Source organism: Schistocerca gregaria, chromosome 3 (genome assembly GCF_023897955.1).
Source record: "Schistocerca gregaria isolate iqSchGreg1 chromosome 3, iqSchGreg1.2, whole genome shotgun sequence".
Classification (NCBI taxonomy): domain Eukaryota; kingdom Metazoa; phylum Arthropoda; class Insecta; order Orthoptera; family Acrididae; genus Schistocerca; species Schistocerca gregaria.
The window spans coordinates 492108647-492252825 of record NC_064922.1 but is presented as its reverse complement, the minus strand read 5'-3'; positions in this window follow the sequence as shown (position 1 = coordinate 492252825).

Sequence of the window (144179 nt, the reverse complement as noted above, 5' to 3'; positions counted from 1 at the left end):
CTTGATGTCCGTAAATGCGACTCAGATGTAGGCAGACACTGCTAACAGCATACGCTTTTGTCCATTAATTTCTGATTCTAATACAGCGTTCGGTTTTATTAAAACATACATTAAAGAAAAAAAATCGCAACACCAAAAAATTATTAATGTAGGGTAATGAAATATAGAGACGACACCTGTCTAGGTTCAAATGGTTCAAATGGCTCCGAGCACTATCTGACTTAACATCTGTGGTCATCAGTCCCCTAGAACCTAGAACTACTTAAAACTAACTAACTTAAGGACATCACACACATCCATGCCCGAGGCAGGACTCGAACCTGCGACCGTAAAAGTCACGCGGTTCCAGACTGAGCGCCTTTACCGCGAGACCACCGCGGCCGGCACCTGTCTAGGTAGCATATGCAAGTGATTAACATTTTAAGATCACAGGTGATTGTGACGGCGAGAAAAACCACTGGAATTAAGAAATGCTGGTACATTAATAACCAGTGCAATCGCCATAATGTTGAATGAAAGCTTACAAATGTGCTTGTATCGTGGTGTACAGGAGCCACATGTAAGTTTGCGGCTTGCAGTTCCATGCCTGCCGCACTTGCTCGGTCAATATAGGAACAGTTGATGCTGATTGCGGATGACGTCCGACATGTGCTCGACTGGAGACATACTGAAACTTCCTGGCATATTAAAATTGTGTGCCGGACCGAGACTCGAACTTGGGACCTTTGCCTTTCGCAGGCAAGTGAGCTACCAAATGAGCTACACAAGCACGACTCCCGCCCAGTCCTCACAGCTTTACTTCCGCCAGTACGTCGCCTCCTACCTTTCGAACTTCACAGCGAACCTTCTGTGGCTAAGCCATGTCTCCGCAATATCCTTTCTTCCAGGAGTGCTAGTTCTGCAAGGTTCGCAGGAGAGCTTCTGTGAAGTCTGCAAGGTAGGAGGCGAGGTACCAGCGGACGTAAAGCTGTGAGAACGCGGCGTGAGTCGCGCTTGGGTAGCTCAGTTGGTAGAACACTTGCCCGCGAAAGGCAAACGTCCCGAGTTCGAGTCTCAGTCGGGCACACAGTTTTAATCTGCCAGGAAGTTTCATATCAGAGCACATTCCGCTGTAGAGTGAAAATTTCATTCTGGAGACAGATTGATCGAGAAGGCCAAGGCAACATGTCAACACTCCGTAGAGCATGTTGGGTTACAACAGCGATATGTGGGCGAGCGTTATCCTGTTGGAAAACAACCCATGCAATACTGCTCTTGAATGGCAGGTCGACTCTCCGGTTTGAAGTACAAATTTGCATTCAGATTGAGTGGGAGAGCCACGAAAGTGTTCCTGCTGTCGTTCGAAATCGCTCCCTAGACCGTAACTCGAAGTGTAGGTCCAGTGTGTCCGGCATGCAGACGGCCTTCAACCAGGTTCCGGCTACCGCTGGCACTGAGGCAGAACGACCTTTCATCAGTAAACGCAACAGACCTCTACTCTGCCCCCCAACGCGCTCTCGCTTCACACAACTGAAGTCGCAAATATCGGCGATTTAAGAGTCAGTGAAATGCACGCTACGGCATGTCTGGCTCGGAGCTGTCCTGACGGAAAGAAGTGGTTTCTGTTCTTCACACTCATAACCACCGTACCCTTTTGGGAATTGCGTATTGAATGGGGATGATTGTGCTGAGTGCATGATGAGTCTGAGTGTCGATTATGACGATGTGAAGAGAGAAACAGGGTTAAATCTCGTACAGGGAAACAGCTGCCCCTGTCTTACATCACTAAGTAACCCTCTGAAATTAATATGTACATCTGCAGACGAATCATCGGTAATAGTATCGAATTACACGTTGAACTGCAAAAAGAGGTTTAAAATTTAATTCAGAACATGGTCGCAATGATTTTACAGGAACCTTACGCCACCACCTCTCCAATCATTACCGACAAAAAGTACAACAGTTACAACCAACTGCCTATCAACTACGAATGCTTGCCAGTAACTAAATGGAGCCTGGAGACAGGCTACAGATAAAAAGTTCTATAGAAATAGCCAATTAATTGCATTTGCGTATGCGAATCTCACCGCACAGTTGTAGTGCCTTCATCTACGGTAAGCCAGAATACCGCTGTAGATTTCCTATAAGAAACAAGCATCTATCCAGTACTGATATCTCTCAACGTTGAAGCCAACAGGCGAAAGTTCGACTTTCTATTCGACTGTGATGCTGCTCCTACACGATAGAATTTTAAATCTCAGTATCTATTGAAGGTATATTTGATATATTTATTACTTAATTAATAAATATTCCTTTGGTTCCCACAGTTTCTGATTGAGACGCCGTGTTCCTGACTGCACCACGAGATCTAGCCTTTTACATTCTTTCAGTGGGTAAATGACTAGCTACGTGGTCTAAGAGATTTCAATCTATCTTCTCCCTAAAGAGTAGTTGGGTTAAGCGTGTACAAGCGTCATAAACTTGTTTGTGATAAACACTGTCATAGTATACTGTAGGAGTTACTATCGGTGGCAATATAAATAAGATTCAATGTGAAAAATGAAGTGTACTGCTAGATAGGACAGCTTGGCTGAGGAAGTGGAAGGGTAGTCCACAACATAGACAACAGTATTCACAATTACAAGCACCCAAGCTTTAATGATCTTCCAGCAATAAAGGCTCTTAACAAATCTCAATTGAGTAAGGACATAAACTTGGTTACAAACATATGTTAACCTTCAGCCAGTGAACAACCCCAATAAGGAATTACCAATCAATAAAACGTAGATAAAAGACTGCTTTACAAGAATGCTTAAATTAAGTACAATCATGAAAGATAAGTTACAAGTTTTATGTTAAGCTTCAACAGGTGAATAACCCCAATAAAGAATTCTCATTTAAATAAACCACAGATAGGAAAATGCCTTACCAAAATGCTTGAATTGTGTAAAATCATGAAAAGCTCAGTTACATCTTTTCTCACAAACTACGTAGGAATTTACAGCAAATAAACAAATTTGATCTGTTTAACCAGAAGGTAACTGCCAAGTCCGAGCGACCGAAGCTACTCAGAGCGGACGACCGCCACAACGCTGGTCATCAACCGTGCTAAAACAGACTGACGTTTCGGTAAGCGACCGATAGCAACACAGGAGTAACAGTGACTCAAAGTCGGCGTACACCTTACGAAACACGGCACACCCTGAAACGGGAGCAGGCACAGCTGACTAGCGGCCATACAACCGCGAGCAAACAAATCTCACGCCACCAGTACTAACGCGGGAAATGATAGCAAGCTACAACACGCTAATCGCAAAGCAGCAACCGTGTCTACCCCTCGACCACAGAATTTGCCCTGTCTCCTTGTCTATGGTAATACAATTTATAGCACACAAGAAACGATTTAATAATGGCATTAGTTCAAGGCAAGATCAGTTAACAGTCAGGTCCAGTAAAGATTTACCCACGGATTTACCTTCAAACCAACTTCCTGACCACAGGCGAAAATTAGTAAACTTGGCATAAGTTTTCACCAGACGGATAAACAAGAAATCAAATTAAACAGTAGCCAAATACAGTCACGATACGCAAGCCCTAAGATACCTTGCTATCTTACTCACAGTTGTCATTAACGGCGAAACACACAAATGAATGACAAGAAATTCATCACTGAAAGCAAAACAACACACCACAAATGCTAAAGTAATTAATTTGCAGACGAGCCAGACACTGAAAGCTCACTTTCACAAGACTAGGGCTAACCTCACTCGGCAGCAATACATTTGTGTGCGTGATAACTAGGTTGCCCAAACAGGACTCCAAAACAAGTCACACGTTAGCTGTCTTATTCTCGTATACTAGGCACCACCGGGCTTAGACAATCGCGACCAAAGAAAAAAACAAATGAGTCAGGGTGCATGAACGTAAAGCACAAGCCAATGTTCCAGCCGGAGCGTAACCTTTTCAACGCACATACCGACAGAACAACACACGTGGGCATAAAGGGAGCACCAGAAGCGTACCCAGCAAACTATACTGCGCCAAAATACGCCCCACGTCACGTCCACAAACCGGAGCACTGCTCCCGGAGCTGGTGTCTGCTCGCTGGACTGCCGCAACTCTCTGTCCCCCGGAAAGCGATGCTGACTGCCGCCTTGCTCAACGCTCCCTTCTCGGCCGTGCACAACAAGTCTTCTCTTGTCGCCTCAGAGTGCGGCCGCAATGTCTGATCTCCCTCGATGTCCACCCCAGACTCCCGTACTCGTACTCACTCACCCCTTAGGACCCGCTCCGACAGGAGGCGCTCGCGATCGCACATAGTGCCAACCTCAACCAGAGGAGTAATCGATAGCGTCTTGCGCCCGAGAGCCGCGACACGACTCACGACGTCCTTTCGTCCTAAAAAATGTATCCATCCAAATTCGTCCATTAAATGCAACTCTTGACACTGATACGCTGGACGGTGATCAAGAATTGTAAGACGAAATACGCCTCGCTAGACTTGGAGCTAAAATTTTCATCCAGTGCCTGTTACCAAACGTGCTGCTTCAGGATTAAGTAGCTCAGGACAAACATTAGTTTCCTGGTACAGCTAGAGGAGCGAGTGTACCACAGCGTGATTTACGTTGAAAATTTCATGACATACGAAGATCTTTCAATGAGCCAGTCACCTGCTCAAAATGACTCTGGGAAGCAGACCGTGACATTATCAAGGCCGATACACATTTTGAACCCTCCGATACCGATGGGTATCAACATTTTCATTTGTAATTGAAAAAGTGACTGTAAGACCTGTGTTTGGTAAAATGGATTATTTCATGCCTGAGTGTTTATATTTTATGTGAGTAGGATACTTTCTTAAGTTTTAACGTAAAGTCCGCCTGCGTACTGACTGGTTACCTTCTTGCCTCCCACCCAGCGGTCCCGAGTTCGATTGGTAATTTTTTCCGCTCGTGGTCTGGGTGTTGTGTTGTTCTCACCATCATGTCGTTTTCATCGCTGGCAAGCAAGTCGCCCAATGTGGTGTCGACTGAAATAAGACTTGCACTCGGCGGCCAACAATGGCACATGATCATTTCATCATTTCATTTATAAGATGAAGATATGTAATTTTTTCACTGATTATCATTAAACACAGAGCGTCTCTCCCAATAGCCATCAGGTGCATTTTCTCTGGTGTTTCGGCAGACATTTGCAATTTCGTTTTCTCATTGTGTGGATGGAATCAGCCCAAACAAATACTGCTCGTCATGCGTTTCATGCGACGCCCAACATCGACGGAAAGCGTTGCTTTGTTACACATTACAAACAGTCTTATTTTTGAAATGATATTTTAAGTTCCCATTGGATAGAGCGATCCCAGACTAGTGTACTGCGATATTCGTTTTATCGATACTTATTAATATGGACAGTGAAAATGATGAATAAAAAGTACTTTAGCACCCATTGAGCATTACTGCATGGCGGTACGAGTCAGTGCTGTCCAATGCGGTAATGTCGCTACTTGAATACTAATTATTCCTCACTCTTTATTGTTCCTGTTAATATATATCTATATAACCAATATGGCACCAGACCTAACCTAAGACCGGTCTGTCGGGTGGTCATGTAACATTCTCCTTTAAATTCATCTTGTTTGTAACGGGAAACAAATCGACGCTCTCCGTCGACACTTGACGTCGCACAAAAGACGTCATGTGCTGTATTTCGCTCGGTCGAGTCCAAATACACATCGCAGAAACTGAACTGACAGTGTTTGCCGAAACACCAGAGAAAATGCGCCTGACAACTCTTAGGCTAGCCCTCCGGTATGTCAGTTGATTTAAATAAGGTCCTTACCAGAAATGTCAATAATTAAGTTCTTTCCTTTTACATGTAAGCATTGTCCCCCCTCACACTTCACTGGAAGAGCTTTAAGAATAAGCTCTGTTGTAGATTTTGTAAAGATTAATCATGTTTTTGAGGATGTTGGAGTTTGGATGGTGATGGATGCAAAAATTTGTCGATCAATTGAGTAAGTGTTTCAGAGTGTGAAAAGCTATAACTTTATAGTTCGTGAGCCAACGGGTATTTATAATCCTGTTAAGTTTTGATTTCCTCTTGTCGAAAGTATCCGAGACCATCATATTGCCGAAAAGAAGACAACCAGACCAGCGACAGAATCAGAATTCATTAATTCCTACATGTCTATCAGTTTTTGCCAAAAATGAGAAACATATGGGGTGTGGATACATCTTGACACAGTTCTTCATTTTTAAAATGGCATTTTGCAAGATACAATCTTCCAGCGACAGTACAGGAGTCGAAACTTATGTATCGAATGTGCTGTGGTTTGATGGAGACGTTCGATTCATATCATATTTCTTACACGATCTCGATGGCTAAGGGAAACTGGGGCAGGATTTGCACAATACAGCGACCAATGAGAACAGCGTAGAACAACGTACTGTACGACTGACGACTTGTGAGCAGAGGTGTGCTGCGCTCACTTTCCACCCATTCCAGCCCACCTCAGACGAGTTGCCCCATGAGGTGCAAGTAGGCTCATTCCGCACTGGTGCTGCTGGCTGCCACCCTACCCAGACCGGCTCGCCAGGCTCTGCTACGCAAGGCTGCTCGTCGAGCAGCAGGAATGTCAACGGCTTGCGTATCGCAGCGAAGTCTGAATAGCTGAGTCGTTCGCTGGCGTACAGAGCCAACGCTACCTGTGCACTAAAGACGCTGTGGTCCTTAGTGTGAGTGTTGGCTTTTAATGTCACCAACTTGGAAGGAACATAAATTATTGTTGAAAGAAATTGTCGCCTTTACGTTTCGTATAATAAACAGTTATTGCTCCCTTCCTTATGAGAAGGAATCTGTGGCGTATTAAGAGTATTTTATGTGATATGTCTACAGCTACTTGCAAACGAATACTCGGCAAGCCACAGTGCTGTGCGTGGCGGAGAGTACGCTATACCATTATTAGTCATTTCATTTAATGTTCCTCTCGCAAATAGAGCGTTTTTTTAAGTCTCCAGTCTTCTGAATGGTATAATGTCACATGTCACGAATTCCTCTCCCGTGCCACCATTTTCATCTCATAGTGCAACTGCAATTTATGTCCTCAATTATTTTCTGGATTTATTCCAATCCCCGTCTTTCTCTACACTTTTTACCCGCTACATCTCCCTCTAACACCGTGGAAGCTAATCCTCGATATCTTAACACGTGTCCTATCACTCTGTCCCTTCTTCTAGTCAGTGTTTTCCATATATTCCTTTTCTCGCCGGTCCATCTAATTTTCCACATTCTTCTGGTGCACCCATGTCTCAAATGCCTCGGTGGTCTTCTGTTCCGGTTTTCCCATAGTCCACGATTCACAACCAAATATATATCCACAGAAATTTCTTAATCATATCAGGGTCTATGTTTGATACCAGATGTCTTCTCTTGGCCAGGAATGTCCTCTTTGCCTGTGCTACTCTGCTTTTTGTTTCGGCCTTGCTACCTCCACTTGCTGCCTGGACAGCAGAATTCATCAACTTCATCTACTTCGTGCTCCCAAATTTCAATGTTAAGTTTCCCGATGTTTTCATTTCTGCTACTTCTCATTACTTTCGTCTTTCTTCGATTTAGTCTCACTTCATATCCTCTAGTCATTAAATCGTTCATTTCATTCAAATATCCTCTAATTCTTCTTCACTTACTCTGATCTGATCGAGAGGGTGCAAAGAAGGGCAGCTCGTTTTGTATTATCGCGTTATAGGGGAGAGAGTGTGGCAGATATGATACACGAGTTGGGATGGAAGTCATTACAGCATAGACGTTTTTCGTCACGGCGAGACCTTTTTACGAAATTTCAGTCACCAACTTTCTCTTCCGAATGCGAAAATATTTTGTTGAGCCCAACCTACATAGGTAGGAATGATCATCAAAATAAAATAAGAGAAATCAGAGCTCGAACAGAAAGGTTTAGGTGTTCGTTTTTCCCGCTCGCTGTTCGGGAGTGGAATAGTAGAGAGATAGTATGATTGTGGTTCGATGAACCCTCTGCCAAGCACTTAAATGTGAATTGCAGAGTAGTCATGTAGATGTAGATGTAGATGACAGCAATGTCATAAGTGAATCTTATCACTGCTTCCCTTTCACCCTGAATTTTAATGCCGGTGTTGAAACTTCCTTTCATTTCCGTCATTGCTTCTTCGGCGTACAGATCCAACAGTAGGGGTAAAAGAATACATTCCTGTCATACATCTTTTTTTAACACGGGCACGTCGTTCATGGTCTCCCATTCTCATCGCTCCACACGAACCCTAATTTCTCTTATCTTACCTTCGTAGCCTTTACGCAAAAAGCTCGTTGGCCATAGTAGAATCGCTCTGCAGTGAGCTTCGAATGCCGGTTCTCCAAATTTTCTCAACAGTATTCCTCAATAATCATGTGGTCCTCCCTCCAGCGATTCCCATTTGCGTTAGACAAAAATCTCCATAACACTGTATTTGCATGTTGTTCTAAACTACCGCTATCAAACCTAGCAGACCTGCTTTGAATTGTTTCTGTACCCTCTTTTACTGCGACGTGGTGTGGATCGCAAATACTCGAGCAGAAACGGATCGTACTAGCGAACCATATGCCATCTCCTTTGCAGATGCATCTCATCTTCCGAAAATTCTCCCAATAAATGGAAGTTAAACATTCGTTCTCTCCTACTACAACCCTTACATGCTAGTTTCATTTCATATCGCTTGCCAACGTTACGTCTAGGTTTTAACTCACGTGACAGTGTCAAGCAGCACTATGCTAATGCTCATATTCAGAAATCACGCTTTTTTCCATACTCATCCGCGTTAATTTACTTTTTTTTTACGTTTAGATCTAGCTGACATTCATTGCACCATCTGAGTCACCTTCCCTACTCTTACAGTCACTCATCTTCGACATCTTCCCGTACACTACAGCATCATCAACAAACAGCCACAGATTGCTGCTCACCCCATCTGCCATATTATTTATGTATACGGAGAACAGACAGGCGAAATACCCTCAGACTTCAAGAAGAATATAGTAATTCAAATCCCAAAGAAAACAAGTGTTGACAAATGTGAAAATTACCGAACTATCAGTTTAATAAGTCACAGCTGCAAAATAATAACGCGAATTCTTTACAGACGAATGGAAAAACAGATAGAAGCCGACATCGGGGAAGATCAGTTTGGATTCCGTAGAAATGTTGGAACACGTGAGGTAATAGTGACCCTACGACTTATCTTAGAAGAAAGATTGAGGAAAGGCAAATCTACGTTTGTAGCATTTGTAGACTTAGAGAAAGCTTTTGACAATGTTGATTGGAATACTCTCTTTCAAATTCTGAAGGTGGCAGGGATAAAATACAGAGAGCGAAAGGCTATTTACAATTTGTACAGAAATCAGATGGCAGTTGTAAGAGTCGAGGGGTATGAAAGGGAAGCAGTGGTTGGGAAGGGAGTGAGACCGGGTAGTAGCCTCTACCCTATCTGTATATTGACCAAGCAATAAAAGAAACAAAAGAAAATTTCGGAGTAGGTATTAAAATCCATGGAGAAGAAATAAAAACTTTGAGGTTCGCCAATGACATTGTAATTCTGTCAGAGACAGCAAAGGACTCGGAAGAGCAGTTGAAAGGAATGGACAGTGTCTTGAAAGGAGGATATAAGATGAACATCAACGGAAGCAAAACGAGGTAAATGGAATGTATTCGAATTAAGTCGGGTGATCCTGAGGGAATTAGATTAGGAAATGAGACACTTAAAGTATAGTGTCTTGAAAGGAGGGTATAAGATGAACAATAACAAAGGCAAAACGAGGATAATGGAATGTAGTCGAATCGTTTCTCAAAGTATTTGTATGGAGTGAAGGCATGTATGGAAGTGAAACGTTGAGGATAAATAGCATAGACGAGAAAAGAATAGAAGCTTTCGAAATGTGGTGCTACAGAAGAATGCTGAAGATTAGATGGGTTATCACATAACTAATGAGGAAGGATTGAATAGAATTGGGGAGAAGAGGAGTTTGTGGCACAGCTTGACTAGAAGAAGGGATCGGTTCGCAGGACATGTTCTGAGACATTCTGGGATCACCAATTTAGTATTGGAGGCAGCGTGGAAGGTAAAAATCGTAGAGGAAGACCAAGAGATGAATACACTAAACAGATTCAGAAAGATGTAGGTTGCAGTAGGTACTGGGAGATGAAGAAGCTTGCACAAGATAGAGTAGCATGGAGAGCTGCATCAAACCAGTCTCAGGACTGAAGACCACAACAACAAAATGGAAAATAGCAGCGGTCCTGTGACATTTCCCTGGGGCACTCCTGCCGTTACCCTTTTCTCCGATGAACACTCACTGTCGAGGAAAACGTATTTAGTTCTGTGTTTAAGAAGTCTTTGAGATAGCCACATGCGTGAACCTGTTCCATATGCTCCTACCTTCGTTAACAATCTTCAGTGGCGAAAGATGTCAAATGCTTTTCGGAAATCTGGAAACATATAATTTGTCGGCTGCTCTTCATCCGTAGTTCGGAGGATATGAGCTGAGAAAAGATAAAGTTGAGTTTCGCCCGCGTGATGATTTCTAAAATCATGATGATTCGTGGAAGGAAGCTTTTCAGTCTCAAGTAAATTTATCACATTCGTCCTCACAACATTCTGCAGCAAATTGGTGTTGAGTATATTGGTCTGTAATTTCGCGGGTTCGCTCTCTTATCCTTCCTATACCTGCCCTTTCTTTCAGTATCTTGGGAGTTAGCACTGGTGTAGAGATTCGCGATAAATGAAAACTAAGTATGGGTCAGTGCTGTACAGTACTCATGGCAAAACCGAATTGGGATTCCTTGCGGTCCTGGCGATGGATTTCTTTTCATCTCTCTCAGATGAGAGTTTTTGCGATGATCAAACGATAGTATGTTTGTACGATTTCTTAAATGCGAAATTTAAAACTTCGGCTTTTCTTTTGCTATTTTCTGCTGCCACGCCAGACTGGTGATCGAGTGACGGTATAGCACCCCTATAGATTTTATATAGGACCAGAATTTGCTAGGGTTATCAGAAAACATCTTTAGCTATGGTGTGACTGTGGTACTTCTTGTATGCTTCGTTCATCGATCTCTATTAACTTTTGCCTGTCGTCAATTGCGAGTTCTCTTTTGAACCGAGAGTGCAACAACCTTTGCTTCATCAGTATTTTTCTAATTCCGTTGTTAAGCTACGATGGGTCTTTTCCGTCCTTTATTCACTTACGCGACATGCACTTTTCCTGTTGGTTTAAACTTTTCCCATTATTCTTCTTCGTCCATCAACTAGGAACTAAATGATGACAATTCATTGCCTAAGTGGGATGCTAACAACAGCTTATTTGTCTGCTTGTCGTCTCTAATCGAAATGTTTGCACCCAGTACGATATCGGTTCATTTGCTAAACATTGTTCTTAAAGATATCGTAATTAACTGCTCTAAAACTAAATTTATCTTTTTCGTAAACATGTTTTACCGTAAGTAAGAGACGGTACCTTTTGAGTGACGGAAACGACTTTAAGAACGTCTCACACCTGTGAGATGAAGTTGTTGCTTGGTCAAGCAAACATTCTAGTAAGTGGATGACAACAGTACGCTCTTTGCCACCGAGAAAAATGCATACCCACAAAGCTTTTATTCATGACAAAAAATGGTGCAAATGGCTCTGAGTACTATGCGACTTAACTTCTGAGGTCATCAGTCGCCTAGAACTTAGAACTAATTAAACCTAACCAACCTAAGGACATCACACACATCCATGCCCGAGGCAGGATTCGAACCTGCGACCGTAGCGGTAGTTCGGGTCCAGACTGTTGCGCCTAGAACCGCATAGCCACTCCGGCCGGCTATTCATGACAATTAAGGAAGCTGGCCAATAAACGAAATAACAGCTGTCATTAGTATGCTGTTTGTAGTATCATTGAACGAAGAGTACCAGTATGCATTGGTTTATTTTAATTGATACTACTGAAGTTGGTGTGGTTTGTGGTGAACGTAATCTGGCGGGGACTACAGCATTCGCCAAGCGTTAACGACTGAACGCTGACGACACATAACTTGCTTTCTTGGTAGAAATCATGGCTACATTGGCAGAATGCGATTTCAGTCGCACAGGACTTGTTTCAATAAATAAAGGCAGAAAATGTGAATAACATTCTCCTCGCACACAATTATTTGGGAAGGTTCTCACTAACTTCCTTAATTTAAGATTGCCTAGTTTTCTGTCATATATGTATACGAAGTTTTCTCCCACGCTGAACTCTTACAAGAATCGTGAGCTTCCTGTTTCTTGGAACATCATACAGGTTATATATTTTGTGGAAAGTAAGTGTGAAATTGATTGCTTTTATATTATATTTCATTAACTCTCTTGTGTGGAAATGTAAAGTACATGTTGAAAGACATCCATTTTGAGAACGAGAAACTTTTTTGTATTTCATCCACGCTCATCGTGAGTAACAATTTTATCCATAGACATTCAGCCAAGCGTCCCCTCTATCTGGGGACTAAGTGTTGTTGTACATCGAGATTCTGTACTGTAATAATTTATTAAGTTAATGGTCGCATAAATATACAGAGTGTTCAGAAACAGGCTGAAAAGCTTGTAAAGGTGTTTCAGGGTAAGTTGTGATGGGAAATTCGTATTAAGAAAGAAATTAAAAGCTGTTCACTATTTCCAAGTTAATTAGAATTGAAGTTAGACAATCAGCCAGTTGCGCCCGTAGATTCAAGGGGCCCGCCAGATACAGCACCGTCAGCGATGATAGCGCACGACACTGATCAGCCTTTGGTTCGAATTCGATCCTTACTACCGCCCCATGTCCTGCTTTTGTATCGGTCTTTTATTCGGTTTTAGCAAACGATATGAAGCACACGTTTGGGGGCACCGTCTCTGCCCGGCCGCTTGAATTTGCGCGCGCTACGGCCTGATTGGCTAACTTCGGCTTTAATTAACTAAGAAACGCCGCAACTTATCGATTTCTTTTAACAATTATTTCTAAACACAACCTACCCCGCAACCCATTTATAAGTTTTTTAGACTATTCATGAATACCCTGTGTATAAAATATTGACTTTTAAGTTATCAAAATTTTACACAAACATTTACAAAGGTCGCATACTTACAGGAGGTAAAGCGTCAGTTTTCAAAAAAAAAAAAAGAGAGGCAAGTCTTTCTTACAGCAAGCACATGGTACGGCCCAAAGAAAATGTTAGGCAGAATATTCCGGTTCTGTTTCACGACGCTTTTTGTGTCAAAGCTACTTCTTTCTTTTTCGTCGTCTGGGAAAGGATGCTGTGGCAGCCAGGTTTGAGGGCATTTTGCCTAGTGTGAATACGAAGCCATTTGATCAGCAAAGATCGGTGTTACGGGACGAACATAAGCAGCCGCAAACAGTTCAAACGTTTTCGTATATGCTTCTGTCCAAAATTAAAGCAGCAAAGCGAAATTTGGCAATTTTGTGTTTATTTTATCACAAAAGAGTATAAACACATGATGGTGAACTAGAACATGCGTAACGGTAGACAAAAATGTTCTTCGTTTTTATCCAGTTTAACGGATTTGCACACACATTCTGACAACTGGTTAATGTGCTCGGTATGCGATGTGTCCACCTCTGGCACCAATACTGGCCTGATAACGACGGAACATGCTGTGAATGATGTCTGAAATATCGTTTTGAAGCAATAATGCCCATTCTCCCTGCAGAGGTGCTCAGGCTTAGTGCTTAGTGGATGCTGATGTGATGCAAACCCCTAATGCATCCCCGACATGCTCTATGAGATTCAAGTAGGGAGAGAGACCAGGCCACGCATGGCATGCAGTATCTTTCATTTCCAAGAAACCTCCTGTGCTCTGTAACGTCGAGCATTATAGTCTATCAACATCAAGTCGGGCTTACAGCATCTCTCAACAACCGCACATGAGATCAAAAGATCTCCTCATGGCACCTGACAGCAGTCAAATCTGGCTGATTCACCCGTACAATTTCATGAAGAGGTGTTCGAGTGGTCAACATAATACCTGCCCACAGCATTCAGAATCCTCCTCAATATAGGTCTCTTTCCGGAATATTTGGGTCCCGAAATCGTGTTCCACTAGCTCTGCAGATGCGAATTCGTCCAGAAACATTCTCCAGACCGGATCGGGAATGATATTTGAAAAGAACATTGGTCCACCTTTCGACCTACCAGGTGGCATGTTGACGGGTCCAGTCTATTCTTTCCGTTCTGTGAAGATACGCCAGTGGTAAACAGACAAGTCTCCAACAATAAAGTACACTGTGCTGAAACCCGCTGTAGACCGTCTGCCTTCATAGAACACTTCTAGCGGATGCTGTGAGGTCACATGCCAGTTTCAGTGCAGTAGTAAGGCGGTACCGTCGTGCCCTTACAGCCAATTAACAGTCCACACATCGTCGACCCTGTCCTGGTCTCCGGGATACAGTTTCGGCCTCCATAAGCTGTCGCCTCGTCCGAGAAACAACAGAAAGAAACAACAAAACGATTCACATTAAGCCAGCGGGCCACGCCAGTTCGTAGCTCTCTTGCTTCCATTCTTCCTGCGGGCCTCCACAGCTAAGCGTCTGTACGCTTCTTTTCTGTGCCATACTGCACCAAGAAGGAAACATAGTTGGTGAATATGGATTGGGGGCGAGAAATGAAAGAGAAAGCCTTCTGGTAGAATTTTGCACAGAGAATAACTTAATCAGAACTAACACTTGGTTCAAGAATCATTAAAGAAGGTCGTATACATGGAAGAATACTGGAGATACTAGAAGTTATCAGATACATTATAATGGTAAGACAGAGATTTAGGAACCAGGTTTAAAATGTAAGACGATTCCAGCGGCAGGTGTAGACTCTGACCACAATCTATTGGTTATGAACTGTAGATTATAACTGAAGAAACTGCAAAAAAGGCGGGAATTTAAGGAGATGGGACCTGGATAAACTGAAAGAACCAGAGGTTCAGGGAGAGCATAAGGGAACAACCGACAGGAATGTGGGAAAGAAATACAGTAGAAGAAGAATGGGTAGTTCTGAGGGATGAAGTAGAGAAGGCAGCAGAGGATCAAGTAGGTAAAAAGACGGGGGCTAGTAGAAATCCTTGGGTAAAGGAAGAAATATTGCATTTAAGTGATGAAAGGAGAAAATATAAAAATGCAGTAAATGAAGCAGGCATAAACGAATACAAACGTCTCAAAAATGAGATCGACAGGAAGTGCAAAATGGCTAAGCAGGCATGGCTAGTGGACAAATGTAAGGATGTAGAGGCTTATCCCACTAGGAGTAAGTTAGATACTGCCTACAGGAAAATTAAAGCGACCTTTGAAGAAAAGAGAGCCAATTGTATGAATATCAAGAGCTCAGATGGAAACCCAGTTCTAAGCAAAGAAGGGAAAGCAGAAAGGTGGAAGGAGTACATAGAAGGTCAATACAAGGGCGACTTACTTGAGGACAATATTATGGAAATGGAAGAGGATGTAGATGAAGATGAAATGAGAGGTACGATACTGCGTGAAGAGTTTGACAGAGCTCTTAAAGACCTGAGTCGAAACAAGGCCCCAGGAGTAGACAACATTCCATTGGAACTACTGGCGGCCTCACAAAACTCTACCATTTCGTGAGTAAAATGTAAGAGACAGGTGAAATAACCTCAGACTTCAAGAAGAATATAATAATTCCAATCCCAAAGAAAGCAGGTGTTGACAGATGTTAAAATTACCGAACTATCAGTTTAATAAATCACAGCTGCAAAATACTAACGCGAATTCTTTACAAACGAATGGAAGTACTGGTATAAGCCGACCTCGGGGACGATCAGTTTGGATTCCGTCGAAATGTTGGAACACGTGAGGCAATACTGACCCTACGACTTATCTTAGAAGAAAGATTAAGAAAAGGCAAATCTAAGTTTATGGCATTTAAAGCTTTTGACAATGTTGACTGGAATACTCTCTTTCAAATTCCAAAAGTGGCAGTGGTAAAATACAGGAAGCGAAAGGCGATTTACTATTTGTACAGAAACCAAATGTCAATTATAAGACTCGAGGGGAATGAAAGGGAAGCAGCGGTTGGCTAGAGAGTAAGACAGGGTTGTAGCCTCTCCCCGATGTTATTCAATCTGTATATTGAGCAATCAGTAAAGGAAACAAAAGAAAAATTCGGATTAGGTATTAAAATCCATGGAGAAGAAATAAAAACTTTGAGGTTCGCCAATGACATTGTATTTCGGTCAGAGACAGCAAAGGAGTTGGAAGAGCAGTTGAACGGAATGGGCAGTGTCTTGAAAGGAGGATATAAGATAAACATCAACAAAAGCAAAACGAGGATAGTGGAATGTCGTCGAATTAAGTCGGGTGATGATGAGGGAATTAGATTAGGAAATGAGACACTTAAAGTAGTAAAAGAGTTTTTTTATTTGGGGAGCAAAATAACTGATGATGGTCGAAGTAGAGTGGATATAAATTTTAGACAGGCAATGGCAAGGAAAACGTTTCTGAAGAAGAGAAATTTGTTAACATCGCGTATAGATTTAAGTGTCAGGAAGTCGTTTCTGAAAGTATTTGTATGGAGTGTAGCCATGTATGGAAATAAAACATGGACGATAAACAGTTTGGCAAAGAAGAGAATAGAAGATTTCGAAATGTGGTGCTACAGAAAAATGCTGAAGATTATTTGGGTAGATCACATAACTAATGAGGAGGTATTGAACAGAATTTGGGAGAAGAGGAGTCTGTGGCACATCTTGACAAGAAGAAGGGACCTGTTGGTAGAACATGTCCTGAGGCATCAAGGAATTACAATTTTAGCATTGGAGGGCAGCGTGGAGGCTAAAAATCGTAGAGGGAGAACAATAGATTCAGTAGGATGTAGTTTGCTGTAAGTACTGGGAGATGAAGAAGTTTGCACATGATAGAGTAGCACGGGAGAGCTACACCAAACCAGTCTCTGAACTGAAGACCACAACAACAACAACAACAACAACAACTGCACCGACTATGACTTTTACACAGCGATTGTGGATGAGGGACTACACTGCACAACCTATCCCGCTTGACGGGTGCCCTGACGTCATTGCTGGCGTTGTTGGCCGTTGATCGGAATGCCATCTTCCATACAGAACACGATCGTAACGACATCTGTCGTCAATTTGTATGATTATATCGTGAGTTAGATGCATGGCTGGAAATAGCAGTTTCTTGCTTCAAATTTGGACACCAGCACAGTTGAGAACCATATCAGATTAGGATATGTTGTACCGTATTCGCGTTTTATTTGTGTATGCACATTTCACATGCAAAAAATCTTTTCTTGTTTGACATTCTCCTGAGTTGTAACATGTATTCTGAATCCGTCTCTGTATTCGGCACCCCTGAACTTCAGATGAGTTACAAATAATTTTTTTACATCGATTTCAAGTTTTCGTCTGATCTGTGATATTATTTCTTTTAACAATTTGAAATGTGTATTGGAAGAAGCGTTAGCTATTCTTATTTGGCGTTTATACGGTTAGCCATTCTGGTGAAATAGTATTATTAATTTATCCATTGAATTTATGTTTCATGGATTGATTAACTCGAACTTTCCATGTAGTTACGAATGTCAACACCGCTGACCGTGGCGGCTCATATCGACAGTGCCACTCTGGTGGTTTTTTTCCTGCCACGGTCAGGGTGGTAAGCAGCGCCCTCTGGGGCCTACGCGAGGAGTAACGAGACGAGGTCCTGTGGGCAGTGGTGCTCCGGGACGTGGTGGAATACGGTTGTCGGGTTGACGCAGCGAGAGTGGGACCGGACCTATCGCATGGAGACATACAAGTTGGCTCTGAACGAAAGGAGCCGTAGCAAGCAGTGGGAAGCGGGCGTCCTGTAATTTGCGTGAAGGAGTAACGACTTTTGCATTGGATGTCCCAGTGGCTCCCGAGGGTTGCGGTGGCTGCTTTCGGATAAGAGAATTGGTAAGAGCTTGTGTCTACGCTCTTTTCCGTACGATGTTGCTGCCTGCCGTTATAAACGGGTGAAAATCAGGCGCTTGTGTTGACTATACGTGAACTGGTAAAATTACATTTGTGATTGAGTCTCACTTGTACTATGGCAATTTAGAGGTGAAAACTGTGGTGGTTTCATTATTTCTGGTTCTCTGATGTGCAACTAAGTCATTTATTTGGGGTAACTGAGGGAGCACCATTATGTTCGTCTAAGTGAAACGTTTTCCACGTTTTGTCTGTGGCTTTGCGAATCAAAATCGTGGGGGAGTACACGTGTGAGTAACTTGCTATTGTATTGATGGTTATGTTGTAAAGACTGTTCTCTGGTGTATTAAACCACGCGCTGATTTGTAGCCAATCTAAGCAGAAGTTACCATTGATACTTGATTATGTGCAACTGTCCTCATGATTAGCGTTGTTTCTTTTGATTATGGGTGTGCTCATGCTTAAAAAAAAATTACGGTTACTATTCATAAGGGTGGTCTAGTAAGCAAATTGCTTAAGATTTTATCATATACTGGGCTGTTTGCCTATCACATTGGCTTTCTATGCAGTAACTGAAGGAATGTGTATGGTGGTTCAAGATTGTAGGCTGGCTAGTATTTGAACTGGTATTGTTGAGGTTAAGGACGAGATCAGCATCCCGCAAAGCCTCACGCTGCGCGTGGTTAAATGTTCCGCTATTGGGGAGCCGGCTCTCTGTTCTTGGATTTTATAACTATACGTGATGAGTGCATTGCTGTAGTTTTTTGAGTGCTAAATTGCGATGTGTCGGTGCCGTCCTAGGGCTAGACATGTGATGTATGTTATGTTGAAAGGAAATAACTGTACCAAACATAAGAGAGCTTATTGACACATTCCTGTGGTCAGATACATCACATGATCACACTGACAGAACCACAGGCACATAGACACAGGCAACAGAGCATGCACAATGTCGGCACTAGTACAGTGTATATCCACCTTTCGCAGCAATGCAGGCTGCTATTCTCCCATGGAGACGATCGTAGAGATGCTGGATGTAGTCCTGTGGAACGGCTTGCCATGCCATTTCCACCTGGCGCCTCAGTTGGACCAGCGTTCGTGCTGGACGTGCAGACCGCGTGAGACGACGCTTCATCCAGTCCCAAACATGCTCAATGGGGGACAGATCCGGAGATCTTGCTGGCCAGGGTAGTTGACTTACACCTTCTAGAGCACGTTGGGTGGCACAGGATACATGCGGATGTGCATTGTCCTGTTGGAACAGCAAGTTCCCTTGCCGGTCTAGGAATGGTAGAACGATGGGTTCGATGACGGTTTGGATGTACCGTGCTCTATTCAGTGTCCCCTCGACGATCGCCAGAGGTGTACGGTCAGTGTAGGAGATCGCTCCCCACACCATGATGCCGGGTGTTGGCCCTGTGTGCCTCGGTCGTATGCAGTCCTGATTGTGGCGCTCACCTGCACGGCGCCAAACACGCATACGACCATCATTGGCACCAAGGCAGAAGCGACTCTCATCGCTGAAGACGACACGTCTCCATTCGTCCCTCCATTCACGCCTGTCGCGACACCACTGGAGGCGGGCAGGACGATGTTGGGGAGTGAGCGGAAGACGGCCTAACGGTGTGCGGGACCGTAGCCCAGCTTCATGGAGACGGTTGCGAATGGTCCTCGCCGATACCCCAGGAGCAACAGTGTCCCTAATTTGCTGGGAAGTGGCGGTGCGGTCCCCTACGGCACTGCGTAGGATCCTACGGTCTTGGCGTGCATCCGTGCGTCGCTGCGGTCCGGTCCCAGGTCGACGGGCACGTGCTCCTTCCGCCGACCACTGGCGACAACATCGATGTACTGTGGAGACCTCACGCCCCACGTGTTGAGCAATTCGGCGGTACGTCCACCCGGCCTCCCGCATGCCCACTATACGCCCTCGCTCAAAGTCCGTCAACTGCACATACAGTTCACGTCCACGCTGTCGCGGCATGCTACCAGTGTTAAAGACTGCGATGGAGCTCCGTATGCCACGGCAAACTGGCTGACACTGACGGCGGTGGCGCACAAATGCTGCGGAGCTAGCGCCATTCGACGGCCAACACCGCGGTTCCTGGTGTGTCCGCTGTGCCGTGCGTGTGATCATTGCTTGTACAGCCCTCTCGCAGTGTCTGGAGCAAGTATGGTGGGTCTGACACACCGGTGTCAATGTGTTCTTTCTTCCATTTCCAGGAGTGTATTATAAGCATCTTGCATCAACGTCCACGCTATATTACGAGTTTCTGTAAAAGAGATTTTCCGTTCGTTCAAATTTGCCATCCTTTTAACGTTGTTTCTGGAATATCATTCTCACCAGTTTTATGTACCAAGAAGGATCAGCTCCGTCGTTTGTCACGGCTGTGTCTGATTATACACCAAATCGCCCACTAGGCAGTTGGGTGTCAAAACTGAGTAACTACCACATTTTTTAATACTTGCAGTGCGCCTGAGTAGAAAAATCTGTATCTCTTTCGTTGTGTACTTCCTGTGTGAAAACTTTCATAGTAGGTTTCGATATACAGGAATGGACCTTCCCCTTGTGAGTTCATTTCAATTGTCAAATTAATTTGAATTTGTAAAAGACATTCGTTTCTGGGTAATTAATACTCGATAAGCATGAACTATTAGACAGAACACAAAATTCCGTTACCCCTATATTCCTTCTAGGTGTATACAGGTATAGCAGTGGTGCAACACCTATTGCTCCTTGTAGGAAGTGACATATTTTCTCGTCTGGGTATGAAATCACGAACCTCCGCTTACGACTGAAAGTGGTTTGATGTTCAACAGAGGTAAATCCTAAATTCCAAATATTATTACTTCTGCTTATTGGATTGCAGAGATTGGAATGCGGTTCAATTTTTCTCTTTGAGGTCTACGAAACTAACGCTTATAAATCGATTGCGGAGATTCAAGTTTTCTCTTTGTGGTCTACGAAACAAACGGTTATAATTCGAATTTTTGGAGCACTTACTGAGAGGTGTAAGAAGTTCTTTAAATTTAATATGGTATTTGACTGTAGTGTGAAGTAAGGAGATGAACAAGTTCTAATCTTATTTTTGATTATTTAACACGTGTGGAGAATAATTTCGTTACGAGAATGCTGTGATAAAATTTGTGATTTTGTGTTGGTCTTTGTGTATTTGTATGTGTGTGTGTGTGTGTGTGTGTGTGTGTGTGTGTGTGTGTGAGTGTGTGTGTGAGTGTGTGTGTGAGTGTGAGTGTGAGTGTGAGAGAGAGAGAGAGAGAGAGAGAGAGAGAGAGAGAGAGAGAGAGAGAGAGAGAGAGAAAGAGAGTGAGAGAGGCAGAGAGAGAGAGAGACAGAGAGAGGCAGAGAGAGAGAGACAGAGAGAGGCAGAGAGAGAGAGACAGAGAGAGGCAGAGAGAGAGAGACAGAGACAGAGAGAGTAATATTCTATTTAGATTCATAAGAACAGACTTCATCCGTTGGAATAGTGACTGAAGCTTAAGCTTTGCGTAGCCTCATTCAGTGCGTTGCTGCTATTGTCTTAGAGATGTAGATGTTCCGAGGTACTTGAAAGGCAGAGTGCTACGTAGGTCTCTGCCTTCCTTGCTAATGATCACAATTATGGATTCATGCTCTGTTCGAGTTCCCTACGGTCTAACGAACTGAGACGTTTTAGTGGCAATAGTGGGATGTAATACCGTCTTTGTGATAGGTATGCTGAAAGCACGGACGACTCAGCCTTGTAGTTCTGTACCTAGCAACAGATTTCACTAATTAGCAGTACTGGAGTAGACCATCTCCGCAGTGTTGCAGACGCGGTACACAAAGTTTCTACCCGAGAAGCGAATATATCGATTGCATGATTGGCCTCCCAGGAAGAGCTTCTAAGCAGAAACAGCACTTACAGAAACCAACACTTGTTTTCAAATTCCTTATTACGAATGTAAATCGGACGAGGACGTTAAAAATACAATAAATTGCCTAATGGCTGTAAAATCGATTTGGTTCTAGGCAGAAGTTGTCCTTATGCTTTTACCAAAGACCAGCAATTTGCAGTGACATAAAACGAAACTGTGTCATTACAAATGTGGCCGCCCCGTTGTCTGCCTGCACCGCTTTGGATAGGTCGCCAGTGATACATTTCTTCGGTTGTGAAGCTCCTAAATATTTTAAAAACCTAGAGACGAAATTAGGTTACGGTGATCCGTGTGTCCCTATACCAGTCTTAGAGTGCTGCAGAAGATAGAAAAATATCATACAGTCTCTGGAAGACGATCCATGGCCGGATCTGGCACACCACTTACTGAAAAAGTTCGTAATGGAAAACGTGAGTTTTCTGTGAAATAACAGCCACTATGTTGGGGACTGATGACCTCATATGCTAAGTCCCATAGAGCCATTTGAACTATTTCAGCCACTATTCTGGGTATTAGTGTTGGTTCAGGACACAGTATTACCACAGCGAAGCCTTGGCGGAGCTGTTACAAAACATACATGCCTACATGCACTATCATCAACCTGAAAAGAGAGCATAGTGGTAGGAATGGCGCAATAGCTCTTGGCCAGAACTAAACAAAAATTCTGCATTACGTGGCTAGTGCTGAGATCTACTTGCATCAGTAATCGATAATCGATTATGAACTTACATCACAACCTTGGAGATTTGTCATTAACTTATTGGTTTATCTTTGCCATTTCCATATACAGTTTTTACTCTGTCACATCGAGCCAACGAAGCAGGCGCTACGTTGTTCGTACTCTGTGGATGGCGCTACTTGCACCATTCCGAACCACTTAAATTCGTTGTCTATGGCACACAACATAATATGTTTTTCATCCATTAGCCTAATGTCCTATTCTACAGAATACTTACCGATAACAGTCGCAGAATGCCATTCGTGTAGTGACTTGTGAGGCATTGCTGAAGAAACATTCACTTATGGCCTCAGTGCTTTCACATAAAGTTCTCATTCTCTAAGGAATATTACGTTCTCCCATTTAAATTTCGCCTGTACTACGTACGAAGCAAGCACTATCTCCGGCATTGCGCGAGAACCAAAGTGCCCCTACTTTGCATAAAATAATCCAGAGGGGGTAGATAACATACCTTCGGATTTTCTCAAATCAACAGAGGATACTTTAAACAAACGACTAGTTGGTGAGTAGCATCTGAGACTTCCGGAAACATAACAAATGGTTCAAATGGCTCTGAGCACTATGGGACTCGACATCTGTGGTCATCAGTCCCCTACAACTTAGAACTACTTAAACCTAACTAACCTAAGTATTCACACACATCCATGCCCGAGGCAGGATTCGAACCTGCAACCGTAGTGGTCGTGCGGTTCCAGACTGAAGCGCCTAGAACCGCTCGGCCACACCGGCTGGCGGAAAACATGTCAAGAGCAGACATGTGCAATAAATGCGACGCATTTGGCTTAACATTCCACTCATACAGTTTACTGACAAGAATAATCTACAGATGAATGGAAATAACATTGGGGTTATGTTGACAACAATCAGCTTCGTTTTGGGAAACGTTATGGCACCAGTGACATGGGTAATGGAAGCAAGACTTAAGAAACATAAAGGCACATTCATATGAACTGATTATCTATAAAAAGTGTTCGACAATGTAGAATGGTGCAAGGTGATCAAACTTCGAGAAAACGGAGATGAACTGTAGAAAAAGATAATTATCATACGATCCTTGACAAAAAAAAGGGGAATGAGCAGAGTCAGGTGTAGAAAGTTCACTGAGAAGGGTGGGAAGATTCCATGTGTTAGTGTGAAACAGCATCATCAGGGACGGGTTGGGTTGTTTTGGGGAAGACCAGACAGCGAGGTCATCGGTCTCATCGGACTAGGGAAGGATGGAGAAGGAAGTCGGCCGTGCCCTTTGAAAGGAACCATCCTGGCATTTGCCTGGAGCGATTTAGGGAAATCACGGAAAACCTAAATCAGGATGGCCGGACGCGGGATTGAACCGTCGTCCTCCCGAATGCGAGTCCAGTGTCTAACAGCATCATCAGGACATGACCGAGTTTGAAAGGGGCTACATTGTGGGTGTCCACTCCTGCTGGTCGAATCGTGCATTATCCAGATTTCTGGGGTATATGCATGTGTCAGGGCCTGATATAGGACTGCATTGGAACCTGAGGGCAGGCATACTTGTGGGAGGGTTACTTTATTGTCGTTACTCTTTTCGAATGTGTGCGTGCCATCTGACAACAAAATGCAAGAATCAGTGTCACACCGCACCTTTGATAGAGGTCCGGCAGCAGCTGGACTAGGGAATTACAGTCCCATGCGGAGGCTGCCATTGACTCCAGAACCCAAATGGACCAAGAAGCATGAACTACTAATGAATGCATCACGCAGTGTTCAGCGATGAATCGCGGTTCTGGTCTACCCTGGACTACCATCTATGGTAAGTGTGGCGCCGGCGTGAAGAGAGGTACCATTCTTCCAGTGTTTTGTAGAGGCACACTATGGCGGTACTCCTGGCGTCCTGGTGTTGAGAACCATCTGGCATGACTTCAGGTCACGGCTGGTAGTGATTCAACGAACGGTGACGTTACAACGGTACGTGACACACGGCCTGCGTCCTCCTTGCTTAGCTGTTATCAACATTACCGTGCTGCCATATTTCAACAGAGCAATGATCGTCCTCACGTGGCACGTAAAAATGCCTCTATGAGGTCTCTACATGATTTTGAAGTACTGCAGTGGCCAGCAAGATCGACAGATCTGTCCCCGATTGGCCAAGTCCGGGACGAGCTCGGAGATCAGCTGTGTCTCAGGACCAGTTAAAAAAGATGTAGACCAGCTTCCCTCAGGTAAGAATGTTACAGTTTTGTCAAGGCCTTTTCAACTGAATCATGCTTGCATCCAAACCAGAAAGGGGGGTGGCAAGTACAGCGTGGTACTCTGGTAAGTGGGCCCATACTGATAAGTTCTTTCCAAATATGACTCGATTTTACAATCACCGAAATAACATCACAAACCCTCTTCACCCGTGAATTTTCAGTTCGTTTCCTCCTACTCTTCTGGGTTCTTTACTTTTTTCCTCAGGCAGAGTAAATTATGTATGCTACGGTAACTAACGGTTACTGCTGAGTAGTTACTCTTCCGAAACTGCGGTCCATACGAGCAAACCAGTTGCACCTTTGGCTGCAGTTACATGTACTTTAGATACCCTGGCTATGCACGGCCATTTTTAAAAAGAATAGCTCGATATAGTTATACGGTCGAGCCATGCACGTCTGCTTTCACACCCCGCAGCTTATTCGCCGCAAACAGAAAACATGTAGCTGTGATTTTGCAGTCAAATAGACTATTCATTGGCTAAAATTTTGGCTTAGTAAAACACACTGAAGTACAAGCTAAAAATTACATGAATAATTAAATAAAGGGTTCTATCCTCACCTCTGTAACTGCTGTAAATGACAGAGAGTTATGTTGAAAAAAAAGTTCAAATGGATCTGAGCACTATGGAACTTAACTTCTGAGGTCATCAGTCCCCTACAATTTAGAACTACTTAAACCTAACTAACCTAAGGACATAACAAACATCCATGCCCGAGGCAGGATTCGAACCTGCGCAGTTCCAAACTGTAGCGCCTAGAACCTCTCGGCGGCAAGACATCTCAAATAAACGAGTGGTTCTACGAAATCCAGCTAATATACATATAGAAAGTACCCTTATCAAATAAAGTAAAGTTACTTGGAGATCGTTACGAGAATTGTAGCAAAATCGCCAAACAATATACTCATCAAAGATAAGCGAAAATTAAGTCCATTTCGTAATCACAGTACACGAAATATTCACCAGCCCAAGATTGTTCGGGGTTGAACATGATGAATCATAAACTGGCACATGTAACAAAGAGAACAGTAACTCATAGTCTGTCTCTCCGCATCTTCATAATATAATCGCAGCACATTCAAACCTCCCGAAATATAATGTTCCTTTAGAAATTATAATAGCGATCATTCACCGCCTAGAGTTAAGTGTGTCCACGATTGAATACTTCTCGTTATCACTGGTAGGTTTGCCTTCTTTGAGCACTCGACAAAAAATGTCCAACTCACTCCACTGAGCTTATCGTACGAAAACAACCAGTCTCCATTTGAGACCTATATGTTCTGCTACTGTTTGCTTTTACATGGGCGGAAGCCCGTCCCTACAAAAATACATCGTTTTTAATCTCTAAAGACATGATTAGATTCAACTTAACCATCTCCCCACACTAAAACGATATATTACAACAACATTTAAACAAAACAAATGCTATAAACATTCCATCACAGACAGACCATGTACAGTGATTACAAATAAAGGCGTGTCCAAAAATTAATAAGCTAGTATTCATGGGCAAGTGCGCTAACATTAAATGCCAATGAACGGTCGTTAATATTTGTTTAAATAATTACTTATGCCTCCTTGAAACAAGTGTCTTTTGGTTTTCTTTTCAATTGCGGTGTCTGCTGAAACATACGACTGACCACTTTTAAATTAACACAATTTCTTAACAGCACTTTTAGTCAACGTTTTAATAATATTGTCGGGAAAATAGTAAACTTCATTAAATAAATACGGAAGAATGACAAAATATGATGTATCAGTGGTGTGTAATTGTAGCAGATATAATATTCTGAGAAAAATTTGCATAATGAAGCAGGCATAAAAGACACTGTAAACCAATAAATAAAATAGATACAGATATGTAGCTTTCAGGGATGACAGCTAGGGTGCAACGCTGTGCCGGCGGGAGTGCCGTGCGGTTCTAGGCGCTACAGTGTGGAGCCGAGCGACCGCTACGGTCGCAGGTTCGAATCCTGCCTCGGGCATGGATGTGGGTCATGTCCTTAGGTTGGTTAGGTTTAATTAGTTCTGAGTTCTAGGCGACTGATGACCTCAAAAGTTAAGTCGCATAGTACTCAGAGCCATTTTGCAACACTGTCATCCTAGATATACTTTGTTGAAATCCTCATGAAGCAATTAATTCAAAGGTTCATTGTGTAAACATGTATACACTGTGAAATATTAACTTCTGTAGTTGTAAGTATATTAAAAACATTGTTGTGTTATTGACTCGTTAGGGCCTCCCGTTGGGTAGACCGTTCGCCGGGTGCAAGTCTTTCGATTTGACGCCACTTCGGCGACTTGCGCGTCGATGGGGATGAAATGTTGATAATTAGGACAACACAACACCCAGTCTCTGAGCGGAGAAAATCTCCGACCTAGCCGGAAATCGAACCCGGGGCCATAAGATTGACGTTCTGTCGCGCTGTCCACTCAGCTATCGGGGGCAGACGTGTTATTGACTGAACCTCGTTTTATTGAGATCGCCAATGTATTCCGATTTGCATTAATACTGTAAATAACTATAAACCCTCAAAGAGCTATAAGAAGCCATCTTTCAGTTTGTCTGACACTCCGCCATTTCGTGGACCACTGTCTAGTGCATAAAGGCCATGCGAGTGATAGACGTACAGATTCTCAGCTTTGGGATTTACCTGTTTCCTGCGACGCAGCTCGTCTCTGCACTTGGTTGGGTGGTACTGATCAAGTAGCTGGACTGGCCGCAGCACGCCCTGGGCCCAGGGCCTGCTAGCATTCAGCCGGGCAACAAATTCGTCTTACCTCGTACTAATACCCGGCTGCTGATTAGCTCACTTAAATGTGCAAGAACCAAGAGGAAACCATAAGAATCAAATAACGAGAACGAAGTGTTCTGATTAAGAATGGTGTAACACAGAGACGCAGGTTTTCGGTCGTACTGTCCAATCAAAGAAATAATAACGAAGGAAAATTTTCAGAAGGATTTAAATTGAGTGTGAAAAATATCACTGTCGACAATACTATCTTCACTGAATGCCGAGAAAAAATGCAGTACCTTTTAAATAGAATGGTCCAGTGACTACGGAATATGGATTGAGACTATCTCGAAAGCAGTAGTGAATAATAGCAGAAATGAGATTAGCTACCAATTTAAAAACTGCTGATCACTAAGCAGATGAAGCAAAGAAATTCTGCTGTCTTTAGAATAAATAATAATCCACATATGGAGCCATGAAGACAAAAAACAGACTATCAGTGGCAATATTGGCATTCCTGTCACAAAGGAATCTCTATTATTAAGCATTGGTTTTCATTTGAGGAAAAAATATCTGAGTATGCACATTGTCTGAAAGTGAATGATGGACGTTGGAAAAACTGGAAGAGAAGAGAATCGTATCACTTTAGATGTGGTGATGTAGAAGGATGTTCAAAACTAGATGGACCTATAAGTAATGACGAGGATATCTGCAAAATCTTTGACGGATATAACGTGTGAAAACGACTGACAAGGAGAATGTGCAAGATGACAGGACAAAGGTTACTACGTTAAGAAATAGAATAATTTCCATGGTACCCAACGGGGCTTTAGAGGGTGAAAACAGTCAGGAGTTATTGAAATATATGACGTGCGTCCAGTAAGTAAAACAACACTTTTTCTCTCTTCTCCTCTTCTTTTTTAAACGCCTTCGTTTTTTTTCTTCAGGACTCCAATACAGCAATTCTGCAACGAAACCCTACTTTTTCAACATAGTCTCCATTCAATGTGACGACCTTAGCCACTTTGATGGGAGGGCCTATATGAGTGCAAGGTACCATCTAATGGCCAACGCTGAAGCCAGCGGCTTCCTGCATCAGTAACTTCTGCATCACACGTGAACCCACTAGGCACACACCTTTGCATACCCAAAGTGGTGAACGAGTGTGTCAGTGCTACCACCAGAGACGTCTAGTTGAGCAGCGATTTGTTCGATTGTGGTCCTTCGATCACCTGAGATGAGGGTTTCCGCACGTTTGATTACTGCAGCAGTCGCATCTTCGTGCTGTGTGTGGCTGGCTGACACGTAGGAGATCGGACAGATTCGCTCAACACTCTCGCGATGATAGCAGACGCCTCGCTCAGCGACTCACCGAGCTTTTGTCCAATGGCAGGTCTCCCCAGACATTCTGCAAGCGGCTATAAATATTTTCGATGCTCTGGTTTTCTGCCAAAAGAAAATCAATGACATATCCTTATTTAGAACGCACCTTCGTTAGAGGCGCCATGTTAAAGGGGACATGAAGCGTTCCCACATATCGGAACTTCATAAAATTATAAGGGCTGGGCGGGAATATTCCTCGACGTCCCACGTAAAATTCTACATTTTTTCAACAGAAACTGAGCGAAGAAAGAAAATGTGTTGCATTACTTACTGAACGCACCTCTGCCGGCCAGGCTGGCCGAGCGGTTGTAGCCGCTGCAGTCTGGAACCGCGCGACCGCTACGGTCGCAGATTCGAATCCTGCCTTGCGCATGGATGTGTGTAATGTCCTTAGGTTACTTAGGTTTAAGTAGTTCTAAGTTCTAGGGGACTGATGAGCTCATAAGTTACGTCCCATAGCGCTCAGAGTCATTTGTACCATTTGAACACACCTCTTATTAGTGACGCAGGGAGCAAGTGCTACTCTAAGATGAAGAGGTTGTCACAGGAGAGGACTTCGTTGAGGGGGGGGGGGGGGGGGCATCAGACTAGAGGGAAGATTGAAAACAATAGAAATTGCTGTCTACTGGGGAAGATGTGAAAGTAACACATAACAATTTTTTTCTCCCCTGGTATTGCATCCGGAATGTTGAAATTTCACAGTGATATAGTTTGAAGTTTTCGCTAAAGGTAGTATTTTGTTTTCGTGTGCAGCTCTAGCAAGAGATGCCTGAACCACGAAACAAACATGGCGCGCATGTTACTGTCAGCAGCTTGTGAAGAGAAACGAAGTTTAGTTCGGTATTTGGGGGCCAAAGGGCATAAACCTAATGAAATTCACAGAGACATGTGTGGTGTATCTGGAGACGACTCTATGCACTGGCGTGCTTTCTTCCGAGAGGGTCAAGTGAACCTCAGTGATTCACCACGCTCGGGCGGCCGGTAATACACTACTCGCCATTAAAATTGCTACACCAAGAAGATGATAAACGGGTATTAATTGGACAAATATATTATACTAGAACTGACATGTGATTACATTTCCACGCAATTTGGGTGCATAGATCCTGAGAAATCAGTACCCAGAACATCCACCTCTGGCTGTAATAACGGCCTTAATACGCCTGGGCATTGAGTCAAACAGAGCTTGGATGGCGTGTACAGGTACAGCTGCCCACGCAGCTTCAACGCGATACCACAGTTCATCAAAAATAGTGACTGGCGTATTGTGACGAGCCAGTTGCTTGGCCACCATTGACCCGACGTTTTCAATTAGTGACAGATATGGAGAATGTGCTGGCCAAGGCAGCCGTCGAACATTTTCTGTATCCAAAAAGGCCCATACAGGACCTGTAACATGCGGCCAAGCATTATCCCGCTGAAATGTAGCGTTTTGCAGGTATCAAATGAGGGCTAGTTCAAAATGGTTCAAATGGCTCTGAGCAGTATGGGACTTAACATCTGTGGTCATCAGTTCTCTAGAACTTTGAACTACTTAACCCTAACTAACCTAAGGACATCGCACACATCCATGCCCGAGGCAGGATTCGAACCTGCGACCGTAGCGGTCACGTGGCTTCAGACTGAAGCGCCTAGAACCGCACGGCCACACCGGACGGCGAATGAGGGCTAGAGCCACGGGTCGTAACACGTCTGAAATGTAAAGTTCACTGTTCTAAGTGCCGGCAATGCGAACAAGAGACCGAGACGTGTAACCAGTGGCACCCCATACCATCAGGCCGTGTGTATAGTATAGTATAGCGATGACAAATGCACGCTTCCAATGTGCGTTCACCACGATGTCACCAAATACTGATGCGACCATCACGATGATGTAAATAGAACCTGGATTCATCCGAAAAAATGACGTTTTGCCATTCGTGCACCCAGGTTCGTCGTTGAGTACACCATCGCAGGCGCTCCTGTTTGTGATGGACACGTTAAGAGTAACCGCAGCCATGGTCTCCGAGCTGCTGCTGCTGCAAACGTCGTCGAACTGTTCGTGCAGATGGTTGTTGTCTTGCAAACGTCCCCATCTGTTGACTCAGGGATCGAGACGTGGCTGCACGATCCGTTACAGCCATGCGGATCTCGACCAACGCGAGCAGCAATGTCGCGATACGATGAACCGCAATCTCGATAGGCTACAATCCGACCTTTATCAAAGTCGGAATCGTGAGGGTACGCATTTCTCCTCCTTAACGAGGCATCACAACAATGTTTCACCAGGCAACGCAGATGAACTGCTGTTTGTGTATGAGAAATCGATTGGAAACTTTCCTCATGTCAGTACGTTTTAGGTGTCGTCACTGGTGCCAACCTTGTGTGAATGCTCTGAAGAGCTAATCATTTGCATATCACTGTATCTTCTTCCTGTCGGTTAAATTTCGCGTCTGTAGCACGGCATCGTCGTGGTGTAGCAATTTTAATGGCCAGCAGTGTAGCTACAACCCAGCACAGTTTCGGAGCCAATGAAGCAGTACTTTTGAACAAAGGCGTGTGCTAGTGCGAATCTTATCGCAGCAGTTCAACATTTCCTGTGATGCTGTATGTGATATTGTTCACGAAACGTTGACATTTCGTAAAGTTAGTGGTCTCTAGTTGCCTGAGACCCTGAAACATAGCCACAAGGGCCAGCGAATGATGACAGGCATGAATTACCTAACGCGTTACGCCGCAGGAAGGCACAACGGTCGGAAAGGAATCGACACTGGTGATGGTTTCCCGGTATGTAAAAGGTTCGAAACGACTCGGTCCCTTAGGAAAGTACTTGTGACAGTGTTCTGGGATACGCATTGTGTGTGCGTCGTGTCCTTCGTGAGAAACTCCACAACATTAATGCCGACAGCGTCAAATGTTTTCATGACAATGCTCGCCCCCATGTTGCTGTTCCGGTTTGCGGATAAAAGGCCAGATATTGGTGGAAGATGCTCCAGCATCCACTATACAGTCCAGAGTTGCACAGTCGGACTTTCATCCATTTGGTTCCACGAAGAAATTCCTGGCAGACCAACACCTCACGGCAGATGAGGAAGTGAAATCAGCAGTCTACAAATGGCTTTACTCCAACCAAATGGACTCCTACGAACAGGGAACATTGGCACTGGTACCAAGATGGGAGAAATTCGTCGAGGACGTTAGTGACTTTATAGAGCAGTAGGTAAGATATTTTTGTTCGTTTGTGTTCTTTTGTTTTGATGTCAATTAAACTTTTGCATATTAAATTAATGCGCGCTACTATCAAATCTTCTCTCGTGGTCAGTTGACTTACTTCTTACCCGCCGGTGTGAAATCATTCAGAGGCACGGAGTGGCCCAGCCTTCCACATATGCGAGACAAAGGCGCTAATTGGCCCACGCAGCGCAGCTTCAGCAGCAGGCTTGGTGGAGCCTGGTGGCAGTAAACGGCGCGTGACGGACGGCGCCTCGCCGCGGGGAGTTAGCCCAGCTCGGCTCGGCTGCCGCAGGAAAACGCCCCAGTCCTAATATTACACAAGTTAAGGCGCACCCCCCTCCTCTCCCACCCGCCCACAGATTTATGCCGGCCATCTGTTAGGCCGACCGCGGCAGCCGTCTCGTTCTCTGGCAAGCTACGCTGCGCTACGGGAAAGACGGCCTCCTCCTGAACAGATTCTGTTTTGTTAAGGGCAGAGTCGCCGCACTCGCCAAAACTGGCACAGGTCCTGTTTCTACGAAAACGAGTTCGTCGCTCGATTCGTGACTGACCGGTACACTATGTGATCAAAAGTATTCGGACACGTGGCTGAAAATAACTTGTTCATGGCGGCCTCCATCGGTAATGCTGGAATTCAATATGGTATTGGTCCACCCTTAGCCTTGATGACAGCTTCCACTCACTCAGGCATACGTTCAATCAGGTGCGGGAAGGATTCTTGGGGAATGGCAGCCCGTTCACCACCGAGTGCTGCAATGAGAGGTATCAATGTCGGTCAGTGAGGCCTGGCACGAAGTCGGATTTCCAAAACATCCCAGAGGTAGGATTCTGGTCAGCACTCTGTGCAGGCCAGTCCATTACAGAGATATAATCTACATCTACATCTACATCCATACTCCGCAAGCCACCTGACGGTGTGTTGCGGAGGGTACCTTGAGTACCTCTATCGGTTCTCCCTTCTATTCCAGTCTCGTATTGTTCGTGGAAAGAAGGATTGTCGATATGCTTCTGTGTGGGCTCTAATCCCTTTTCCTCATAGTCCCTTCCCGAGATATATGTACGAGGGAGCAACATACTGCTTGACTTCTCGGTGAAGGTATGTTCTCGAAGCTTCAACAAAAGCCCTTACCGAGCTACTGAGCGTCTCTCCTGCAGAGTCTTCCACTGGAGTTTATCTGTCATCTCCGTAACGCTTCCGCGAACACTACATGATCCTGTAACGAAGCTCGCTGCTCTCCGTTGGATCTTCTCTATCTATTCTATCAACCCTATCTGTTACGGATCCCACACTGCTGAGCAGTATTCAAGCAGTGGGCGAACAAGCGTACTGTAACCTACTTCCTTTGTTTTCAGATTGCATTTCCTTAGGATTCTTCCAATGAATCTCAGTCTGGCATCTGCTTTACCGACGATCAACTTTATATGATCATTCCATTTTAAATCACTCCTAATGCGTACTCCCAGTTAATTTATGGAATTAACTGCTTCCAGTTGCTGACCTGCTATTTTGTAGCTAAAAGTATTCGCAGCACATTACACTTGTCTACATTGAGATTGAATTGCCATTCCCTGCACCATGCGTCAATTCGCTGCAGATTCTCCTGCATTTCAGCACAATTTTCCATTGTAACAACCTCTCGATATACCACAGCATCATCCGCAAAAAGTCTCAGTGAACTTCCGATGTCATCCACAAGATCATTTACGTATATTGTGAATAGCAACGGTCCTACGACACTCCGTTGCGGCACACCTGAAATCACTCTGACTTCGGAACTCCGCCACAGGCCGTGCGTTATGAACAGATGCTCGAACGTGTTGAAAGATACGGTCGCCATCCCTGAATTGCTCTTCAACAGTGGGAAGCAAGAAGGTGCTTAAAATATCAATTTAGTACTGTGCTGTGATAGTTCCATGGAAAACAACTAGGGGTGCAAGCCCCCTCCATGAAAAACACGACCACTCCATAACACTAACGCCTCCCAATTTTACTGTTGGCACTACACACGCTGGTAGATGACGTTCACCGTGCACTCGCCATACTCTGCCATTGGATCGCCACCGTGATTCGTCACTCCACACAACGTTTTTCCACTGTTCAATAATCCAATATTTACGCTCCTTTCTCCAACCGAGGCGTCGTTTTGCATTTACCGGCATGATGTGTGGCTTATTAGCAGCCGCTCGGCCGTGAAATCCAAGTTTTCTCACCTCGCGCCTAACTGTCATAGTACTTGCAGTGGGTACTGATGGAGTTTGGAATGCCCGTGTGACGGTCTGGTTAGATGTCTAACCATTACACATTACGACCCTCTTCAACTACCGACGGACTCTGTCAGTCAACAGGCGAGGTTAGCATGTACGTTGTTGTGCTGTACGTGTACCTTCGCGTTTCCACTTTACTATCGCATCGGAAACAGTGGACCTAGGGTTGTTTAGGAGTGTGGAAATGTCTCGTACAGACGTATGACACAAGTGGCACCCAATCACCTGACCACGTTCGAAATCCGCGAGTTCTGCGGAGCACCCCATTTTGCACTGTCACGATTTCAATGCGGCAACTGTGGATGACATGACGCAGCTCTTCGTCGTATAGGTTTACGTTTTGGCTATCGAGGAAACGTTACACCTCCAATACTATATTGTTGCCATTGTGGAAATACTTGTCAGATATTGTTTTCTTCAACCGTGGAATAAGCAAGAATTTAGTGACTGTCATGTAGGGAGAATACGAGAGGGGAGGGGGAGGAGAGGGTACTCGAAATGTCATGGCCTTAGTATCAGCATGTGTGGCGGCATTCTGTTGAATATGAGACGAGGCCTTGCCGTGCAGCAAAAACACCCCGTTGAACAGCTTCATCTGCATCTACATACATTCTCCATGAGTGTCATTTCCCGCCATTTTCCACTCTCAGATAAAGTGAGGGATAAGAGATTGACCAATTGCCTCAGTATGAGCCCTAATTTCTCGCATCTTATGTTCGTAGTCTTCGTACGCCGGTTGCAAGAGAATGGTTCTGCAGTTGGCATCAAACGCCGGTTCTCTAAATCTGTAGAATGGTGCCTTGCGGAAACAGTATCGTCGTCTCTCCAGGGACTCCCATTGAGTTCACGACTTCTTATACTTGCATGCTGATCGAACCTACCAGTAACAAATCTACCAGGATGGCTTCGAACTGCTTCGATGTCTTCCTTTAATCCGATTTGATGGGGATCGCGAACGTCCGAACAGCACTCAAGAATGGGTAGAACTATCATTATACTTGCCGTCTGCTTTAGACATGAGCTACATTTCCCCAAAATGCTCCCAATAAGACAGTCGCGCCAATTGCCACTGGCACTACCAAATTAAAATTCTCATCTCATTTCATATCGCTTTGCAATTTTACGCCTAGATATTTAATCAATGTGACTGTGTCAAGAAACACCCTAATAATTCTATATTCGAAATAAATTCTGTGTAAATTATCATGGGTACCACTACTGTTACTCATCGACGACACATTTTCATACGCCACAGCATCCTCAGTAAACTGCCGTAAGTCGGTCAGATCATTTATGTATGTAAAGAACGCGAACGGTCCTATTACACTTCCTTATCTCTGATAAATACTGACTGCAGACGACAACGCGGTGTTCTGTCGAAACGTCTTGGAGCCGCCCACATATCTGGGAACCTAAACAGTATGCTCGGACCTTATTCAACAGACTGCAGTGGGGCACGGGGTCTAACGCATTTCGGAAATCTAATAATATGGAATGTGCCTGTTGCCCTACATCCGTGGTTTGTAGGATATCAAGTGATAAATGTGCAAGCTGAGTTTCAGTTGAACGATGCTTTCTGAATCCGTGCTGATTTGTGGATAGAAAGCTTTCCTGTCTCAAGGTAAGTTATTATACCTGAAATCAGAATATACCTGAAATCAGAATATCTTCAAGAATTCTGCAGGAAACCGATTTTAAGGATCTTCTTCTTATTTCACTTGTGCCATGTCCCGCATTGACGCAGGGTCGGCATTGATAGGAACGGATTTGGCAAGGTTAGTAGAAAGGGGTGGCCGGATACCCTCCCTGCCGCCACCCCGTAGCCCCCCCCCCCCCCCCCCCCCGGGAAGGAATTAGTACACCCTAACTGTCTGTGACTAGTGTATTCCGTGGAAAAGTGTAAAAGTGTTTAGATGTCGGCGAGCCGTGGAACTGAGGCGGGACATGGGCACCAGCCCGGCACTCACCTAGGGGGATGTGGAAAACCGCCTAAAAACCACATCCAGTCTGGCCGGCAGACCGGCCTTCGTCGTTAAACCGCCGGGCGGATTCGATCCGTCGGCCGGTGTGACCGAGTGGTTCTAGGCGCTTCAGTCTGGAACCGCGCGACCGTGGGGTCGCAGGTTCGAATCCTGCCTCGGGCATGGATGTGTGTAATGTCCTTAGGTTAGTTAGGTTTGGGTAGTTCTAAGTTCTAGGGGACTGATGACCTCAGATGTTAAGTCCTATAGTTCTCAGAGTCATTAGCCGGCGCGCCTACCCGAGTCCAGGAAGCAGCGCGTTAACGCGCTCGGCTAACCTGGCGGGTGAAACCGATTTTAAGGATATTGGTTTGTAATTACGAGGGTCCATTCTTTTAGCTTTTCTATTTACAGCCTTACTCCTTACAGCCTGCGGTACACTCGTCTGGACATTTCGGTAGTATGCTTCTGATGAACATAATTTGTTAGCAAAACATGGTGGCTGGATCTAGACCGTTTGCACGATCGCGAATCCACTCCTTTTCTTCTTCTTGATCTTGGTTTTTGCACCCAGTTCTCTTCTGTGGCGATCAAGTTGCTGAAGCAGTTCTCTGTGTTGGCCTTGCACGGCTGTAACACTTCCACTGCTGCTTCATTTCAGTGGGTTAATTGAGTGGGTGTAGCCTGTCGTAGAACGCAGCGGACATCAAGGTGACTCACGATCAAAACGTAGAGCACGGTCTTCAAAACTGATCGATGACTGATTTTTCATCGACGCAATTCTGAAGACTGAAAGAGCCAGCCAATGCGAGTATTATCGCATAATCATCTTAACATCTATTGCATCCAGGTTGCTGACGAGAATAATATACAGAAAAACTGAAAAAAACTGAGCATGTGTTAGATGACGATCAGTTTGGTTTCAGGAAAGGTCAAAGCACCAGAGAGGCAAATCTGACTTTGCGTTTGATAATGGAAGATAAACTAAAGAAAAATCAACACATGATCATAGGATCTGTCGACCTGGAAAAAACATTCGACAATCTAAAATGTTGCAAGACGCTCGGAATTCTGAGAAAAATAGTGGCAAGCTATAGAAAATGCAAGTAATATACAATATTTACAAGAGGCAAGTGGAGACAAGAAGGAATAATAAATAAGTTCTCAGATTGAAATGAGTGTAAGACAGCGATGTAGGGAAGTACGAAAATGTTCAGGGAAACTCAGAAATGCAGAAATAGAAGTCGCTGAAGAATGAAATAAATAGGAAGTTAAGGGAAGCTAAGACGAAATGCTTGCAAGAAAAATGTGAAGTAATCAAGAAAGAAATGACTGTCGGAGACTTTCTCACCATAAAGGAAAATCAAAACAACCTTCCCTGAAATTAAAAGCAAGGGTAGCAACATCATTCAATGTAGAGAAGGGAACGGATAGGTGGAAGAGTACATTCAAGGACCTAAATGAGGGGGAAGATTTGTCTTATGTGATACTAGAAGAAACAGGAGTCGATTTAGAAGTGACAGGGGATCCAGTATTAGTATCAGAATTTAAGAGAGCTTTGGAGACTTAATTATCAAACAAGGCAGAAGGGATAGATAACATCGCATCAGAATTTCTAAAATCATGGGGGGAAGTGGCAACAAAACGACTATTCACGTTGATGTGCAGAATGTAAGAGTCCGGTGACATACCATATGACTTTCGGAAAAATATCATCCACACAATTCCGAAGACTGCAAGAGCTGACAAGTGCGAAAATTATTGCACAATCAGCTTAACAATTCAAGCATCTAAATTGGTGAGAAGAATAATATACATCCTGTGAAAAAGTGAAGAAGAATTACATGATCTACGCAATGGAAGGAACAATCTAATAAGTGCAGAAACTGGCTTGAGAGTAAATAGATGAAATACGAAAATAATGAGAAATAGCAGAAATGAGAACAGCGAGAACTTTAACAGCAGGATTGACGGTCACGAAGAAGATAAAGTTAAGGAATTCTGAAACCTAGGTGGTAAAAAATCAGTGGCGGATGGAGCAAAGAGGACATCAAAAGCAGACTAGCAATGGCAAAAAGGCATTCTGACCAAGAGAAGTCTGCTAATATCAAATATCGGCCATAATTTGAGAATGAAATTTCTGAGGGTGTACGTTTGGAGTATGGTACTGAAACATGGACTGTGGGAAAAACGGAAGAGAAGGGAATCGAAGCATTTGGGATGCTACAGACAAATGTTGAAAATTAAGTCGGCTGAAAAGGCGAGGAATGGGAGATTCTGTTCAGAATCGCAGAAGAGAGTAATACGTGGATAACACGAATAAGGAGAAGGGGCAGGACGATAGGACCTCTGTTAAGACGTGAGGGAATAACTTTCATGGTACTACAGAGATGTAGAGGGAAAAGTTGAACAGGAAGACAGAGATTGGAATACATCCAGCAAATAATTGAGAACGTAGGTAGCAAGTGCCAGTCTGAGGTGAAGAGGTTGGTATAGGAGAGGAATTCGTGGCGGGCCGCATCAAACCAGTCACATGACTCATTACCAAAAAAAAAAAAAAAAAAAAAAAAAAAAAAAAAAAAAAAAAAAAAAAAAAAAAAGACTTTAGATACACTTATCAAATATCCTCCAATAAATGCAGGATCCGTGTAAGGTTGATCAATAAACAGAACTCAACTCATTCAGGACACCAGAGTAGCCACGATTGGTTGCGGTTTCAGTGGTAGGCTGACCAGAGACACAAGTGATCTTAATCTTGGTGCAAGCAGTCGTTTCCCCTACGATTCCTGATGACACAGAAGATGCGACATGTGTCCAGATTCTGACCCTGTATGACACTCTGCCGATCACGGCTGCTCGCACAAGGCGGACGTACAGAACCTGGTCCATAAGTGTGGGCAATCTTTTATTCATTTCTTAAAACTGGAATTTAATTTAGTTTTTCATTGTTCGCCCATACTCAACCACTTGTCCATCAGACGATGTGAAAGCCCTTTGATGTTGATTAATCAGCGAAACTCAACTCTCTATCTAATACCAGAACGTATAGCTACATTTTGTCCATGTATGCAGTCTGATATTTAAGTTACTTAATTTGTGGTTCACTCATATTCAGTAACTTAACCATCACACTGTTCTAGACCCACGTTACACTGATTAATGAGTGAATTCAGCTTTCTGACTCCATCTAGTATCTGCACGTATAGCCAGTTTCTGTCGATTTACGAAATCCAAGATTTAAATTAGCTTTCTTTGGTTCGCTCAAATAATTCACTCACATTTTGATACTGTATAGGACCTTTTAATGTTATGCAATGAATATAACTCAATTTTCTGAGCGTGTCTAACACCTACAACTATAGTAAATTACGCATTATTTTGTGATTCTTAAATTAATTATATTGGGCGGATTTTGGCATCTCTCCCGAGAACACAGTTCTCAAACTCGGTGACACATACTGGAGTATTTTCGTCGGCCTGAACAATAGGAGACAAGTCCTTATGTGTGATATGTCAGATACACACACATCTGAATCCTGTCCTTTTTTCATACCTTCACCGTATGCTACCACATGCCCACCCTTCATTCCTTTATGCAAGCGATGCTCTTACCATCATGCACGTATAGAAAAGTGCTATCACTGTATAAAATCTAATTTGCTTATCATTTGAACTGTGTGGACGAGATTCATTTATTTATTTGCAGTCTGCTGATATATTGCTCAATAAATTCCATGTGAAAATCATTAGAAATCAACGACTACTATTATTACGAACTCCTGCCAAATCCTCACTCAAATTTGTTAATTCTGACCATTATTTCTTGTCTGAATTCGACATTAATTTAGTGAATGTCTATTGATCGTTTTCATAGATAAAAAATTATGATATCCCTGTTTGTTTTGAGGTATTAAGTAAGTTGTTACATGTTCCCAGCTAGTTATTCATTAAATACATACCTCATGATTGTGGTCAGAGTGTTCTTTCAACTTTTCAACCCCCCCCCCCCCCCCCCGTCTCTTGCCTCTTTCCTTTTTTCTGTATCGGAGACTATAAACTCATTCCACATAATACTATGAATGAATAGCTACATTACGTTATAGTGAACTCAATGACATCAATGATTGAAACATTAAATAGACCCCTCACCTTTTGTTACACTGCTCTCCAAAACTTAACTGTCTTTTACACAGCATAACCCTGACAAAGTACTGCATTCCTTTAACAAACCGCATTAGTATTCAGTAAACTGGGCTGTGAGGTGGAATGGTTGGCCCAATGTAGATAACAACACAGTATTATTCACATTTCAAACAAATATAACACTTTATTGCATAATGCATGCAGCACAATGTGACATGACGTTAAACCACTGCAGCTTAGTGAGTCACTTACGTGACAGTGATGAATTATTGCAAGAAACTTTTACTTTGATGCTTTGAATTATTTGTCATAAATTGTAGAAGTTTATCCTTGAAATTGTAAATTTATTTACAGCTGTTAAGCTAGCGAAGTTAACAAATATGAAAGCAAACAAAATTCATAAATTTGAAAACTTAAGTTTAAATCAGTTGCTACCTGCATCAAGCAATGAAAAAAAACTCTTAAAAACAATTAAATAAAATGGTCTAGTAAAAACATCCATAGCTAACTACGTTAAATAAGATACGAGAATAATACAATGTTAGACATATATTTTAGTTGGCCAAGGCTCCGTATGAAACCACAGTGACGTTGCAGTCAGATAGGACGCAGACGCCACTACCCGGGAAACAACGGCCGGGTCCGCACGGCAAGGCAAGTTAGCAACAGGTCTTACCAAACAAGGCTCTACCAAAATACATGAGAAACTAACGCTAAAGTTAGATTATACAATTACAGTTCGATAAGCACACAAAGCAATATATCACTAGACGGAGGCATAGAGAGGAGCGTGACAGTAAAACTGCCGGGCTCAACTGGCAAGGCCTAATTCTACAGAAGGCCTTTTACGATTTGTCAGTATACACATTAAAAGTGACTTAAATATTGAAAAAATATGAAAGAGATCATTTCATAACACACAAAAATTAAAGCTGCTTGTACAATTAACAAAGAAAGGGTTCTAAATTTCAGTTCTCTATAAAATAACTCACAATAAGAGGGCAGCTACGACTGACCTGACCGTAATACCAATAAACAAGCAGAAGAGTAATTTAAGCTCACTAATTCACTCGGGAGGAGTACAACTCAGTTTGGGTACAGCCTCTGACCTATTGTGGTAGGATACCTTGCGGCCCAACGCTCCATAAATGTACACAGTTTAACGGCCGCAATGTTCATCTGAAACGCAGCAGTTTTACTTCACTGAGGCAAGGTTCAGACAGGACTTCCACCACAAAGTCACTAACAGTACACTTCCTTCAATCTGCGATCTTTCCTCCGACCCCTTACTGCTTGGAAACTACCTCCCAATTACCATACCACCGCAGGGGAGTGCTCTGGCAAAAATGGCCACACAACGGCACAACTGACGCTTGAGAGCTGCGCGAGGTAGCCGCGTCTTGTCACGACGGTTCATACTGCTGAAAGAACGTTGTTGTCTATGCTTGCTGTCACAGATTGTAAAGCAGCTTTAGGAGAGTAAGAGAGGATGTTGTGAAAGAGAATGTGGATGCAGCAGTACAAGATGAGAATAATATATGTGATGAATTATTGGAGGAAGCACAGTAAGAAGGTATGTCTGGGGCACTGAAGCACAACAAAGGATTCCACCCCTATGACATCATCGATGACGTCGTCGTCACGCGTTTCTCCCACCCTCATCACCACCTCGATACTCATGCGCACACTGAAGCCCACACCCATTGACATTCACAACCACAGACAACCCGCAATTGCACCCACCCCAGTCTCGCAAGCGCCCACTGCCCTATGTATAAAATGGCGAAAGTTCAAATTTTGGTGAGAAGGAAACCCAGTTCTAAGCAAAGAAGATAAAGCGGAAAGGTGGAAGGAGTATATAGAGGGTATATACAAGGGCGATGTACTTGAGGACAATATTATGGAATTGGAAGAGGATGTAGATGAAGATGAAATGGGAGATACGATACTGCGTGAAGAGTTTGACAGAGCACTGAAAGACCTGAGTCGAAACAAGGCCCCCGGAGTAGATAACATTCCATTGGAACTACTGACAGCCTCGGGAGAGCCAGTCTTTACAAAACTCTACCATCTGGTGAGCAAGATGTATGAGACAGGCGAAATACCATCAGACTTCAAGAAGAATATAATAATTCCAATCCCAAAGAAAGCAGGTGTTGACAGATGTGAAAATTACCGAACTATCAGTTTAATAAGTCACAGCTGCAAAATACTAACACGAATTCTTTACAGACGAATGGAAAAACTAGTAGAAGCCGACCTCGGGGAAGATCAGTTTGGCTTCCGTAGAAATGTTGGAACACGTGAGGCAATACTGACCCTACGACTTATCTTAGAAGAAAGATGAAGGAAAGGCAAACCTACGTTTCTAGCATTTGTAGACTTAGAGAAAGCTTTTGACAATGTTGACTGGAATACTCTCCTTCAAGTTCTAATGGTGGCAGGGGTAAAATACAGGGAGCGAAAGGCTATTTACAATTTGTACAGAAACCAGATGGCAGTTATAAGAGTCGAGGGGCATGAAAGGGAAGCAGTGGATGGGAAGGGAGTGAGACAGGGTTGTAGTCTCTCCCCGATGTTATTCCATCTGTATATTGAGCAAGCAGTAAAGGAAACAAAAGAAAAATTTGGAGTAGGTATTAAAATCCATGGAGAAGAAATAAAAACTTTGAGGTTCGCTGATGACATCGTAATTCTGTCAGAGACAGCAAAGGACTTGGAAGAACAGTTGAACGGAATGGATAGTGTCTTGAAAGGAGGATATAAAATGAACATCAACAAAAGCAAAACGAGGGTAATGGAATGTAGTCGAATTAAGTCGGGTGATGCTGAAGGAATTAGATTAGGAAATGAGACACTTAAAGTAGTAAAGGAGTTTTGCTATTTGGGAAGCAAAACAACTGATGATGGTCGAAATAGAGAGGATATAAAATGTAGACTGGCAATGGCAAGGAAAGCGTTTCTGAAAAAGAGAAATTTGTTAACATCGGGTATAGATTTAAGTGTCAGGAAGTCATTTCTGAAAGTATTTGTATGGAGTGTAGCCATGTATAGAAGTGAAACATGGACGATAAATAGTTTGGACAAGAAGAGAATAGAAGCTTTCGAAATGTGGTCCTACAGAAGAATGCTGAAGATTAAATGGGTAGATCACATAACTGATGAGGAAGAATTGAATAGGATTGGGGAGAAGAGACGTTTGTGGCACAACTTGACCAGAAGAAGGGATCGGTTGGTAGGACATGCTCCGAGCCATCAAGGGATCACCAATTTAGTATTGGAGGGCACCGTGGAGGGTAAAAGTCGTAGAGGGAGACCAAGAGATGAATACAGCAAGCAGATTCAGAAGAACGTAGGCTGCAGTAGGTACTGGGAGATGAAGAAGCTTGCACAGGATAGAGTAGCATGGAGAGCTGCATCAAACCAGTCTCCGGACTGAAAACAACAACAACAACATTAAAAAAATAGCTCAATTCTGCTAGTGCGTTTCGTGTCCGTCTCCTAAGTATAAACTGGCAGAAAATCCAAAATAGCGAATTATGATGCTGATTGAGTTGGAATGCATCACCCTAACTATGACGTCGGAATCCAAGTTGGCTGACCTGGAATACAAGGTGGCTACCGGACAATGTTTGCACAGCTCTGCTATGTCACAATCCAGCTCAGACCTCTTGGGCTCTTTGTATAACAGTGTGTATTTCTAGTATGCAGGTACGGAGCTGGAATACTGGCAGGGTTGTATAGTGTCACAATTCTGCCCAGACATGAAAAACTGAGAGAGGTTCTATGGCGTCAGGATCCAGATATAGGAATACCAGCACTACAGCGTCTGACACAAAGGTAGTTCGTGCAGGTCCGTGTTATTTATTTTTCCTCGCTACTATGCGCTCCGATGTCATAGCATACTGCTTCTCCTAGCCCTAGGTTTGGATCTCTTCCCACATGTGCATCTTGTGTCACTGTGAGAGGAAATCGGCCACCCACCTATAATACCGTGCTCTACTTATCCAGACAGGAACCACAACACATTACAGGAAGTCACAGCCACAACAGTTTTTATGACTGAGTGTTAGTTTAAGCAGGGTTATGTGTGGTTCCCATTGTTCAAGGTCAAATGTGTCCCTTTTGAGAACTGGAATTTAACTTAGTCTTTCGTTGTTCCCTCACATTCATTTAAATGTTCGCACAGCTCGTTCTTCTCCAACTCTGAAATCTGTAATTTAATTTGGTTTTTCTAGTTTCATTCAAGTTCAGGCACATACCCATAGATGGCGTAAATATCCATATAAAATTGTTTATAGAATAAAACTCACCTGTCTAAGTATAGGTATTTAATATCAATACATATAGATAAAGTTTGTCCATTTGTGAAATATAATGTTTAACTTAATTTATAGTTGATTCACATTCACTCATTAGCCATCAGACAGAACCCTGTTACAATGCTTAATTACGAAAACTCAACATTCTGAGCTAATCTACAATGAAGCGCCAAAGAAACCTGTACAGGCATGCGTATTCAAATACAGAGATATGCAAACAGGGCGGATACGGCGCTACTGTCGGCATCGCCTATGTAAGACAAGTATCTGACGCAGTTGTTAGGTAGGATACTGCTGCTAAAATGGCAGGTTATCAAGATTTACGTGAGTTTGAATGTAGTATGCACGAGCGATGGGACACATTATTTCATAGGTAGCGATGAAGTGGGGATTTTCCGGTACGACCATCTCACGAGTGTGCCGCGAATATCAGGCATCCGGTAAAACATCAAATCTCCGACATCGCTGCGGCCGGAAAAGATCAAAACGAGACCAACGACGTCCGTAGAGAATCGTTCAACGTGACGGAAGTGCAATCCTTCTGCGAATTGCTCAAGATTTCAACGCTAGGCCATCAACTAGTGTTAGCGTGCCAACCATTCAACGAAACATGATCGATATGGGTTTTCGGAGTCGCAGGCTCACTCGTTTACCCTTGATGACTGCACGACACGAAGCTTTATGCCTCACCTCACCGACATTGGACTGATTATGACTGGAAACGTGTTGCCTAGTCGGACGAGTTTTGTTTCAAACTTCTTCATTGTAATACCTGCACATACTGTCAATTATTGTCGTTTCACGAAATCTGAATTTAGCTTTCAGTGGTTCACTCATATTCGGTCACAAGTCCATAATAAAGCATGTAGGCCCCTGTTATGTTGTTCAATGAATAGATCTCAACTTTCTCAGACCGTCTAATACGTACATCTACCGTAAAATTCCCTTAATTTTGTTATTCTTAAATTCCTTACCTTTCGGTCACTTTGGCATCTCTCCCAGGAACACGGAACACTTGCTTCATTGCTGATGCACTAACATCGTCCATGCTCCAAGGGAATCAATAATTTGCATGTAAGGGGACTCTACATTGCAGCATGCGATTTGTTGAACATTTGGGTCACTGACGACCGTGTCCAGATGGCCTAAGCGGTTAAGGCAACCGCTCTCAAAAGCGGTAAATCCGAGTTCTAGCCCTTGTCAGGCACAAATTTTAAACTTTCGCCATTGTATTTCCACAATGCCGTGTGCTGCTGTACATCACTAGTTTCCCACACGCACTGGCTTCCCACCCCTTCCCAATCCTCTGTCTCATGTGCAGTGGACTCATATTGCCAAGTGTTTTTTTTTTTTTTTTTTTTTTTTTTTTGTTGTAAACTTGATTTAATTTGGTGATTACTGAAATAACATCAAACAGCTTCTCAGGTTGCGAGGTTCGACTTCACTTCCACCTCCCTTTTTGCCTGCTTCACTTTTCTTATCACGCAGAACACTTCACTGTGAATAAGTGTTGTTGCAGTGATAGTGTGCGAGAAATTTTGCAAATAAAGTCCCAGTCAATATATATACTGTTCTATGCATGGAATTTGCGTATAGAACTATAGCGTGTGACCTCTCTAGTTGCAAAAGTACAAAAGTACACACTGTGACTTCTTTCCCTCCCCGTTTCTGGAGCGTACGGCCGATGTTGATGCCAGCCTTACCAGGTTTGGAGACCGCTTTGCACGGTGACACCTAGTACAAGGGACCGAGCGAGGTGGCGCAGTGGTTAGCACACTGGACTCGCATTCGGGAGGACGACGGCTCAATCCCGTCTCCGGCCATCCTGATTTAGGTTTTCCGTGATTTCCCTAAATCGTTTCAGGCAAATGCCGGGATGGTTCCTTTGAAAGGGCACGGCCGATTTCCTTCCCAATCTTTCCCTAACCCGAGCTTGCGCTCCGTCTCTAATGACCTCGTTGTCGACGGGACGTTAAACACTAACCACCACCACCACCACCACCTAGTACAAGGAGAGGACGTGCCCCTCCGATTCGCCGGCGTCGCAAGTGTGGTGGCCGTATGTACCTGTCAGCTCGTGTATCCGTGCGCGAACGCTAACCGACCTATTAGTTCGCGCCCGGGCTGACAGGCAAATGGACGGCTTTTGGTGAAATTGCTCACCAGACGGAGAGTGATGCACTGCTGGCGGAACAGACGCCGCGCTTTCTGCTCCGCCGCCTCACGCTGCGCAGCTAACAGCCACCGTGTTCCTACCGTCAACTAGCTCCATTAACGGGTTCACCACAATCTTTGGTCTTATGGACCTAAATACCCTTAGCACTATTGTTTCAGACACTTTACGTGACAAAAGAAATTGCCAGTAAAATAACGATTTTTCGAAAAAAAGGGGGGGGGGGGAAGAAGTGGAGAACCACCATTTTTAACTGTATGCATAACGGGCAGTCAAATAAAAAAGTCACTGATGGAAAAAGTAAGTTACTTTTTTTATTATTTCAAATGTAATCGCGATAACTAACATAAATCTGACAGCGATATGCACATACATAGATGTTGGTATTATCGCATGCACAAGGTACAAAATGGGAGTGTATTGGGGGAGTCGTCATTTTTATTCAGGTGATACATGTGAAAAGGTCTCCGACGTGATTAATGCCGCACTACGGGAATAAACTGTCTTTCAACGCGTCGGACATTGCATTCCGGAAATCGGCAGGGAATTCAATATTCCGAGATCCACATTGCCCAGCGTCGTTACTCCTCATCACGGACAACGGAGTGGGAGTAGGGGCGTTTTCGCAGAGTTTGCCAGTGCTTACAGCCAAGCAACACTGCACCAAGTAACCTCAAAAATCAGTGTGGGTCGTACGCTGAACGTATCCGTTGGGATAGTGCTGGGAAATTTGGCGTAAATAGACTATTGCAGCAGACGAACGACGCAAGTGCCTTCGCTAACAGAAGAACATCGCCTATAGCGCCTCTCTAGGACTCTTTAGTATATCGATTCGACTCTAGACGACTGGAAAGCTGGTCAGATGAGTTGAGATTTCAGTTGGTAATAGCTGATGATATGGTTTGAGCGTGGCGCGGACTCCATGAAACCACGGACCGAAATTGTGAACTAGGCAGTTAGCAAGATGGCGGTGACTTGATTGTGGTGTGGACTGTGTTTACATCGAACGGACTGTGTCCGCTAGTCCAACTGATTTGATCATTGACTGGAATTGATTTTCTTCAGCTACTTGGAGACTAATTTCAGCCATTCATGAACTTCACGTTCCGAAACAAGGATGTAATTTTTATGGATGTCAATACGCCATGTCACCCACCACAGGTATTCGCGATTTATTTGAACATTCTGTACAGTTCTAGCGAATGATCTGGCCACACATATCGTCTGACACGAATTCAATCGAATGTATATGAGATATCATCGACAGATCAGTTCGTGCACGAAATTCTGCACCGGCAACACTGCCACAGTTATAGAAGGCTGTGTGGGCACAATAGCTCATTATTTCGGAAGACAACTTGTTGGGTCCATGCTACGTCGACATGTTGTACCATGCCGGGAAAAAACATGTCAGACGAGATATTAGGAGGTATCCCACGACTTGTGTCCCACAATGTTCTGCTACTCAGTCCCCTTCAAAATATCCTAATAACGATAAAGAGACTGCAACATATGGAAACTTTTTGTACGATGCAGTTAACTTATGTTAATTCAACTTCAAGTCTGCTGTCACTACTTCTTCTGATCGCACTCACTCTACAATTACAGTCACCCATTTTTCACGAACTTATATCAGTATATAGTCCATTCCTACAGTATGCTAACTTTTTACTTATATAATAACTTTCTCGACACAAAATTAATCCTGTACTTCAAAATCATTATCTTAACCATTGCCGCTTTCCCCACATATTGACACACTCTTGGAGCCAAACGATCGTCAGGCGCTAACCCGTCCCTTGTATAACTGGGGGCCATGCCCATCAGCGATGTTAGTGCGCTGTAGCAATGAAGCGTAAGGGTAGGTTCGATCCGTCCAGTATAGAATCTATACCTTTACCATCACACGATAAACATTTCCCGTTACAGGTTTCATCTGCGAAAAATATGGGGCAGTCACCCTATCGTCCATAAGGCCACACTAAACATTAAGTTTACAGCTATCAAGGGTTTCTTCGCATGTGCTGTATGGATTTTTTGACCACCAAATCGCGATGTTACGGCGATTCACATATCCAAAAATGTGGAACGCTGCGTGATCTGAAAACACGCCTTTTTTCAAGGAGTCATTGTCTGTGGAAGCCAGCGTGGATCGTGTAATTGCATACCCCAGAGAACAGTCGTTTGGCTGCAATACCTGGACTATTTACACTTTGTCCGCAATAAAGTGCAACAGCTTATGTGACATTTGATGGGCAGGTGGTATGACACACGACGAACTGGCTTTCATGGTCTTCACTGAAATGCTTCTTGTATTCCGGCAGCAAGTGTTTGAGACACAGGGGACAGCCACTTCCAGGAAGTGTTTTCACGCTGCCTATCTCCTTGAAGTTTCTGAACGTCTTTTTCTTTCCAGTCGTGCCTTCCCATATTGGCGTCGATAATTCCGCAGAACCATTGTCACTATGTGGAATTCTGCATACCACATGACGCATTACGCCTTCTACTGTCACTCTATTAATACACTTCATTTCAAAGTGTAACAAAGGACAAACAAAAACCCTTTGACAACAGAGATACGTTTTACAACAAACCGTAATTCTCTGTCTCTAGTTGTTTTCAATAATGATTTTTTGAAATGTTAGCTGGACTTGGACACTTTGTCTTATCTACACGAATAATTCTTGTACTGAAAATGTTAATAACAGGCAATGAGTTTTCATTCGAGTAAATTTTATGGGGCTTATCACTAGAATAAATAACTAATCGCGCAAAATATTAACACTCTATTAACACGATACGCAAGCAAAAATTTATAAAATGGTTCCATATGGTTTCTGCTTCTGGCGGCTGTTGTGGACCTGTGAAGCCTAGTATCTTGGTAACTATGGCCCGGTGTTTTCACGTCTTGACATTTGGAGATCAATTTACGTTTCTTGAGAGTATCTGCATATAGCTCGTCATCTAAATTTAATAACTAATCTTTAGCAACCCATTACTCTACTCCATTTTGACCTGATGCAGCAACAGTGGTTCAACGTTTCAAAATACAAAACAGTCTCTGTTGTAATCCTTTTTTGAATAATGATACATTTCACGCAGTTAGTGCATCTTTCAGATTATCTACGACTAGTAATAATAATCATGTTATATAACAGTTTAGTCACTAACTTATCTGGTGATGAAGCAGTGCAAGCAGGTTCGAGGCTGTGCCTCCATCAACAAACACAAACATTTTACAGAGACAGTATTAACAAAATGGTCTCTCGTTGGAAGAAATGCGTACGTCACCATGGTGACTATGTTGAGAAATAAATATGTAGGCATAAAGAATAAAGATGAAAAATGGTAATGTAACTGTTAAAAGCTTCGTGAGTTTTCGGATATAAAATGCCGAGGCGTTACTTTTCAGAAGGCCCTCAAACATCGTCAAATGATGTCGACCAGCCACTCAGTGTAGTGCAGTGAGCAACTGGAAAAACTATACGATATCTGTGTCAAAATTAAAAATGTATTGCTGTTTCAAAGATTAGTATTGGCTATTTTCTTGTACCGAAGACTTCCGGCATACGAAGACACCTCGCACGGCAAACGGCCTTGCCAAAGAGAACGGAGGACCTGACAGAGGTTCAGGGCATTCATTTGCTCTTCGGGTGGGAAATTTCCCGTAACGGTGGAAGAGTCAGTAATGATCAACGGCATGAGGATGCAGAAGGCAATGGAAACCACTGCATTATAGACACGTAACGTGTTCCACTGGGCATGCGGCCTGTAACTGAAAAGTGTCAGCATGATTTCTCCCTTCAGAAAAGATTCCAAATTAGTCCCCAGTTCAGGTAGCTGGAAGGGGACTGCAAGGAGGATGTGGTCATGAGAAAGAGAATGAATAATCAACGAAACGATAACGTTCTACAAGCCGAGGCATGGAGTGACAGAAGTTTGAACGTTGTAGAGAAGCTAGAATATCTAAACAGGTAAATACTAAGGAACGTCTACGTATAGTGGGATCAGTGAAGTGAAATGAAAAGCAGTCAAGGATTTCTGGTCAGACGAGTATAGAGTAATATCAACAGCAGCACAAAATCGTGTAATTAAAGCAGGAATAGAAAACGAACTGAAAAGTACTTCAGAGAGTGAGTTACTGTAAACTGTTCAGTGATAGAGGTTCACCATAAGAGACTATAGCAAACCGACAACTATTGTCTAGTATACATGCCGACGATGTAAGCCGAAGATGACAGACAAGATATATGAGGATACCGAACTGGTAATTCAGTAAGCAAAGGGAGATGGAAATGTAATGGACATAGGGGAATGGAATGTGCTTGTAGGGGAACTAGTAGAAGATTACAGAAGAATATGGGCTTGGTACTAGGAATTAAAGAGGGAAAGACTAACTGAGTTCTGTAGTAAATTTCAGCCAGTAATAGCTATTTCTGTACAGGATTCACAGGGGGAGGAGGAGGTAACCTTGGAAAAGGCAAGGAGATACCGAACGATTTCAGTTGGACTACATCGTAATCAAACAGAGATTCCGAAATCAGCTACCGGATTGCAATAGGTACCGGAAAGCAGACATACACTAAGATCTCTATTTGGTAATGATGAAGAGTAAGCTGAAGTTTAAGAGACTAGACAGGAACAATCAATGCTCAAAAACGTGGGATATGGAGGTGACAAGAAATTAAGAGATTCCAAGTTCTTAAGGCTACAGATCCTGCGATAAGGAATAGCTCAGTAGGCAATTTAGTTGAAGACGAAAGGAGATCCTTAAAAAGCGTAGCCACAGAATTCGGAAAAAAGCATAGGTACAAAAACCGTAACTGTGAAGAACTGTCGAGAAACAGCAGAAGTACTTCAGCTGATCGATGGAAGAAGAAAATATAAAAATGTTCAGGAAAATTCAGGAATACAGAAATACAAGTCATTTGGAATGAAATAAATCAGAAGTGCAGGGAAGCTAAGGCGAAATCGTTGCATGAAAAATATGAAGAAATTGAAAAAGAAGGACTGACTCAGCATATAAGAAAGTCAAAATAACCTGTGGTGAAATTAAAAGCAAGGGTGATGAGATTAAGACTATAGCGAAAACTCTACAGTTAAGCTGTTAAGTGCAGATAAGACAGCGGATTGTCGGGAAATATAATGTAGGCCTTTTTGAGAGGGGATACTTGTCGTAATAGAAGAAGAAGCATCATTCGATATAAAGGAGATAGAAGGTCCAGTATTAGGATCAGAAAATAAAAGAGCTTTGAATGACTTAAAATAATATAGGTAGAAGTGATAACATCCCATAAGAATTTGTAAAATAATCGTGAGAAGTGCAACAAGGCGACTATTCACTTTGGTACGCGGAATGAGTCTGGAGATATACCATCTGACTTTCAGAAGAATAGCATCCACACAATTCCGAAGATTGCAAGAGGTGACAAGTACTGGAATTTGGCACACAAGTAACTTGATAGCTCATGTAACCAAGTTGCTGACAAGAATAATATACAAAGAATGGAAATGGAAATTGAAGATGTGACATATGACGATCAGTGTAGCTTTAGGCAAAGTAGAGGCACCAGATAGCAATTCGTACATTACGGCTGATAATGGAAGCGAGACTAAAGTAAACTCAAGACACGTTCATAGGATTTGTCGACCTGGATAAAGCGTTCGACGGTGCCAAATTTTGCAAGATGTTCGAAATTCGCATAAAAATATGGGTAAGCTGTAGGGGAAGACGGGTAATATATAATTCTACACTAACCAAGAAGATGCAATGAAGATAGAAGACCAAGAACGAAGTGCTAGAATTAAAAAGGGTGTAAGACATGGATGTACACTACATTCATCTACACATTGAAGAAGCAATGACGGAAATAAAAGAAAGGTTCGAAAGTGGAATTAAAATTCAAGGTGAAAGGTTGTAAATGGTAAGAGACATTGATCTCTTTAGTGAAATTTAAAAAAAAATCTGGATCTGCTGAATGGAATAAACAGTCTGATAAGTACAGAATATGGACAGAGAGTAAATCGAAGACTCTATAGTAATGAAATTTAGCAGAAACTAGAACAGTTAGAAACCTAACATGAGAACAGAGGATCACAAAGTAGACGAGGTTAAGGACTTCTGATGCTTAGGCAGCAAAGTAACTTGTGATGGAAAGAACAAGGAGGATATCAAAAGAAGGCTGGCACTGCCAGAAAGAACATTCCCGGGCAAGAGAAGTCTACTACTATCAAATATAAACCTTAATGGAATGAAGACATTTCAGAGAATGTACGTTTGTAGCACAGCATTGTATGGTAGTGAAACATGGACTAGCAGCAGTAACCGATCTAACAACAGCACCAGACACTTGTTGTCTTATATACGCGTTGCCAACCGCAGCACCGTATTCTGCCTGTTTACGTATCTCTGCATTTGTATACGCATACCTATACTAGGTTCTTTGGCGCTTCAATTTAATATCGACCAGGTATTCATAACCAGGTCCTGATGGTGCAGTGTACAAAATGGAAAAAATAGTGAGCAAATAACAAAGTCATCAAAATTTGTAAATCACATGGGCCTATTGCGGTATTGCTGAATTGCTTATTTGTGAGAGAATATACGATTCAGTTTGAGTGAAAATGAGTTACGGGTGGAAATCGCTTCTTTAATTGTAGACGTATCGTTTGGTGGAAGCTATGTCTGATGCTAGGAATGGTACGAAAAGCGTGGTCTTTTTTATGTTTCTTAATGTGACATTTTAAGTGAGCCGACATATGTCCCTTCACAAATTAACAAAAAAGTGCAAGTGGAGACAACAGGCTGACATTTTACAAAAATACCTTGTTCCAGTTGTAAGCAGTAGTTGAAAATAGGATGAGGTGACTACCAACTTTATTGCTGATGGGTGAAATGCCACAAATAGGGCCAACAGGTCCAAACAGAATTTGTGGAACAAATTAATGAGTACATACGTTCCCTTCCCGCAAGCACCAGTCACTATGCTTCAAAGAAAATTAAATGTTTCCATCCAGCTCTCAACATTGCAAAGATATGTTGTCTTTTCAACGAAAAGTTTCCAGATTCATCGCTGGAGCATTTATTCTATTACAATGTGTTCACAGATTGCTTTGATGCACGTACAGGTAAACCACAAGGTTGTTTGTGAACAGTTAAATGACGTGTCGTACTTTAGAAGACACTGAAAAATATTTATCAGGTGCTGAAGTAACAGTACACGAAAGAAAGATAAAATAATTTACAACAATGTACTAGACATTAAATAATTACATAAAAATAATGATAATATTATGAGTCTCTCGCCTGAATAAATGCGGATCTTATTCCTTCCATGTATTCATGTTCAAAAGTTGTATTATTACAGGTAGCTTTCTGTTTTCCCATTTTCAGTAGACAATCTCAGCAAGGAAATTCTGATACTTTTTGTACCACGAAGGCCAAGGGAAGAAAGGTTCAAATGAAATACGTTCGTTCTTTTTCAGGTATTTGAACGGACTTCATCTTTTTAGCGATTCCTGTCGCGAGAAAAACAAGAACCATTGCATGGCAAAGTTCTTTCTATCCCTCACAGATATTTGACAAAACTGTTTATCACTTTCCAGTCCGCGGTCACTCATTCTTACCGCGTAGGCGTGATTTTGGTCTTGTAAGCGCATATTCAGTAAGTCAGATACATACTACCAATCGTTAGGAGTTTGTGAATGCTCTGTTGCAATTCCCTGTAAATTAAATGTTCCCATGGCTACATCGGAGGATATACTAAATTTCAAAACATTGTGGGCAAAACTATACAAGCGAAGATGCTTATCAGAAAAATCCCAAGAACAAGATTCACCATTGCTGATTTCTGACAGTTTCAGTGCAAGTAAGGCACTAAAGATATAGTTAGTGCTTCGCAACACACAGTGTGTTTAAGAAATTACACTTTTGTACTAAGGCACAAGTTTCACATGAATGTTTCATGTGTAATGCTACCTGAAAGAGCACATGATGACAAAACTACTCACCAGCCACGATAAAATTAAGATCGTATCTAAAGCCATGAAATACATAGAGAGAACATGAAGATATCTTCTACAGGGTCCCACAAACGATTATGTTTCATAAGTTACTGAAATTCATTAAATGGCATTATGTGTACCTTATGTCATTAGTTTACTCTTAAAGAAATTGAATGTAAAGAATTTTTAATGGATGTCTAATATTGTTCAGTCATTTTTCTCTAAAGTGTGGGCGTTTATTTATGTGAAGTTGTAAGTCAAGGAAATTTTCAAAATTTTAATGTTTTTTGTAAATACTTTGCACTGTTCATGCACGAAACCTTTCCATTGTAACATCCGGCGCACCTGGATAAATACTTTAATGAGTGTAAAGATTCGATCACTAAGAGCTGAAAGATGTACTAACTTTTTTATCATTTCCCAAAACTTTACTTTCATAACTTGTGTCCTTTCACAAATAAAGGATTCATTCCGAATGCAACGTTAGTTTATACTTACAGTAACTGAATTCACAAACCAACACTAATGTACAAGTGTCGTAAATACACTGTCGCTAATAGAAACATATAGAACCTGACAAATTTAATATCTTCATTGGTATTAGTTTTATGGCTTCTGTGAAAATTTTGCGATGATTTTTCCAGGTATGTACTTCTAAATACTGCTTTTTTCTAAGATATATTCCGATGATGTTTTATGTTGGGACTTAACTTCCGAGGTCATCAGTCCCCTAGAACTTAGTGCTTAAACCTAACTAACCGAAGGACATCACACACATCCATGCCCGAGGCAGGATTCGTACCTGCAACCATAGTGGTATCGCCGTTGCAGACTGTAGCGCCTAGAACCGCTCGGCCACTAAGACTGGCTGAATTCAAAGTTTTTGTGCCTAATATACAGCAAAATTTCCAGAAAGATAACTTAAGCTACATTTTACGTAAGTGAAATGGGATGCATAAAGTTACAACAAGCTTTTTCGACAACTCATACCACGAAGGAGTTATTTTAAGTGAATGGGAAACGATATTCATCAGTAAAATCTGTCTTCAATGTCTGTAATCAAAATTCAAGAAACTATGGTGCATGGAGTGTTCAGAGAATCACCATCAAAAACGCTTTGTCAATAAAATCGAAATACGATTGTTACAACTCTTAGCAGCACGTTCAAGATTTAAAAAAGATGATATATAATAGCTACTGCAGAAAATGGCCATCCTAGTAACCACATCATTGCTGTTTCAATAAGGTCGTCAACAGTGCATATAGATTTCCTCAGATGATGAACTGGAACTACCCAACATGCTTAGTACATTAAATTGCGAATAATGACTACCATCAGCTGTAGAATGGAATGACTACAATGAAAATATGTGCTGGACCGCAACTAGAGGGAAATCCGGTTTCGAGTCCAGTGCCACATCATGCATGTACGCTGCCGTACATTAATTTCAATACGTTTTGGTATTTCAGATTTACGACACAAATCAAACGTAATTTATCATAAAATAAAATTGTATTAACTTCTACATATACAATAAAATCACAATCATTATATTTTAATTTCATCAAAGTATCCTCCTTTGGGTTTAATGACTGCCTCACAAACTCGAGGTATGCGGTCAGTCACTTTTTGTAGGTATCCTGAATCTATACGATTCACCAAACCCTTAACAATATATATGTGGTTCTGTCAGTATGATCATGTGATGTATCTGACCCCAGGAATGTGTCAATAAAGTTTCCCCTTCCTGGGACAATGAATTCACGGTGTTCTTATTTCAATTTCCAGGAGTGTATAAACGGCTGATGGCCCCCATGACTTAAAACTGAAAGTAAAATAAATTTGAACAACAAAGCCTTGTCTTAAATTAGGCTGAAGGCCCCCAAACATTCTAACATTTGACAAGCAAGGAATTTTAATTTAAAAACGGCTGAAGGGCCATGACTCAAAACACAACTAAAATAATTTTTGGTAGGCAAAAGGCCAAAGGCTTTATCTTTAAACAATATTTTGCAACTAATTTTAATTTTAAAGCCGCTGAAAGCCCTTGGTTTAAACACCACTACAAACAATTCAACTTTAATTCAGAAAATTGGCTATGAGCCATACGAATACACACAACAGAAAATAAGAAAAGGCAGTGCAGCTAACGGCGCTCAGAATTTTTGGGTTAGGACAGCACTTGAAATACTAACGATCACTTAGGTGAGCAGGCAGTCGGCCGAAACAATCTCGATCCGACGACAACCCAACCAACAGACAGGGTAACTTGCGCTCCACTCGACCAGCACACAACTGTTAGGTCAATGTAAAACTTAAAAGGCATGGACGCACACAACCAAGTATACATTAAGCCTTCAAACTACACACCGTGCTGGATAACGACAACACGGTGAGGAAAGGACACTGCCTGAAATTACGTCAACGGCCAGTGCAGGTAGCCGGAACATTAACGGCCACAAGGCAGAAAATTGCACTGGTGCACTTCAATTGTAAGTAATCAAATACAGTCAGACTCCACTGGACAGTGGCTAAACCTTCACCAGCTCGCACACACACATTATTGTTCGTGGGAATGTCCCAATAGCCAACAATGAGAACCGCACGGCACAATGTGAACAGTCTTGACTTGCTGATAAATTAAATCCAAACTAACTTTCGTGTCCAGGATCGGTGAGCCACAGACATCATAGCAATCGGAACAATCTGTCTCCTGATGGACCATGTCAATGAGTAATCTTACCGAGTCGCACGGACAATATCACAGGCCGCATCCTGTGACTCACGATTTGAAAACTAACATGTAATACGGTGGTGACAGTAGAACTTTTGGTTTGGTCACCACGTTGGTGTGGGCGTGGAACGACCCCATCCTTTACTAAAGAATGAACCCACAGGCGTAGAGCCTCGCCATAACACCGAGCAGTGAGTGTACCGCATTCACAGCTTTGGAGATCAGTGCGCCCATACAACTTTATGCCTGAAACATAAAAAGAATCATATTCTATAGTATTGGCAGGTGCGTTACGTTCTCTTATATGGCGAGATGTGGGAACACGTAATGCACCCAGGAATGTTCTCGGAAATGATTGTTTCCTTACCAAACATTGTGGTGTGGAGGGACGTACTGTTGTTGACCTCCAAGTCTTTGAACACGTTACACTCACCAGACAAGGTTATTTGCAATCCATTTGCCACTTGCGTGTTTTCAAGGGTGCACTCTGATCTGACGTCGGCTTTATGGACGACAATGCGCGACCGCATCGAACAGCGGGTGTGTAGGAACTCTTGGATCCAGACGATATTCGGCAAATGGACTGGCTTGCCCGTTCACCAGTTTAAATCCCATCCAGGACTTGTGGGATTGGGTGGGGAGACGTTCTGCAGCACGTCCACCCGCACCAAAGACCAGCTGCCAACCACGCTGCTGGAGGAATGGAACGTCCGACCACAAGGACGCCTTACCTGTCTTGTGGCCAGCAAAGGAGGACGTTGCGGAGCGTACATGGCCGTAAGTGGTGATCACGCACCCTATTAAGAATCATGTCCCGCCGTTTGCAATTTTCAGGGGACCCTAATGAATCGCTATGGTTTCAGTGTAGTTATTGTCCTTAAGTAAAAGTGTCCTTTCTGTCCGTCTCATTCCGCATGACTTTCTGTTATCTGCTCTACTATACTGTAGCAGTTCTCTCTATTAATTGTCCAAGCATCGAGCTATGTTGATTGGCAAACGAAAGTTACTTTGGTCCTGAAGTTTTACAGACCGGTACTATCTACGCACACATTTGCATTTAAGTTATAAACTACTGGTTTGGGAATCCAAGTTTACTAGAATGTTTTTACTTCACAAATTACATAGTTTTCGCCATTTCTATTATTTTTTTCATTATCTTCTTCTTATGAAACCCACCGATACACGATGTGCGGTTACAAAATAACGTGACTATTGCTGTGAAATATTTTGTGTCAAAAACCCACATACTTAGATTTTGTCACCCTCAGTATAATCCCCTCCTGTATCCCTACAACGCTCTCTTTTAGCTTTCCATTGACGAGCTCCGCATGCCGCTTTTTATGTTACTGCTTTATCAGATTGAAATCTTGCTCTTTTTAGCACAGATTTGACCTTGGGGAATAGATGAAAGTTGCTTAATAGTTCGACATTCGGGGACCCAGTGAAGACATGCAACTCCATGAATATCGAGAAAAAGTCATCATCTCTTTGAATCTTGATTTGCTCATACAAGCGTCTTGCGCTCTCGGTGAAACTGCATCCGTGTAGTGCCTTTATCATGGTATCACTCAAAGAAATTGAAATCATTATCAGCGGCATTCCAAATGTCAGTACAAACATTTTATGAACTTCTTTTTGTTAGATCATGAAAATTTTTGGCGCTAGTTTCACACACACTTTTCCCGTATTAAGCTGGTGGCGCAAAATTTGCCTTTAGAATTATTTGGCAGTTCCTACAGTTTCAGCAATCGATCGAATATTCAACCGAGTGTCAGATCGACTCAGAGTACCTACTTTTTCGATACTTTTTGTATTTTTTTGATGTTGGATGGCGTCTCGGGCGTGAGTCACCTTCAGTGTCTTCTCAGCCATCTTGGAACCACTTGAACCACTAAAACTCGAATACGTGATACACAGTCTTCACCATACACGAACATCAGTAGCGGTTCTACTACATCTACATGACTACTCCGCAATTCACATTTAAGTGCTTGGCAGAGGGTTCATCGAACCACAATCATACTATCTCTCTACTATTCCACTCCCGAACAGCGAGCGGGAAAAACGAACACCTAAACCTTTCTGTTCGAGCTCTGATTTCTCTTATTTTATTTTGATGATCATTCCTACCTATGTAGGTTGGGCTCAACAAAATATTTTCGCATTCGGAAGAGAAAGTTGGTGACTGAAATTTCGTAAAAAGCTCTCGCCGCGACGAAAAACGTCTATGCTGTAATGACTTCCATCCCAACTCGTGTATCATATCTGCCACACTCTCTCCCCTATAACGCGATAATACAAAACGAGCTGCCCTTCTTTGCATCCTCTCGATGTCCTCCGTCAATCCCACCTGGTAAGGATCCCACACCGCGCAGCAATATTCTTACAGAGGACGAACTAGTGTAGTGTAAGCTGTCTCTTTAGTGGACTTGTTGCATCTTCTAAGTGTCCTGCCAATGAAACGCAACCTTTGGCTCGCCTTCCCGACAATATTATCTATGTGGTCCTTCCAACTGAAGTTGTTCGTAATTTTAACACCCAGGTACTTAGTTGAATTGACAGCCTTGAGAATTGTACTATTTATTGAGTAATCGAATTCCAACGGATTTCTTTTGGAACTCATGTGGATCATCTCACACTTTTCGTTATTTAGCGTCAACTGCCACCTGACACACCATACAGCAATCTTTTCTAAATCGCTTTGCAGCTGATACTGGTCTTCGGATGACCTTACTAGACGGTAAATTACAGCATCATCTGCGAACAACCTAAGAGAACTGCTCAGATTGTCACCCAGGTCATTTATATAGATCAGGAACAGTAGAGGTCCCAGGACGCTTCCCTGGGGAACACCTGATATCACTTCAGTTTTACTCGATGATTTGCTGTCTATTACTACGAACTGCGACCTTCCTGACAGGAAATCACGAATCCAGTCGCACAACTGAGACGATACCCCATAGCTCCGCAGCTTGATTAGAAGTCGCTTGTGAGGAACGGTGTCAAAAGCTTTCCGGAAATCTAGAAATACGGAATCAACTTGAGATCCCCTGTCGATAGCGGCCATTACTTCGTGCGAATAAAGAGCTAGCTGCGTTGCACAAGAGCGATGTTTTCTGAAGCCATGCTGATTACGTGTCAATAGATCGTTCCCTTCGAGGTGATTCATAATGTTTGAATACAGTATATGCTCCAAAACCCTATTGCAAACCGACGGTTCTTTCCCATTTTCTTGTGAAACTTCACAATGATTCGTTCCTCTATGATTACGCTTCTCACTTCTCCGAGAAAACAAAGTAACATCCGTAACACTGATTTATCTACAGAGATGCCGCATTCGACTGAGAATTCTTAACACTTCACATGTATTGGTCTTTCGTCACTGTCACAGCATCAGCCCTGTTATTTTACAACCACACCTCGTATATCCTCTTAACACGAGAATTAACTGATATTTGAGATTAGAGGAAATTCTCAGAAGATTATACGCATATAATCTGTGTCTAACTACGCTTCGAAATATACTCGAGCTCGATTCAAAGGGGGCGACTGGCGCTCCGAGTGGCCGTTAATGCTGCCGTTGCCAGCACCGTCCTTCACCGGACCGGTGCAGGGGTTACCGCAGACAGGGTGACAAGGCCGGGTTGCCAGGGAGCGCTGTGTAAATCACATCAGGCCCCAGCCATCACTCTCGTATTCCGCGGAACGTATTGTCATCACAGTCGCCGACTGCGCGACAGGTTTACATGGATCATCGAGGGACGCCGGCCTGCACCACATCAAGCGAACCGTGCGTCCGTGGTGATCGCTACGATGCTACGACCCACACAGACCTTGCATAGCTGATCCCGGATCAGGGAGGGGGGAGGGGATGCGGTTTCTCGTCTGCATGTTAATTTAATGGCGACAAGTAGGTGTCTACCCACCCCGTAAGGCAGGACGTCGGAACTCTGTAGATAACATTCATGTATGTGTTGTCCCAAGGAACAAGTCGTGGTTCAACTGATGCAACAGTAAAATTAATTGTGCCCTTTCGAGTCAGAAAGTGCCCCTAATACCAGTAAAATAAATTGCAGAGAGAAACTTCCTCTGCAAAAGAAATAAAAACTTTTTACGTTCTGATAAAGAGACACAATATTTGCAATGCTGAACAAGAGTTTTCCGACGTAATGCCAATTACGTATATTTAAAAACACTATCAATGATGAACTGTGATCCCGGAATGAAATTTTCGCTCCGCAGTGAAGTGAGCGCTGATCTGAAACTTCTTGGCAGGTTAATACTCGAGTTCCAGTCTCGGCACGGTACACGTTTTTTGTCTGCCAGAAATTTTAATTGTGCGTTTGTTGTTTGGTACTCACCTCGAAATATTATAATAAGCTAAAACAAACATTACCCGCAAATAGTAAATTCTGCAGGTCCACAGTCAAAATAAATTTTGTGGCTAAGAACTTTTTTCCTTTTGTATTTTGAACTACTGTGTATTTTTCGTGCGTCACCATTTTCAACTGAATGGTTTGACCTTCGGAAGGACATACTCGGGGGTATAGTAATTTGTTGTGATGTTAAATTTCAGTTCAGTGAGTGGATTAAAACCGGACTTCAAGTGAAACAACTAGATCAATATCTTTGGATCTTAATCACATGGTCAACAACAATTACATAATATCCAAAATAAATATTCTGATTTAAACTGTAATATAATTAGTTAATTAGGTTACTGCCCTTTTGACAAATGCCATATCAGTGCACGGGTATTTTGGAAGCCTCGATAACATTTGTCGCGAATGTTATAGGTTGTAACGTAATCCATCAGTTGTTCGTGAACCATAAGGCTTTACGAAATGTTGGTAGTACGATTATTGGCCTACAGCCAACTAGTGAAACTTGGTTATCATTCATGGGCAACTATCGAATTAACTTACGATACGTACCATTAATAACGGAAAAAAGAACACGTCTGTGAGAACTGGAGTTGCAGCACTGACCACGTTATTAGTCGTAAACGCCGGCCGGTGTGGCCGTCCGGTTCTAGGCGCTTCAGTCTGCAACCGTGCGTCTGCTACGGTCGCAGGTTCGAATCCTGCCGCGGACATGGATGTGTGTGATGTCCTTAGGTTAGTTAGGTTTAAGTAGTTCTAAGTTGTAGGGGACTGATGACCACAGATGTTAAGTCCCATAGTGCTCAGAGCCATTTGAACCATTTGGACCATTAGTCGTAAACATTCCTCCGTTACCTACTGCCTCAGAAGAAGTGCTCGCAGTCCTAGTTCCCGTCTGTGTCTTGCCCTGCAGTTTCCACGCTCTACAGCCACGCGCCCTCTACTTCCATGGAGGTTCTTCCCCGATGTACTAACATATGCCATACCAGCCTGTTTCTTCTTCTTGTTTTCTTTTTTTTTCCATGCGTTCCTTTCATCGCTGATTCTGTTTAAAACTTCCTGATTCCTTATCACCCCACGTAGTTTTCAACATTTTTCGTAGCACTACATCTCAAACGCTTTGATTCTTTTCTTTCGTGTTTGCCCAATACCCGTGATTAACTATTCACTACCATACAGTACTGTGCTCCAAACACGCATTCTCAAAAATGTCTCGCTCAAATTAAGGCCTGATTGATACCAGTAAAGTTCTCTCGATCAGGTGTATCTTCTTTAGCTGTGACATCCTGCTATTTATGTAGTGCTTGCTTCGTTCGCCGTGAGTTGTTGTGCTTCCAACGTAGCAGCGTTCGCTATTTTCCCATCTTCGCTTGATAAATGCTTCCATCTACGACGTAGGCGATCATTCAGAATTGACACTTGATGAACTGAGGAAAGTCTCTTTTCGACATGTCATCATCTGTGTTAAAAATAAAAGGAAAATTACAATATGTATGCCACAGAACAATTTTATGCACAGTGGTCACGTTTTACGTCAATACTTACTACTAGAATGAGCTACACAGCTGTAGAGCTGTGAGCAAATAAGGAACTGAAAGCAAATGGCTCTGAGCACAATGAGACTTAACTTTTGAGGTCATCAGTCCCCTAGAACTTAGAACTACTTAAACCTAACTAACCTAAGGACATCACACACATCCATACCCGAGGCAGGATTCGTAACTGCGACCGTTGCGGTCGAGCGGTTTCAGACTGTAGCGCCTAGAACCGCTAGGCCACTCCAGCAGGCAACTGAAAGCAGATTCATACATGTGCCAACCGAACGTAGAAATAACGAGTAGTGGTGAGGAAAACAGCTGCCATCATTAGATTTCGTTGGTAAATAATAAAGCGCGTAGTTGACTATAGAAAAATGTAACCAACAGGAAATCACACACTGAACTTGGTTAGGTACAATAAAATCTGAAAACCACGGATGAACCTTGCAGGCACATTATTTAATAATTTTTATAATGCAAAGAATATAAATAAATAATATATCTGAATACACATATCATGTGGAATGTTAGCTGGTAGTATCACTAAACGCAGAGCAGTTATCAACTGACACGTAAATTGTAGCAACGTGCAAGATATAAAATATAGAAAAAATCTGTCTTATGCTCGTAAGTGATTACAATGGGAGTGTAGAGTGTAACACAGCTCTATACAAATTACAGAGTAGGCAACTGCGTTTAACAATGGGGTTCCCATTCATTCTAAATGTTACCACCCTCACCGAAAGTTGTGTTGACTTTTGTATATGCCTAGTCAGTCCTCCCCAAGATCATTTGTTTTTTGATTTCTTATCGTCTTTTTTGCTGCAGCTATGTCGCCTTGGCTTCCCTGAAATTCCAGTCCAAGTCATTTCTAAGGGGCTTACGTTGTTGAATACCTACCTGTCTTCCCTTACGTTTTTGTACTTTCTTCTTTCGTTAATCAAGTAAGGTATTTCTTCTGTTACCCAATATTTCTTCGCAGTAACCGTCCTTGTACCTATGTTTGCCTGTCCAACATCTGTGACTCCCCTTTTTGGTACTGTCCATTCCTCTTCTGCTGCTCTGGTATCCCTTATCGCCATATACACATCCTCCGCGAACTTTGGAAGCGTCTCATCATTGCACAGTACTTCAGTATCCTTCATCCTTCCCACTGATTCCTCTGGATGATTCTTGTAAACCTCAGTCTACTCTTCATCAATATTGAATGGTGATCTGAGTCTGTATCGGTAACTGTGTACGCCCTAGTCTCCAGTATATGATTTCGGAATCAGTGTGACCATAGCTTGAGTCTTCCGTCTCTCAAGCCTTTTTACAAATATACCTCTTCTTCTTCCGAGTCTTGAACATTACTATTCACGAACCTGTATTTCTTGATTCAGTTGACGCCGGTGTGCGGCAAATCTGAATGTATATCTCGTTCATGGTTTTGAATATTGTTTTTTGCAAGTTATGCTTCAACAAAAGTTTTTATTAATAATTCTCAAGAAATTTCAACTGTACCCAATATCCATTAAAAAGTTGACTACCAATTTTCATTATGGTATAAACACTGAGATTTGCTTAACATATAATACAAGCATAAATGGTAGTATCTCATTTGGATCCCGTAGCGTCCACCAGTGGGATCGTAAGGCACTATAAACGTCACAGTACAACTGGTTTCCCTGGCGAAAGATTAGTGAGTGTGTTGAAAGAATCAGATTTCTATGTTGGTGAACCACCATAATGGGAGTACCCAGAGAAGAAGAGGCGTTTCTTGCCACAACTGACAGTTGACTTATTTATCATTGTCAGAAAATATTTTTATTTAATCATGAGTAGTCAATTGACAGTTACCAAGATTCTTACGAATGGTTAAGACATTTAAATTATATTCACAGTGTATAAGGACATTTGCATTATATGTAAAATTAAAAACGGTACACAAAAGTAAACTGTGCAACACAATGGAGGTCCGAATACAAACTGTGGTGTCACCGCCAGACACCACACTTGCTAGGTGGTAGCCTTTAAATCGGCCGCGGTCCGGTAGTATACGTCGGACCCGCGTGTCGCCACTATCAGTGATGGCAGACCGAGCGCCGCCACACGGCAGGTCTAGAGAGATTTCCTAACACTCGTGCCATTTGTACAGCAGACTTTGCTATCGATGGTTCACTGACTTCTACGGCTCTCATTTGCCGAGACGATAGTTAGCATAGCCTTCAGCTACGTTATTTGCTACGACCTAGCAAGGCGCCATTATCAGTACTATTGATATTGTGCAATATGTAACGTCAAGAGCGACGTTCATCATTAATGGATTAAAGTTAAGTTTTCCACCAGCTACGTCCGTTTTTCTCAGTTCTAATTCCCTTGTCATGTTCCAGCACTCACGCCAGCTTCCGTGAGCTAAAACGCGTGCATTTCGGCCTCCTTTAGTAAGACGGTGTTGGCTCTCCTGCCAACCACAATATTGGCGATGAGAGTAAAAGTGTTCTTATCGATATTGCCCTGATTTACTTGTGTAATGGCTTCGCCACAATCTCCCGATATACTGTCCGAATTATATCGCTTACAGAATCAGCAGACGCAGGCCTTACTGGATGCCCTTGGACAGATCGTCCAGGGTCAACGTGCAATACAAAACGACGCTGCAGCAGCCGCTTCACCGCTAACGCAGCCACAACACGCTGTTGCACCCAATTTTCGCCCTTTTGATGCTGCACTGGAAAGCTGGACGGAGTGGTCTCACCAATTTGGATTCCATCTCGCCGTCTGCAGAATTCAAGGTAACGAGCGGCAGCCTTTTCTCCTTTCTTCAGTAGGGGTGACCACGTACCGTGTGATAGTCAAATTATTTCCCCGACGCGACGTAGCAACTCTGTCCTACCAAGAAATTTTGTCTGCATTAGATGCATATTTAAAAGAATCAGTCAGTGTAGTTGGGAAAAGGTATACCTTCTTTCGTACAAAACGTACGGCTGGTCAGACTAATCGGGAGTGGGTTGCAACCTTGCAAGGCCTTACTAGGGATTGTGCTTTTGAGTTTCAATGTGAACTCCCTTATTCAGATACTATGGTACGTGATGCAATTGCACAGAACGTTTCTGATGTTCGTGTAAGGGAACAAATTTTGAAACTTGTAAATCCCTCCCTTCAACAAGTGATGGACATATTGGATCGGCAGGACACACTTGACTTTGCTCAGGAATCATTTGAAACTTGGCCAGCAGTGTGTCAGGTTACCCGGCCCGCCGGGCGAGCTGCACGGAGCAGTAAACAGCCCTCGCGCCCGGCCGCGCCGCTGCCGCCAGACTCTCAGCCACGTGTGCCGCGCCGGCAAGCAAATGCAGTGATCAAATCATGCCCGCGGTGTGCTACTAAACATTCGTGTGAGAATTGCCCGTCACGCCAAGCTATTTGGTTTTATTGTAATAAAAAAGGACATGTTCAGAGTGTTTGCCAGAAGAAGCTCAGATCGGAAGCTCAAAACAGTTCCAAGCCCTTTGCTTCGCGCCGGAATCGGAATCGAACCAAGGATACTCAGGCTCGAGAAACTTCGCCCATGGAAATTCATGTAGTTCATTCCACTCCGCCCAGTGCCACTCTCTCTAACAGTGACTGTTCGTCCCAAAAATAGTGTGCGTCGACATCGCCGGAACCCCCGTTAAGTCGGAAGTGATTATGCACCAGTGTCAGTTCACGTTGCACGAGACAGTCGCTCTTGTCGTCAGAAGGACAATAAACTTTTTGTAGACATGGGCATTAACGGCATAGTGATACCATTCCAGCTCCATACCGGAGCTGCAGTTTCACTGATCAATCAAGACACTTACAACCTGCTGGGAACACCTCCGTTGCGTGATGCAAATGTTCAGTTAACTAGCTATTCAGGACAAAACATCCCTGTGTTAGGACAGTGCAGCCTTCTTGCAACATACAAAGGACAAACAAAACTTGTGTCATTTTACGTCCTTCGTTCTTCTTCTGCAGTGAACTTGTTTGGTTTCGATTTATTTCAGTTGTTTAACTTGTCTATAGTAAATCAGGTCCTCTCAGTGAACCAGACGGTGCCTTCAGACAGTGTTTCTCGTCTACGTGAAGAATTTGCAGACATTTTTGCACCGGGCCTCGGTTGCGCTAAGAACTATAAAGCACATTTGGAACTGAAAGTAAACGCGCAACCGAAATTTTTCAGAGCACGCAATGTTCCCCACGCATTGCGTGATGAGGTCGCAAAAACATTACACGATTTGGAATCACAATGTGTAATTGAACGTGTGCAGGCTTCTCTCTGGGCAACACCCTTAGTAATTTTGCCAAAACCTTCCGGAAAATTGAGACTTTGTGTGGACTTAAAGGCAACAGTGAATCCACAACTAGTGATTGCAACTTCTCCTTCACCACGCCCGGAAGATCTTTGTGACAATCTGTGCCCGGGTAAATATTTTTCGAAGTTGGACCTCGCAGATGCGTACTTGCAAATACCGGTGGACGAAGAATCCCAGCGCGTTTTGGTGGTTAACACGCATCTTGGTTTGTATCGATTCAAACGACTTCCATTCGGGTGTGCATCCGCCCCTGCATTGCTTCAGCAATATCTACAAACTGTTTGTGCGTCGGTCGCTACTGCAGCAAATTATCTGGACGATATTGTGATCTCCGGAAAGACGGAAGAAGAATATTTGGCCAATCTCCGAACATTATTTCGGGTCTTGCGACAAAATGGTCTTCGCTTGCGGAAGGACAAATGTGTGTATTTTGCTCGGGACTTGCCATACTTGGGACATGTACTCAATGCCCAAGGCATACATACCAGTCCCACGCACCTTCGTGCCATACAAGACTTGCCTTCGCCGCAGAATTTGAAGCAGCTACAGAGTGTGCTGAGAAAAATAAATTACTATAACAGATATGTTCCACATGCCTCTTCCATTTCAGCTCCGCTTCATCGCTTACGCCGTAAAGGTGTTCCGTTCGTCTAGATGACCGAATGCGAACGCTCCTTTTGCCAGTTGAAATCGGCGTTGCTTTCCAATACTTGCCTTTCTCCATTCGATCCCCGGAAGCCACTTTTGTTGATGGTGGATGCATCGGATTTCGGGATCGGTGCTGTGCTTGCGCACAAAGATGGATCGCATGATCGCCCTGTTGCCTTTGCGTCCAAATTGCTCTCGTCTGCGCAAAGAAATTATTTACAGATCGAGAAAGAAGCATTGGCTCTCGTATTTGGTGTTACAAAGTTTCATGATTTCTTGTATGGTCGTCACTTTACCATACTCACAGACGACAAACCTTTGACATCGCTTTTTCATCCGACCAAGCCTGTACCTCCACGTACAGCGCAGAAATTCATTCGCTGGTCTATTTTCCTCTCGCAGTACCGCTACGATATCTTGTATCGGTCCACTGCTAAGCACGGAAACGCCGATGCGTTGTCCCGCTTGCCTGTTGCTGAGAATAGGGCATTCGATTCCTCCGAACTTCCTTGCATGTTCATTGATGCGGAAGCCGATGACGTGGTCGAATCGTTTCCGACTGATTTTCGTCGTGTAGCTACAGCCACAGCTGCCGACCCTGTCCTTGCCCCCGTTCTGCGTTTTGTTGCTACGCAATGGCCCTTGTCAAAGTCACAGATCGGGGACCCGTTGGTTCGCCGATTTTTTTGCCCACAAGGAGAGACTTTTTGTACGAAGTTGTGTTTTGCTGTTGCGTTCTGATAATGATCAGTCCAGGGTCGTGGTCCCACGTTCGTTACAGTCCTCTGTCTTACAGCTTCTCCACCAAGGACATTGGGGTATAGTGAGAACGAAACAACTTGCTCGTCAGCACTGTACTTGGTTCGGAATCGATGCCGCGATTACGAATATTTGCTCTTCTTGCGTGGTGTGTGCCGAAAAACAATCAGCACCACCGCTGAAATTCTTTGCATGGCCAAAAGCCACTTCCCCTTGGCAACGCTTACACATCGATTTTGCTGGTCCATTCTGGAATGCTCGATGGTTGGTTGTGGTAGATTCATTCAGTAATTTTCCTTTTGTTGTCCGGACGTTTCCCACGACGTCAGCTGCCGCCATCCAAGCGTTATTCGCTATCTTTTGCATTGAAGGTCTTCCACAGACTATTGTTTCCGACAATGGCCTACAATTCATGTCCGCAGAAATTGTCATTCTGCACGGCCAACGGTATTCAAGATCTGGCGTCCGTGCAGTTTTCGCCACAGTCAAACGGTGCCGCTGAACGATTGGTCAGGACTTTCAAGTCACAGATGTTGCAGCTGAAAGAGTCGCATTCTCGGGAGGACGCGTTATTGCTCTTTTTGTCCTCGTATCGCTTTCATCCCCGAGATGGTCGCTCGCCGGCTGAGTTGCTCCACGGTCGCCCTCATCGAACCTTGATGTCTTTGCTACATCCGCCGCATCAGTTTTCTGTGCAGCGGCAGACACCTGCGTTTTCTCCAGGCGACGTTCTCTACTATCGCCACTACCGAGGTTCACGGCGTTGGTTCGAAGGGCGCATTCTTCGCTGCTTCGGACGCACTATGTATCTGGTTTTGGGTGCCTCTGGTGCGGTACGTCGGCATCTCAATCAGATGCGCCTCTGTCGTCGCACGGGATCTGCCGCTCGCCGTCTGCTTTCAGCGACGGTGCCGTCCGGTCAGCGCCCCGGGGACCCATCTACTGCCTCGCCTCAGCTCCAGGTGTTACCGACGGTGCCTTCCATTTTTCCCCATGGCGACGCGCCGCCACCACCGCCGCCGCCGCCGCCTCTTCTCCCGCCGGCGACGACCGCACTGGTCGCGTCGCTGCAACCGCCGGGCGCCTCCCTGGGTCACGCGCCGCCGATCGCTTCCCGTGACCAATTGTCCTCCGACATGGAACTCTTGCCCTCTCCGAACCGTATGTCATCTTCGCCCGACGGGTGCCCTGGCCTGATGGAGGTCGACCCTTCGGCCCCTCCTGTCTCTCTACGGGCGCATGCACCGCATGTTGGCGTGCACCCTGGAGCAGGTTTTCAAGCGTTTTCTAGCTCCCCGCGGTCCGAATGGCACGGTGAGGGTGGCACAGCCTCGCCTGTTGTTAGGCTCCCCACCTCGTCGCATACGTCAACATGGGGTCCTCCCCGCGGTGGCCGGAAGCCTTGTGCAACAACCGTACGCCGATTTGCGGGGGAGGAATGTGGTGTCACCGCCAGACACCTCACTTGCTAGGTGGTAGCCTTTAAATCGGCCGCGGCCCGGTAGTATACGTCGGACCCGCGTGTCGCCACTATCAGTGACGGCAGACCAAGCGCCGCCATATGGCAGGTCACTCGCCCCATTTGTACAGCCGACTTTGCTATCGATGGTTCACTGACTTCTACGCTCTCATTTGCCGAGACGATAGTTAGCATAGCCTTCAGCTACGTTATTTGCTACAACCTAGCAAGGCGCCATTATCAGTACTATTGATATTGTGAAATATGTAACGTCAAGAGCGAAGTTCATCATTAATGGATTAAAGTTAAGCATTCCACCAGCTACGTCCGTTTTTCTCAATTCTTATTCCCTTGTCATGTTCCAGACCTCACGCCAGCTTGCATGAGCGTGTATTTCGGCCTCCTTTAGTAAGACGGTGTTGGCTCTCCTGCCAACCACAACACAAACAAATGAATAAACCTGAGGCGGCATTCTGTCCCCAAATATGGATCACAACTGACAGGACTTTAATATAAGTTCAACAAACATTGAATAAAAAACATTAAAATGCATATAAATCCATTGGTTTTTCTGCTCTGATATAGCCAAGTCTCAGCCAAACTAACCAAAGACCAACCATGTATAAAACCGAAGCTGCAGTAGTACTTAACTGATTGGCCACAAACCTGTTCCTCATAAATCACGTTAAGTACTTAAATAAATTACCGGGACCCTAAAACAGGATTAAATTGATAATGATAATTAAACCCTTAATTTTTTTAAGGAATTAAAAAATTCAGTGTTCAGTTTGCCCAAAGATTTTCATCGCACACCTTTAAGGGCCTTACAATAACTGAGTTATTTACTTCATAATCCGGCGACACCACTTTAGTGGCACGATACCAAAAGAATAACAACGAACCACTCAACTTGATCCTGGAACGGGAAATCATCAGAACCATGTGTGACCTGCCAACAGTTAGGCCTAGTGCGATGACAAGAAAGCCACTGAAGCAGAAGGGAAACGCGTCCCTTCTCCGGACGACAGAACAGCAACGCTTTAACCGCTGTCGGTACAAGGCTGTCGACATACACCAAATCGACATATACCAAACAGCAAAACAGGTTTGATAAAAAAAATTAACATACACAGTCATACATAAGGGGACAATGGAAAATTCAAATACTATTTGTTTGTCTACACATGTACGTTTACCGATTTGCGCCCCATCCGGATAACTCCAGTGTGGCGTAGCGTTGTTTTTTTTCTCTCTTTTTTGTATAGAGTGTGTAAAGAATTGCCGTCAACAACAACCGAATGTGTCTGGAGTTCTACACATTTTTATCGTGTAGAACTAAATCATAGTAGAAAAGACTGTACTCATTTTTTTTTTTATTACCAGGAGATGATCACAGTGTAGCGTTGAACCTGACTGCTGAAGTGCCTCAGAGTCACTGCCAATGAGTATCCCTCCAACTCCTCCCCCATCCCAAATGAGTTTTCTTACACTCTGATGTAAAGTCTTCAGTGACATCCGGGCAGTATTTTAGGTGTCCTACAACATCCTAGATACAAATTATCTGTCATGAAGGATAGCATCAAGGTTACTCTAATTAGAAAGTTGCATATGGAGTTTAATGCTACTGATAAAACTAGATTATTTGAGCACATGTGATTAATCTTGAACTCACGGACGTAACGGGCTGATAATGAACGTAACAACGCAACGGACTACGAAATGCCAACTGAGCGTAGTGAATATTTAAACCGAACCGAATTTATGTACTGTTATTTTTTTTAAAAAAAAACATACGCACATATAACGTTTCTAAAAGCATAAATGACAATCCTACTTTCTGCTGTATTGTTCTGTAACCTGCCAAGCCTTAAACATCCTGGCAGCCCTGGGGATGGGGTTAGTTGACAATTGCCACTTACCTGCTGTCTTCTTTGCAGCACATTTGATATCGGATCTGAAAGATGGAAGAATGTTGTACTATGTTTCGTAACCAGTAATCGTGCAACAAACTTACTTTTTCCTAACCACGTAATCCAAAAACTTTCGCAAATTCTACTCCATATCACATTTTACTGCCTTTGTGAATATAATAGCTTATCAATTGGAACTCTCTTTTAATAAAGAAAAATTAATTGTAGTAGCGGTCATAGGCAGTTGCTGATGAACAAGTGCTAAACAAATCTTCAAGCCAGAATAAAAAACGCACAAGAGGAAGAGTAAAGAGTATAGTTCGCACGCAGCAAATCTATATTCCAAATATTTTAAATTAAAGCCACACATGTTCACACAACTTGCACACAGTAACAACAGCAATTACATAACATATAATGTACATGTAATACTATACTATAAGATGCCGTCGCACTCTACACACATTCTCCTTGGAAACCCCGGTTTCCCACAGTTAACAAAATAAAAGCACCCTGAGGCTGACTTAAATACTGGAAACTTACAACATAACATGAGAGAGCATTCTTATCTCGTAAATCCCATACCGATTCTGGTCTCATCAGTCACTGCCAGACAATACAAAGGATTTGGGGCTCACTAACACCCACGTGGTATCCAAAATCTCGATTTTTCCAATAAATGCCTCTCCTGGAATTTACAGTTACACTACAATTTTCCATGTAAGAAATGGTCGTATAGTTATGATATACGTGGCGGTAAATCAGCCATAACAATATTAATTGTGCTCACACAAAATACTGCAAACCATTTATGAAATAAATATCAAAACTGATTAGTGCCAAACGGCCATGTCGGCTTTCAAAATTCCTTTCTAAAGAGAGTTTAATTTCTCCATGAATTCATTCTTGAATTGATTCCATTAACTAAACTAAGAGAAGGCAGGTAATGACCAAAGTGGTAACATTTATACTCGCTCTCACGGCCAAGCGACTGATCGCTGCAGGTACTCCGACAGCGGCGGCGGCGACATCAATCACTGGCGTCATCCACGACCCAAATGCCCCTACGAGAGTCTCCACGAGCCGGTGTCGGTGCCCCTTTGTCGACCCGCTTTCACTGAAACCGTTAGTAAGCCTAAAACATCATACTTCACCGGTGATCGCAGATTGGGCTTAGATCGATGGCAATTTCACTTTCACACTGTTTAAGTGTCATCTTTGGCCATACGAAATACAGAATACGCACAAGAAATGAATGACATCTTCCGATTCACAGAAAGCTCTTCCTTTGCGCATGTACTGCAAATTTGTGAGTTGTGTTAAAAGAGGTACGAATACTAAAGATCACCTAGAAATCTAATTTTGTGATGTTACTGAAATAGTGTTACAAAGCAGAGAACTATCCGCCTGCGTAGCTAATCGACTCTTGTGTAGAAACCAAAACACGATTTAGAATTGAAAACGAAAGTGAATCTCAACACGAAGACGGAGCCTCGCAGAAAAACGAAAACAAATATTTAACAAGCGAAATAGGAATTTCTCCAATCCACCATAAACTACTGCTACGATCGCCTGACTGGGCATCTCCCTGCTATATCTCACGCAGTGAGATGCCTAAGAAACAGTCCAGATCAACAAGAGAACGGTTTATTAACAATGCAACAGGACATACTCAAAACAAAAACATCTTCTCACATAATTTAGTACAAAACTCTATCAGTATCCTACCAGGCGTGCGCCGGGAAAACAACAAGGTGAAATAAGAGGAAGGGACGTAGAGCCTAATCCAACGTTGGTTCCCACGGGAAGAAAGTAGAGTGTACTAGAAGACCTCTCTTGGGCGATGTTGGAGAGGTCCGAAGTGCGGTGGTGGTGGCTCCTACCGGACTCTGAAGGACTAGGATAAGCCAGCACATAAGTTGGCCTAGAGTGTCGGGGGAAAATATCCGAGGAGTGGAACTGCACCACTGTTAACAGCCGTTGACGGATGTATACCTGTGCACCTGTTCCCGTTCGGAGCGCGTGACTCGGCGGAGGGAAGTAGATCTCCAGCGTGAAGGACCTCTGGTGGCGCTTTCCCTGCCGTCTGCACAAGATTGTCGCGGTGGCCGAAGTACTTAGAAGCGACGCCCTGGAGGTACGTATGTATGCGATGCTTCTCCGTCCGAAGGGTTGCCGATCATTCACGCGTATATGACAATGCCCACAGACTGCAGGGTTCAGGGCCTAACTTGAAAATCATTATTACCTGTTCACCTGTTAAATACCCGCTTTTATGATTCCGTCCGAATTATAATGCACATGTCTTAACCGACGACCAAATCGCCCCCCTCGTCATCTCAATCCCATTCTATACTTGAATTCCATCACCTCACTTTCTACAACCGTTTGGAGTGGGCAGTGAGCGTTCGTGCGGCAGAAGATACATCGGGCACGACGGGACGTCTTAAAGAAACCGCTGTGAATGAACTGTCAGTGCACTTCCAGGCACACCAGGTAGAAAACATGCTCACGCGGAATCAGACGCCGATTAGTGAGACTTTCACTAATCACTGACAATCTGGAGAGTCCACGAATAGCTTCCTTCCTACTCTCACCGTTTCATCATGACTAGTCCATTCTATTCTAGGGCTAGTAAAATTTCACGAATATGACGCTTTGACACCGGTTGTCTGGGATAAGTGGAGGCACCTTTCCTCTTATCCTGAGGAAGGCCGTTGTAATACAGCGCTAACATCAGTTGCATAGTTTGCAATCAATTTTTTTCACAGTGACGCGGTACAAAAGAATTTTAATGATTACGATATTCTATTATTTACAAGCCTCTGGCGTATTGTTATTTAAATTTCACCATTATTTGAAAACCGATAAAGAGACGTGTTTACTTGATAGCTAATGCCCCTTTATATCCCTACTGGAACTTTCAGGTGGAGATTTCAACACAGCATGCCCAGAGGAATTGCACATGCGCATTATCGCTACTTTGTGGACTTTGAGAAATATTGGGCGAGGGACGTTGGAGCATCATGCCGACAGACCGAACACATAGTTGGCTGTATTGCTATGACTGCATAACGAGTGATAACAAAGTGAACTCTGGACAATAAGGCGGCTACTAGAGTAGAGGTAGATCATTCCAGAGAACATAGTAGACTGCTCATTTGGCTCTGATGTATAAATGGATAACTAGAGCCGAAATCCAGACAAAGGTTGCAAACAGAATCGCATCACACAAGATAGATTACTGGAAGCTGCATTGTGATCTCGAGTTGTTATGCTTTATCTACAGAAAACAGAATTGCACTGTGCAGAGCCAGAGTCAGTTTGCACGTTGATTAGCGTTCTGTTTGGTCACCAATGAGTTTCGCATTTAATTTATTGATTTCTTATTTAAGGTTGTATAACAAGCACACTGTTTTTCTTCTATTGATTTAATCTGTGGAATAATAACAGTGTCTTGTTATTCGTCCTTAAGTCTCGCTTTTGTTTTTGCCGATCTGACCTGTGCCAATATGCCTGTAGACGACCTGACAGGAACGTCATAACGAGAAGCGATTATCGTAACGGATCTATCTCTCGAACTCCTGCAACCACAGTGTGGGAATGACAACGTGGCTGCTTTGGTTGGTCTTGGTTGGAGGCAGAAAACTTGCCAGTGTATGCCAAGAATGGTAAATCCGATACCATGCCTTTCCTTACACATGGCGTATCCTAGCAAGATAATGCTCGACCTCGATTTTACACTGAACTTCCCATCACAAACACTTTGAGGAACGTACGGACCTTTGACTGGCCTACCCAGTCCAGTTTTTGGCACTGGTTGGAAACGTAACGTATGTGATGAGAGGATGTATACTTTCATACCAGCCCTAAGCCAACAATTCTGGTAAATTAACAATTTGTTTCAGTCACAGGTTGAAATTCCTCAAGTTGAGGTTAGGAAGCTGTTTGCCTCCTTGGCACAATATTCCCACAACGTCTTATAATACAGAAAAAGGAAAAATAAACATAATTACCTTGGATCACATGGTTATTCAGAACCGTGTTAGACTGACGAAACTACGTCGAAGGAAACCGAACGATCAAGTATTCATTAAAATAGTGTCAGTGTTCGTGAGAAGTTTTACTTCTTGGTATAATAAGCAGAAAGGAAACACCAGCTGCCAAATAGAGCAGCTACAATCCTGTGTGCCAAATTTGTCAGGATTGGCACGTGGGGCTCACTAGGTTAAACGTATGAGCAATGGCGACTACAAGACACCATGTAAGTGGAATACAGACCGAAGAAAGGAAGTTTCTAAGAACAGAAGGCTGTACAAGAGATGATAGTAAAAGAAATTATCTTCGTATGGCCGTCTTTGTAGAAAATGATGGTTGGGATGTCAGTTGGTCAATTTGAAGTAAACAGCAGTGTGTCTTCAGGCGTAAATTGTGAACTTATTATTAAGCTAACGGTTTCAATGTTACATCATCAGGTCACTTGATAAAAGTAGACTGCATAAAATATAATTGCGTGTAGTCATTGTAGGAGTCACAATAAAATGAACGTTTCCTGCAGATCTCTGACTGTGATCACTCCGTGCATCTTCTGAGAACTTGTCGGTAGATGCAAGGAATGATGACGGTGTTTCACTCACAGATTTACAGGATTCGGATATCTTATTGTGGCTCCTACAATAAATACACGCAGTTGTGATGACGATATTATGTAATTTCGAAACCGGTAGTGTAATACAGAATTCGAAATTTATGTAGTGATGTTTACCTGTAAAAGAAATGATGTTACAAGGAAAGATTTAGGAATATAGAACCTAAACGAAAATGTAAAGAAAAATGGGAGAAAATGAAAAACGTAAGCTGTATGGGTGGGAAAAGACTCACGGTAAGGGCTCGCTACTATAAATTCCCTGGAAGAAGTAATGTAAGAAGGCCAAACTAAAGATTGAATAGCGTAACAGGCGATTTGACTAAAAAATGAAGAATAAAGAGGTGAAATAGATCTGAAAATGGTTATTAGCTGCCGAAAACTGTATAAAATGTTAGTGTAGCAATAGACAATGTTCACAGACTTATTATATGTCTTTATTAGCTCTGATCAGAAATATACAAAAAAGACGTCATAAATCAATGACCCATCAACAGGAGGATTTGCCGTAGAACTGGCCTACTTGGGGTGGGATATTGGGGAGAGGTATTTCAGAGGACGCAAGATGTAAAGTATAAAGTATAAGAAACATACTGTTACTGACCATAAATAATATTGTAACAGACTGATTTCGTCCAGCAACAAAACTCTCTCTGAAACGCTACACAAGGCACTATTCGATAAACGAATAAAAAAATACGATTGTAATATAATGTGCCCAGTCAAAACCATATGCTTGTTATCAAAACAAATTGTTATTTATTGCATTTAATTAAAATTTTTAATTTGACTGCTGCTAAAACCTTCAAGCTGTCTATCCATTTTAATGCGCATCAGCCCTTTGCTTTTTCTGCGATATCACGCATATGTCCATCTATCTGATTCAAATAAAATTAATTCAATGAAGTTAAACGGATTTGTGTTTTCTGCGCAAAAGGATATTGGAGCTTCGTGCGTTTGTAGTTTCCTGTCGCACTGAGGAAAATACTGCAAATCGTTCCTATAGTAGTCTGATACTCGAAACCTACAGGGTCTTCTTAGTTTCTGGGAAGCCAACTGTAGATGAAGCCACCTCAGAAGCCAAGCAAATACTGTTCTGTAAAAGCTTCGATATCCTGGCGACGGAAATTCAAGTCACGCGCGGCCGGTGGCGATATCGGCAGCGATATGAAATGGAATGCCTCCCTTCCACAGAGGTGCCCTCGAGTTTTATTCAGGCCGTCCTCGCGGGCCAGATGCTCGACCAGATAGCAGGAATCCTGGAATCCGGTCCCCTGCGCGAGCCGAATGCGGAATTGAGCGCGCTCTGACAGATGATTTACCGCGCCCAACTTCTCTCCCCGATTCTTTCGCGACGGAGAGATAAATGGTGCTCCGATGAGCTCCAGATCGCTACCTTTTATCCCGATAGAGACTTCTGTCGGGTGAAGGTGGTGACGGCTTAACACATCGTTTGAGAAATGGATAGGACAATTGATTTCCGCATTAGTCAAGCGAAAGTAACAGTTTCTTATTTATAAAGGAACTTTCCTCGCGACATATCTTCCAAATAGTATCCCTTCATTTGCTGTTTCATCAGTTTCATCTGGCCCATTTTCACCAGAAATCTCATCTGTTACAGACAGTTTGACATTCAGGCTCCTTTAATTGGCTACGGCGTTTCTTAGGAAAAAGTATAACTTATATCTTGCACTACAAAAACGTCGAACAATACTGTAGTGAACTCAGTAATTAAAGATTTATCTGAATTTTATATCTTCTTGCATAGAGCATGCTCTTTGAAATAGTGAAGGTACTAAGGTAAAACGCAGGGAGGGAAAAGCTGTTTACAGTTTGTACAAAAATAGACGGCAGTTACCAGATTCGAGGGGCATGAAAGGGAAGTATTGGTTAAGAAGGGATTGGGATAGTATTGTAGCCTATAGCCGATTTTTCTCACCTTGTACACTGAGCAAGCAGAAATGGAAACCAAAGAAAAATTATCAGACGAAATTTAAGTTCTGGGAGCAGAATTAAAATCTAAGAGGTTTTCCGGTGGCAATGTAATTCTGTCAGAGACAGCAAAGACTTCAAAGGACAGGTGAAAGGAATGGGCAGGATCTTGACAGGAGAATGTAAGATGAACATTAACAAAAGCAAAAAAGAAGTATAATGGAATTAATCCAATTAAATCAGGCGGTGCTGAGGTATTAGATTACAAAATGAAACACCTAAAGTAGTACTAGGGTTTTGATATTTGGGCACCAAATTAACTAATGAAGGCCGAAGTAGTGAGGATATGAAATGTAGTCTGGGAATGCAAAGAAAAGAGCTTTTGAAGATGAAAAATTAGTTAAAATCGAATAGAAACTTAAGTTTTACGAAGTCTTTTCTAAACGTATTTGTCTGGAGTGTAGCCATGTGTTGAGGTGAAACAAGGGCGATAAATAGTTTAGACAAGAAGAGAATAGAATCTTTTCAAATGTGGTGCTGCAGAAGAATGCTGAAGACTAGATGGGTATATCGCGTAACTAAGGACGAGGTATTGAATAGAATTAGGGAGACAAGAAATGTTCATAAGATTTGTCGACCTGACAGTGGTTTAAAATTGAAATTAATGGAAAATAATAAAAATTATTAATGAAACATTTGACCACAGTACAGGCACAAATGATAAGTATAGATATTAGAACACTTAATTAAAACTTACTTAAGCCAACAACACACCATTCTTGAAGGCACTGAGTTTACAACTTGTATACATACGTGTCACTTTGTTGACCAAAATGGTAATAGTTGTGACACGTGTCAGTCCACTTCTAGACTACCACATCTCATATTTCATGTAACTTTGGCTACAGCATTCTGAACCCCGGTTTTTGTAGCAAACAACATTAAAGTGGCATAATAAATCTAATTTTCGTTCTTCTGGTAATGTAATTATGTACATGACTGTTCCTTTTGGAGTGCAATGGATTATTTACAGCAAAGTTCATGTGGGGATAACTATACTGTAAAGCGAACAGACTGCTACTCGCACATCGAACAGCTGCCAGGCACGACGGAAAGAGTATTGACATAAATTTTCGGTCAAAGCCTTCTTCAGAAAAGAAGCAAAGGTCACACACACACACACACATACACACACACATTCATCCAATCATACACAAAAAAAATTCACACACACGTAACCGCTGTTCCTGATTGTTCTATTTAGAATCTGTTTTAAATAGGTAGGAAATATGAACAATGAATAATTATCAGCGGGATGCTACATCAAAAGTCAGCGAGGTTGCGTAGCTGTGTGTTGTGTGGGGATGAGGCTGTTGATAGAGTGTGGTTCGGATGTAGAAGTGTTTGCGGTTTGGGACGCAATGAAAAACACCGGAAAGAAAAGAAAGGACGGATACTGAATAAAGCAAGCGAAACCTGAAATCAAATGACAGAAATAAAACCACTGCAATAAAAGTAAACAGCACAATCATAATTCATGTACACAAACGAAGATATTGCTTGAAGGCTTCACTTACGTATGAAATCTGATTCCTTTAAACTTTAGATTAAGATCGGACCAATTAGTGCACCCGGAAACGACACAAGCGGGCAACAACTACGTCTGCATAAGATCAAAGTACTCAACACGGTCGAAACCAGATAGGGAACGTCACAGTGATATGACTTGTAAGTGTCACCGCGTAGCATCATGGAGGTATCACTGCGATAAAGCTAATGCTTTGGGCTATTTCAGATGGAAGACTTCGGCTTCAATTTTGTGACGCAATGACAAGTCCTTTCTATTTGTACGTATATGAATTTGTTTGATATTATTATTTTTAGTATTTTTTTCTATCCTCAACAACTGTATTCGTATATAATGCAATTATAAGCAACCTGTAGCATAAAAGAAATTTAATTTATTTTCTGGTTTCGATCACTTACAGCCCTTTTTCAGAAGGTTACTGTCGGTTAACAAATTGTAAGACTGGTAGTAAATAACGTCTTTGATTGCAAAGTTTAAGATGCTACATTAATTCCTTCTCTTTTCTGGTAACAATTTTATTGTAATTTTTCTGTGGTGTATATGGGGTGCCTACGAACCAGAGAAGAAAGAGAGCCAGAGAGCAGTGACTTGCGAGTCCGGTCAAACCCCACCCCCTCTCACAAGATCACCAGCTCGCCTTTCACGAGTGAAAGCGGTGGGGTGTGGAGAAGTATCAGCTCGTAACAGGTGGTAGGTGGCAGGTGCAACTCTACGGACCAAGCATTATTTAGCTCGAACGTCTGGGAGTCGCCTTGAGCCAGTTCTTCTCACAAAGAGCACTGCACAGTGCGGACATATGACGTGACATGACGAGATTCTGGGCTTATGCACAGACTTGTCTTTTACGAACCATGACTTCTGGCCAAAACACATCCCAAGGGAACTTTGCTTTTCGCCTATGGGCCTCTTCCTAGAACGCAATGTAGTAGGAGGATGCCGGAGATACTCGTACATATCTCTGCGTCCCATGAGAAGCAAAGCAGCTGCATTTTGTTCAGCCATTCTCTTCTGTCTTTGTAAAATCAATGGAACTATTCAATGCGCAGTGAACTCTCTCTCGTCTAAAATGTAAGGGAGCTCATAATTCGCTGATCTTAAAAAAGTAGCAGAGGAAAGAAAGGAAGGACGTCAATTTTGAGAAATTCAGACATGGAGACCAGCGTATTGGCTGACGTGAAATACTTAACTGAAAAGTGGGAGTGCTACACAAAACTGTTTAAGAATTGAAACATCTAATTAGACGATTTATTAACAATGTAAAAACGTTTGTCAGGTTGGGACTTGTTATGTTGTTAACAACAATGTCAATGGCCAGCATTTTGCGGAGGTTTTTAATTGGTACTAGGAAACTGTGAGGGTTTTGTTGCGAGGAGAGAGAGACGTCTGCTTCAGTATGAAATACTTAGTCTAGGGGCTCTGAGTAAAACTCTGCATCAGGAGGTCTTGTGAGGGCAGTTGGTTTTCAGAGGATGAGAAGAGAACGTGACCCACAGTCAGCAGCTGACTTGTTGCAGAGGGCAGCAGGTCTCGGGTACTCACTGCTTTCTATCCTACAGTATACAGAGAACGGAGAAAAATTGCATCTTACGAAAGTAATATATGAGACTTGTCGACAGTTTGTAGACTTACTGTTTGGAGCAAATAAGTTCCGTAAATCGCACTTTCCTACAGTGACTGAAAGCTCATACATGACTCGACCAGTGACTGTGTTTGCGAATGGCACTTTTCCGTTCTTCTGGCGCAATGAGGCAATGTCTGTATATCCACCGCAAATTTGTATCTCCATAATTCATTTATAAGAAGGTGGTCTTTCCCATTCCCGTACCTTACCCAGTCAATGCCAGGTGATGTAAGTGTGACATCAGAATTAAGAGTATTTCAAGCGTAGCAGACACATCTTTTCATTTTCTCCGTATTTTTCAGTCTCGAGCAAAGCCTGCGAATAGTTCTTGTTCATGTACGTATCAGCAGAGAAATTTTAGACTGAGGTTAATATGGACCATTATTTCATTTCACAGTTAGATGGTCCCGTTTTTATTATCTGCTAACTGCATACGGCTATGCTTTGCTGTGACACAATCTTCATAAATTGAAAACAAAAAAAGGAGAAAGCTCATGTTTCTAATATGTATGGGAATTGGATGTACGTCCTACTCTCCTCGCCCTTGTCTCTGTCCATCTCCCCAACTCCATCTCCTTCTTCTTACACTTTTCTCTGTCTATCACTTCCTCCCCTCCTCTCTGTCCATCATCTCCTCCATTTCTCTCTTTCATTTCCTACTTCGCTTTTTCTATGTCCATTTTCTCCCACCCCTCGGCCCATCTCTTCCCCATACTCTCTGCCCTTAAGCCTTGTTTATTCTTATTGCAAACTCAGATTCTGTAGTAGTATTCCAGTCATAAAATAATAAGTCATAAATACAAATTTCCTCTTTTCTAACAGCGTGTATAGAGCTGATAAGGTTCCTTTAAAACATAAATACACTTTAGTATTCGAACGTAAAGTTGTGTCAAAAGTGCAAAGCAAAACACGAAGAGCTTTCGGAAATTTGAGATTTTGAATGAATTAACATCTACGTTTGTCTTGTAATGACAATGTGGTTCCTCCTAATTGCAAATCTCCGAAAGGTTTTGACCAATTGCTTTGAAATTTGATAAAATGCTCCACTGATATAGGCACATGTTTCCATATACCTATTTAACAATATGTGCAATATACATTTTCTTATAAAGTTTACAGGGAAACGTTGGAGATCCTGCAGTGAAACTCCCATGTCTGAAGTTTGCTACGGCCATCCTTCTCCTATCATTAATCCTTTGGCATACAATTTTATTCAAATGGTTCAAAAGGCTCTGAGCACTATGGGACCTTAGGTCATCAGTCCCCTAGAACTTAAACTACTTGAACTTAACTAACCTAAGGACATCACACACACCCAGGCCCGAGGCAGGATTCTAACGTGCGAACGTAGCGGTCGCGCGGTTCCCGACTGTAGCACCTAGAACCACTCGGCCACTCCGGCCAGCTACAATTTTATTACACCACATGAGCCCACTGGCAGTCATCCGACTATCGGTCAGTCAAGCCGATTCAATTCATTCTGGTACCCACAGGGGCATGTGCAAAGGAGAGATGACGCCTTGTAGTTGCCTTGCGCAGAATTATAAATAAATATCACTAAGTTGTAAGACCGCATAACATATTCGAAGTTCAAATATTATGATTTCCACCGAAGAAAACAGATTGCTCTTAAAGAATCAGCACACATTCAGAGAAAACAACTCACAATAAACACAGTTTACTTTATTTACTCACGACTCCTTGCAAACTATACATGCAGGTGAACAGATAGCTTACATCTTGTTGGATTTACGAACAGCGTTTGACAATGTACCACATAGGCGCCCGCTAATAAAGATAGAAACATACGTAGTATCTTCGGAAATATGTTGTTGCCTCGAGTGACATTTGACTAATAGAACCCAGCAGGTTATACTGGGCAGCGAATATTCCACGGAAAGGAAAACAACATTGAGCGTCTCTCAAGGAAGCTTAAGACGACTTACAGTTTTCAATTCCTATGAACGATTTAATACTATGCCAAGATGTCGGCGACATCTACAACTTCCTCTACATCTCCATCTACATAGATTCTCCGCAATGCACCGTAAGGTGCGTGGCGGATGCTTCCCTATGCCACTGCCTGTCATTTCCTCTCCTGTTCCACTAGCAAATAGTGCGAGGAAAAAATGACTGTCCTTACGCCTCCATATGAGCCCTAATTTCTCGTATCTTATCTTCGTGGTCCTTACGCGTGATGTATGTTGGCGGCAGCAGAATCGTCCAGCAGTCAGCTCCAAATGCCGGATCTGTAAATTTTCTCAATAGTGTTTCTCGAGAAGAACGCTGCCTTCCCTCCTCGCATTTCCATTCGGGTTGCGGAAGCTTCTCCGTAACCCTTACGTTTGTTCGAACCTACAGGTATTTGTCATAACCTTCCGGTAACACATCTAGCAGCCCTCCTCTGAATTGCTTCGATGTCTTCCTTCAATTCGACCTGGTACGGATACCAAACAGTACTCAAGAATAGATCGCACCAGCATCCCATATGCCGTCTCCTTTACATGTGAGCCACTCTTTCCTAAAATTCTCTCAATAAACCGAACTCGAGCATTTGCCTTCCCCACCACAGTTTTCACATGTTCTTTCCACCTCTTGTCGCTTTGCAATGTTATGCCCAGATATTTAAACGAATTGACTATGACAAACTGGCACCAGTAATACTGTATCCGAGCATTACAGGTTTGTTCTTCCTACTCATCCGCATTAACTTACATTTTTTCACATTTAGGGCTAAGTGTCATTCATCACACCAACTGGAAATTTGGTCTACGTCAACTTGTATCTTTCTTCAGGCACCCAACTTCGACACTTCACCGTACACCACTGCATAATCAGCTAACAACTGCAGACTGCCTCCCATCCCTTCCGCCAAATCATTTATTTCTATAGAAAACAGCAGCCGTCCTATCTTATTTCCCTGGAGCACTCCTGACAATACCTTTGACTCTGATGAACACTGCCATCGAGGACAACATACTGGATTCTATTATTTAAGAAGTCTTCGAGCCACTCACATATATATATGAACTTATTCCGTATGCACGTACCTTCGTTAACAGCCTGCAACGTTTTCTGGAAATCCAGAAATATTCAATCTGCCTGCTGCCCTTCATTCGTAGTTCTCAGTGCATCGTGTGAGGAAAGGGTAAACTGAGTTTCCCACGAGCAATGCTTTATGAAACCATGGTGATTTGTGGATATTAGCTTCTTAGCCTCAAGAAAGTTTATTATATTCGAACTGAAAATTTGTACAAGGATTCAGCAACAAACAGAAGCTACGGATATTTGCAATTTAGCGGGCCTGTTCTTTTACTTCACTTATATACTGGAGTCACCTGCACTTTTTTTCAGTAACTTGGTACTTTGTGCTTGGTGAGGGATTCACGATAAAAAAATGGAAGGGGCCAATGCCGAAGAGTATTCTGTGCACGAGTGCATCCTACGTCTAGCGTTTCTGAGAAAAACACTTCGTCTGAAGGTATTGAGGGAGGTGCTTGGTCCTTAGAGGTTGAGAAGAAACCCAGCAGATATGGAGACAGGACGTTGCTGCCTCTAAATGAATACACAAGGGTTTGTGACATTTATCTCATTCAACAAAGAATTGAATATAATACATCAAATGAAAGAGAAACTCAAAGCAGATTTTCTTAAAAGTGTTCAGTGTCAGCAGCATTCTCCATACATTGAGTCGATACGCTAATTCTTCCCAGAAATTGATACAGAACTTGTCCCATTCCATATTTTTTTCAATAAATTCCAGTACCGGTGAATTATAGTGAGAGTGAAGGCTTACATGACCGTATGTTTCAGCTTCCGAGAATCCTTCCGGGTTGTATGATCGTGGTCCATGGAACTCTTTTATCCCTCACGTTTCGTCCAAAGCTACGCTAGACATCTTCGGAGGTGCTCCTCGCTGCGCTGAGTCTTGCCTACTGACGAGTCGGACGTCGAAGAACGGCCTAAATACCGCGAAAAGTGGGCGTGATCTGGAATTCGCACGATAGCAAAGATAAACCTTGTCAAGGATAAAATATAACCATCGACCATAGTACGTCAAAGATAAGAAAGCAACCCCAGAATTTTGCCAGTCGTGGAGAGTTTTTCTATGGCCGTTTCACTGAATATAGGGGAGAGGGGGGCCGGGGGTTGGGGGAAGTGATTGCCAGCTGTCTATATAGAATTCGCATTCCTGTCATAATTTTTTGTTTTGGACATGCAGTATCATGGACTCCGACAGCAGAAAAATTGTAACGATCTGATTAGGAAGATACACCCCATGAAATCATTTTGAAAAATAGCAAAATAAGCTGTTGGACATGGTGTTTCTCGTCTTACTATTGTTTCCAGGAGCCACTGATAATGAATGCGCATTGCTGGTTGCAGTGGTTTAAACTTGCGTGATTAATAGGTTCAGCAAAGCAAGCGAATTATTTGGAATAATGTGTCACTCTAAGAGGGAAGAGGTGAGGAAATTATTGTTTGTTATAATCCATGTCCTTTCAGATTTCTGTGTTTTATGTAAGTTATTGCAGTAAAAGCGGGACGCTGACTGACTTTAAGTCACGCTTATAATTTATCTCTGGTGTAAAAACCCTGACACTAACAACACAGTTGAGCACCTACTCAAATTTCTAATAGATAATACTCTGTAAATCTTGAACATTAGATGGAAACCTACTTTCACGAGTAGAGTAACGGAAGTAATTGCCATAAATTTCAGGCCCACTCAGATAGATAGTTATGTCAAAGAGTGGTACCGTATGTGCTGATGAAGCCATCCTTATTTGACGGCAAATATATTACGTTGCAGATTGAAATGGGTGCTAAATAGACAATGGCGTACAGGAATCCTAGGGAAACGGAGTGAGGCTTATAGAAGAAAGACCTAAATTCACTCTTATCTTTAGTTAGAAGTTCTGTAAGAACTCTATTGATTTTGAGGAAATAGCAGACGCAGTGATGTGTGCCTTTTCGAATTCATATTTAGAAAACTGCCCATTCACCAATAATTACACAAAAAGGAACATACTCTGCTGGGGAAACAATCTGGAAGAAAGCAGGTAAGAAGACTGTTCAACCGTGCAAGCAAGAAAAGACAACGGGCAAAATGTCGGGTGGCCTTGTCAAAAAAAGCCTTGCGATCAGGCATGCTGAACTACTTTTCTGGAAGATATTCTCTAAGGAAATGGAAAGTACAGTTATTTACGCTGAATTTCATAATATCCTCACTAGACTATCACCTAATCTTCCTCTAAGGAAGGAGGAGGATGATATGAAACGACAGCGAGTGAGACACTGGACGTGCTCCTCAAGACTCTCTTCCTGCAGCACACTCTGTCCGAAAACACAGACCAGCATTCAGTCCCTTAGCCACTGGCTTACATGTAATCAAATCGAATGGGAATAGTGGGAATCTGACACAAAATGCGTTGATTTCAAAACAATCCAGAGGTAGGTGACAACGTGTCAAAATTTCAAGTCACCAAGCCCTGTTAGTTTCCTTCAATTTTTACTGCAACAAGCAGGAGGGGATTAATTAGATTCCTATGCAGACAATTTAGTGTCAGGGATCATCCCTAATACTTTCAGCACGGTTGTTTTCATTCAGAAGTGAGGGAGAATTGTTAATACCGAGGCTAAAGAAATGAGACTTCTGAAGACGTGAGAAAAGCTGGTTAATGTGCACATTATGGAGAACACGTTAACTAAGGTTTCTCTACATGCATATCATCCAGGTATATCGTGTAACGTAGCACGTCACCAGCTTCTTGGGAAGGTGGCAAACACTCTATACTTTCAGGAAATAGCCTACACCTTCTTCTTCCATATCGATGGGGCCATTTAGCAATAGTACTTTGGATCTACGGTTAGAGGTGCAGAATAGTGCGGCACTGGAACCATCATGTCCAGGTGGATTAAGAAGAAGAAAAGAAGAAGCAACTATGGTAAATGACGTTCAACTGCACCAAGGGGTGTCCACAAGGAGGGGTCTCGTCCCCTCTACTGTGGAAACTAGTGATAAAGGAAATCACTAAGGAGTTTAGTCACAGTAATACTTGGCAAATATGCTAGTACTGTTCGAGCAATGATACAATGTGCCTTAAAAATAGTGCAAAAGTGGTTCAGGTAAAAAGATCTAAGGGTCAGCCTCAAGAAAACTGTTGTAATGCCGTTTACGAAGAAGCGTATCTGGCACGTGTACTGGAACCTTAAATGTCTCAGTGAAACTCTATCTGTAGAGGGGGTAGTGAAGTATCTAGGGGTAAACCTGGGTGAGAAACTATCACAGACCATTCACATAAGGAATAAACGGTCCAAGGCAAAAGGTACTCTTACAAGCACTAGAAGAACCTGTGGCAATAGGTGCAGTTCAGTACTGGAAATACGTTAAGGCAATAAGAACTATGATAATTTATGGGGCTCCAGTATGGTCAAACAAAGTAGAACAGAAGGTGGCTGCTAAGGAGCTTTTCAAGGTGCAGTGACTGGCCTGCTTAGCCATGACAGACGTAATTAGGAGTACACCCACTGGTGGGCTGGAGACCATGCTGCACAAGCACCCAATACACCTTTGGGTTACACTGGAAGCAGCAGCAGGGACGTACAGATTAAAAACTGGGAACAAGTGTGTTGCTTTGGGACATTCAGAATCTCACACCAATACAGTGTTTGTGATAACTATAGGAACGGTCTGGGGAATGTTAGTAAAACCCGTAATAGCTTCCAGCTGCTTCGGTAAACCTTTCATTGTAACAACTGGAAGAATGAACAGCGACACTGTTCTGGAGACATAGTCTGATTTACTGATGGGTCGTAAACAAATGAATGCGCCAGTGTCGGAGCACATGAGGTCCGGCTTAGACAGGAGAGAGCATTCTCTGCAGGGAGCTGGTCACAGTATTCCAGGTGAAAATATCCGCTACCAGAGTGTGCGCGGTGGAGAATTTTCGTGTGTGATACAAGGAACATAGCATCAACATTCATTAAGATAGCCAAGGAGCTCTGAAATCTCTATCAGCCCCTGCAACGAGATGAAAGATCATTGCATGATGCCATAAAGACTAGGGCAAAACAACAGGATGAACCTGCCTTGCGTACCTGATCACTGAGGAATAAGTGACACTGCACAAGCTGACACTTGAGTGTCAGAACAGGCCCGACGACTCCATTTATTGGACCAAAAACTGTCCTAACCATCACTATGACGATGGTAAAATAAAATTAGTCAGTATACAGAATGTTGGAGTACAGTCCAAAGACAAAAACATGGCAACCAAATGATGCCGAAGCCATGTTCCAAGACAAGTTCTTTATCCTGAACTTGAACAGGAAACAGATTAAACTGAGGGTAGGACTCATGAGTAGCCATGCTAACTTTAAGAAACTCTTACACACGATCCTCACACACGACGAAGCCTTAAGGGTAGACAATGTGATGAGGAGGATGAAATCGCACCACACCTAATCTTCCAATGCGAAGTCTTAGAGCCTGAAGAAATCATATCTAATTAGGGGATAGTAAAGCGTCTCCTACTAGAACCACAGGAATAGGAAAGTGTCGGTGTTGGCACCAGTGGGTTAAGATCACTGATAATTTTGTCTAGCCGCATAAGTCTAATCTAATCATATCTATTGTTTGATATCATTCTGATCGCAGTTTTATGTAGACGGAAAATCTACTTACGTGAGACGGCTTCATAGCACTGAATCTGATGAGACGATGGCTGACAGCAACCTACAGCTCTACAGCATTAGAAACAATTGATGTAAACGTCTTTCCAGTAATTATATGAAGTTACAGGTGTAGTTTCACAAAATGGTGACAGTTCTTTCCTTACTGTCACGTACCAAGCGACAGCCATCTTTACTTTCTAGACTAGTGCCTATTGATTTTTGTAGCCTAGAAACTATGAACTGAATCAGCCGCAACTTTGCGAGACGTCTCCACAACGTCAGTGGATGCGTCGTCCGTGATGGCATCGTGAAGAGGTAGAGGGCGCCGCTTCGGTGACCCCCTGCTGGCTGCGACTGCAGTCTCGTACCGTGCACACACACACACACACACACACACACACACACACACACACATGCGCATGCACTCTCACACACACTCATACGCGCATGCACACACACTAATGCACATAGTGCTGAGCTTCCACTTGTGGCAACATTCTGACTGCTTCAGTCATAAATCACCCTCTCTTGTGAATCTTCTTCCCGTCTGCTGACGCTTCGGTCACAATAGATCCCCTCTTTTTAATCTTCTTTCAGACTGCTGCCCTTCCTACAGGCATTGTCACTACTCTTTCATCCTGCTATGTTACATCTGTGAGGTTCTGCCCACTCCTCTCGTATTGGGTGCCTAATGGATGCTGCGTTCTCGGAATGCTGTAGAACAATTCAAGCAAATCACATTAATAGTTTTTATTACAATAATGAAGACTGACAATACTTAACTTAGTATTTACAACAAGTGTAGCAAGCGGTGGGCGACAAGCAGACAGTAATGTTCTTCGTTATAGACAATGTCCATGTATGCAATTGATATGGATCACACGTTACTACTATCGTAGTGACTGTCTAGGACTGTGCCAATCTGCGAGTTCCGATCTGGTTTTCCTCGTTTCACTAGGAGTAGTAGAAAATTTAGTAGTAATCTCATTTGCCAAAAATTAAACATTAAAAACGGACTTATTATTAAATACAATACTCTAAGAGCTTGGGAGAGTGACTGAATCGGCTATAGAATAATTCTGATTGAACCACAATAATAAAATTTTGTAGCCAGCTTGAGGCCTGTTGAATTCATAAGGACATGAAATTTTTCGATCGCCATACATATGGGTACCAGCTCAACACAGCAATTCGTAGCAAGTTCAGCACACGAAATTTTGTGACAAGTAGCGGTGTTATAGGGACGTCACATGTAGCAGACATTACAGAAAACCTTGCTTATGGGCAACCACTTCTACCAACAGCAACAAATGGACATTTCTCACCAATACTCGTAATTTAGGGCCCCTGCCGCCACATCTAACATCAGGCAAGCCGTCTAGCCGTACCAAGCACCCGCGGAAAGCCGTGTATCTCAGAGCTGTTCTCAAGTGTCGTGTCCCACTCCCTTGCCCGCTGCCTGACTCGTTACCCGGATCGATATTCGCCACAGAAACATGTTTGCAAAGTATCAGCTAACACAAGTTCACGTATTAATGAGTGAAAATCATTTAAAAATCGACAGTAGCAAAGTACAGGTTTACATTATACGTTTCGTTATGTGCTGCGCAAAAGACTCGAAGGCACTCATCTTCGTACCGTTCAACAGTAGTACTCAATATTTGATAACTTAAAAAAGAAGAAGATAGTGAACTTCGTTAAATATTCAGGCACAACTCATTATCATGATTTCAGCATCCATTTCTACGTCGTCGGATTCGGAGCCTGATGTTACGTAGAGTACTTCGTCCTGGGTACTCATAGCCTTTCGCAATGAACTTCTTTTTGTTTATTGGGCCTCCAGTAACGTCGCTGACTGCTAGTTTGCTACAGCGATGAGACCCACATAGTAGCACACTATGCTTGCTTGAACATACGAGGCACCAAACGAACATTTCAATTGTGGCTGTGCTTCATTCCTTAACACATAAGCAAATTGTACTTAGTAACATTACAGATTGTACAGACCATATAATCTGTAATGTTATGTAGCACAATCTTCTATGTATTCAGGAATATAAGTAGTCAAAATCATGCAGCACAGACACAATTAAAACGTACGTAAGGTGCCTCGTGTCTTCAGTGAAGCGTAGTGTGCTGTAGCGTGAAGCTCATCTTTATAGCAAGTCACACACAACGACACTACTAAACAGGCTCTTTGCCATACAGGGTACGCGTCGTTTAAGGATACCGTCATTAACTTGTTACTAAAGCGCTTTCGGTCTCGAATTCGGATCCCGCTATTGCTTAACTAATGAATAACAATTATCAGCAACGGCAGGCGAAACCTTCTGGCCTAAGGAGTCAAAGCCACGCTGCCAACGGCCGTGTGAAAGAGGGCGGAGGAGCGGACAGAGAATAAAGGCACTCTCTTGCACTTGAGATACGAAGTTGCCCCTGATAGGCAGAAGAATCATCAATAATCAACGGCATGAGGATGCAGAAGGCAACGAAGATCACTGCAGTAAAGACACATGTTTGTGCACAGTGCACGTGGCCTGTAAATCGAAAAGTGTCATGATGATCTCCCCATTAGCAAAAAATTCCGGGAGTTTCTTCCATCTGGATCTCCGAGAGGGGACCGTTAACGGGGAGGTAACCATGAGAAACAAAGACTCAATAATCAACGAAAGGATATTATTCTACTTGCGGGACGTGGAGTGTCGAAAATTTGAAAGTAGGAGGAAAGCTAGAAAAACTGAAAACGGAAACGCTAATGCTCAATCTGGAAACAATGGGCGCCAGTGAAGTGAAATGGAAGGAAAGCAATAATTTCTGGTCAGACTAGTATAGGATAATATCAACAGTAGCAGAAAATAGTATAACGGGAGAACGATTCGTTATGAATAGGGAGGTAGGGCACAGAGTGAGTTATTTTGAACAATTCATTGACACTATTGTTCTCATCAGAATCAGCAGCAAAGCAACACCGACAACAGAAGTTCAGGTATACATTCCGACGCTGTAAGCAAAAGATGAAGAGAAAGCAAATGGGGATACTGAATGAGTATTTCATTACATAAACGGAGACGAAAATCACACGGGATGTTGGAGTGCGGTTGTAGGGGAAACAATTGAAAAAGTTCAGTGGGAAAGTATGGAGTTGATAATAGGAATAAGAGAAGAAAAAGACTAATTGAGTTCTACAATAAATCTCAGCCAGGAGATACAGGAAAATTTCAGTTGGATTACACCATGGTCAGGCAGAGATTTCGAAACCAGACACTGGATTGTATGATGTACACAGGAGCACATATAGACTCAGATCACCCTTTAGTAACGATGAAGACTAGGCTAAAGTTTAAGAGAATAGTCAGGAAGAATCAATGCGCAAAAGAAGTGGGATACGGAAGTACGAAAGAATAAAGAGCAACGTTTGATGTTCTGTGAGGCTATACATTCTACGAATAGCCCAGTGGGCAGTTCAATTGAAGAGGAATGGATATCTCTTAAAAGGTCAAACACGAAAGTTGGAAAGAAAAACATAGGTACAAGGATGGTATTTGTGAAGAAACCATGGCTAACAGAAGACAAATTTCCGTTTATCGATGAAAGACTGAAGCACAAAAAGATTGCGAAAAATTCAGGAATACAGAAATATGTTAGTTATGACTGAAATAAAAAGGATATGCAGCGAAACTAAGGCGAAATGGCGGCACGAAGAATGTGAAGAAATTAAAAAGGAATGGTTATCGGAATGACTGAGTCAGCATGTAGAAAAGTCGAAACAACCTTTAATGAAATTAAAGGTAATGGCGGTAACTTCTACATCTACATCTACATGGATACTCTGCAAATCACATTTAAGTGCCTGGCATTTTCAATTTGAATTCCACTAGTAAATACAGAGAAGAAAGCAGATAGGCCTCTATGAGGGGGAGGAATTATTTGATGACGTGATAGAATAGGAAACAAGAGTTGATAATGGAGAGATAGGCGATTAGTATTAGAGTTTAAAGAGGTCTGGAAGACCAAAGATCAAATAGGACAGAAGAGGTGGATAACATGACATCAGAATTTCTAAAGTCACTGGGAGAAGTGGCAATAAAACTAATATTCACGTTCGTATGTAATATATATTAGGATAGCGATTCTTATCAGATTATCGAGAAAATGTCATCCACACAGTTCCAAATATTCCAAGAGGCGGTAAGTGCGAGGACTTTCACACGATCTGCTTAACAACTCAAGCATCCAAGTTGCTGACGAGAATAATACACAGGAGAGTAGAAATGAAAACTGATAATGTGTTAGATGCCGATCAGTTTCTCTTGAGGAAAGGCAAAGGTACCAGTGAGGCGGTTCTGTGATTCACAAAGGAAGCCACGCTGAAGAAAAATCAAGACGTATTTATACGATTTGCCGACCCGAAAAAGTGTTCAACAGTGTAACACGTTGCAAGATATTCGAAACGCCGAGAAGAATGGGGTAAACATGCAATATGTATGAGTGCCAAAGTGCCAGGAGGGGACAATAAGTGAGGAAGGCCAAGAGCTCAATGCTCGGATTAAAAGGTGTGGAGGATAGGGATGTAGTCTTTTGTCCCTGCTGTTCAATGTATACACCGAAAAAAAAGACGGAAAAAAAGAAAGCTTTGTGATTAAACAGAAGGTTAGAGGATATCAACGATACGTTTAGCTGCTGACATTGCTATCATCAGTGAAAGAAAAGAAGAATTACAGAACTGGTTGAATGGAATGCGCAGTCTAAGGAGTACAGAACGTGGATCGAGAGTAAATTGTAAAAAGCCGAAAGTAATGAGTCGTAACGGAAATGAGAATACCGAGAAACTAAACATGAGAATCTCATAATTGGTGATTACGTAGAAAATGAAGCTACGTAGGCAGAAAAATAGCCAATTATGGAGAAAGAAACGAGGCCATAATAAGTGGACTAGAAATTCTAAAAAGGAACTACTGGCTAAGAGCAGGCTACTAATATGACACATAGGCCTTAATATGAGGAAGACGTTTGTAAGATTGTACGTTTTGAGCACAGCACTGTATGGTAGTTAGGCACAGACTGTGAGAAAACCGGAACAGAAGAGAATCGAAGCATTTGGAATGTGGTGCCACAGAAGAATACTGAAAGTTAGAGGACTGACAAGGTAAAGAATGAGGTAGTTTTCCGCAGAATTGGCGATGAAGATAAGAAGAGACGAGATGGTAGGACATCGGTTGAGATATCAGAGAATAACTTCCGAGTACTATAGGGAGCTACAGAGTGTAGAAACTGTAGAGAAAGACGGGGACTGTAATACATCCAACATGTAACTGAGGACGTAGGTTGCAAGTGCTACTCTGACGTGGTTAGTAAAGGAGAAGGATTTGTGGGTGGCTGAATCAAACTATTCAGAAGACGAATGAAAAAAAAAACTGACCATGTTGTTAATACAGTGAGAAACCTGCGAAGAAGTAGTTCAGTACAGGCAGATTTAACCTAGAAACGGACAGTTCTTACAGTGGAAATAATGGATGGCAATTATTTAAAGCAAAAAGTGTATATCTGATATCGATGTGGCAGAAAACACCGGTAGTAAACTCACATGGCTCTGCTGTGCTGTATACTGCGTTCACTTTTACATTTCATAAGGAAGCTCGTAACGAATGCAAGGCGCCTCTGACGACATTGTATTCGTCAGTAGAGGCAGCGACGTCCCATCTGCCAACATGTCGGACTCTTTTAAGTCTCGCTTTATTTTGGACCACAGTTAGAGGCAAGTACAACTCGTGAAACTGCATTACTAATTACACTAACGAACCCCATACCCTAATTAGGTGTCAGACTGGCGGAATTTCTTGTGTAGGGAAATCTTAAGTCTAGTCTGATGCAGCCGGCATCAAATGGCTCCCCTGGCAGACAGACTGCTATACTTCTAATACCTGCGTTGAATATTAGTATGATTCCTCGAGCATGTCGTCCAGAAACATAAATTAATTTTAAACAACTTATTAAAGAAGTATTTTCTTGTTTTCAATTCCTAAGACTCACAATACAAAAAGTACGTAAAAAGTTCACAAAATATTTAGTATTAGAAATTGAGAACTTTCAGTTGTTGTTAGAAAATGCGAGTTTGCTTACAGATTTTATCAAAATAATTTCAATAAACACAAGACGAAACAAATGCCTCACCACAGAAACAAATTTCACTCATTACAATCAAGGACAATACAAACTTCATACGTACTAGGACAGGACAAAACCGAAAATTTTCAGGTACCCTTGTTTCAAAGAAGGAATATTATAAGCACTCCGTTAAAACGTGAATAGACACTTGCAATCTCATAAATTGTGAACGACAAACGAGCATTTAGTAAATAATGAGGAAAGTCGGCTTTACTTGAATCAGGAGGATTACTTGAATACTCAGCGAAGTTCTGTTAAAGAATGCATAGTTAAAGTTTAACAGCAGAGAGACACATACAGTAAACAATGTACAGAGCTTGACTCTAATTGGAATTACTCAGGATAGTTGCATAAGAGGATAGTTCGATAAAAGAATGTATAAATGAAATTTAAACACTAACGCCTAGAATGCTTCATCAAAACAAGAAATTAACGTTTTCCTCAGTGGAAAATTTACAGAAGGCGAACACCAATAATATTCATAAGATACAGACCAAGTTCATTACCGATGAACACGAATTAGTATGACATAAACAGAAAGAAACCTTTGCCAATGAAATGGCACTAGTAAATTCGTGAAATAAAGTCGAGTTCAACTCAGATCTAAAACACTTAAGTTAAAGGTCCCTACGGCGTGGTGGATAACTCGAATGAAAGCTCATACACCCTACACATTCTTTTGTGCATAAGAAAAGTCCAACCATAGCTCAGTAATTTCAATCTGCTCTTAATTCTGTATCAGTAAATGGCCAATTAAACTCCTGGGCCGAGTGGTATGCTTCTCCGACTATGAGCTGGCACCGTAGTCAGTCATCCATCAGCTACAAATGATATCCATCCTTGACAAATGTTCATGACGTTCGTGTCCCAGAAAACAGTCAGTACCTGCCCTTGGACCGCCGTCCTCAGGATATCGGCATTCAGCGAGCGAGAGCGAGCTCACACTCACCGTTGTTATGTCGGTAGAGATGGCGCATGCCCCTTGGCCGAGGCAAAGACGTGAAATCACTCTATCGATACATACCGAAGCACCACACGACTCATTGGAATCCTATTAAAGCTCTCGTCAATTGTCTTATTTTTCTTCAAAGAGTTAAAAGTGGTTAATAGAGGACGAAGACAAAATGCGAGACAGAAGTTGCAGGCAACATGTGAGGGTACGACACAAAACAAAAGAACTAGTGGTAACAGTCGTGTTTCAAAGAATGCTTCGCCATTCCTCGTTACATGTGATCAGCCATTACTACAAGTCGAGATTCCTGTAGGAGATACAATACTTAGTAATCGAAAACGGCCTTTTATAGTGTCTTTACTTCAGATAGCCATCAGTACACACAGGTAAAGATGGCGTGTTTCAACCAACGGTGCCCCTAACTATCGCAATCATGATGTATATATGAAGACAGAAGGGACGAATGAAAACTTGTGCCAAGGCCATGATTCGCTACCGGGTCTGCCGCTGACTAGGTGGATGCGCTACCCACTACACCTTCCTGGCACAGTGACTTCGCACAGCTGCCAGGACTACCTTAGCACGCCTCTGTCCTCAATCAAAATTCTCATTGATGCCTCACCCCATTTGGTATTCCACCTAAACATAAGAGCGATGTAGAGGCCCTCTTCGCTGAACGAAATGGGGAATCCTGCCTAAAACTCAGGCAGCATGCAATGCTGTTCGTGCTTAGGGGTAAACCAAGTGCACTGAGGCTTGAATGGGTATGTGGACTGAGGGGCAGACGTGTTAAGATAGTCCGAGCAGTTACGGCAAGCCACTTTCCCAGGATGGCGTAGTGTTTATCTCATATGCTTATGAGGAGGAATCCCAGATTCGAATCTCGGCCTAAGTATACATTTTCTTTCTTCGCCCCAATCTACATATATAAATCATAGATGTTTAAGACTTGAAAATTTCTCTGGAACCATATAGTTTTATTTAATTAAATCACCTGGGTTTCTGGCAGGATCCCCCGTTTCGTTAGATGCCGAGGTGATATTTCAATATAGCTGGAGAGCCTGTGCTATAATGTTCGTGCTTAGTGGAAAAACCAAGTGGGCTGCCGGCCGGAGTGGCCGAGCGTTTCTAGGCGCTACAGTCTGGAAACGCGCGACCCCTACGGTCGCAGGTTCGAATCATGCCTCGGGCATGGCTGTGTGTGATGTCCTTAGGTTAGTTAGGTTTAAGTAGTTCTAAGTTAGGGGACTGATGAACTCAGAAGTTGTCCCATAGTTCTCAGAGCCATTTGAACCATTTCTGAACCAAGTGGGCTGAGGCGTGAGTGGGAATTTGTACTGATGTTGAAGGCATCAGAGGGTTGCACGTGTGCAAAGCCACTGTGCCAGGATGGCGTATTGGAAAAGTGCTTCTGCCTAGTGAGCAGGAGATCCAGGTTCGAATACCGGCCTTGATAGAAATTTTCATTCGTCTCTTCAACATACATACATCATAGATGTTTGAGACTTGATACAACGTCTGGTACTGTATAGTTCCAAATCACACTCAGGCATCATCGGTAAGCTATATTAGTAGCCAATAAGTGGTCACCTCGACAGCGACTAATCTGTATATGTCCATCATTGTACTCTCAGACGGGGGGAGGGGGGGGGGAGTAAGAGAAGTGGCATCTGGATATACTACAGTTCACAAAAAATTTAATATCGCTATATCGCTGTAAGTGTCTTACCTCTTCTTTGTACTCTAAGATATTTGTGGCGTGTGAATAGTGGAATCGAGCCAACTGGCTGAACCGGAAACCAGACAGTTTGAAAACGTCATCATTTAAAGGCCAACTCTCGCTGTACCTGTAAGATTCACTAATAAAGTTCGTTCAGACAGATAACATGGGCGGCATCCCGTGCTGTTGTCAGGCTTTCTGTTCACTTGTATTTGCTTAACACGTATGTCTTGCACTTTCTAACAACGAGCGGTATGTATAAATTTATCATGGAACTGGAGGTTTAGTTGAGCATGACGGCTAGACCGGACAGGTACACAAGTTTTCGGGACATCTAAAAGTAGTAACAGAAACAATGAAAGGAGGTGAGGTGCGGAGCAGCAGACCGCTGGACGGAAGCCTTCTAGAAACCCCGCAGCAGCGAGGGTGAACTGTGTCACCGCGTAGCCACACTAAGCAGTACGGCTTCAAATAATCACCAGAATCACTCAGATCACTTCGATACAAGTTACAGGCCATCTAATGACTATACTGAAATCGAAATAAAGAGACGAGTTCAATAAAAATATTACCGTTTTTACGAAACAAATATTACGAAAGCTATTAACTTTTATGTCGAAAACTGTTCCTAACAGCAGTAACAAAACCTACAAACAGGCTACAAATGCGTACGACACGCTCTCTGATAGGGTTTGAAGTCAGCTATAAAATGAGTGTATGTATACAGTGCAGAAGACTAATTGTTATACATGAATTCTTTAATAAGGGTTCTCCTCATTTACACGGTATATTATTTGCAGCACGAAAGAATTGTTCTATTATTTTGGTTTGTTATGTTTGAATAAGAAGAAGAATTTTAAGTCGTTTTTATAAGAAACCAGCTTAAGTAACATAAGAAGATGCCAGCGGATTAAACTAGTGGATTTGACCATTGCTTGTCATTCCGTTTTGTGTGAGAAGAAAATATAAATTAAGGGTGATTATTCAACACTGTTTAACATCTAAAGAAGTCATATCTACCTTCAGAGTGCATGAATATAATTATTTAGTATATATGAAGTGATTAAAAATTGTAAAACACGTGTATCATTGCGCTTTGTGTGCAGACGAGCCACAAACAGATTTTTGTTTGTGTACCCGCCTTCCGCTGGTTTGGTGTTAGCGAACTTATTTCAACTGGTGACTGACCTCAAAATATGTAAATGTTACATTAAACCTCCAGTGCAGTGAAATTTGCCGAAATGTCAAGATGTCCCAAAACCCTGTCGACGATAATGTCGTATCCAAACTTCCTTCGACTTCGACGAGGTGTACTGGGTCTTTCTTCTACATATCTGCTTTGTTTTCTGTCAGACTGACATAAAAAACATCACTGAAACAGCAGAACTGCTCTTGGCCTGCATGTACAATCTCTCCCTACAATCAATTCTTACAGATACACCACATATGGATTGATTATAAATATGAGAAAAAAAGGATACAGCGACCGAAATGGCATAATAGTAATGAGACATTTTTGACACTTCCAAAAAAGAAACTGCATCTTGTAGGGAGGTGATATTGACCCAATTATTAAACCAGTATTCTTGCTTGTTTCTTAATTTTAATGACTTATTTGAGCAGCCAGTAAAACAAAAGTAGATTAAATTTCATTTAGCTTTACCGATGTCTTCACGCGTTGTTCACAGTATTCATGATTTTCCTAGACTTTCATATTCACAGAGAGGAAATAGCCGGTAAGAAGTCAGACTTCACTTAATGTAAGTTCTATCTAACAACGTTGAAAATGGTTGGAGCGATGAATAGAACAATCTACAGCCGTGTCAAGAGTGTTATAACCAAAAATGGTTAGACACCTCAAAAGTTGAAACTAAGGGAATGGAATGAACACCGTTATAATTCTAACCCAAACAGTATGTGACAAAGTTTCAGCTGTGTTTCATACATACTCATTTTCAACATAATACGCTTATGGAAATAGCTATTTCCACAGTAAAAAATAATTGTAGAATTACTGCTTTCGTTCCATACATTAAGGGTACTCACATTCCAATTTAGTTCCATGGCACGAAACTAGGGGACATGTAATACTACAATGTTTATAGGTGAACCATTGTTTTAGGATATAGAATTACCAGCACAAAAATGTGACAAGTGTATTAACAGAGAGGATTACGAATATTTTTTTCCTTCTTACCGCAGTATGCCTTGATACATACACTCCTGGAAATTGAAATAAGAACACCGTGAATTCATTGTCCCAGGAAGGGGAAACTTTATTGACACATTCCTGGGGTCAGATACATCACATGATCACACTGACAGAACCACAAGCACATAGACACATTCAACAGAGCATGCACAATGTCGGCACTAGTACAGTGTATATCCACCTTTCGCAGCAATGCAGGCTGCTATTCTCCCATGGAGACGATCGTAGAGATGCTGGATGTAGTCCGGTGGAACGGCTTGCCATGCCATTTCCACCTGGCGCCTCAGTTGGACCAGCTTTCGTGCTGGACGTGCAGACCGCGTGAGACGACGCTTCATCCAGTCCCAAACATGCTCAATGGGGGACAGATCCAGAGATCTTGCTGGCCAGGGTAGTTGACTTACACTTTCTAGAGCACATTGGGTGGCACGGGATACATGCGGACGTGCATTGTCCTGTTGGAACAGCAAGTTCCCTTGCCGGTCTAGGAATGGTAGAACGATGGGTTCGATGACGGTTTGGATGTACCGTGCACTATTCAGTGTCCCCTCGACGATCACCAGAGGTGTACGGCCAGTGTAGGAGATCGCTCCCAACACCATGATGCCGGGTGTTGGCACTGTGTGCCTCGGTCGTATGCAGTCCTGATTGTGGCGCTCACCTGCACGGCGCCAAACACGCATACGACCATCATTGGCACCAAGGCAGAAGCGACTCTCATCGCTGAAGACGACACGTCTCCATTCGTCCCTCCATTCACGCCTGTCGCGACACCACTTGAGGCGGGCTGCACGATGTTGGGGCGTGAGCGGAAGACGGCCTAACGGTGAGCGTGACCGTAGCCCAGCTTCATGCAGACGGTTGCGAATGGTCCTCGCCGATACCCCAGGAGCAACAGTGTCCTTAATTTGCTAGGAAGTGGCGGTGCGGTCCCCTACGGCACTGCGTAGGATCCTACGGTCTTGGCGTGCATCCGTGCGTCGCTGCGGTCCAGTCCCAGGTCGACGGGCACATGCACCTTCCGCCGACCACTGGCGACATCATCGATGTACTGTGGAGACCTCACGCCCCACGTGTTGAGCAATTCGGCGGTACGTCCACCCGACCTCCCGCATGCCCACTATACGCCCTCGCTCAAAGTCCGTCAACTGCACATACGGTTCACGTCCACGCTGTCGCGGCATGCTACCAGTGTTAAAGACTGCGATGGAGCTCCGTATGCCACGGAAAACTGGCTGACACTGACGGCGGCGGTGCACAAATGCTGCGCAGCTAGCGCCATTCGACGGCCAACATCGCGGTTCCTGGTGTGTCCGCTGTGCCGTGCTTGTGATCATTGCTTGTACAGCCCTCTCGCAGTGTCCGGAGCAAGTATGGTGGGTCTGACACACCGGTGTCAATGTGTTCTTTTTTCCATTTCCAGGAGTGTATGTGGCACAGGTGTTTGGTGGAGTGAGGTTGTCCAGGTTTGGGCTTCTTAAATAAAAGAATTTATTAACAACACAAGTATTTTCACACAAAAACAATGGGGGCAACGGAATGTTTAACAGTTAATGATATATCAACAAAATTCTGTCCATGGCTAATGCGTAAATAAAAATGGGCGTACCACAATAATGAAACACCCAAAAGACTTACTAAGCAGTCCAGTAAATATACAACTCAGCCCTGCTTCACAAAATCTGCCACCTACCAAGAACATCAGAGAAGACAGCACAGTACTTTCATTCTCCGATTTTAGTACGTACATCTACTACCAAGTACATCCGCCAGCAACGTACTACTGCTACGTAAAACAGGGCAACAGAAAACTAACTGATTAAGAGCAGGAACATGAAATTTAGAGAGCTTACAGTTATATACAGAAGCTGAATAAGTCTTCTGCATGATTGCAAACAGAATAGAGAAGCGTCTCTTCTACAACGGTTTATTTACTTAATCGTGTCTGAGCTACATCCGTAATTAATTAATAGACTCTATATACTACGTTACAAATATAACTAAATAATAGTTATATATTCATACACACATTCATGATCTTCACATATCTTAAGTCGTCATTATTGTCTTTAGCAAGGCTCATATCTCTCTCCAGTGTTCGGCACACTTCACTGCAGCGTTGTTGGCCAACCACAGGTCTTGAAAAGTGCATCGGGCCAGCAAGGATGGAGGTCAACAAGTGTGTCATCGTTTGTTTCCCTCCACATTGGCAGGGCTATTCCTCGATCTTCCTATTTGACACCAGAGTCTATTTAGGCTATTCCAGACTCTCTATTCCAATTGTGATACAGCAGGACTTTTTTTTAATGTTCCAACTTTCCAGCTGCCTCCATCCAATTTCTGTTTCCACATTGATTCTCTGGTTGTTGATTGACTTTTGTTTAGTGGACGTTCAATTTCTATGAACTCTTTCCTAGATATAAGTCTTGCCACCGTTGGCTGATTTGCGTACAGGGTATGTCTTCTGTCTTCGCACTGCCTGCTTCGTTCGGGCATCACCAACGTTTGCCGTCTTACCTGTGGGGGGGGGGGGGGGGTCTATTCCAGAATACATATGAGGGAGAGAGGGGACAAGGAAGGAGCCTCCTAGAAGGTGGTACATGTACAGTTGGGCGTCCCCTGGGCAACGGTAAATACCGGCAGATCCTTCCGCACAGAGGTACGTCTAGAACGACGTGTATTCTACAACGGCAGAAAATGCCCACAGTATAAGGAAAATACATAATACAAAAGCACTCTCTTGGACTCAATGGCCAAGTGGTATAACATCAGAATTTCTAATGAGCATTTCGTATTCAAAATAAATACACTTACCGAGGAATGGCTGTCCACTCTATACAAAACCCACCCACAACAACACAATTATCTTAATCACATAATTTTCCAACTGCCCACCAATCACTGCTTGATGCTGCAAGCTACGAATTCCTCTCCTGTGCCAATCTTTTCAACTCAACAAAGCACTTGCAACCTACTCGTTCCAGTCTCTGTCTTTCTCTACTGTTTTTACCCTCTACAGCTCCCATTTGTGCCACGGAAGTTACTCCTTAACAGATAACCTATCATCCTGACCCTTCTTCTTGTCTGTGTTTTCAATACATCCCTTTCCTCGATGATTCTGCGGAGAACCTCCTCATTTCTTTTCAGTTCACCTAGTTTTCATCATTCGTCTGTAGCACCACTTCTCAAATGCTTCGATTCTCTTGTGTTTCGGTTTTCCTATAGTTCTTGTTTCACTACCATAGAATGATATGCAACAAACGTGCATTCTTAGAAATTTCTTCCTCAAATTAAGACCTATCTTTCATACCAATAGACTTATATTTTCCCGGAACACTCTTTTGCCAGTGCTAATCTGCTTTTTATGTCCTCATTGCTCCTAACACTATCCTGCCTTGGTAACAGAATTTTTTAACTTCTTCAACTTAATCATCCATAGTTATGGCGTTTAGTGTCTCCCTGTTCTCATTTCGGCTACTTCTCAGTACTGTCGTCTTTCTTCGATTTAACCTCAATCCATATTTTTTACTCGTTAGATTGTTCATGTTTTCGACAGATCCTGTAATTATTCTTCACTTTCACTGAGGATAGCAATATCATCAGCGAATCTTGTCATTGATAGCCTTTCAACTTTTATTTTCATTCCACTCATAACCTGTCTTTTATTTTCGTCATTGCTCCTTCGATGTATAGACTGAACAGTATTGGCGGAAGACGACATCCCTTTCGTAATTACATCCTTGCCGTACACCGATCTTGATCTTCCACTCTTATTGTTCCGTCTTGGTTTTTGTACTCCCTCATGGAGTTGGTATGAGATCGTGTGGCAGTTGGAATAAAAGGATAGACTTTAAAGTATAAGTTGTAAAAAAAAATTGAAGACATATTCAGACTATCTACAATAGTTGATAGGGTAAAAGAGGTAAAAAAATTGTTGGAAACATAGTCTAACTATAACTATAACTAAATCTCATTCTGGAAACATCCCCCAGGCTGTGGCTAAGCCATGTCTCCGAATTATCCTTTTTTTCAGGAGTGCTAGTTCTGCAAGGTTCGCAGGAGAGCTTCTGTGGAGTTTGGAAGGTAGGAGACGAGATACTGGCAGAAGTACAGCTGTGAGGACTGGGCGTGAGTCGTGCTTCGGTAGCTCAGATGGTTGAGCACTTGCCCGCGAAAGGCAAAGGTCCCGAGCTCGATTCTCGGTCGGGCACACAGTTTTAATCAGCCAGGAAGTTTCATATTTACAGTACATGTTTATAAACAATATTTTTCATTTTGTTAATAGGAGTACGTATGTAAAAAAAATTCTAATTTCCTGCTAGAGAGAAGTATGAGTCTTTGAGGTGGATGGAGCAATATTTTAAAGTTTTTCCTTACGCTTTGTTAATAGTAAAACTGTAGGCTAATTTGATTGCAAATTGCAGCCTTTTAAGTTGTAATGGCAGCTCAGTAGAGATCAGTGGTACACTGGGAATAAATAGTGTGTGTCCTTTGAACTTTCCAGACTTAAGGTCAGCTTCGATGATGTTATTCGATAGCTGTTTGATGGTCATTTTGTCCCATTGCACAGTTTTGGTGAGTTAAGATTTCTGAGTAATATGATCGGAGATCCAATTTCAAGTAGAAGGTAGAGTAAAACCATTCCTGGTTCTTGCAAAGGTTTAAGGAATTCTGTAGGGATACTCACATTTTCTTCAACGTTTACTATCGTGGTGATCAACTTGCATATTCTCTCTTCAGAGGGAATTTTCTTTTGAATATTAAAACTGATATTGTCGACCACGCCCTTCGAGATAGACAGCCTTTATTGGTATAGTTGTGGACAATGTTCGGACAAATTTGGTCAATGAGTTTGTTTTCAGCAATGGCTACGTTGCAGAAACCACTGTTGAGTTTCATGAGGCTGGTCGTCTGTCAGTAGGGTATGAGCCTTCGCCTATTTCTGAAAGTTGTTGAGCAAAATGCGCTGTTGTTTCGTTTTTCGGTAATTCAGCTCTCATATTTTTTGTTGGCCGCGGTATTTGTATGTGTGGCCAGAGATGGATTTTTTAAAGATTGTATTCATCCCATCTGTTATTGTTGACTTGGGATAACTGGAAGTGTTTGTCGAAAATCTCCTGAGAGTATGAGTAGACCTCCTCTCGTCGTTTCAGAGTTTCCTCGCAAGTATTGTAATGTCCTGTTCATGGCCTCGAGTGATTTCTTTAATTTGCCATTGTGCATTCGTTCCAGAAGATAATTTTAGCTTTCTTTAGAAGTTCACCCCGTTCAGATGCCCTCGAGTTTTTACATACGGAGAATTGTTCTTCGGATATATTTAGCGGTAGTTGTAGGGTGGAGTGGGCAGTTCGTCTCCCTTCATAAGTGTGGTGAAGTGAAGAGGGCGCGGGTCATTGTGCAACAGTCCGGAATATTCTGGAATGTTGTGGAATGCCCTTAAATAATCTCAAATATTGTGGAATCTTCTCAAATACTCTCGAATGTTCTGGATTGTTCTATAAATTTCTAGAGGACGAAACTTCACAGCCCTGATGTCTGCAAAAGCACACCCTTCAGGTAAAAACTAGAACCTTCTTCATGAATGGGGCATCGATGGCTACCAAACCATGTAGTTCCCTTAGTAGTACCAGGACTCGTTTCTGAATTTTAGCAGCACGCACATTTTACAATTACTTTTATAATAAATATTCATATTTATTTCTCTGAATTTCAAATATCTGGTACCATTTTACGTTGTCGAACGCTTTTTCTAGGTCGACCAATCCTATGAACATGGCTTTATTTTTCTCAGTCATGCATCCATTATCGACCTCATCGTCGCAACCACCTTTCTGGTGCCTTTACCTTTCCTCAAGAAAAACTGATCGCCTTCCAACATATCCCCAATTTTCTTTTCCATTCCTCTGTATATTATTATTGTCAGCAACTGGGATACATAAGCTGCTAAGCTGATTGTGTTATATTTTTCGCACTTGTCGGCTCTTACTATTTTCGGAATTGTGTGGATAACATCTTTCCGAAAGTCTGATGGTGTAACACCACTCTCACACACCAATGTAAATAGTCGTTTTTTTGCCACTTCTATGAATTTACAAATTCCGATGGTTTCTAATCAATCCCGTATGCTTTATTTGACCTCGAGCCGCCCAACGATCTTTTAAATTCTGATCCTAATGGTGTATTCCGTATATCTTCCCTGTCGACACCCTGTTTTTTTTCTGTTATCATGTTATCAGACAAGGCCTTCCCCTCGTAGAAGCCTTCAATGTTCTCTTGTCCGCTCTCTCCTCTGCATTAGACAGTGGCATTCCCATTGAACTCTTAATGTTATCGCCCTTGCTTTTCATTTCACCGAAGGCTGTTTGGACTTTTTGTATATGCTGAGACAGTCTTTCCGATGTCTTCACTTTCTTCGTGCAGCCACTTGTCTTGAGCTTCCCTTCACTTCCTGTTTATTTTATTCGTAAGGGACCTGTATTTCTGTATTCCTGAATTTCCCTGAAAGTTTTTGTGCTTCCATCATTCTTCTTTTACCCATCATTTCTTCACAGTTACCTTACATGTATCAATGTTATGCTTTCCGTTTTCAGAAATTTCCATTCCTCTTCAACTGGACTGCTTACTGTTCTATTCATTATCACAGTATCTGTAGCCTCAGAAAACTTCATGTGTATCTCCTCATTCCTTAGTAATTTCGTATCTAATTCATTGGGCTTTGTTTGGACTAAACTAGTCTCTTGAACCTCAGCCTACTCTTCATCTTTAGGAAACAGTGATCTTAGTCAGTCTGCTCTCCTGGGTACACCTTACAACCCAATATCTGATTTCGGAAACTCTGGAATCTCTGGAATCTTCAGTATCTCCCAGACTTTCCAAGCATATGTCGTCCTCTTATAATTCTTGGACAGAGTATTCGCTGTAACTACCAAATTTATTTGCAGAACTTAGTTATTCTATCTGCAACCTCATTCCCGCTACCAGGCTCATATTCTCCAGTAACCGTTTCTTCTACTGCTTCCCGTAGAACGACATACCAGTCGCCCTTGATCATTAGTTTTTCATCTGCCTTTACGTACTGAATTACCCGTTCATTACCATCACAGACTTCACCTATCGCTCCATCTTATGCTTATAAATTATTGTTGTGGGTGTTGGTTTGCTGTCAGTTCTACTGACAACAATCCTGTCACTGAACTGTTGACAGTAAATCATTCTCTGCTCTATCTTCTTATTTACAACTAATTCTACTCCCGTTACAACAGTTTTTTCTGCTGTGATATTATTGTATTCTCTTCCGACCTGAAATACTTGTCCACCTTCCATTTCACTTTACTGACCCCCACTATGTCTGGATTGAACCTTAGCATTTCCATTTACTCGTTTTCTAGTTTCTCGGCTATGTTTAAACTTCTGACATTCCACAACCCGACTCGTGGAACTTTACCTTTTCGTTGGTTATTCAATCTATTTCTCATGTTCACCTTCCTATTGGTAGTCACCTCCCGGAGAACCGAATGGAGGACTGTTTCGGAATCGTTTGCCAATGGAGAGGTCATCATGACACATTTTTCAATTACTCGCCATCTATCCTGTCAATACACATTATGTACCTTTAATGCAGTGGTTTCGGTTGACTTCTGTATCCCCATGCCGTTGGCTTTGCCGATTCTTCCGCCTTTAAGGGAAATTTCGTACCCGAAGGACATGAGAGTACCCTGAATCTCTCTGTCTGTTCCTCTGCTCTCTTTGACAAGGCCGTTAGCAGAACGAGGGTGCAACTGACATGAATGATGATCTTTGTTCAAAATCTGAGAAGTGGCGCGGCTGGTCCCGAGACCACTAATGTTTTGACCATCATTTAAAGACACAACCCCTTAACCACGGGTGCATGACCACACTCATATGATCCGTATATTACATCAATAACAAAACCACCCTTGCTTATCTGGTTCTGGCTGCTGACTTCTCTGGCCACCGGGCAAAGTCACGTAAGTCTACAAAGTCCGTCATAAACGCGACCCCGCTGCACAAACTCCAACAAATTTAATTTAAATACTAATATACTGTTTACATACTGGACGTAACAAAATCATACAACACGACTTTATAGACATGCTCATCACACAGACTGTAAGAAAATAATGTTATACTGCAATTTCTTGTTAGATATCATTTTGTACAACCTGTCATAGTACATTAATCGGAAGAAGAAAAAAATACTAGCTTACGTCACGAAAACCTGTTTTTTAAGAAATGCCTTTATGTTCCAGAGGCCTAGGCCCACTAGATTTTTGTTTGTGTACCATTCTAAACTCTTCTGCCAGGAAGTTTCTTCTGTATTTTGTGTCCATATTGTAGGAGACTGGGAAACAGTAACAGCTACCACAGGGATACATTATCGCACCCAGGATTCATTGCGACGGCAGGTTGGTGCATGTCCCAAATCTATGGAATTTTCAACATTGTATATGGTATAGAGTTTCTAGCGGTACTCTTGTATGTTCTATGTGTTTCCCCTGAATAATGTGCTGTGAAGTACTGCAGACATGGAATGAGGCATTAATAGTTGAACGACCATTTAACTTTTTTTTTTACAACAGCGTGTAACTAAATTCCATTTAGAGACTCTAGGGACAAGTTCCCTATTCCAAAACAACAACAAAAATGTGTTGTAAACGTGGGCTCCAAAATGATTATCTTAAGAGCTACTTCTCTTGTAGTTCTTAAAACGTGAGTTTTAGAGCTCATATTTAGAAGACTTTTTGTTTTAATGTAAGGAACATTTTCTCAGAGTACGTAAAGAGAATTTAGTTACACCGAGCATAGCGCATGTGACTTACAATTATGGATATACCTTTTCCTAAAATCGAACATATCATAAATAACGCATTCTAGAAATTTGTTCACTTCCGGTTCTAAACGAACAGCTACTACAGCAGCATCCAAAAAATAAGAGGAACAATGGTTAAAATTGAATTGTATGTCACATAACGTCTTGTTATGTTCTTTCATGCAGTTTCGTATTACAATTCGTGTAGCAGTTTGCGACGACGAATGTATATAGGACATGTGAAGGGTGTATGCATGTCGGCGTTACCGTGTCAACATGAGTTACACTCAACAGTAACGTAATCAGACATGAAAGCAGTCTAATTCGAGGGCGTGTCCGCTACGCCAGCGTTTTCAAACGACGCCTGCGTGCAGAAGCCTTTACCGGTTCCACTTTACACTCTGACAACGTATATTACTGCTGCTACTACTGTCATATTCAGTGACTGGTAAAGGGAAACAAAATAAGTGGACAAATACAGTATACCGACAGTTGTAAATGAGATTAACAAATACAAATCGTATCCTAAAGATATTTTCAGCCAATGCCTAAAGGAGCTTTTTGTACAGTGAGAATTCCATGTCAGCTCTTGCATGGTATCATGCATTCAGTCAAACCATGCATTTGGAGGCGATCTAATTTCAGAGACAGATATTTGACGAAATTATTTTTGTTACATTGTGTATCATTCACGAGCAGCGTTCAATGAGTAAGGCAACACTTTTTTATGAAAGCGTGTTGGTTTACTTCAAGATTCCAGTATGCCATATTATTAACTACTCTTCTGGCTACAGAACCCTATTTTGCAACACAATCTCAGTTCAATGCAACGGCTTTACGCCACCTTACTGGGAGGCCTTTATGCCCACCCGATACACTCTGCTGGCCGAAGTCAACGTCAACGTCTTGCAGCATGAATAATCTCCGCGTCATCCACGTACTGCTTCCCGCGGAGTGCCCCTACGTTGGGCCCAATAGATGGAAGTCGGAAGGTGCGATATCCAGGCTATGAGGTGGAAGGGAAAGAACAGTTCTCTCGTCTGCACGGACTTGAGACCTTCCGTTGTCATGGAGAAGTTCGTCTGCATTTTTGTGACGACGATCTCGCTAAAGTCATTTCCTCACTTTCCCGAGGATAGCACAATACACTTCAGAGGTGATGGTTGCACCATGAGGGAGGATATCAAACAGAATAAGCTTTCAGAATCCCAGAAGACCATCGTAGTTTTTACCGACTGAGGGTGCGGCTTTGATCTTTTTCTTTGGAAGATGCGTTCTATAGCGCCACTCCATGGTTCGCTGTTTTGTTTCCGGTTCGAAGTGATGAACCCATGTTTCATTGCCTGTGACCATGTTCGACAAAAAATTGTCACAATCAGCCTCGTAACGTGCAGGAAATTCCGCACAGATAGTCCTTCGTTGCTGTTTACGGTATTCCAGTAGGCGACCAAGATCACACGTTTGAGTACCCCAAAGGGTGGACGAATGCGTCAGCACTGCCAACAGTTACGTCCAGTTGCACAGAGTATCCGCCATAATGTGGTTTTCTACCAAAAGAAACTCAATGACTGCTCTTTGCTTAGAAAGTACCTCATCTACAGACGCCACTTTGAAGGCGATGTATAGTGCTACCACCTGTCAGAACTTCATGAATTATAGGGGGTGAACCGGGTATATTCCACAATGTCCCCCAAGACATGCCCCCCTGTTTTCAACCGAAACTGGCCGACAAAAAAGTGTTGCATTACTTACTGAATGCCCCTTGTATTTTAAAGTGCTGAAAAGCAGTTTTATCTGCTGAAACAGACAGATTTCGACATAATGCATGTAGTAGGTAACGAGATTCTTAATGTCCAATTAATGTCTGAAAAGGCGTAGCGCAAAAGTCTAGAATCCCGAGGTAACAAGCATCGCTGCTTTTTCCAGAGTTGCCTAAATCCTGAAAATAGAGGAAGGGGAGTATGATGTGAGATAACAGTCATCGTACCGACTCAGGCTGTAAGTAAGACTACTTAGAGCTGCATTCACAATGTTGCGCACACTTGCAGAAATGATAGTTCCATCCGTAAATACCATCAAATTGAAATTAGTTTTGTAATAGGCCTACACCTTTTCCAGGCAATAACCTAAAGGTTGGTGATATCCGTGGCGACATTGAGGGTGGTTATGGACCGAATGTGATGAGAGAAAGCGTTTGGTTCATGATATCGTTTGCTTAAGAATAGACGAACGACTGTTCGTTTTTATAACAGAAGTACCCTTTCGATTGTGCTAGAAACGAACTGATGCAGAAAATTAACGAGAAGTAAGTCCGCCCCTGGTAGCTCAGTGGTCAGCGCGACGGAATGTCATACCTAACGGCCGGGTTCGATTCCCGGATGGGTAGGAGATTTTCTCCGCTCAGGGACTGGATGTTGTGTTGTCCTTATCATCATCATTTCATCCCCGTCGACACGCAAGTCACCGAAGTGGCGTCAACTCGAAAGACTTGCACCAGGCGAACCGTCTACCCGACGGGAGACCCTAGCCACATCGCATTTCCATTTCCGTTTCTGACAAAAACGAAAGAGTACTTTCCGCTAACAGCCGGACAACATATTACTTCATCATACATGCATATCGCGAAATGACAATGGCAAGAAAACTCGAAAAATTAGAGCTAATCCGGAAGCTAACCGACAAAATTTCCACCCACGCGCCATTTATGAGTGGAACAGGGAAGGGGCATCAGTTAGCGATACCAGAAATACCATCCGGCACACACTGTCAAATGACTTGCGGAGTATTGATGCAGATGTGGATGTGGATGAAAACATCGTTTCACGATACAACACCTACCAATTTACGTAGATATCTCGGAGTGTTTTGCATGAAATTGAGACACACAAAAAAGGGGTTACAGTACCACACACTACGTACTCGTTGGCTTTCAAACCTATTTTCTGAGAACCATGAAACTCAACGCATCACTGCTTCTCCGGACTATCTGTTTCCTGACGACGTGCAACATTGGAGCCTCACTAAAAGATTTGTGATCAGTGACGAGCCAAGGGTTTCCTTTGAAAACCAGAAATGTAGCATCATTTGAAACAGGACGTTCCTGTACATCCGCTCTGCAAGCCAGACTTGGCTCCAAGTGATGTCTTTCTTTATGTATGTTAAAAGGTAGCTCGGCTCCCAAAATTTTGACTCCGAAAAATAAATTCAGTGTGCTGTTATTGGCTAGCGGCATCTCAAGCGAAAGGACTTTATGTAGAGGGAGTTTTTCAGCTCACTAAGAGGTACGACAAATATTTAATTCTGGACGACGATTTGGAGAGTATTATAAGGGTGACAATTCAATGTTTTTCTAGTAAATTTGCTTTCCCACTCACAATATTTTGTTTATACCGTAACGTCGGTTACTTTCCGTATAGAACTAGTAAAATGTGCACACGCTCCGTTTAAACAACTGTATTTAGTTCGCTATGGATCAAGAAAAAGCCTTCAATAATGTCATAAGGAATGATATGTACAAAATCCAGAATCTAAAGACGGTTAAGTACTGAAAGAAACTAGAACGCAACAGTTTGAACGAAAATCAAATTGAAGGCATAAAAGTGGGCCATAAAATTGTGTTCGTGTTGAGAACAGTGTAAGGAAAAAAGAACCTATCGCGTCCGTTGTTTAGCTTGCATCTTGCTGAAGTAATCAAAGGAAGAAAAAAATCAGCACAGTCGTATGGTAGAAAAGGGTAACGTAAGTCTGCAACACGGTATTGTATTGTGTTGAAGCGCGAATCAAGCAAAACCCGGAGAATAACAAAACATTGATTTGAAATGTCGCACAGCAGAGCGTTAAACATTAATTATAGCGAAAAAGTATTAGATTAAAATCTACAAGCTAGCATAGTCAAGGACGATAGTATTTGCAATATCCTTAGCAGAAATACGAATGGGTTACTTGGATATATTCTTCGACATACAGTGAAAGTGAACTTAGCCCTAAAAGGAGCAGCAGATGGGACACAAATTTTTGTGGTTATTAATTACAAGAAAATATAAAATAGATTACCTGGGACATTGATTGTAATACTCCTGGTTAGATATTAGAAGTAGAAGTAAAAAGAAGTTAGGCAGAAACGAAAGACCAATCTGAACACTAAAATCCGTGAAGAAAATAAAAATCGATTTCTCTTGTCACTAAAAAGGAAGAATATTAAGCATAAAAGTTAGTTCTTTCCTTAGAAGAATTAATGCTAAATGTTTGATGTGGTATTTTAATTTGTTAAAATTTTCCCTTTCGACTTCCACACTGTGCTACTGATATTGGTAGGTTCGGAAATCTTGGAGCACGCCCTGTGTGGTGATGGTACAATCACTTTGGGATTGTACTTTAGCCTACTAAGTTTGTAGTATTTTTTGTCTTAATCGATTATTTTTCCAAACAACGTTAGCCGCCTTCTCCCTCTCTCTCTCTCTCTCTCTCTCTCTCTCTCTCTCTCTCTCTCTCTCTCTCCCTCTCTCTCTCTTTTTCTTCTCTAAAAAAATGTTCTTAGTTATATTTTGTCATTGTTCTCGTTGGGACCCTACTGGACCACAGAGTAAACAACAATGAGCATGTTAGAATTTTCGTTTGGTTTTCCTTTGTGCCCTTTCTATTTTTAGTCTCTCAGAATAGGATGCTTTCCTATCCTCGTAGTAACTTATCTTGTCTTCCTGAGTTTTTTTGCCTGTTTAACTTTCCGGTGGTCATTTGCTGTGCAAAACTGTTTTACATCTTGTATTTCACGGTGTGGTACCTCTCTTTCTTAATTACATTTTGTTCATTAATGTTGTGATGTTTTTAACGAAACGGTTTCAAAGTGGTTGCTTATCTAATAACTATTTCAGTCTGTAACAATCTAATGAACAAAATTTTACAACATAACCCAATCATTACCGTAACTCACTCCATTTGCTTTCCCAGGTTACTAATGCTTTCATTTCAACGATTCAAGGTAGTAATGGTTGCAGTTACTTTACAGCATCGTTACAGTGAATTGCAACAGTGCCATCTTACTCTGTCACGTCATCACGCCTCTAATGAATGAAAATATCTTTTGCTTCGATCAAAAGTATTTTCACTTTAACCGTTACGTGTTCGTCGTTTGTATTATGTACCAAGTGGAAGCACTTTTCATAAACCAGTTCTTCACGAAAGGTACTATCACATGTAGCAACAGGCGGCGTGGCCTACGGCTGGCATGTACAACATGTATAAAACATTTGTTGCTATGTCATACGGAAAAATCACAAACGATTTTCACAATACTTTAATTGCCATATCATGGTTGAGCGCTCCTTGGTCGTGTGAGACGCAACATAATACAACATAATACCACAGCCACCACACATGATCGAAAACAAATTCCCAGTACTATTCACTTGGTACAGTTGTGCAGAAAGACCCTCCACCTAATGGCGAAGGCTCAGCAGATAGTGAATAAATGTAAATTTTGTATTCGGGTTTGAAGTGTTAGTCGTTACAACACATTTTATAATGAATGAGATAATTATAGTTACTTGCTACAAGTATTTATGTAGAGAATCATTACAAGGAACTCGGTTTGTTACCGCTGACGACGTAAAAACCGTTTGCCGCTCATGTTTTCACATGGAGTCCCTATGTTTGTATGAGTGACCGCACTAAATGGTTTCAATTACCATTTAAATATTCATCAGATTGTTTTGAGCAACGTATGAGTAATTGTCTGCTGCATTTTTATCTAGGTGTTAGAACGCTGGTTACGAGGAATATATCCGAACCATTGCTAGAAATAGCTAGAAAACTGATATGTTTTGTAAATTTCGTATTTATGAATTTAAATATGAAATCTATGACAGCAACTGACTTTAAATAGTATGAGTTAACTTCTACAATAATATCTCTAAACAATCATGAAACACTGATAATCGACCATCTTGTTGTTTTACGTCCTTCTGCAACGTTGAAATTACCAAATTCTCTTTATCGGTATTTGTAGGTCCTTATTAAGGTCCTCTTTAAGATCACCATCCATCGATCGCAATTCATTGTTGTTTTATCAGCACCATTTAAACCAGATCTGCAGTTTCTAACCAGCTGAAATCACCACAGACAGAGGCACCTAATACATTTCATTTTTTAGAGTAACCAATAAAATATAAATTGTCGCAGCAGGCGCTCAAAATGCAGTAGGAATTTAACGTAGGAAAAGGCTCTGCATTCGTACAGCAGTCTCATGAACGAATGTATTTCCTAGTTTCCATATTTTAACGAACGATAAAAGTAATTATCAACTACCCATAGAATCCAATGCTATCTGCATATATTCCTAATGTCACTGCAACATTGATATGTTGATTTCTGTTTGATTTTTTGATTTATGTTTGATTTTCCTTCCCGATATCGTAAATAACACCCAATATTGTCTTGAATATACTTTATCGCAACTGTGGAGAGCCGTTGGGTTCAGTTCCTTACAAATAACGCTGCCTTTACATTACGGAATCAAGAAGAAAATTGTTCTGCCTGGTGAACAGTAACGTATGTCGATTATTGTCAACCTAACCTGTGAAATTCTGTTCCTTGTAATTATGTTTAAGATGACATGTCGTGTGAGATTTGTTCAGACGCATAACCTTGAAAGCCCATGTCCAACGTAAATCGTTCCAATGATGTTGAGAAAACGTTTTTCCTCATTTACAATAATTTACCAACATCTGGGTGAATTCTCGAATAGTGAACTCGACAAAGATAACAAAATGGTTCAAATGGCTCTGAGCACTATGGGCCTTAACATCAGAAGTCATCAGTCCCCTAGAACCTAGAACTACTGAAACCTAACTAACCTAAGGACATCACACACATCCATGCCCGAGGCAGAATTCTAACCTGTGACCGTAGCGGTCGCGCGGTTGCAGACCGCAGCGAAAATAACAAATGGTGAACAATGATCAGGTACAAATGGAGTAAGAGGCAGAAGCTGCCACAGGCATCAATGACTAATACACGTCTAAACTATAAAATTTTTGCAGTAACGCATTAGAAGTGACCGATATTGCGAAAGAGGTAACAATTTATCTTCACCCAGTTGCACCTGTCCAAAAAGTGTATTGAAACATAGAAACTAAGGAATATTGAATACCGTTTGCTGGTGTATGCATAATATTCACCCGATTTCGTAGTCTCTCATTTCTGTGTATAGTATCAAATAAAATTTGTGGCTGGAAAGCTTTCCAACTACAACCAAAAGGTCAGCCACAGATGGTTATTTGGGAGAACATCTAAAACTGCACTTTCATATGGCGTCCACTCATTGGGAAAAAACTCCGATAAACTCTGAACTGACTTAAAAGGTCATTAAGTTGAATAAAAAAAGCGTTTTCGACATAAAATATGCGATATCTGCTTACTGCAACAACAATCTGCTCGATGATATCGTAAAAATCTAGCATTGTGTAGAGCTTGGTATCACTGTTCAATGTGCACTAGTTTCGCTGAAGTGCATGTTGCAAACGTTCTTATCGGTTTACAGCATAGACTCGAATTGAATCTTTATCTGATTACCCAGGTTTTAGACCTTCTGCGGTTTAATGCAAATGCTGGTGTGCTTTGAAAGTATCCACATTTTACATCAATCGTAATTTCCATACATCACTTCAGGTGAAGACTGTATGTTCCCTTGAAAACGAATGTGAGCAGTTTTGTATTCCACTCCTGGCGTAGCTTGTGCTCTTTCCGTAAAGAACTCCTGTCGAACGGAGTGCTAAATCCTAACCCAACCTTTCTCTTCAGCGTTTTAGTTACATTAATATGTTTATTTCGTGCATTCGTTCTCAACTACAACGTCGCTGTCAAATGCACTGATGACCTGGAGTGGCGAAATGCGGTATTTGCGCTTACGGTCAGTCGTCTCCTCACTGATGCGGGGGAGCCGTGTATTCTAATTGCGTAGATTTCGAGAAGACAAGTATCATGATACAGGAAAACTGGTACCGAAAATAATCCAGGATAATTGTGCCCCAACCCTTCCAAAACGTTCATACATATCGTATTCAAAAACCTTACCTTGTTCCGACTTAATAAGTACGGTCTTCACTCATACCTGTAATGCATCACTGACACAGAGAATTTCTGCAGACAGAATAAAATATTCAGCTATCAAACTTCTTCATAGAAAAAGTGACAAGAAAGACGACTAATTATCTTTCATTTTTCATACTAACAATTTTTTCCAGTATATTGTAAAAAGTAATGTACTCAAGAGAAGTCTCACATTTAAGCAGAAGCAATTTACTTAGCACATCACGCTTTCATTTCCAGAAGGATTGCTCGACTGAGTATGCTTTTTATACATTCACTCTTCAAACGTTTCAAAGCATAAAGAATGAAACATCTTCAGCTGGTATTTTCTGTGTTCTGCTCACCGCGTTCGACTGAGTAGATCAGGTTACAATCTTAGAAGATTTAGGTATTACTGACTTGATGGCTTTACACGCAACTGGTTGGAAACATACATAGCAAACATAAAGCAAAACGTTGAGCAGAATATTTCAAATAACGTTGGAAGGGTGGAAAATTTTAATCATTGGTGAGAAATCACAGAGGTGGTACCACAGGGTTAAATTTTGAGACCAAATATTCTTTGCATATGTTAATGATCTTCCGTTTAACATTCAACAAGCTGAATTGGTTCTTTACACAGACAATACTAGTATTATCATAATTTTTAGAGACAAAGTAGCAGAAGAGTTGGTCAATCACGTTTTTAAAAGAATTATTAATTGGTTCTCGGAAAATGGACTCTCCTTAAGTATTGGTAAAACACACTATTCTGTACAACAAATTCGGACATACCAGCACTTGATGTAGAACATGCAGGAGTTTCCCGTTGGACTCAGGCAGTCCATTTCAGGAATGAAAAATCGTTCCATCGGAGTGGTTCATAACCCCAGTCATCTACTTTCTAGTGGCTGCGCTCTTCACACCATAAGTGTCGCATAGTAAATACTACAGAAATGTGAGGCTTATGGAGAGCTGCTCAACCATTGTACTCCATCTTTTTTAACTCCCTGTGCACAGTCATTGTGCTAGCTGGTGTCCTGGTAGCACGTTGGAACACACGAGTGATTATTTCCACTGATTTTAGTCGATATTTTACGACCACCTTACGCTATTCTCGACGGTTACAGACCGTCGGTACATGAGATCTGACTCGACACCTCGTCTTGGTTTAGCTGTATCTGTGCCTTTGCGATTCCACTTCAAAATCATATCGCGGATATACGATTTGGACAGCTTTGTAGGGTTGAAACGTCCCTAATGTATTTGTTACTCAGGTGGTATCACTGACCTCCTCAGGCCGATCTATTCTGCTGTTACTACTTTTCTACTGTCAACACAGTACTGGCTGCCTCTTTTCTTACTGGCTGGTTCATCTGTTCATCTCTCGTGGCAGTCATTTCCGCGTCTTATAGAGAATACCGGATACTTTTGATTAGATTCCTTCAACACCATATAAGCATTTACTTTTTAGAATTTTTCGAATTCCATTAATGTCAGTGAAGAACGTTGTTGCTGCCTCAAGTTGCTTTAAGTTCTGTGGAATTAAATTTTTAGAATATTTTCTTGGTACTTCAATTGAATCGTTTAATCCCACTTTTGCTGCTTTATTTAGAAAGGGTTATAAGCAGATGCAAATTGATCATTATCAGTAGCAACATTGCCGTCTACACTGAAGAGCCAAACAAACTGGCACCCCTGCATAATATAGTGTAGATCCCCAAGAGCACGCAGAAGTGCCGCAAAAGGACTCAAGTAGTGCTGGAGGAAACTGAAACCATGAATTCTGCAGCGCTGTACATAAATCCATAAGAGTACGAGAGGGGTGGAGATCTCTTCTCAACAGCAAGATTTGCTCAGTTATGGTCATGCCTGGGGAGTTTGGTGGCCAGCGGAAGTGGAGTGTTCCTGGAGCTACTCTGTAGCAATTCTGGATGTGTGCGGTGTCACAATGTTCCGCTGGAAAAGCCCAATTCCGTCGGCATACACAATGGATATGAATGGATGCAGGTGATCAGGATGTGTACGTACGTGTCACCTGTCAGAGCCTTATCGAGAAGTATCCGGGATCCCATATCACTCCAACTGCACACGCCCCACACCATGCAGGGTCCACGGATTCATGAAGTTGTCTCCATACCGGTACACGTCCATCCTCTCAATACAATCTGAAACGAGACTCGTCTGACGAGACAACATGTTTCCAGTCATCAATAGTCCAAAGTCGGAGTTAACATGCCCGGGCGAGGCATATGGTTTTGTGTCGCGCAGTCACCAAGGGTACACGAGTGGGCCTCCGGCTCCAAAAGCCCATGTCGATGATGTTTCGTTGAATAACTCGCAGGGTAACGACACTTGTTGATGGCCCAGCATTAAAATCTGCAGCAATATGCGGGAGGGTTGCACTCCTGTCACGTCGAACGATTCTCGTCAGTCGTTGTTGTTCCCATTCTTGGAGGATCTTTTTCAGGCCGCAGTGATGTCATAGATTTCATGTTTTACCGGATTCCTGATATTCACGGTACGCTCGTGAACTGGTCGTACGGGAAAATTCCCACTCATCGCTACCTCGGAGATGCTGTGTCCCATCGCTAGTGCACCGACTGTAACACCACGTTCAAACTGACTTAAATTTTGATAGTCTGCCTTGTAGCAGCAGTAACTGAACAAACAACTGCACTACACACTTGTTGTCTTAAGCAAGCATTGCCGACCGCAGCGCCGTATTCTCTCTGTATTTGAATACTCATGCCTATACCAGTTTATTTGCCGCTTCAGTGTAGTTTATTTATTATGTTGTCCACTGACTGACTGGCCCGTCGCTCATTTGACAATGTCTCATAAAGTTTATTAATTTGTCAGGACACACTTCTTGACAATTTAATAACTTCCTTGAAATATAACAGTGTATTTGTAGTATACAAATAGTATCGTATTTTGACTTATTCTGATCTCTATACAAATTTCCTTGTCGTAACCTCACACGGATCACACTATCCTTACTTTAAAGCTCACGTTGATGTCAGAGATGACGAGGGATTTGTGGTCATCCGTTTATTGGAACAAGAGCGGCTGTTTATAAGAGTGAAACCCCGACGAGTTCAGGCTGAGATTTTTAAGGTCTTTTTGGTTGGAGACAATACAGAACGACTCAGATGTTAGGCCAAGGAGGTTGAAAGGGAAATGACATTCTTGACTGGCTAATTGGTCTGCTTTTTATTGCCTCTTCACATCTATGCAATTAATGTGCAGGAGAGAGCATATACTAGTTTATAAAATTTAGATGACGTTTGGCAAATTCTCCAACCTTTCACCAGAACAAATGGCCACCTCGGCCTATAATTTTGTTAAGGTTCGTGTATACGCAGCAACGTATGGTATTACAGACCACGAAGCATGGGAGTTCCAAATTCTATTGTTCTAATCGAACTAAGTTGAAGGATTCGTCACAATGGAAGTGGCACATAGACATCGGTACATGTAGACAAATGTACGACGGAAACCAATAACTCTAATCGAGATGTACGAACTACCGAACAATGCTAGTCCTTCATAGTGTACAAGTTTAACTGAAGATAATGATCGCTAACATAGATTGTACTGTAGGCTGCAGGTCATCCGATGCTGCTCGACCTGGAGCCCTTTCTGCCAGGAACTATGCTACTTGCTGCAACTCTGCCCTGTCTGACGTTTGAGGGATTTACATACGGTATTTGGGGCTCTTTGCTTGGGAATGGTATATGACTGCGTCGCTTTAAACATCAATTTCGCAACGAAACGTCGTGTGGCTAGTGCCTCCCGTCGGGTAGACCGCTCGCCTGGTGGAAGTCTTTTGAGTTGACGCCACTTCGGCGACTTGGGTTCGATGGGGATGCGATGATGATGAAGCCACAACACACAGTCCCTGAGCGGAGAAAATCTCCGTCCCAGTCGGGAATCGAACCCGGGCCCCTTTGCATGGCATACCGTCGCGTTGAACACTTTTTTTGTCAATTCGTTCGATACAGTTCTTTGAATTTGTTCGGGGTGGACGTCCAATGACATCCATTCAAGTTCGTCATTGATCCATTCACACAGTTTTTTTATTATAGAGGGCAGCTAACCCTCTGAGCTGAGCTACCGTGCCGGCTGCTACTCAGCTATCGAGGCGGACATTTCGCAGTCACAGAGCGTGAAATCAGCGGTTTCTCAATGAGTATCACTTTTTAATGGACTGAAGAATGCGGGTGCACTGTATGCCTCAACCTAAGCTAGAAGCTTATAGCTGACATTACTCTTAGATGATTTTTCTTTCTTTACCTGGCAATCTCTATCGATTAGGTCATTACACCCTCTTCCTGTCACATAGTAGTCAATTTCTTTAGTTATCCATGGATAACTTGTTATTTTTTGTAATGGCTTTTCTGAGCAACATCTTAGGAAAGCGCCTTTCAAATATTGTCACAAATTTACTAAGGAATAAAACGAATCTGATATCAGCTTCACTTTTTATACATACGAGGCGTGTTTTTAAAGTAAGTACCGTTTTGAAATTAAAAAAGGACGTGCTAAGACATCTCAATAATTTTATTTTTACATGAAAGCTTATACCTTAATTTACATACTGACGCCATTACAGTCTGATTCTTCCTTGTTTACGTTGTGTACTGAATGTTTAAGATGTCTCCGACAATCGTGATTCCAGCCAACGGGCTATTATAAGATTTATTAGTGTTAAACGCCTAAAAGCGATCGATATTCATCGTGAGATCTGTACAGTTTACGGAGAAAACATTATGACTGATGGAATGGTAAGAAAGTTGGTGAAAGTATTTAAAGATGGCCGCACAAATGTGCATGATGAACAATTGTGTGGGCGTCCTTCGGTCGTTAACGAAGGTTTGGTGCAGGAAGTGGACAGTAAGGTGAGAGAAAACAGATGCTTTACGATTTCATCCTTGAGGGATGACGTTCCTAATGTTTCTCGTAGTGTTTTGTATGGCAATGTGACCTAGCACTTTTTTTTTTGAATTGCCGAAAGTTGTGCTCACGTTGGGTACCGAAAATGTTGACGGATGTGCACAAAACCAAACGTTTAGACATTGCATTGACTTTCCTTGAGCGGTACCACAACGACGGTGGGTGATGATTTCTTAAGCCAAATTGTTACGGGCGATAAAACATGGGTGGCCTACGTCGCACCAGAATCAAAGCAACAGTCCATGCGAGTTGAGCAAGGGCACCGTTTTGCTGTAAGACAGTGCCGTCCGCATGTGGCGGATCAGACCAAAGATCTCATCACATCTTTTCGATAGGAAACACTAGATCATCTTCCGTACAGCCCCGATCTTGCGCCCAATGACTACCATCTGTTCCTGCACTTGAAGAAACACTTGGGTCTTCAAGACGATGACGAAGTCAAAACATTGGTGATGCAGTGGTTAGTTAACAAGTCAGGCGGCAGACTTCTGTGAGGAGGGTATTCAAAAACTGGTACAACGTTATGAAAAGTGCCTCAATATTGACGGAAATTATGTAGAAAAGTAGATTAAGGTACAGGCTTTCATGTAAAAATAAAATTATTGAGATATATTTGGACGTCTTTTTTAAAATTTCAAAACGGTACTTTTTTTACTTAAAAAAAAACACGCCTCGTACCTCAGCCCATACCACCTCTTTCAATGTCTTAAAACATTGTATCCTATTCTCACTAAGAACTTTCACTGCTGTAAGATGCGGTATTGTTTATTCCATTAATTGTGCATTATGCTCAATGGGTTTGGTCCTTGATAAAGTACTCCTTTGGCTGAGTAGCTACATTAAAGCGAAGTTACCTAATCATCTGTGAAACTCGCGCGCGCTCGTGTGTGTGTGTGTGTGTGTGTGTGTGTGTGTGTGTGTGTGTGTGTGGGCGTGTCTGCTCCTACGTATTGTATCTTTTAATTTCAATGAACCCTTTGCCCCCAGCCGGGTACTAACTGAAATATAACGAACATTTTTCTGGCAGGCCAATGTCAACTACGCTCTCACTACTGAAGGCAATATTAAAGTTCTTCTACTTTTCTCGCATGAATATAGCTAGATACCTTATCACTACCGAGAAACATAAAATAGGAAATAGGAAGTAGCCAAATTACAGGAAAGAAACTCAAATTGCTTGTAAAAGGAGGGAATTGTATAACAATTATCGTTGTGCACTCAGCGTCGTGGTGTTAGTTGGGGAGCCTCCTGACTGAGAAGGAGCTGAAAGTGACAACGGCTGGGAGAGCGGTGGGCACACAAGTCCCTCCATATACATATCCAGTGTTGCCTATCGCCTCAGGATGACATGGCGGTCAGTCGGTACCACTGGGCCTTCCGAGGCCTTTGTAGATGGAATACGTTGCGTGTGAATTAATTTCACATGCATGGCAACATCACCATGAATGAGCATTGCCCACCTAATTTTGCACCTTCCCAGCTAACACATCCTAAATGCTGCCTCACCTTCATCACAACCAAATTCGCAAGTATTAAATTTTCAACCTATTCTGCTTCTCTAGAAATCACCTTTGGTAATACGTTTAATGGCAACCATCAGTGCAGCACTTAAATCTAATTCGGCGCTACAGTAAGAATAGAGTTTGAGGGATGACTCATAATCATAAAAGGTCATGTGTTACCGTCCTCATTTTCAGATAATTTGTTCTACCTGAATTTCAGAACTTTTACTTTGCAGATTTGCGTTGCTGATAGTTGGAATCGTACTGGACATATTGGTTTGAAGTCAACTGTGCGAATGAATTTATTTTGCAACGCTTGCCCTGCTATGACATCCAGCACACATGGTCACTCAATTTACTGTAACGACTTTACCTCTGAGCCAGAGTTAATATTTAGAAAATTCTACCATGATTTTCAACGTCGCAGAGCTTAAGTGTCTTATTTTACTCACCAATTTCCCCTTCCTCGTACGCAGCTGAGAAAGATTTTACTTTTGTTTAGCAATCACGTTTTAAATCGAAGTTGTCAAATACCTTTTAACCGGATATTTGCTTTGTTGTTTTTCAAACATCGCGAAGCACAGTTTTCATCAACTGTATTGTGCTGCTTGGATAGCTTCGGGTCTTTGATCACGGGGTGGTCTCTGGGCAGGACACTTCGGCCGTCACCGAACGACCCCATAAAACGTGCTTCATGGGGAGGACGTAACAAACAGCTTTACTACACGGATCCCGGTGGACTTCCTCATCTCTCGCTCTTTTCCTTCCTCCCTCCCTGCCACTTCCCTCTCTCTCTCTCTCTCTCTCTCCCTCCCTCCCTCTCTCTCTCTCTCTCTCTCTCTCTCTCTGTCTCTCTCTCTCTCACTCACTGATACACACACACACACACACACACACACACACATACACACTCACACTCACACTCACACTCACTCACACTCCCTCTCTCTCTTTTTCCGAGATTGACGACGTATGTGAGCATCGTGCAGTTGTCGATGTTTTACTGCTTCCTTAATGCAAAGAAATTCATAGCCTGACACCGCAAAAGGTTATTCGCTGCGTCTAACATTCTGCACGATACAATCGCTCTTGGCTCGACTAAAGTGATGAGAATGAACCAGAGAGAGGGCTGTTTCGAAACCTGCCACATTTAAACTGTCAGCCTGTCATGGATTCGAATTCGAACTCTTGCTTCATCAGCAGACACTCCAATGCACAGTGCAAGGATCACTCTGGAAACAGTAACCTAAGCCAAGGGTGGACACGATACAGTTGGCAAGCCATGTGCCATTCTTGCCTCAGTCTACCGCGGGTGTCTTCGTCTTGTCAGTGCTGCATGCGGACAACCTCCTTCCCAACTTTATACGAGTAAACGACGTACATTTTCAATGCCTACATTATATGCATCCAGCTATAAGTAATGCATGCTACATCCATGCAAATGACAGAGTAGATCCTTCACTGGCATGTTCAATGACGAGCTACCAGGTGTATCCTAGCATCGCTTAGTGAATTCCCTATCACTAGCCCATGGTCTAGGCAGAATTTTTTTGGGTACTAGGTTCATTCAAACAACATCCGTAGAAAAAAGGAAGAATTTACCATAACTTGATCACTTGCAGTGGTTACCAGATCTGTTCCCAATTAAGCACGTATGAGACATCATCGAACGACAATAAAGTGTCATCTACCGCCGTAATAACCGTCCCTTTATTGACCGACCAGGTGCAACAAGCATGGAACTCCATCCCACAAACTGACATCCAACACCTGTATAACATAATGCATTCAAGTTTGCAAGCTTGCATTCAACATGCTGACGGTTTCAACGTGCTGGCGATTACACCGATTATTATTACACCAGCATTTTACATTTGCAGTGGCTTCTCTCGCGCTTACTTTAACCTGTGATCTTACAACGATAATTACTTAAATACGTTACCTAGGCAAATGTATTTTCGAAATTTCATTACCCTACCTTATTTATTTCTTGGTGGTTTTTTCCGTCAGTATATCACCACGTCACCTACATAACTACGTTTTCTTTTTGCTGCTGCCACAGGTAGGTAAATAATGTCGAATACTGAGCGTATGTTGCATAATAGCTATCCATATACGACTCAGCTCTTCTCATTTGAAACGGGAAGGAGGAAACGCAGCAGATACCTCAAGACACTATAATATACATTAAAATAAGTATTAGTAAGGAACATTTTCTTAGTAGATAAACCATGGTCTTCTATGTCTAGTCTACTCATGTTTTGAACTGGTCAACAGCTAGAATTGTTAAAGAATCTTAAATTACTTATTTAAGTACTAAAAATTGAATGGTATGCTCCTTATACCATTTGCATCCCCTTTTTAATAATTTGGAAGATCGTCAACGGTCAGAAAAGAAACATACGTACAGTTCTGCTTTGCTTCCAAATCCAAATACAAATCGTTGCACTGAAGTGTGGTTTTTTCTTACAAGATATATTTGTCTGATTTTTGCTTAAATCTGGAAGTGTCGTGTGTACTTGCATTCTGCAGATATTCCTTTGTCTGACACCGACGTTTTTGGTCTAATTCACGTTGGCTAGCAGCACTACACATTTCCTGATGTAAGAAAGGACAAAAATGTACCTGACATCATCATTTTCTCGTTACGCATCCTACGCGCATTATGAAAAATAAACTAAAGGTAACAGTGCAGCTTTAATTGATATTCTTCCGTAGGGTAATTAAGTAAACATGTAGGCCTGGGAATTTCTTCTCTTAGAAAGACAGGTGCTACAATCCCGTCGTGGATCTACATAAAACCCTAATTCTTCCGTTTTTCTTCTGTGTTACTTATATATACAAACTGGATGTTTCACTTCCATTTCTAGTTAATGAAAGGTCACGGGGTCGAATCCTCGTCAGACCACAGATTTTTTTCAGTCTTTATTGTGGTCTTCACCTCTCAGTTTTGTGAAGATTCACCAGAAACGTTGACCTTTAGGTCCCCCCTTTCTTCATTCGATGCCGGGAGTTGATTACGGGCACATATGTTCTCCAAGTAGCGTCCATTTGTAATATTTGCGTTATCCACTGAACCACACTGAGCTCCCCACATTATTTCCCAAATAACTATGTGTTTAACTAGAAATTTTTATGGGTATTTTTCAAACACAGTATAGCCCCTCTAATAAAATAGTTTGATTTTGGCATAGCGTCTTAACTTAGTGTTCTTCCTTACGTCGTAACGAGATATTACATGAAGAATCAAATTAATTCTTTAACTGTATTATAATATTACTCGTCCAAATATATCGATCTTAAAGCCTATTATCCTCCTCAGAAATATTAAAAATGTATAGACATTTGCATAATACAATAACCCTTATTTGTCTATCACTATTTTAATTTTATTGAGCTCGAGCGATTTTTCTGGGAACTGTACTGATTAATTTGTTTTTGATTGCAAGTTTCTTTTATTCGTACTCACCAGATGTACACTCCTGGAAATTGAAATAAGAACACCGTGAATTCATTGTCCCAGGAAGAGGAAACTTTATTGACACATTCCTGGGGTCAGATACATCACATGATCACACTGACAGAACCACAGGCACATAGACACAGGCAACCTAGCATGCACAATGTCGGCACTAGTACAGTGTATATCCACCTTTCGCAGCAATGCAGGCTGCTATTCTCCCATGGAGACGATCGTAGAGATGCTCGATATAGTCCTGTGGAACGGCTTGCCATGCCATTTCCACCTGGCGCCTCAGTTGGATCAGCGTTCGTGCTGGACGTGCACACCGCGTGAGACGACGCTTCATCCAGTCTCAAACATGCTCAATGGGGGACAGATCCGGAGATCTTGCTGACCAGGGTAGTTGACTTACACCTTCTAGAGCACGTTGGGTGGCACGGGATACATGCAGACGTGCATTGTCCTGTTGGAACAGCAAGTTCCCTTGCCGGTCTAGGAATGGTAGAACGATGGGTTCGATGACGGTTTGGATGTACCGTGCACTATTCAGTGTCCCCTCGACGATCACCAGAGGTGTACGGCCAGTGTAGGAGATCGCTCCCCACACCATGATGCCGGGTGTTGGCCCTGTGTGCCTCGGTCGTATGCAGTCCTGATTGTGGCGCTCACCTGCACGGCGCCAAACACGCATACGACCATCACTGGCACCAAGGCAGAAGCGACTCTCATCGTTGAAGATGACACGTCTCCATTCGTCCCTCCATTCACGCCTGTCGCTACACCACTGGAGGCGGGCTGCACGATGTTGGGGCGCGAGCGGAAGACGGCCTAACGGTGTGTGGGACCGTAGCCCAGCTTCATGGAGACGGTTGCGAATGGTCCTCGCCGATACCCCAAGAGCAACAGTGTCCCTAATTTGCTGGGAAGTGGCGGTGCGGTGCCGTACGGCACTGCGTAGGATCCTACGGTCTTGGCGTGCATCCGTGCGGCGCTGCGGTCCGGTCCCGGGCACGTGCACCTTCCGCCGACCACTGGCGACAACATCGATGTACTGTGGAGACCTCACGCCCCACGTGTTGAGCAATTCGCGCGGTACGTCAACCCGGCCTCCCGCATGCCCACTATACGCCCTCGCTCAAAGTCCGGCAACTGCACATACGGTTCACGTCCACGCTGTCGCGGCATGCTACCAGTGTTAAAGACTGAGATGGAGCTCCGTATGACACGGCAAACTGGCTGACACTGACGGCGGCGGTGCACAAACGCTGCGCAGCTAGCGCCATTCGACGGCCAACACCGCGGTTCCTGGTGTGTCCGCTGTGCCGTGCGTGTGATCATTGGTTGTACAGCCCTCTCGCAGTGTCCGGAGCAAGTATGGTGGGTCTGACACACCGGTGTCAATGTGTTCTTTTTTCCATTTCCAGGAGTGTATTACAATAGAGACCGAATTTATTTTCATTGAATTTGTGTTAGTAGAGGTAAGAATTATTCACATTACTGTAAGACACGCTGCTGGCCAATAAAACTGCAACCAAAAATAACGAAATTTCAGTGATTGTGTTTATATTAAACAGCAGAAAGAACAGATGTTTTGATCTGTGGGTGGTGTCAGAAGCAAGGTTCGTCTGAAAAGACGACATTGTGCCACTCTTGCTTCCAGATTTGTCGTTCGACGCACCACTGTAGGCGCCCATCTGTCTAATATCGAATCAACTGTGGGTGGCGTGCCGACAGTCCATTGTCTGACAGACCTCATCGTATTATCCACGTTAACACAGAGGTGTGAAAATTATTAGACTCAATGCTTTTTTTGTTAAAACGAACTCATTATTGTTTAGAATTAATAAGAGTTTTGTGATATTCTTGACTGTGGCCGCCAGTATTTTATCTTCCTAGAAGCTCACCTTCATGCATTTTGATACACACGAAGTAGCATATGGTACGAAAGTGTTGCGAGGTACAAGCAGCAGATGGTACAATATGTACTATTCCAGTGGGAGAGTCCGCCAATTGTATTGAACTTGTTTCTGATTGGTCGACACATTTGGGTGTTAGGCGCCAAAACTCTCTCTTATTAATTATTTACGTATTTCTCATTGTATTTAACCCTGTTTTCAGTATGACAAATGGTTTAAATGGCTCTGAGCACTATTGGACTTACCTTCTGAGGTCATCAGTCCCCTAGAACTTAGAACTACTTAAACCTAACTAACCTAAGGACATCACACACATCCATGCCCGAGGCAGAATTGAACCTGCAGCCGTTGCGGTCGTGCGGTTCCAGACTGTAGCGCCTAGTACCGCTCGGCCACCCGGCCTGCTCAGTATGACAATCTCTCATGGTTACCCTACGAGTCTGCCGTATTTTTATTAAATTTCGCTAGTTTTGAGAAACATAAGAGTATGGATATTACGAGCGAAGTGCTTCGGACACTTCCGGTCCCCTTCGGCGCGCCTGACAGACAAAGAACTTCGGCTACGCTAGTCACCCCGTTTCGGGTATTCTGCAGAGCCGGACGTGTATCCCTGTTTCGGACGGACATGTCGTACTCTATATCGGAAGTAGTCAGAAAATTTACCGTACTATTAAGAAAGCCACGTCGAGTGTTGTAGGAAACAGTGTAAAAAGTGATATATTAAAATATAAACAACCAGGATACATTAATGAGATTTGTCGCCCACCATCATTCTCAGTACTACAGCTCTTGCCCTCTATAGATACAGAGGCTAACCTGGGCAAGTGGCATCCCATAAAAAAAAAGCACAAACACAGGTTTAAGTTCGAGATGACAGTATAGCAGCCTCCGTCGAAGAATATCCCACAACCGACAAGCTGTCTTCTGCGCTGGGAACACAACTTTAGAAAACGACAGGTTGGTGGAGAAAACGATTAGGGACCCTTACTTAACGTCTGTAGATCTCTCTGGCTTCCGAATTTCACTTCCAACACGGCAACGTATATTTTGTAATACATTAGTATTTCGTGTGTGTGTCTTTAAATGTGGATTTCAGCACGTCTTGGTTTTATTCCTTTGAGTCTTGAGCATGGATCTTTGACATTTTTATTATGATGCCGTACTTGGATCAGTTTCTTGGTAAGCTGAAATCTCATTGTAATGTTAATCTTCCTCAACTTGCGCTAAACAGTTGCCCACAACTTCTCTATAAGGTTCAAGTGTGGACTATTTCCAGGTCATGGCAAAGTTTTTACATTGTTTTCAGCTAATAATTGTGCAACTGACTTCACTTCTTCTTCTGGAAACCATTCCTTCACCTGAGATAAAAGCGTCTTTTCCATAGCTTTCTTATACTGAGTTTGATTCATAGCGCCTTCCACAATTTAAAGTCGCCAATAACTTTTGCTGACATGACCGTCCACACCATAACAGATGATTTGCGCTATACAAACACCAGAACACTCTTCTTCGCACATACTGGCTACTTTCTTTAACTCATCAGAAAAACAAACCTGAAAGGCAAAAAAAAAAGTTCAATCATAAAAAGTCCATGATTTCAGACGTTATTTGCCTACATGAACAGACGGAAAAAAGAAAATATATCCATGTCTTTCTTCAATACTTTGTTGAAAACAAATATTCACATTTCAAAAGAAATTTTCACGTACAGATTCTCAATTGGTTTCAATTAAATCTACCTTACTCCAGTCCTCTCCAAACTGACTTTTAGCTTCGAGAGCCCTTTTAAGTCGATTTGCACTCTGCAGAGGTAAGTTCCTCTTTTCTGCGTGGACAACGAACTGGAAGCCCAGCACTAATAAGCTTTCTGTCAACTGTGGAGGTACAAACATCGGCCCCAAAGTTCCCCAGAACCTTCTTCGAATCTTGACTGGTAGCTTTTCTGTTGTTTTTCGCCATCTGGACACGTTTGCTTTGAGTTCTAGGGGACAGCTTGTTTTTGCGTCCACTGTTCCCTTAGACGTGTAGGACTGAAATTTAAGTCATCATTCACTGCCTGGCAAATGCGGCTTGCAGTTTCATGTGAAATTTGTAACATGTTTATTATTTCTCGCTGTCAACACTGATTTTCTTCGACTAACAGTTTTCTCGTAGCAACTTTTCTGACCCATAACTAATAAATATTTGGCAAACAAAAGAATTATTGATAATAATGAAAATATTTATATTTTATGGCTACAATTCAAGTAGAAATACTCATGTATTATTGTTTGATGAAACATTAAACATAAAAAGCGCCTTAAGTACGTCCCAGCTAAATTAAATTGTCTCAAAATAGCCAGAATCTTGCACTCTCTGTCGCAACAATAACGACTGACTACTTGGGGAGTGCGGCCAACATTTTTATTGACACAGTACTGAGAGTAGCAAAGGCAAATGTTGCCACATAGATGTCGCTGAGTGAAAAATCCAATATCAAGAGGGTGAATAATTCGAGAGTGAAAAAAACGAGAAAGTGTGGGACTTGTTGTTTTGAGTCCAATAATTTTCACACGACTGTACATTTCATACTGCAAGCAAACGCGTTTCCTTACTCAAGGCTCACGACGCGGCTGTTCCATCCTGCACGTCCTAGTGAACAACGTGTTCGTCCTCTCTGGTGCTAGCCGCGAGGGCCGTTCAGCTGCTGGGTGGCATTGACTGTGGCCGTACTGGAGCCATCGACTCAATATTCGCATGAATCGTGGGAGTCTGACCGACGCGAACAGTATGGCGAAAAGATAATCGAGACTGTCTATGGCCCACAGTCCTCCCGCCACCTAATTTCGACTCGTACTGGTCGACATTTCACGAGGCATAAAATGGTCTTCTGATACAAACAGCTAACTTCCGCAGGAATGTATTATGTGAACACAAATTGAGATGAAGTGGCTCTAGTTGCTATTATATATTTTTGTGTGTTTGTCTTGGCCACAAAGCTTCTATTGTAAGAACTTTAACAGTGGCTGCTGTACTGAAAATGTAATCTTTATAATTCTGTTACATCTATGTCTCTTATAATGTCTGTTCTCGACAAGATAGCGATAATCTTTAATGAACTGCCAGAACGTTTCGGCCATTCCTCATCTCAAAACATAAAAATACTCGTAGTTTATACAACGTAACTCCTCAGTCGTGTTGGCACAAATTCAAACATTCAGATTCTATTCGTGGGCGCATACGTTTGTAGAGTTTTTGTTTTGCATGTTGATATTCCGGTTGGTATGGGTACATTTATCGATTCTCATATTTTCTTTGTAATTCACTGTTGCTATTTGAATTTATATGTATTGGCATTTTTATTATTTGGAGATAGCGAATGGAGCTGTGAACGCTAGAAAGTGGAGTGCATTTGGAGAAATCGAAGCATTTCCGACATAATGAATGTAACTCCATCTTCTGGTGGAGTATGGGACTACGGCTGTTCAATTTTCAATAAAAACAATACCAATCGCCGTTATATTGGTTTATTTCTAGGAAACCAGTTTCGACGTTACATTACGTCATTTTCATGCCAAAACTGCTCCAATCCGGTTACCTTCGTGTTACAGATATAGCAGTGCCTTTATCTGGTCTCGTAATAGCTATCACGGGCATACGAGCTCGTTGGGCAACAGTCAGCTGACTGTACCAACAACTGTGTGCATCCATAAAAGATATAGGCATGCGTCTGGTTGAACAGGGACGGTGTGATATACTACGCATTGCTTCCCCGAGGTGTAACCATCACTGCTGATATTTACTGTCAGCAACTGGGACGTCTTGCAGACTCCATCCAAGAACAACGACGACGAAGACAGCGTGAAATGACGCTGCTCCCCGACGACGCCCACCCGCATTCTGTTAGATTGATTATGAACACTATACAAGAGTTGAGACGGGAACTCATTCTGCAGCCATCTTATTCACCTGATCTTGTATCCTCATATTTTCACCTTTTCCTCTTTCTAACCAATAACCTTCATCGAAATTCCTTTCCCAATGAAAATATGGTCCGAACACGGCTCGACGAGTTCTTCGCCTCAAAACTAAGTGATTTCTACGATTGCGGAATTGAAAACTTTGTCAGCGTTGGTAGACTGTTGTAGATAGTGAAGGAGAATATACTAATTGATGACTAAAATCTCCGTCATTTGTACGTGTAGCTTTTATCAAAGTTATGAAAGAACGCTACGAACTTTGCACCAACCCAATATTTCTGAGCGAGAATCCCCGTTTCCTGTCTTTCTTTACATTCAGAGTGTAGATGGCGTTACCGCTACATACTTTGAGAGGTAACGCAGAAGTATTCATTATTCGCATACCCAAGGATATAGTCTATTTAATGCCGATTTTATTTCTGTTGCATCTCGTCCTCATGGTGTTGCAGTTTTAATGGCCAGCAGTTTAAACACAGGTAATCGTTCCAGAATCATCCCACTTACAACACTAGAGCTTGCAGTTTTTTATGTGATAGCTACTAGGACTTTTTTAATAAAATAAATGTTATTAAAAATCTACATCTTAACTATTCATGTCTTCATACTTGCAGCGACCTGCCGCTAGTGGGCACAGTACTGCAGCGTGTAGCATGGCGTTGTGTAACGTAATATGTCGATTCGTAAAATACAACGTGCTGACATCGATTTTTGAGTTCTAAAACTTAGTCCACACAACAAACACCGTCTCCTTCAGCATGACAATGTCACATCTCACGCAGGCGCTGTTACATCTGCAGCAGCCGAGCGGTCTAAGGCGATGCCAAAATGGACTGTGCCGCTGGTTCCGGCGGAGGTTCGAGTCTTCCCTCGGGCATGGGTGTGTGTGTTTGTCCTTAAGATAATGTAGGTTACGTAGTGTGTAAGCTTGGGGACTGATGACCTTAGCAGTTAAGTCCCATAAGATTTCACACACATTTGAACATTTTTGAACGTCTGCAGCAATCCAACTCCACAGGTTCACTGTCATTGATCAACCCCCATACAGTCCCGACCTGGCCCCATCCAATTTTCATCTGTTTTCAAAACATGAAACCACCTTCTAGGACTTCACTTTGATAGTGAAGAAGCGGTGCAAAGGTGAGGTTGTGGCCCCATCGACAAGTCAAACTTTCTACGGTGACTGTATCAACAAACTGGTCTCTAGTTGAGAGAAATGTGTTCGTCACCAGGGTCCCTATGCTGAGACATAAATATGTAGACGTGAAGAATACATATGGAGAACGTTAATAAGGTTTGATTTAAAAAATTTTAAATGTTTTCACGTAAAACGTCTGGAGGAATTACTTTTTAGCACGCCCCCTACTTTTCTTCTTCTAATCAGATGTATTTTTTTAAAAAAAATTATTTGTTTGCTGTCGGTTTAGAAGTAGATATAGCCTCATCTTCGGGCATTGTAGCACAGTATACTGTGGTAAGTATAAGATGGTCACGTTCATGTAAAAGCCATAGTTGGTTTGAAAACGACTGCAAATAATTTAAAATAATAGATACATCTGAGACGAAAAATTTCTCCGAAGCTAAACAAAAACTTGCAGCACAGCCCTGCTCAAGAAATTCAGATACGTTGATGTCTTAGAACTGTTGGAAGTGCACAGACTAAAGAGTGAAAAAGTACTTACAGAGGCTGTAGTACATTACAACAGCATCCCATATGGTGCCACGCCGTACTATTAGCTGCATATTTTGTGTAGTCATCCGCACTTGTTCTGGAAACGAGAGAGTTAGTGTTTAGTTATGTAAGCTACACAACCGCTTGTTTTCGGACTCGTTAAACTAAAAAATTTCTGAATTTCTTTTGGGAATTATTCCTAATGTGTTCTCAGGGCACCCGCGCATATCTGGAAAAAATATCAAAATTGTTGAACTGATTTTCAAATATATCTCGTAACTGCGTTGTGTTTTGTGCACATTGATGTATTTGTTATATCGTTTACTAAAAATTGCTTCATCGACGTCCTCCTTGCCATATGTTTAAGCCATATGATGTTCCCATAGCTTTAGGACGATGGGGATTCTTGACAATATTTTGCACTTTAACATGTCTGAAACGTCAGGAGGGTTAAATTTTAAATTTTTGCTCTAACTAAAAACTTAGTTACAGGATGGAAGATATAGTTAGTTATGTCTTTTTTGTATGAGTGTTATAAAGTGTATGATTCATGTTTTACAGCTCCATTCCCCATTACTCCAGTATTTCCTTTTGCTGTTTTCTGTTATATTTTAAATGAAGTATATTTTCATATTATACAATATGGGTTACATACAGGGAAGTCTGTAATTTCCTGTGAGCATATAGTTATTAGTATTAAATTTTAACTTCAAATGTAGTGTGATCCCATCGTACGTAAAGTAAAAAGTGCTAACAGTAAGTTACTCTGCGGCACAATGTTGGTATCCTTTTCTGCATAGATAATCACTTTGAAAAACTAATATGTACATAATGAGTACACGATAAACTGATTCAGGAGAAAATCAGTTTAGCTATGTAGTGTCTCTTGGATTAATTTCAAAAGCATACGATCAGCCAAGAATGTCGTTCCATTTTCCGCTGGCTGGTTGGGTTAGGTGTTACTGTACGTGACCCCTGAGTTGTAGTTTCTGTATTTCTTCCATCTAACATGCAACTTATTTCACTTATTTCAAATTCAAATTGGAACTCAACCATATGCTAAATATTATGTGTATAATAGTAGAATGACATTTCTCCATGGACCCTATTTTCCAAAGCAAAAGTTTATAAATATAAACAATTTGGGGAATTCTTCTCTGTGTGATATATTTTACACTAAGTAAATGTTGTATTAAACCACATGAAGACTGATTCTAAGCTTTTTCCAGACCATATCTCTTGTATCTGAGCCGGCTGAAGTGCAAAGAGAACATGCCCAGGCAGTGTTGAACAGATTTATTATTATGTACCTGAACTAAAGCTTTTTCTTGGAGAAAGTTAATTGCAGGAACTTTTTATAATAGTTCGTGGTAAACGCTGAATTCAAGCACGTTCGTGAATGGGAACATGGCCGTAGTGATGGACAAAGTCAAATGTCTTGGATTCATTTGAAGATAGAAGAGTAAGGTAAGAGCGATGGGCAATATCAAAGTCCCTTGCGGTCTCCGGTGTGGAGATCACTTCCCTGCGATGTCTGAGGTAGTCATTGGCAGGTCGGCAGGAACTGGCGAACGGCTTGGCGTTAAGGGTTCTGAAGTTTTCCTGCAAGAGCTCTGAATGGTGAACTGTGGGTGTAGTAGGTACCTCGCCCAGACAACCCAACGAAAAGTCTACCTAGAGCGGCTCTGCGCCGGCCTAAATACACTTTCGCCGCCGGGATACAGCAGAAACTACTTGCTGTCATGTGGGCCGTTGCAGCAAGAAGTCAGTGGGGCCAGTAACCTGTGGTGGGGCTCTCGGTGCCGCCTGCCGGCTTGGTGATCATGAACCATCAGTAACCTGCTGCTATTGGTGTTGCAGACGCGAGAGGGGATGCTGGTTGAGAGATCGAACTAGCGGTACACAGCTGAAGCTCCTTTTCTCAGTGACATACAATCGCTCATTTGAGAGTGGAGTATTTTTATGTAAGTGTTATGGTCATTGCTGAAGTCGTAGTCCACTACAACCAGAAGCAATTAATTTTTTCTCTGGAAATGCCAAACACTATCAACTTTATGTTCTTTTGTAGTCACTTGACACTTTATCTACCACTGTCCTATACCACACCCATTTGTTTTCACAAAGTAAAAAATGGGGAGTGGGTTGTCCAGTTTGGTTCACTGTCGTCATGATGTTGTCTGTCTCTTTGGCATAAGCCCCTATACTCATTTCTACATCTCAGTTCAGAGAGGGAGAACGAAATCTGAGTGGTCAGCGCGACGGGCTGTCGTGCAAAGAGGCCGGGTTCGATTCCCGGCTGGGTCGCAGATTTTCTTCGTTCAGGAACTGAGTGTTGTTCGTCTTCATCGAGGTGGCGACAGGAAGGACATCAGGCCACCTCTTGCATTAACAATCCCAAATTCGACTTTAAACATGCCGATTCTGCTAAAAGGCGGGACAAAGCCACAAGAGAAAGAAGGAGAGGATTCGGAGAGGGGGAAGAATGGCTCTCCAGGTATCTGCAGATTCTGGGAGGTGGTTTTCACAGACGGCGGCGGATGGCTCTCCCACTGACAGATCACTATTCACGAAGTTTTTTGATTCTTCACCCTCGGTTCCTCCCACACACATAAACTAGGACTTCGACATACATGGAATATTTACATGTTCATCTTTCTTGCTCTTTCTGTTGAAAAAAATCATTCAAGAGTTGACTCTTCTACGTGCTATTGTCTATCTGTTAAGTACATTGCAGAGCCGTCGTTGGTAAATTTACAGTCTTCTGCGCCTCACTGCTTGGGTCATCATCAGAAGTGAGAACGATTAGCGGATTTACTCCAACCATGCGGCTGCCGCAGCGGATGGCGCCACCCCCGCTTCCCGCCCCCACGGGAGGCATCCGACCGCCGACAATATCCTGCCTTCATTAATGCGGTTCGCCGCCAGCGGCTATAATTAGTTCCTCTGTGATCGGCAGGGCTTGCCGCAGTGGCTCGACAGCTGCTCCGGGTCTGGTCTTTGTCACAGCCCGTTCTGTCCAAACTCATAGGGACCGGGCCGCACGGGGCATTTCCTGGAAGTGAGGGAGCTTACAGCCTTTCTGTGGGTTCCGTAGTTATCCCGGCATCAGTTTCATCATTAAGCCCCTCATGCCTAGCAAACGTCCTTTCCTCGAATCCTAAGCTACCCTATTACTTGCATACCGTCACTCTGTCTCCAGGTCACCTCCTGACGGTCGACTCGGGGTGTATTATCGCTTAAGGATCTCCGTCAACGGCTCCAGTATAAGCTTATTGGTAAAAATATTATGCAAGCACAGACGTGATTGCTCTCCTGTGTGCATCGGTTCATAATTCCATCGATATTAATCGGACGCAACGAATTCGGCAAAGCAAAACGAGTCTCGGACTCGAAGGCTACGATGCTATTGTCTATCAACTACGTAGTAAACAGATGACAGTTTTGTCTTGGCAGTTGATTTGAACATATGGAACCATGGTAAAAAATGGACTCTTTACAAAGGTTCCGAGTAAGTGGGTAACAGTATTTTGTGAGGTCCAGTGTCTTAAGGTGAAGAACGCTATTTTTAAGGTGAGCTTTCTTTTTGTTCTTATTTAAAAAGTTGGTCCTTATTGAGATCCTTTGTCGAATTGTGGTACTCTGAATCGTAAAGCGAACTGAGTGGATCGGCATATGGATAGTCGTACCCTATCAGTCCATTACGAATTGCTATGATAGCTTCCTCAAACAGTACTTTTCAAATTAGTGTAAGTTAATACGACTCTCTGCAATTTACTTTAAGGGTACACTCAAATTTTTCACGTGACAATGTTCGACATCTTTTATAATTTCTTTGACTACATTTTCAATCATCCGCAGTCTATTAAGTATCTCAAATGAATAATTTCTTTGTTTAAATCCCTTATCTTCTTTTAATATCGATTTGACTCCAAACATTAAGATCTGTTTTTGCACAATATTCCTAAATGATGAATGTTATTGTAGTCTTCCTTAAATGTACTGACGTGATTAAGGTATTACAGTGTGAGTTCATAACTGTCTGTGTTACCAGTATCACATCTGTAATATGATACAGAGAATAAAGGTATTAAATGCCACGTATAACTCAGTAGTAATCGGATCGGAGGAACGGTCATATGCGTCTCATTTGTGTTAATGACGGCCGAGCAAGGATCAAACTAGTATTTGATCACGTTATCCACCTTCCTTTCATTATGTGTGCAGCTCTCCCGACACTAAGCATTTAGCAGAGGTTTTTAACATAATGTTAATAATTAATAAAAAATCATCTCACCAGTACCACTACACGTTTATTGTGTTCCTAACTGGTTTCGGTTGTTGAACACCTTTTAATTGCCAATATGTTTTTTATTAATCATTAACATGAGTGTGAACTGCGGAGTTCAACAGGATCAAACGTATTACAGATACACACATGTGTAATCGTTCCAAAACAAAAGCTGTGCTCATAGCTACAGACACATGATGCTACCATATAACACATTCGGTTAATGTACTTACCCACTGTCCAGCTCCACATATAGTCACATTATACAGTACCACTACGTACAGATGACCATGCAATCAGTTCCAGCTAGTATTCATTAAGTGTTTCTAGATTTATAACTCGTGGAGTGACATCGAATAAAGTAGTCAGATACTATTAAATTGTTTTGTTCATTCATCTATTTTCACATTTAGAAAGGAGACAAAAACATGTACACTGTATAAAGGTATTTCTATGAGGAATAACCTTATTACACCATATTTTAACTTCATTTACACATTTATCACACCAAATATTCAGTTTTAAACACTTACTCCATCCACTCAATCTCTTTGCTTCACTACAGAGCTAAAATTTGTTCTTAGAAATACTGTCAGAACGTATAGAAAAAGTTAAATGTGTTTCATTTGGCGACCCTGCCAGGATACGTGTATAACTGTCAATGTGTTTCACTTGGTCAGCCTTTTATGGGTGCATACAACGCAGTTTGCAAACTTCCATGGCCATTATCATTGATGGTAAAGTTTTCTAGCATGTAAGCCCGTTTTCCTCTTCAGCTTCTTCTAATCGAGTAGAAGAAATTGATCAGAAGGACATGGTCTAATATTGTAGAAGACTTTCCCTTCAAAACTAAATATGTTTCAACCAAATTGAAAAACCACACACACTGCTCTGGTGCTCTGTAGATGCTGCAGACATGGCACTGGGTGTTCATGGTGTTCATGTGAACTCCACCCTTGATGTAAACCACGAAAATGGAGTGAGGTATGTGTCAGTCACTTGTATGGCATCAGCACAGTAAAATGTATCTATGTGGACATGTAACACAACGACGCAAAGGCACTATAGTGCTTGAAACTATCCTGTTATTGAAGTTGCCCGATTAGTTGATGCATTAGTGTGGATTATCCAGTGTGTCTACAAGGAACAGTGTCACTCACAGCCATGCAGTAAGCATAAGTAACAGTCCTAACCGACGGGGACCAGGGAAGAGTGTTTACTCTGTCAATGAAAATCGGCTTCAAACCCTACAAGTGTTTCCGCTATCAATAACAACCAATTTCCGGGGGAGCATCGTGAAGAGAACTGGTGGCAACAAACATTTGGTTGTGGATATATCATAAAATGTCATTGCACTTAGCGACATCTAAAGCTACATATCTTAAATAGAGCAAACAATGCAGACACTGGAGGGTAGGGGACTGAAGGCGTGTACTGTGGGTAGAGCAAGTAGCAATTTTGCCTCTTTTTCAAACGACGCAAGGGTCGAGTTCAACCGCAGTTCACAGAGATATCTAACCAGTTGTGTGTGTACGCACTCATTCAGGTTACCATAAACATAAACCAAGATATTTACAATAACATTCTCGGTTACAAAATGTCGCCCATTCTTCTACATCTAAATGATGAGTATGCTGTGAACACTAACAAAACAACTACAGCCTGTTACAGGCACTCATACGTTCCTTGTGTGAAGAACGCTCAGTCACCCTGTCGCAATTGGCCTGTAAAATAACTCAGTCTTAATCCCATATGAAACAATCTCGATAGTTGGAAGCCGGTATCGTATGCTACATTCGTTTGTCTACGAGTGTGGCCGGCCGGAGTGGCCATGCGGTTCTAGGCGCTGCAGTCCGGAAACGCGGGACTGTTACGGTCGCAGTTTCGAATCTTACCTCGGGCATTGATGTGTGTGATGTCCTTACGTTAGTTAGGTTTAAGTAGTTCTAATTTCTAGGGGACTGATGACCTAAGATGTTACGTCCCATAGTGCTCAGAGTCATTTGAACCATTTGATAGTTGGAAACGTGGGTATTATACAGTAATCGACGTTCCTGCATTGTGGTAGCTCTGCCGGATCTAATCGTTAATGACTGCCTAAAACGGCATAAGGCATATCTGAAGAAACTTGTAAACTTCTTATCCTATTATTAAGCCGTTATTAAGGATTTTCCTTGGAGTGTTCAACTTTCAATCAGTGTGATTATTATCTACACTATTCATCATAGTAAACTTGTTATCAGAGGCTTGTTTCTCCGAAACCGGTGGTGCACTATGTGTCGAAGACATTTTTACTTTTGAATTTTCGTACCGGATAGACCAATAAGAAATTAATTATTCAAAAACAGTCTTAATCGCATTTATCATTATACCGCCTACCGATTTCAACCAGACGTAGCGGTCATCTTCTGGGCGTTTACACTATTGGTCGACTGCTGGTGTTGTCAGTCCTGTCTACATAGCGGCAGGGAAGTATAATAGTTTCCTGCCGTTATGTAGACAGGAGTGACACCACCAGCAGTCGACCAATGGTGTAAACGCCCAGAACATGACTCCTACGTCGGGTTAAAACCGGTTGGCGGTATAATAATAATAAATGCGATTAAGGCTGTTTTTGAATAATTGATTAATTATACTAATCGCTGTTTCATCTCCACAACCATGTTGTCCAAAAAATAGACCAATAAGAACCGTGGCGGCGTCGTTCCATATTTTCCTCCCCTTCATTAGCTGGCACCCTGCTAGGTGAACGGAACCGGCCTTAGCTTCCCGTCTGTTATCGCTGGCGTCAAGTCTTGAAAACAGGCAGGAGAGTGTCAAGAGGGGGGAGTGTCTAAGTACGTGGTGAGAGGGTAACACGGACGGTGGTCTGCCTGTCGGGTGTGTGAGCCGTTGACTCTCTTTGTGAGAAGACCGGTTGGTTGCGAGTGTAGTGTTAGTGGCTGCATCGAAGTTTTCATCACGCACTTCAGTGCGCTTCTGCAGAATTGCCTTTTAATGTCTACGCTGTGCGCGTTTGGAGGCTGGATTTTGCACTGGGAAAGACAACTTCTTGGTGTGGTAATGATTAGTATCACTCGCGCTGAGATATGCCCGCCTCTGTTATTCTCCCTCTATAGATCTAAAAAAAATTTTCATCACTTGTGACTACTGCTAACCACAACTGGCCCATTTCATTAGATCCATTTAATGGTTAATGTTTGCTCAGCAGGGGTAACTCTGGCTTCTTGCTATTATAAGTGGTACTTAATATTTTATCTGCTTCTATTTGTTTAGGTCACAAGCTGTCTAGTACTGTAAATCTAGTGGTCTTCAAAAAGGTATTTTTTTTCTTGTGAGCCGGCAGGGCATTTGTCGTTAGCCAAGGATTTAAGGAAATACGTTATTTAGTGCTATTACATTGTTCATAAGCCCTGTAGTAAATCTGATTTATTAAGCGGTCGTTTTTAACGCCTTGGGACCTTTTCTTGGATTTACTATTTAACCTTTTAATTATTTTAAGGAAATTTGTCGAACTAACACATCCTCTTCAAACTGTTCTGAAATACACTGAAGAGGCAAAGAAACTGGTACACCCGGCTAATATCGTACAGGGCCCCCGCGAGCACGCAGAACACGTCGTGGCATGGACTCAACTAATGTCTGATGTAGTGCTGGAGGGAAATGACACCATGAATCCTGCAGGGCTGTCCGTAAGTCCGTAAGAGTACGAAGGGGTGAAGATCTCCTCTGAACAGCACGTTGCAAGGCATCCCAGATATGCCCAATATGTCCACGTCAGGTGGGTTTGGGGCCATCGAAACTGTTTAAACTCAGAATAGTGTTTCTGGAACCACTGTGTAGCAATTATGGGCGTTTGGGTGTCGCATTGTCCTGCTGGAATTGACCAAGTTCGTCGAAATGCACAATGGGCATGAACGGATTCAGGTGATCAGACAGGATGCTTTCGTACGTGCCACCCGTCGGAGATGTATCTAGACATATCGGTGGCCCCACATCCATCCAACTGCACACACCCCACACCATTACAGAGCCTCCATTCGCTCTAACAGTCTCCGGCTGACAGGTAGGGCCTTCATGGATACATGATGTCTCGACAGCCGTACACGTCCATCCGCTCGATACAATATGAAACGAGACTGGTCCGACCAAGCAACATGTTTCCAGTCATAAACAGTCCAATGTCGGCGTTGGCGGGCACAGGCGAGGCGTAAAGCTTCGTGTCGTGCA